Source organism: Sinohyriopsis cumingii, chromosome 6 (genome assembly GCF_028554795.1).
Source record: "Sinohyriopsis cumingii isolate HCF-2022 chromosome 6, ASM2855479v2, whole genome shotgun sequence".
In the NCBI taxonomy this organism is placed as follows: domain Eukaryota; kingdom Metazoa; phylum Mollusca; class Bivalvia; order Unionida; family Unionidae; genus Sinohyriopsis; species Sinohyriopsis cumingii.
In genome coordinates, this window is record NC_142966.1 from 29,856,621 (window position 1) to 30,000,799 (window position 144,179).

The window sequence follows — 144,179 nt, forward strand, 5'->3', positions numbered from 1 at the left end:
TTGAAATCTTTAAAATTCAACGTGTTTTTGTAAGCCGTGGTTCTAAATTTTCTAGAGGAGCGCTTTTCCGTCTCTCGAATGGAATAGTATTTTTCAGGGTTGACTAAGGGTGGTGAACTTGGTTTAGAGGTTTCAAATTCTGGTTCACTCATGTCCTCTTCAAAATCACTGGCATGAATTTGTGCCAAGACTTCAGCCCTGGTACGAGGCGATAGATCACGTTTCTGCCTCTTACTTTCTTCTTCTTCTTTCTTCTCGAATGAATAGGATCGTTTCATCTTGAGTGCAAAACGTCAAATGACTCAAGTTTAAACACCATAGACTAATTTATAGTCATGGCAGACCAGCGTATATAAAAGGGTGTGTGTCTTGTCCTTTCACTATTCATTTCACTCTCAAGCCGAGCACAACGATGGAAGAGACTAACCAAATCGAACGTTTCGTCAGAGCTTTGCGAGGGGTCATTAGAAAATTCTCTTCATACCAGCCGACGGACTACTCTCCTTCCTTTCGAGATAAAAGTCAAGATACTTGCTATATCTGTCAGAAAAAAGGGCATTGGTCTTCAGAGTGTCCAGACCGTCAAAAAAGAAAAAAAACAGGGGCTAAAAAAGACAAAAGTCAAGATACCTGTTATTATTGTAAAGAAAAAGGACATTGGTCTCCAGATTGCCCAAAAAAGAAACAAGAGGAATCAGAAGAAAAGAGGAATTCTTCAGAAGAAGAGAGAGATTCTTCAGAGGAAGAGAGGGATTCTTCAGAGGAAGAGAGGGATTCTTCAGAGGAAGAGAGGGATTCTTCTGAGGAAGAAAGAAGACAGGTGAAGAAAAAGAAACAGGAGAAGAAAAGAAGAAGGGAAGAAAGCGAGGAGGAAGAAGAAGAAGAGGAAAAGAGTGTGACGGTGAAAAAATTCAAAAAACAGAGAGACTAAACAAGGAGAATGAAGAAGTCAATGAACTTTTAATTAAAGTGTTCTGTTGTGAATTGTGAATTGGATTGTAAAAAATGGAGAAAAGAATAAATTAATGATACAAGGTAAGTGTCTTTGAGTTTTGATTTTAAAATAAGATTCTACACTCACGCACTCATACACAGACACGTACTATAAGGGTAAAATGGGTGGGTTATTTTTTTGAGTTATTGGCAAAATTGAAGGGCTATCTCTTTTCGAGAAATGTGGGTGGCCCTGAAAAGGGCCTTTTCATTTTGGTGTAGGGGTGAGTTTAAGCAATCAACTTTAACTGCCTTAAGCCTTTGCCACGGCCAAGGCCTACTTCTGGACTGCGGATGATGATGATGATTGGGTTGAAATCACTAAGGGTGGTACGGTAGGCTTAGTCACAGGGTTAACGTGTTTAGCTCGGGAAGGTCGTATTCTCTTCGGTCGTAATAAAGAAGTCTGATACATTTGTTTCAGACTTCTTAACTCCGCTAAAATGTCCAACAGTACCGTGACCGTTTGATTTTCACCCTCTTGTTTCTTTGCTGCTACTTCTTCTTGCTGTTGCTGCTGTTGTTTTTTTCTTACCTCTTCTTCTTGCTGCTGTTGCTGTAGGAGAAAAGCTTGTTCCGCTTCCTTTTGTCGTTGTATAAATTTCTCCAATTCTTCTTTCTGTCTCTGTCTAAAATTCTCCACTTGCGGTAATGAAGAAGGTAACGAAGGTTCCGGAACAAATTCTTGCGAGGAGAGAAAATCCACAAAATCCCAATTCACCTCTTCTGAAAGTAAGTCCGGGTTCCCTTGGGCAGTCTCCCCTGTTGGTGCACCCCAATGGATCGTTTTCTGAGTTTCCGTCATGTTGAATCACTGTCGCATAGATTGACTGCACACAAGCGCCAGCGAATCTATATAGACTAAGTGACGTCACAGACTGCTCTCTTCGGATTGGATGCGGGCTGACTTAATTTTGTAACGCGTGTTCGGATTGGTGAATGAACTCAATCCGTTTCAATCCTACCTCTACCTATAAATAAGCGCAGTTCACTGCTTTGATTCACCTGTTCTCGTCGCTTCAAGATGTGGACCGATGTGCAATCTTCTACGCTTGTGTCTTCCATGATGTTCAGGACGGACATGCTCATGTATGTCCGATCCAAGTGGACCGTTGTCCACAGGACAAACACCAGTCTGTGGATACGTAGGATCTACGTCGAAAGACAAGGATGCCTCAAAAGAGTGCTGATTTACGGGCCAACAGTGAGACGCAGCCTAAGGACAAGAAGAAGACCAATGCGGTGCCCTTTATGTTAATGGAAACATTAACATAAACCCAAAGGCCCTTTTCAGGGCCCCCATATTTCTCGAAAAGAGAATGACTTTTCAATTGCCTACCCCTTTTTTTAAAAAAATTTAAAAAAAAAAAAGAATCCCCTTGTCCCTAAACAAGCCCAAACTCTATTCCCCATGTTAAATTCCCCTTGTACGTATATTGACCCACGATTTATTCCCATGTTAATTTCCCTTGTACGTATATTGACCCACGATTTTTCGCCATGTTAAATTTCCATTGTACGTATATTGTCCCAGGGGTGTTTTTAATGCTAATTCCCATTGTACGTATGGTATCCCACCTTACTACTTGCAATGCTACTTTACTATGCAATGTTTAGAAACTAGATTAGTCAAGCTGCTGCCTTGTAAGAAAACGGTTGCTGGTACCAGACCATGTTTTGGTATAATATAAGGGCAAAAGTGATATTTTTCTGTTTCACAGATGACCGCATATAGGTTACCTGATGATGTTTGAGAAAAAAGCTCTTCACGATATATCACATATTGTGTGTTTGGTTGCTACATCAGTGCAAGACCTCTTTCCACTGCGGCATCGATACTTAAATTTCCCTTGAAAAGGCTCAAAGAACCAATCTCAATGTGCTGATGTGGATAGCGAATGTGGTATGAGAGGATGTGTATAATGATGCTATGTTCCTTTCCCCATTTAGTGATTCACATGAAGATGCGTGTTTTGTGTTCATCTAAAAGAAGAATAATTGATTCATCTGTTCTACCTTGTGCAGAAATGAAGAAAGTGGTTCACCTCCAGGTAAAGGCGAAAAATGACAGAATTTGTCCACCCAGCATCTGATGCGTTGGCATTGACCCGCCCCCCCCCCCCCCCCGGGATGGACTCGGCAGAAATACTGCTCTCTTTCCTTCAAAAGGTAAAACAATGTATGGGTGAACTGCAGTGCCAGCGCTGTTTCCATTTGAAATGATACTGACTGTCAAGGAGTTGCCAGAACTACTGAAGGAAGATGGAACCCTTTGACAGCAGCAATTTAGGAAGGATTATGGTTGATGGTAACTCCCTTGTCATGAATGAAATAAATTAAGTGTGGCCGTTCCCTTGGGTTGGATTTGGTAAGCACGTGGTCAGGTTGGACAAAACATTTGCTGGCAGTTTGTATTTTTATCAAATTAGCTCTCTGAGCTCCTGGGCTCTCGGTCGGACAATGTTCAAACTTGGCTATCGATTGATAAATCATGTAAACCATTTTTCAGTTATTATTAGCTGACTTTTCATCTTCAAGTTCTGCATGGCGTGATCAATGGCAATATTTACAAATTCCTAGTACGTCTATCCAGTTCCATATTTGACTATCTTTTCAAATGATTTACATTTTGTTCCCCCTTTTCAAGATCCAAGAACTAAGTTAAATAAATAAGGAAAACGACAAGTGTGGTAAAACGCAACAATGTAATTGTCAAATTAAAAAATGAAAATGTGAGAGCAACTTATAATATTAAAGAGCATAACAAGTCTGCAGACTTAATGTTATACAGGAATACAAGAGAAAAGGATGCCTTCAAAACTGGAGCAAATCTGTTTGCTCAGCTATCTCCTTATATAAGCCTTAAAGAGCCTATTACGAATACATGTCGCAATACACCCCACAAGAGAGATCTTACTACTCAAATATTTCAAAATAACTACTCATGTGACCTAACTCATCGTATAGGATTTAAGTTAATTCTTTTACATTACCACCTGACCTATCTGTCCAAATAGAAAAAGCTGATTATCGGAAATTTATTTACTTATAGTTTTATTATTAGTAACTCTCAATATATACTTATGTATCCATTTATAAATTTTATGCAATTTCGCGTTCTTTAATATCTTAAAATAGTAGCTACACGTACGAAATCCAGCTATAGATAATCACTACAATTTTCAGTCATGAATAAAATTACCCAAATGAGACAAAATCATGAACCATTAGTTACCAAAAAATTTTTTTGCACAAAACACTTCAACGGTAGGAAGCAAAATAAATATATTTTTTAAAAATTGTTATTATGGTTAACAGCTAGAACTAGGGGCGACACTTCATAAAGCACTGTTTTAAAACTTTTCTTAAATTTTAGCTTCAATTTGATTTCTTTTTTCTCTGTCTAAATCATTCGATAGCTGATAATAACAGGAAATCTAGGGAATGAACATGGACATGCGGCTTCTATGCAAGTATTTCTAACTGGCAACACGGTCAATGCAATCAAAGCATAGAGTCTTAAAGAAGCATTTTAGGTGACATGGTTCTTAGTTCTGCATTTCACCGATTTCCAAAGTAAACGAGAATAAACGTTTCATGGGATATATTGTGGACAAAACATTGCCGAGTTCTGCTTCGTAAAACATATAACGGTATTAAGCAGTTCAAGGTCACACTCATCTACTATGGTTCAATAGATGGCTAGCTAGCTTGCCAGATTTACTGAGTGAAGCAGAAATACCTACGCACAAAGACACAAAATTAGATCCATTCATACATATACATAATACCAACATAAATGCGCATAAACGTACATACTAGTATTCGAATTTGCGCATATAAAGTATTCTCCATATTCGTCTAATTTCAATGGACTTTAATAAATGATGACAGTTTTCAGCCCCCTCTCCTCGTTATATGATGTATATTACAAATATCAGGTAGCCTGATTTAATTTCTGACACATGTTTTGTTTTCAGGTACTCTGTTATGGAAACCGTAGGTACCGAAAATATCAAACACTATTCAAAACGTTTCATTTTTTATTCTTTCTCATCCATTACATATTTACAACATTCAAAACGTATTTTTATATTTGTATTTTTCTGGTATATAGTTGCATAAGAATGTTTTAACGTTTATAAAAAATACCCTAAATAAACCCAAATAACCCATGATTAGCAAGTCTTATAGCCATAAAACTGTTTAAAATTAAGTTACAAAAATCAAATTAAAATCTGTGTCTATTTGATAACTGTTTAATATTGTTAGCTAATATGATTGATGAGGATTTATTTCTAGGGGTGTTTGACATCGCATGTTCATCAAGGATATACATATTATTTTGTGTTTGTGAAAACATATATCCATTACGAACTGTTTTCTTTAGATACAAGGAAATGTACATACATGTACAGAATCTTTCTATATGCTCTGTTTCCTAGAGTTTGAAAAGAAATGCCAATATTCATTAGCTTCTTTCTACAAAACAATTATCTCCGGGTTTTATTTTATGTTCATGACGACGATGTTTAAAAGACAAGTATGCTCATAAGAAAAACAAAGTCTGCTGAAATTTGGTCCTGCAACAAGACTTCAATCACATTTAATCTGGAATGTATAATTGCTAATTGTAGTATTAATTCTGCAATTTACAGGTCTGATTGTCCATACATAAAAGAACCACAATAACGAGAGATAACTAGAACAGAATTTTACGAGGGGTTCCAAATGAAAAGAACAAAACAGGCGACACGATGTTTGTTCCCTAACACGTGACATTGTGTGCACCAATCATCGAGACTGTTGTTTGTATGAGTCATAATTACAGTTGTTCTTATTATGTACATTTCTAACATTCTGTTAACCGGCTAATTATTGACAAATCACGTTTCTTTTAATATACATCTGGAAAATCTGACACTCAGTTGGAAATAATATATGCAGTAGCATCTGTTTTGTGATGTATCATTGTTCTATATCAATTCAGTTAATATGTTTTCAGTTTCTCTTTGAGTCTTCATTTCGAACGACACGATGTATAATCACTAATGCTGATTGAAAATATGGACGAACGAAATGTTCATGGGCTATGAAGTAACTGCATGAATACTCCCTTGAAACACGCACTGGCGTCAGAACAGGTTGCAAGCTATTTATAGTGATACTCGAAGGAAGATAGATAGATAGATAGATAGATAGATAGACAGATCGATAGATAGATATCGATTTCCATCTCTAATAAGACCAACATTGTAAGGATGCAATTTTGTCCCGCATAACACAACACAAATTTGTTTTTGGTTTGTATTTGTCACTCGTCATTGCAATAAATTCAAAACAAAATTTGTTTCATTTTCAAACATCTCAAATGGGAACGTTTTTCGAAGCTATGAATGGACTGATACCATTAGTCTACGCCGTTGAATTTTAATTTGCCCTACATTTTAAAATATATTTCAACCTCGAACACTCTCAATGTTGTCCTTTCCTGCAATTAGATCTTCAGTTATTGTTGTTGACATTCTTGTTTTTGTTGTTCTGTTGTGAGTTTAACGCCATTTTTCAGCACATCATGGGATACATGCCGCCAGTATAGCTTGTGATTCGACCCGATGTGAATAGATGGGATGATAGTGATTGACAAAGGGGGTGGGGTGTTGTATTTGAAACCACTCGGCCACTGGAGGCCACTACATTTACAGTATCACTCTATCTGAAATGTTGTTCTAGTACATATTTCGAATTTACTTTTGTAGAAATTAGACCAATAATAAAATCAATATCATTTACTTGCTTTATCTCTGCAAATAATCACAGAAATAACCTTTGTGCATGCGAACCATTACAAATGATGTTTCATAATCGTTCCGTTCCTGTCTTCTTCTCTAGCTAAAAGAAAATCAGATGTTTAAATAGTCGAATATATAAGCAAATTAGAAGCAATTTTAAGAATGGTGTTAAATTTGATTAAACCTCTATATTCATACACTTGGATGAATTATAAGTAAGATTAATATATCGTTCACATTCAAAGCGGTATATTAAGTAAATTATGAATGACCATGGCTCTAACATATTTATCTATATTTTATAAATCTAAGCATGCGTACCAGATAAAACAAACAAAACTAGGATTCAATCAATGTTGTATTGTTTATATCTCAAATACCTTGTCATTTCTCAACAGAATATACGAAAATACGAAACGGAAAAGATTTGGGTCACATTAGCTACAAGTTTTCTGCTTTCACTGTTGAAGAAGATGTCATGTAAATAACATTAACAAGCAATTTAAACTTGACTCAGAGACTCGTAAAGTAAACGTTTAATTAAACATTACTATTTAATTTCTCAGCATTATATTCATATTTCAAAACCAATCGTTGAGTACAGTCTATCTTACAAGAATACTAATCCCTTTTCTGAATACAGAAATCGAAACATAAAATGAAATAAGTAAAATAAAAATTGTGCTGGTCAAAATATCCTTTTTCAATGCCATCTGGGCGAGATGTTGTTAGAGAGGTACTATATCTACCTTCGATAAGGGCTGCTGGGGCATGTATTCCACATCTGCCCGTTCTTACTGGAAACATCTTCACATTACTTAGGATGTAAAAATAGAAACAAAAGAAATATATCACCGCTACAACTTTTCAACATAAAAATATATCGATCTGCATATATTGCTATTTTTGGATATCAATTATGTTTGAGATACTGAATGAAAACAGTATGATAAAGTCAGATTAGTAAACCAGTCTTTTATTTAATAAAGAAGTATAACTAGATATATATCTAGATCTATATTCAAATAATCTACATGATTTCATGAAATCACTTCATCTATGATGATTAAAGGATTTCCCTCATGATCCCAGCTGTATTTTCATATGTGGATTCTGGCAAAGCATCGGTACGAAGGCATTTGTAAACGAAAACATACTGCTCCTGAAATAAGTATACACAATAATTAGGCATAATAAATATAAACTAATTATATAAATAGTAGTAGTAATTGTAACATTTGCCATCGTGATATCAGTATTAGTAGTTGGTATGTAGTAATAGCAGCAATAATAATAATAATGATAATGAAATCTACACAAAAAGATTATATTCCAGTATTGATGATTCATCTTGGAAATAACAATACTGATTATTCAGGTGACACAAATGGATACAGATAAACTGAAATTCAAATTTACTTTTACAGCCATTTTGTATTCAAGACAATGAATTAAGCACTTTAGAAAACTCGAGGAAGACAAGCAATTAAAGATACTTACAAATGTCGGTAGTAGTTTACAACTCCTTTCTAACATATTCGCACTTGTCCGCAAGATATGAATTTCTCCGTCTCTACGAATTCTTTCTTTTTCATTCAGCAAGATGTAAGTAATGCTGCATCTGTCCAGCTCCCATCTGAGGTAATAATCAACAGAAACTCGCATACAATTAATGAGACGCAACATAAGTATTTGTTTTATCTTTAATACTAAATAATAGCCTCAAATGTTTTATTTATTTCGAATCGAAATATGGGTAATATCAATTATATAAAGGACGAATGATTTGATCCAACAATTTTAATATTACTGAGGCGAAAGAGGTTAAGTCTGCGTGGAAGTAAAACAAACGATTTGTTAGGACACAATGTAATTCACGCTTGAACATAATGTTTCAGAAACATCAAGGTACCATCAAAACATTACTTATCTGTGCAAGTAAATCAAACAATAAAAATTATGTGCAAAAAGACAATTTAAGTCCCAATATATACTTATAAAATAAATGATATATAAAAGTAATTGTTAGGAATCGGACTTTAATTTGTCATGTAGTGCTGTTATATAGTAATTTTCTTGAACTATATGTTTAGTTCTATCCACATGCATGCTCTAACCTAACGGCCACGAAAAACAATCAAATCTTTTCATTTAAAACAATAGCACAGTATATCATACTAATTAATTGGCGTTTAACATGTATGCCAAACTATTCAGTACGATATGATAGGAAGGTGCCAACACACACAGAAGACACTATTCGATGAAACATGGGTATCCATACGATATGAAAGCACGGTGTCAACACACAAAGAAGAAGACACTCTTTTGATGAATAAAAGGTATCTATACGATATGATGGCACGGTGTCAACACACAAAGAAGAGTCTGTTTGATCAAACATGGGTAACTATGTGATATGATGGCACGGTGCCAACAGACAAATAAGACTGTTTGATCAAACATGGGTAACTACATGACATGACGGCAGGATGCCAATGTACAAAGAAGACTAGTTTATGAAGCCTAGGTAGATATGATGAGACGGTGTCAACACATACACAATACACTGATGAAATTGGGTATCTATACGATATGATGGCACGGTGTGAACACACAAAGTAGAGTATTTTATGAAACCAGGATATGATGACACGGTGTCAACACATACACAAGACATTGTTTGATGAAAAGAGGGTATCTATACGATATCATGGCACGGTGTCAACACACATAGAAGACCTTTTTATGAAACCTGGGTAGCTACACGATATGATGGCACGGTGTCAACACGCGCAAAATATTTGATGACACATGGGTAGCTACACGACATGATAACACGGTGTCTACACACAAAGCATAAACATAGGTTGCTTATCTGTCCAAAAACATAGTATTGTAATTATATGCACGTTAGAAAAGATTTCCACGCCATTGCATGTTACGTTGGGGCAGCCCGTACGCTGAATAGTAATAAGGTAAACCAAACAAATGAACCAAATGTAGTATCGAGTACAATTATGGAGTCCAGCTAAACTAAACATCTACCCTTATGCTTAATGTGTTCAACCCATGCCCTGGCATAATATAGTGCGATAATTATACAGAATAAAAAGGGCAAATAGAAGGCACAATTTATGCAATAACAAAAAGACTACGACACGATTTATATGTTATATAGTTGCAGCTATGTATACAAACCTGGAGTAGAGGAGGACAGGACTTAATTCGCTAGGATTCGAATGGTACTGGCTAAAGTCCTCAAGTAGCGACAAAAGGGAGTTCGAATCTGAAGGTACCTCATGTGATTCTTCCCAGGTTGTCAGCAAGAACATCGTCAGTTTTTGTGGCTCTTTCTGTAGTTAGAAAAGAGAGATCAATTCATCTTTTGGCATTGGCAATACTTAAATAATCATGAAAAGGACATGGTTACATACGATGTGTCATATGGGCACTGAAGCGCACGCATAACCTATTGAGAATATATTGAGAATATATTCCGATCATTATCTTAATTATTTATAGTCAGACCGCTTTCTGTGTCTTTACAAAATCAATGGTATCATCCTGTAACGTTACGATAATATTATACAAGTGATTTCCTATTATTCTCTTAAACATAATGCAATATATAAATCATTGTCTCTTTTACAAAGGAAGATAATTACGGACTTCAATTACATTAATCATTGTTTGATTTCTTAAGCAGGCAAATGTCATACCGTTTTGTCACTTGTAATAGAAAACTGATTTCTTTCAAACGCTCCCAGGTCTTCTTTTTTCTTACATGTTATATCCAAGCCAGCAACAGTTTTTGATTGATTGACTCCAATGGAAAACAAGACATCTTTAGACTGAGAATAGAAATGCCATTACTTAAACACGTCGTATTGTAAATATATATGCGTGACATTGAAATTCAAAGGTTTCATAGCGTTTAATTGTAATTTAATAAGCCATCTGATACGTATTTCCTCATCTGTTAATGCTATAACTTAACACATGCCTAATCTGCCCATAACATTCAACACAAGGAAGTATCAGAAATTAATGTGCACACATTTTTACACACCATGTACCGGACAACGTGTACTTATTATTTCCTGCCAGAGATATTTTTGTCCTTTATTAACTAGTTATTCCTGATCTAAAACTAATATTTACGTAATATTGGTTCTAGTTTGTTATATTTTTTATTTCACTATCATGTGAAACGATTTATATAATAGAACATGATTCGTTTAAATCTAGTTCGTTTCTACAGTATAACTGTAACCTTAAAACCAAGGATATGTCTGTACACCATATACTGGTCAAAGCATCTAGTCTGCGGGTCACTGGCATTTGCCTCAAAACAGTTTTCACAAACGTCACCAGTTATAAAAAAGCCTCAAAAAACGCAGGTTGGCTTTACCGTTGCATGTATATCTGTATTGAGTGTTTGACGTTTTAAATAGAGTATGATAATGAACCTTTTTTTTCACCAGATTTGGATAATTTTCAAATTGGATAGTTGAGTATTGCTACATAGATCAGGTGGGCTGTATTTCCACCTAAGTAATGTAATGCGAAATAAATCACATGGATGAATAGCAACATTGGGTCGTAATAGAGATGTAGTACTGAATATTGCCGGAGAATTGACAATTATCCGTATTCGTATTTCCTAATATTGCTCTTGTTTTAACATCATTCTGCATATGTATTTAATATTGTGTTTAGATTTAATTTCAGAAGAACCGTTTGTTTGGATAACTCATTAGAATTACAGTGCTCATTGACTTTGGACTTGAGCAACATTTAGGGGTTATTGTGAATTTATTCAAAGACGCTGTAGACAATTTCATTGTGAGTCATCAACACTATTTGCACTTCAGCACATTCAAAGATATTCATTCTTACTTTTGAGGAACTTTTAAGAATATTTTGGATTTATTTCATAATAATGTAAGTTCCTCTTACATTTTCATTGCATAAATTAGAGAATTAAATTAGTTTCTCTATTTTACAAGCCTTATTGGTTTCCCTTCTTTATATTACTTAATTTTTGACATCAGAGTCGTAACAACAGTGTCTTATCGGCTATCATTGAACTACAGTAATAGTGATAGTGATAATGATATCAAAGCGTGGAATACCACATAATCTCGCAAATGGAATATTTTCGTTTGTTATATGCATGCGTATCAGTTAGATTTTTATGGAAATGTTTTTGCAATCATGGCAGAAGTGTTAAGTTAGCAGAGCTTAAAACATGTGCTAGGTGCATAAAATGTAGAATTTATACGAAGAATGTATATGTCAGACATTTTTACTTAATTGTTCCTAATAAATAAAGTACATTTCCTGTCATAGAGTACTCACCTTTTTTAAACAGTAAAAGTACTTCGCTTCAAGAAACGCAGCAAACTATGCGATCAATGTTTAACGATTAAATACTAAATTACATTTTCAGACAAGGTAAGAATATGTCGAAGCAGTATTCAACATTCGTATCTCTTTATTTCAATATGCCTGTGATTCACATATAAGATTTATTTGTCAGCTTAAAAATAGAAACAATGTGAATAAGAAACAATGTCATACACATTTTGTTCATTAGATGTCGACAGTGTACATTTATAGCCCTACTTACACTGTTGCTATCCACGACGATCAAACATTTGATATTCCTCTCTCGAATGGTGGATAGCAGTGTTTCATCGTCGACTCGTTTCATTGCGATGTAGGCATCTCTTCCTGACAGATTCTGTAATTAATATGTTTTCCAGTGACACAATAAAGCAATAGCAATAAAGTACAACGGCTGACTTAGGGCCATCGATAGAAGTAGAAAAGGGCTGAATCAAGAGATGGATTTAAATATAGAGATAAAGTTTGCAATTTTACCAAATCCCTGGGAATTACCTCATTTTGGTGATAATGTTATGGTGCTTTGATTTCCTAGACTATCGAGTGGAAAATGTTGCATACATTAAGCATGTTCTGGGCAAGACATCTGGGTTTTAATATGCTGTGACAGTTATAAATATAAAAAGGAAGATGATGCTTTCTGAAAACCTTCAATACATTTGCTGAAAGTACTCATAATCCTACTGAAAACAATCTTCCTTAGATTAATAGATAACATTCTCGAACTTCCATCACAGGTAGAATCTTTACAACGTATATTGAATAAGAGATGTTTACAGCTAAAATATAAATGTTACCGGAAGCCATATGATCTCAGACTGAATGCCTTGGGCATTCGAGTAGACTGCAACATTGCTTTCCTCTTGTCCAAGCTCTAATTTCTTGAGCATCTGAAATACGTTAAACAAATCATTAACTTGATGACGATACCGACAATACTCAAAGCTGCATCTTTACAGCCCTTACGAAATAATAATGGAAGAGATCTCATTGTCATGCCGACATTAGATAGTTTATGAAACCATTTCTTTTTTATCTTTTAATCTAAATCCATGGAACCATACGCATCGCTACATGCGAATCTATGAAATATATGATATATATATATATATATATATATATATATATATATATATATATATATATATATATATATATATATATATATATATATATATATATATATATATCCAGACTTGATTATAACATAACATACTTAGATATGTATTAGTAATTGACAATTATTCACTGAAGTTAGACTACAACCCCAGTGACTCTAAAACTGAACTAAAACCAAGATAATCGCAGAGTTTAAATTGAATCTGTACCTACAACTACTATTTTGTTTCACCGATTTCAAGATCATCGTGTTTTTAAAGGTTTATATTATATTCAATGTGATAACGTTAAAACAGAAAAATGAATCATAATGATTTTTGTAAAAATACACGAGACATGGACAACTTTCACCGTTAGTAGCAGCTTCCAGTTTCTCGGAGACTAAATTGGTTTGTCTTTACTTTTATGAATTCAATATACACATTCATTATGTAGCGTTCTATTAACTGAAGTTCATGTGCTAAAGTATTTATTTCATTCACCGCTGGATAAGTGACTAGATTCGCTTTAAGAGTTATATATCTCACCACTATGATTTCTTATTATGGTATCAAATCAAGCAAGCGCGTTAATAATAAGACATAAGCAACAGTTTGGTGTATATTGAACACGCGCTTAACAAGTCCTCGCACACTTTTGAACCCACAGATAAGGAAAATGTCAGTATCAAGATTGTAAGATTTCCGTTTGACCATTTATGAAGTAAAGAGCTCAGTCATTCACTTGGAGATTTCCCATAAATTGTATATGTGATTCAGTCTGAGACTTTGTTCATGAACCTTACTTTTGCAAAAAAATTAAAATTGCGTTTTTTTATGCTACGTACATCGTATTGTCTTTGCAGGGGAGTCAGTCCGGACATTTCGTCTTGCTCCATTAAATATCTGAGTACATCTGAAAACTGTTTCTTTAATACAGGTATTGTTCCAAATCCGAGAGTTTCTGCGACAACATCATGCAGGAATATAAACTGATTCTAAAGAAAGAAAGAAAGCCATATACATATATATGTATATAGGTAGGTAAGAACGTAGATAAATATGTTAGTTATATTTTACACCCTCAGTTAAGTTTTGCTTCTATTGTTGCTTGATATGAAACATGACTAACTGAAGATAATAAGAACATGAGTTTAGGATCTGCAATGTGAAGAATTGACCTACAATTTGAGATAATATCAGCTAGCATAACTGCGTAGTTATTTTATATAAAACAAACATTTATTTCAAACGGAAACGTTTCCATTGAATTAGCAAGTGTTGCCAACACTAATTTCCAATGTTTAAAGTGTTCATTTTACATTTCGCTTGTTCTTGCTTATTCGTGTTCATTTGTTGAAACCGACATGTTAGATCTATCATGTTTTAATCTCTTGAGTCATACGTGGCATAAAGTGTCATCATGGCTCTGAGAAAACAATTGAGAATTAAAAATAAATTACAATAAAAAAAATCCATTATATTATATAGCTACTAAATAATGTGCTACTACAGCAAAATTAAAAGTGGCCAGATGAGCAATAATACCGCAGTCTGGACCATGTTGACTCTCTGTTCTCGTAAATTCTCGACACACTTGATAACGGCGACACGTCCCGTTTCACATGTCTCGTCGTAAATGATGTCCAAAGCGATGAATGTCCCTGTCCTTCCCACTCCAGCACTGAATATGGATTTCATTAGATTTAGATAATTCTGTCAAACGATATACTTATGTTTATATGGAATACGGATGGTATTTCAAACACACTGTTTCGTTCAAACAAGTATTATTTGCAACATTTGTGTCAGCAACTCTCTGCATTCTACAAGCGGTGAAGAATGGCAATTATACCAAATTCATTATCATATATATATCGTCAATTGATACTTTCTTAAAACAGCTCCAGTCGTGGATGTTGACGTTTCATTTTAAAAATGTTAGACAGTCAGGCTAAATAGTTATCCTTTTTGATTTTTCTTTTTATTGCATTATAATGTGGACCATCATTTCTAAGTTTATATATAAATATCACACAAGGGTTATGTATGCCTTACGTCCCTCTGAAACATAAACAAAGATAATAAACACTCAAACTTCATTCCCATTGTTTTAATTCTAATCCATTAATGTTTAAAAGTGCGATTCCAAAGTATACCTGCAGTGCACAACCATTGGACTCTTGCCATATGCCTTGTGGTTCCTGACAGATTTCCAGAATTCCACAAGTGACCAGGCCGTGTCCGGTACGTCTTTGTCTGGCCAGGCTGTGTAATGAAACTGAGTGACCTTCCTCGACTTGCCACTCTAAATAAAAGAATCCACGTAGTTATACTGGTTTAGCATCTGACTGTTTTCTTTTCTAGAAATTTTTGATGCATAACTGATGTTTAACTTATAAAATTAGCTTCAATCCGTTCTGTTAAAGGGTGTTAAACAGCTATTATTTTTAAAATAAAGCTGGGTAGCTTATTTTCTGTTCAAGATAGCATCACATAAACAGTTAAATTTCTGCCCATATGTGATTCGATTTCTCGCTATCTAAACGTTTCTTTGCCAATGGCCATTTCTTGCACATATTAATGAGTATAGAAAACATAAATATCATCATTCTTAGTAACATTTTGTTATGATTTCCTTTTCACGACTCTTCTACTCTTACTGGCTACTTTAGTTGCATTCATATGCATATATATATATATATATATATATATATATATATATATATATATATATATATATATATATATATATATATATATATATATATATATATATATATATATATGCATATATATATATGTGTGTGTGTAGGAAATTATTAGCTGTAAGCACATTATTATAAGTGCTTTATAAATACGGGAACATATTTGTAATTTTAAGAGCAAAACACCAAATACGATGTAAATATCGGAGAAAACTGAATACATCTCAAGCTATTTTTTGTCATCATAACATTCTCACGTCCATGTTTCACCAACAAAACTATGCAATAATTTAAGACAGAATCATGTAGCAATTCCATGTATAATATTTAGTGCCAGTCTTGCAGAGCTTATCTGTAAATCAGATTTGAGAAAATTATAAATATTTACATAGAAAGCAAGAGATTAGTATACTCACAAATAAACTTCAGTTGTGAATGTTGTTTCTCCTTTATGGTAAAAACGAGAAAGAAATCAATGCACCGATAAATGCTGACTAAGGATGGACTCGTTTGCTGTTAGATTTATCTTCTGTCAAATACGAAGCAGAAGATTTCGAAGTTGAATGATTCATTAAAAAACAGTTGTTTATTTTTTGAACTCATATATTAAATTCTATTGTAATGCACATCCCGCTTAACACATGCAACAATGAACACAATTTATTTTATTAGTTCATCAGGACACATAAAATTTACCACAGTTAGTTGCAAGTCTCTTCTGACACAGTCAGCGAAAGATTCATTTCGTAAACTTTTAACCGTCACATCTCCGTACGTCTGTTCATCTTTATCTGGCCAGTACTGGATACACTTCATCTAGACAAAAACATAATGTTCACTATTCTTTTGTTCTTAAAATTATCGGTACACATAGATGGATATAGGTTTTGATGGTCAATAATTCATTATTTTCTCCGCAAAATATGAAAACTATATGTAGGATAATATTAAACACATTATCAAAAGGGACCCGCATCTCAACCCCTGATGGTAATATCGAACTTTTGGTTCCATTTGATCAAATTTTTAATATGCGAGACCTTACGATACTTAGAGCTTGGTTAATATTTGTTAATTTGGTTAATGTGTGTTAATACACTGCGATAAAATAAACAACTATTTATCATATAATTCAGAGAACGACCTTCAAAAGAATATTGTCTAAAAGGAAACGCATATGATGCAGGGGTGAGATTTTATTGCTTCGAAGTCCAGGTACATAAGAATTAATATGTTATAATTAAAGTTTTACAAAAATCAGTTAAGACAGAAATCACGGATCTTCCATGTTTAAATTAAGCACTTCTAATTTCTGAGCAAGATTTATATAGTTCAACTATTCCAGTTTTCTGCTGTTATTCATCTAAATCAAATAACATTAGATATCCAAATATTTTAGCGCTTTTAACGATTTTAAAGCATACATCGTTCTAGGTATGAACACGAAGAAAAATATTGCTTATTCTAAAGCCAAATTGGGAAGATCAATTAGCTTTTACCTGGACGTTGTGTTACAAGTGGTATTGCTGCGTATATTATGTGGTTTGATAATGGTTTACGCATTATCAATGCAAGCAACTCCACATTTTGTGTCTAATAGACCGAATCTAACATTGTCATCATAAACATTGTCGTCATCATCTGATAACATATTTGCAGATATGAATGCGTCATGTTCTCCTCTAAGTTAAAGAACCAATGTGGAACAAAACCAGAGGAGGAGAAAACTTAAAACTTTACGTATTCTACTTTTAGATATTCAAACATTTTAGCACCTTTGTCGATTTAAAAGCATAGATCTATCTAGGTATCAACATGAAGAAAAATATCGCTTATTCTAAATCTAACTTGGAAAGATCAATTAGCTTTTACCTGGATGTTATGTTACAAGTAGTATTATCGCTTAGTTTTCCTGGTTTAATAATGTCTGCCTATTATTACGCATTATCAATGCAAGCCTCTCCATATTTTGTGTCTAGAAGATCAAATCTAATATTGTCATCATAAACGTAATCGTCATTATCTGTCCACGCAATTGTTGATATCAATGTGCTATGTTCTCCTCAAAGTTGAAGAACTAATGTGGACCAAAACCAGAGGTGGAAGAAACTTAAAACCAATGTTGGATAAAACAGCGATAGACATATCTTCTCCGTCAGAATTCCCTTATTTATAATAGCATAAGCGTATAAACCCAACCATCACCACAGACTAACCCATAGTCCCATAATCTGGTTTCTACCATTGAAATGTCCATAATCTAACAAACCCATGCGACATGTGAAGATTTATATTTATAATTTAGAGCAACCTTGCCCATTTCACTGAGATTTGTCAGCATGACGATGCATTCTGTCCATTCTTGCCATACCATCCACCAGAAATCGTCCACTGTTTTGCTTATGGGACCTGTGATTGTAAACAACTGAGATTAACTCATGCATGATCTTTGGATTTTGTATCTGTCATAATACGTTTAGAAGATACTGCGTGAGTGTTCATATCAAAACAAATAAGGTAGAGAATTCAGCATTTTCCTTTGTAAAATTTGGCAAATGATATTTAATTTAGAATCCAAAATGTCTTTTAAAATAAGAAAAAGTGTATAAACATGTTCATCGCCTTACTTAATTCCAAATTTCATTCAAAACACCTCACAACATTGTGGTTATATGAGCTTTAAGTACATGGATGTGATCAGTAGAGCTTATTTTGTGTCCTGTAAGAAATCCTACAAAGGATGTAACATACAATGACAGCAGAAAAAAAATTCACAACGACTGAGCTATAATCTCACTGCCTCTATTTCATCGAAAATTAAAAGCCTATGTTATCTCCTTATCACCATGGAAGAGTTATCATTTTGCAAAATAACGGCAACCATGTAATAAATTCCCTGAAATCGTACTATTATGACGTATCCAATAAAAGACAAAAACACTGAATGGTGTTCATTACAGTGCAAGCAAATTCCAAACTACTATCCTTGTTTCAGTTCTTGATATCTATTACGATATACTACTAATATTGAACAATATTTTTCATTGAATGAACAACTATTTTACGAGAATGTGTACATACCTTGGGCAGCAATGTAGCACTTGCGGCCTTCAAACCCCTGTGAGAAAATAAGATCTTAAACAACTGTATATGGTTTTACGGTGACTTCAATGTTTCATTAAATATATTTGTATTTTTAAACGTTAACAAATACTTATAGTTTCCTAACGTCATTCTCATATCATCCTTTGCACCCGATTGTCAGTATGCAAATTACATGACCGCTATGGTGTCAAATGATTAGAGCGTCCGCCTCGGATTCGGGAGGATGGCGGTTCGAACTCCGGCCGTGTCAAACCAAAGACCAATAACAAATAGTACTAACTCCTGCCTCCCTAGGCTCTTAGCATTAAGAAGTTAGTGTTAGGACTAGTCGGCCTGGTGGCAGGATAATGTGACTTGGTGGGACATCATGCTACATGTCTCCGGCATGATGTTCCAGTGCTAGACGTCACTGTAAACTGTCACACTGCAAAAATTGTAACGATAGTACTGACCAATTGTTAAACCTACCTTTAATCACACACAGAGACACGCAAATTACGTTACTATTAGGTCATAATGATACATATATGGTACACAAGAGTACATAGTGCGTACTTGGTGTAATAAAAACAATTATATGTGAACTGACCCACTTAGTTCCTAATTTTATTTAGACTTTCGATACCATCCATAAAGATAATAAAATTAAATTTCCTTTCACGTGCTACACGTCGATATTCTAATCTGTTCCTGCTTGTGCTGATTATTTTATTATTATTATTATTATTATTATTATTATTATTATTATTATTATTATTATTATTATTTCCATCTGTATCATATACCTTTATATGGCTGGCGTTGATATAGTCCGAATCATTTTCATACTCCGAGTCCTGTGTCGAATCTCGTTTCAGAACTACCCTATTAAAGTCATCTGCAAAATAATATCTCTTAGTTCAACTTTATTTAAGAAACTCAGTATCTCCAAAGGAAATTAGAAAAATGAGAACAAACTGACAGATGAATTTTCAAAATAGGACAAGATAGATAGATAGATAGATAGATAGATAGATGGATGGATGGATGGATGGATGGATGGATAGATAGATAGATCTCAAACGGGTAACGATTTAATTTTCAATTTATGAAAGGAGTTGAATAATTAAATAATGTCCTTCTTTTGCAAGCCTTGGCGACCAAAAGCTTTACATTATTTAATGAGTGTCATACATTTATTATAAAATCATTACCCATTGGAAATTTTTTTTATCACATAGTTTTAAATCAGTAGATATTGTTTGGATAGAAATAAGAATGAATAATTTCTTTCATTGAGACAGACGCTGTACCTTTCATTTGTTGCGCGTAAAAATTAGTCGCAAACAAGGTTGAAATAGTAAAAGTATATTATACATTTTTGCCAACTATAAATCAAAGAACAAGCGTTCATGAAAATAAACAGAACATTTTACAAAAGACAAAACATTTGCCAACACAGAGTAATAATGTGTGTGACGTTACATTATTTGATACGGTGCACAGTACTGGTCTGAGTTGGCCTATATAAACAACACAGTGCCAGTGTTTACACTGAAATTCCACTTCACAACTAAAAATTACATAGTTGCGATATTTTGTGAACATAAGATTACTGGCTGCAGAAGTATACCTATTTACTGTAATGTATTTGTGACAGCATATGTGCAGTATTTGATTTGGAACATTAGATTGTACAGAAGACGTTAACAAAATCTCTGTCTGTGTCGGACTTCCGTCACATATTTACCGCATAAATATGCTGTGGTTGGATAAAGTGATGTCACTTGTGGAGACCGGTTTATGTCTACATTATTCTGTGAACAAAGTTGAGTTTATTTACTGCATTGAGTTCACATTTAAACAAAGCTTGTATATAGGTTCGACATACCGTCCTCCATCCCCAGACCCACCCTCGCTATCAACTGAGTTTATATTTTTCTTGTCTTTGGGGGCTTTTGCAATGTTTCATGTTCTGGTATGTTATGCATGACATAACGTACCCTTGTGACAGTAAATTGGCAATACTGAAACAAATGCGACCATTTTCCCAAATTCCCTTTCAAGAGTTGAATTAAAAATGGCGGCCAAAATGTTCAATGAAAACAAAACATTCCAGAAGGTGGGGTTAAAAACTGTTTCCCACGATCGCAGCCAGTCAGTAAAGAGAATACAGCACACTAATTTCGTGGGCTTATTTGAACAAATGAGAATCACACAAAGTGATATTTTAACATGTGTTAATACCAAAAATATGAAACTTTACACACTATAGTCAAAATGTACCGACTATGTGATATATATATATATATATATATATATATATATATATATATATATATATATATATATATATATATATATATATATATATATATATATATATATATATATATATATATATATATCCACATGCATACATACATACATACATACATACATACATTGTATTACTGGCTGGCTTTCCTAATCACAGCATATTTTGTTTGTCTGTATTTTGTACTTTACATAGTCCTAAATCACGTTCTGAGTGTAAGTTACCAATGACATTTATTTATAAACAATATGATACACGGCTGAAATTTTCACAAATTGTTTGGACTAAACATTCAGATCGTTGTAATGGAACACATTTTTTTAGTCTTCATTCTTACCTTATAAATTTCTGGAATGAAAAACTTCGTTAATTGACAGTATTTTGTGAAAATGGTAATTGCATTCTAAGTATATAAAAGGCTATAAAATCTTGTCTACCTAACAAAGTACTCAATCCTGCCTTAATATCTGAAGCAGAATCATTCTTGTTATTGTGTTCAGATTTGATTTTGATTATTTTCATTTGACTTATTCAAATTATTAATCACTGGAATAACAAAATGCTCAATAACATTCTTGAAATGTAACTTTTTTTAAAATAATAGTGAATTCAGATAAGAACGTTTTCTACAATATTATTGTGACACATCAAAAACCATAGCAGATCATCAACTCCATAATATAGACACATTAACACATTTCAGCTTATTTGGAAAGCCATCATATTTTAACTGGAACTTCATACAGTTGGACTTGCGATATAAGGTTTAGTGCAATTTCGGTTTAATTAATTATACTGAAAGTTTCACCTAGTATGTTAGGGCAATAAATTATTTGTAGAATTTTACAAAATCGCTGGTCGTGGTTGTTTTATAAAACTGATTTTAAGACCATAGAGTCCTATCAGCACATATAAATATACCCATGTGTACACACCAGCAAGAAACTTACGTTCCTCCTCTGACAATCGTATACTTATTATTCCCACTATGAAATGAACGTCATACGGACAGCGTTCTTTTGCATACCATGGCCCAGCAACGTGGACTGAATTGCCCACTGAACTTAGACACAAAGACACAGTGATCACATTCAAGAGGTCTCTCAAAAATCACTTATTTCGAATGCAAGAACAAACTTAAAGACCTAATAATGTTTCCTACCTGAAATATTCTCAGCATGTTTTTTATATTTTTTAATGTTTTTCAAATTTCATGGTGTTTGATTTTATAATAATATTATTATATTTTTTTATCTTATAGGTGTTGTCTGATGTTGTAAAGCGATTAGAGCTTCTAAACTTTAGGCTCTATAGGCAACATTCGCGTTGGATTACAGCTAGCATCTGTAGCAATTAGTTAAGAATGTCAAATAATATCCTAAACGCAAGGCACATGTGAGATACTAAAGACAGAAAGTTTACAGAAGAATCTGAGTACTGCAAATGAGGTGTCTTACATGGATACATTGATTTGTATCGGTTCTTTGAAGGATTTGCCAGGGCTCCTTCGTACGTCTTGGTCAACCCTTGACTGAATTCCTGTCATAAATAAATATTTTAAACATGTTAACCTCAAACTTTTATTTCCATATTGTTCATGACAAATGTATCTATTGGATAACCAAGACTTAGCTATATACAATCTTTTCATCAGATTAAATTTAGGTAAAGTACTCTGAGGTGTTTATCAAATATTGTATGCAATGGAAGAAATTATTATCAAGTATTCAATACGTGCGTTTTAATGCAGGACGCAGGCGCGGTAGATTGTCATTTAAGAAGTTTTCTTTCCAACCCATCTTTATTTTTAGTCGAATTGAATTTACCGTTTATAAATGTCAAGATGCTGTGATATATATTTCAACTTTGGCTTTCTGGAGAAACTATTTCGAAAGTTTCCAAAATGGAGTTTAATTGGTGTAATATTTTTGCTCAATTAGTGGAAAAGATCTACTTTGAAATGGAATTGAAATACGCCTTCCTCTCACGTGATCAAACGTGTTTTACAATTTATCAAATTCTTTCAGTCCTCTGAAGATCAACCACAAACGTTATCGTTTTTTATGTATTGATTTGTCTTATAAATCCATGAGAATATCACGGATTTGCACATAGATTAACTGCAACAATAATTTGACATGTACCTATGTAGTGGAAGAGTAATATTATAATCCGGCTGCATATGCTAGTATTAAACGGAGCGTTGGTATGTGCCATTTGAGAAATGGTCGATATATTTGCTCTGTTCTATTTTGTTCCTAGGAGAGAAAACAACTTTCCAAACCAGGATCAATCAATTATTTTATCCCAACGAATATTTTCTTTCTTTTGGCATTAAATGATTGCTTATCAAAGTTCTAAGTATATCCCTTTCTGCATGTTAATGGTATTATTCATGATACCAAATTGTAACAAATTACGTTGTCGATAATTCTGTGAAGATAAAAGTCAAACTGTGTTTCTCTCCGAAACGTAGACAAGTAAGCCTGTTATTTACATTCAGTTAATGGAATATATCGCACAAGCGACCATTATCCAGCCCGTGTTATTTGTATTCGATATATGTAAGATATTACACTAGCGCCTATTGTCTAGCCCTTGTTTGTTAGAGTAGAGGCAAAGCTGTCACTTATTACGTGAAAAAATGTTCCATTTGACAGATTTTTGTCATATTTGCCATGACTCATGATCAATATAAGCCATTTCATTGTGTTACATGTTTTTTTTCTTGTTTTCTTTTTATATTGAGGTCAAGGTCATAGACATAGAAAATGTACGTTAAATTTTTGTTTAGAGTGCTTTTTATTTGCCTTTATTTGTAATCCGCTTGCGACACTTTGCTCAATCTTAAGACAATTCATTCAAGCAAATGGTCGGTAATTCTTTGACCTCGGGGTTAAGTCTGCGCTTTTTACTTCAATGCTTGGATTGTGGGCTCCACATCCTGGCCCTGAGTGTTTTGTATCGAGTACAAATCATGTATTACAGGATTGCAAATTAGTCACGTGCGATGACTTTGAAGTACATTCGAGTACATTTAAGACTTAGATGCATAAATTTTAATTAGTGAAATACAACAAAAATCAAATGAGCTTCAGAAAAATTATTTTGTCGGTGACGTCAGGCAGTAAAGTCTTCTTTTTATTCATTCAAAACGTGTTACTTACTTGAAACTCTGACTCAAATTCTTCTTTGTTTGCTTTCTTCTTCATAACGTGACCCCAAAAGGAGAGAACTGGTATACTCTGAGCCATCAGCTGTGTCTTTTTCTCTGTATTTTGGTATAAACTATCTGAAAATCGAACATTGTTTTGTTTCTAGGAGCTTTCTTTGAGACGCTTTTTTGACACAAAACAGACAGAAAGCTGAGTTAAAAATTGACGAAAGAATTTCTCCTGGTAATGAAGTATATCCTATCGAAATGTTCTTATTGTGTGTTCCTTAAAATTTTTATGAATGTGGTCTTTCAGTATTTATCTTTATGTACATTTAAATGCTGTGAATGTATGAGTAAACAATGTTAGTAGATTTTGCTTTTCTACAAAACAAAATGCAACCAATAATCTTTCTATGAAAATGATAGGACTCATTGAAGAAATCTACGAATTTATCCACCGATAAAAGTATGAACTAACGATTAGAAACTTACCTTTGGGGAAAGACTTATCTTCGATCTCTTGTGGTTTCCGTCCACTGCTTTCTCCTTCCTGGATCACTTGGTGGACCACTTTTTGCTCCTGATTCGGCACATAGGGAACTTCCTTGTTAAAGTTACTATCAGTGTGAACCAAAATACGAGTTGTCAATAAATATTTGACAATGTTAGCAGACGTATCGATAATATTTTTCCGTTCATTCTAACATCTCCACAAATATAAGACTTACAAATCAAATCAATACAGGTATACAATTTTTAAAAACCCCAAACAATTCTCATGCCAATTATCGTAAGATATCTACTCCAGTATGTCATGAATATATATAGTGTGTGTTTATATTTTATCTACATTTGTAGAGTTTTACCACCATTTATAAAGAACATATTGCATAGATAATTTGTTTCCATAATTGTACGATACATTCTAAGATCAATTGTGATCTATAAATAGGTTATTTGTTTGGATTTGAGTTCTAGATATGCTTTGATTATGAACTTGAAAGGTTCTAGGGAATGAAACTGTTTACAGTTTATAGCAATTTTTTATTGAGATGATGAGTTACTGATGTAGGTCACGTGGGTTTTTACTGCGACATGCAACGCGGGCATGTAATGCCTTATATATCAGGTAGAGAACTATTGTGTCATAGATTAAATAGAGATGTATTGCGACATAGAAACGTTGGATGTATATAGGAAGTGAAAGTGAACAATTATTAATTCATGTTGCTGTTTATGTTCCTATTTCACTTTCCCTTTCCAGACGTATATAATGTTGTGTTTAGATGAGAGGAATCGTTGTTTAAATTATTTATTGGAATTACAAAGTGTGAAAGAGACTGTTGGGACAAAACACCTTTCGGGATTATTGTAAGACATTTTGGATTACATCACTGTGATACAGCAAGACTGTTGACACATCGGCACATTCACGGTTATTGATAAGCAACATATTCAAGACCCGCAATTCATTCAAAACACTATGAACTTGTGATAACAGTTTTATAATTGTTTGGGATTTCATTCACAATACTGTAAGTTCCTCTTAAATTTTCATGTTATAATTTAGAGAATTGAGATTATTTAATTTTCTCAACTTACAAGTTTTACATTTTCTATTGCTTAGTTTTAAAGCGTAAGGTCGTAACAAAACATTTGGGGGACCATTAGAGATATGAATATCTTTAAAAATATTTCAGAGGAATCCAAATTATTTTGTAAATGTAAATTTACTGTGTTTCGGAGTTTCATTGTCTCTTGTACATATTTAATTTTATACGTTTATGAATACTTTAGTGAAACTGACACACATTTACAATGTCAACAAATGTAATGAATGTTGTCTCAAATCCGGTCAGGGAAGGAGTAGAACCTTCGACAAAGAACGAGTTGCTTCAGATTGCCAAACATTTGTTTCTATTTCGGAGGTAGAAACATCTTCGGTAAAAAAGAAAAAAATAGTTTTGCGCACTACTTTGTTTAAAAGAATTTAATATATAAAATTGATTTGGATTCGATTAGTAATCCTCTACCTGGCTCTGGTGGGAAACCAAGAAAATGCAGTTAAGAAACCAGACGGAGTTCAAGTCAAGAAAGCTTCAGGAAAAAATGATCAAAAGGAAGATAGGCAAATGCAAATTCAAAAGAAGACATAAGAAAGAGAAATGAAGTCAAGAAAGAAGAAAGATAAAGACCAGAGAGACAAATGCAAATTAAAACACATAGTGACAAAAGGCAAATGCAAAGAAAACCAGAAGAACAACAAAATTTAGAGAGGGGAAAAAGGTTAGGAATATAGAAGACAGAAAAATATAGATGCAGAGAGAAAGAGAAAAAGAAGAAAGGGAAATGCAATTTAGATCATAAGAATTAGAACATGCAGCGAAAAACACTCCCTTCCCCACCCACCCCATTATATACAAATTTAGTTTTGATATTACAATACATATTAGGTCAGTACAAACATTTTGGGTCAAAGAAGTAGATCAATATTTCATCATTTTTAGAAATATCCTGAACATCTGCAATGGCCAAGACAGCTATTTACTAAGTGTATTGTTACGTCTTGGGGTTTCAACTTAGTAATAATAAGATTAGTAAACTCCAAACAAGTAATCAAGTTTCTCCCAAAAACATTTGTTTTAAATAAAATATAAAATCAAACAAAATGAACGTTTTAAATATGACTTACGGTGAATTAATTCCTAGTAGGCAATCCTAAAACCTCTCAATTGTACTATTAATTTCTTACTAATCTAAAAACTCTTCCAAGGTATTCCGAACGAAGCTCTCAATGAGTTTGTTAGCTACCGTGATAACACCACTACATTTAACAGAATTATTAATACAAATGTTTTTCATTTCAATGTAATCTCGTTAACGACGACGAGATGATAATTGTAAAACATATTCAAGTCTTGAAATATAATCGCTTAATCCCAAAGTACTGGCTGCTACAATTAATGATTATCCACTCCACTAAATCCAGTTAAAGTATAATTGTCAATCACTATCTTCTTTTCAATGTGTCTTAGGAAAGCAATGATAACTACACAAGAACAAAACAAACAGAGCGAATAGTCAATATAGAGTGTGTTTTGTATATTTAATTTGAGTTGATTGTTATTTTTTTATATTTCATTACATGTTATTGCAATGCAACATTGTATGTTGGACTTAACATTGTCAAAAAAAGGTTTATTTTCTACATCACTTTAATTATTGATTTTTATATTCTGTAAACAACTTGTGTTTGTAATTCTATGATTATTTTGGAATTAATTTCGCAATAATGTAAGTTCTTTTTAATATTTTCACTTTGCATTCTAGCAACATAAATTATTTGCTAAATTTTGCGAAGCTTGTTGCATTTCACTCTTTTCTGTTACTTATTTTAAGAGCATTGCCTCGTAACAAGTGTCAATATACGTCTCAAATAAACAATCTCTAATTCACAATATTCAAAGAATAATTTGAATCGTATCCATTTCCCTTTCGTCAACATAGACGAAGAGTCCTGTTCCGACCTACAAATCTTATTAAACGAATCAAATGCTAACGCATGCGTGTTTGTTCTCTATATGGTACTTGCACTTTGAAACCACGCTTTGTTTAACGTGATCCCAATCATGCTCGCGCCATTCCTGAAATGCTTAGTTATTGATTTCATCTTATCGAACGACCTTCTCATAAATGAGACTCTTGTTACAAAGTTTGCGTGTACTTTTACTATAATATTAACCAATGAAGTAAAAGATTTAAAATAGAACTGCCAGCCTCAAAATACTAAACTAAAACATTTTAGGAATTCAAAAGATGATATATAATGCCTTAACAGCATTTATTGGCTCAACTCGTGAATCTACACGTCATGGTCGGCACAACAAGCTGCTGATTATGGTATATCTCAGGGATTATCTTGAACGCATACAAGTTGGTACCAAGGGCATATTGACGGAGGCTCATGAGTTGTAGAAGAGAAATTAGACAAACCAATATCGAATTTCCAAATGAACAATTGTGCCATAGGTGATGCTCTGCCAAGAAGGTTGGGCAAGATTGCAATAGCCTCAGGAAGCTTACATTAGTTTAAGACTTGAAATATTTGCGTTCTTTGTTATGTCAAAACCTTCCTTCATGAGCAAAATGTAACAAATTTAAAGAGTGCTGCTCAAACAACTGACTAATATCCGTTAACTCTCCAAACCATTTGTTTGTCAATACATCTTTATTTCAGCAATTGTTTGGTAGAAACTCATCTTAGTCTCATACGATCACTTCCAAACTCTAAATTTTGCACAACATAGATGAAACAAATTTCTGAGTAGACTGTCGTAGACTGAGCAGAATCATACTTTCTTCATATGTCTGCTTATTGTAAGAAGAAAGAACAAGCTATTTATGATTGATGCAAGTTGGCAAATAAACAACAGAATAAAGTCAGGGTTATTCCTTATGATCTTAATTAAAATTGGTCAAGCTCATGGACATATAACTGAAAATAATACATTTGTGGCGATCAAACAATCCTCAGTCTGATTTTATCATGAAGAATTATCAACCGATCATGTCGAAATGTTCCGTATCACGTATTGATGATTCTATCTTCTCTATCACTTTTAAAATATTAAGGAACACAGGAGCTTCTACGAGTCTTATATTATCATATATGTTTCCACTCTCTGACAAGTCTTTTTTCTAATGAAACTGTTCTTATTCAGAGAGTAGTGTTCTAATTTGTTAATATTCTTCTCCATTGTTTAATTTGGCATCCAATTCGGCCTCAGGAACGATGACAGCGGAAACAGTGACTTCTTTACCCATCGATGGAATTAATTTAATACAGGGCAATGACCTACCTGTAGATAAGATTGTAGTTAACCTACTTGTAACTGCCAAATCTTGTTTGGATCAGAAAGATGATGATTTATTAAAATAACACAATCATTTATACGCTTCTTGTGCAGTTACTAGAGCTATGACCAAAAAGAGACCCTGAGAATTGTGTCAGTCACACATTTATTTACCAGTCTTTTGATCAGGTCACTTTTGCTCTTCGTTTGGATCAAGCCAATGAATTGATCACCGTAATCCTCTTTTTTCTACTCATTTGTTTAGTTCTAATCAGAATGACAAAACACAATCACTCATTGTCGAACAGGAACAATATCCTGAGAACTCAAATGTGTTTCTGAGGGTTTTTAGCGAAACTGGAGAGACAAAGTACTGGTTGTAATTATTTTTTTATGAAACATGGGGTCATATTGAGAAATGGAGACCACCTCAGGTACTCGCTTGTAACGCCTAGCCAGTGAGGCATAATATTCTTGTTCCAAAGTTATAATGATAGGACTTTCCTAGCCTAGCCCATGAAACGCTCTTCGCTGGTCATTTAGGAGATCCACTAGACCTAGAAACCATTTTTACTGGCCGAAAATTAAAAGTAAGGTTTCTAAGTACTGTAAATCTTGTCACAGTTGTCAAATGGTAGAAAAACAAAATCAGAAGATACATAAGGCTCATCTGTAACCAGTTCTAGCATTTGACGAACCATGTGGCAGAATAATAGAAGACTGTGTCGGTCCTTTTTCTAAGACCATGTCAGGCAATCAATACTTGTTCAGAAATAATGTGTGCATCACTCCTAAATCCCAGAGGCAAATCCTTTCAGGAATATTAAAATTAAAATCGTAGCAAAACTTTGATATAGTGTTTTACACGTTTTGACTACTCCAAATCAAACCGGTCTGACCAAGGGTCGAATTTAAATTGTATAAATCATTAGGTGTCCAGCAGTTTAAATATTCTTCCTATCACCCGAAAGGTCAAGGGACTTTATAAAGATTTCCTCAAAAGTTTTATGAATATGATTCGGGCATATTCATTTGATACAGGAAAAGATTTCGATGAGAGTATTCATTTGCAGTTCTTAGCTGTTTCGAAATCATTTTAAGAATAATTACGTTTCATCCCTTTTGAACTAGTTTTGGGACATAATGTGCATGGACCATTGAAGGTGTTAAAAGAGAAACCTCTTTTAATCGAAGATTCAGAAATATTTTTACTATGTCTCTGATATCAAATACGCGTTGTCAAAGGTTTTTAAGTGGTATGAATTAATCTTCACTCTACTTAGTCAATAATGAAATTAAGGTAAGACGAAACTACAAAAGAAAGACGTATTCAGCATGGTGATAGTCATCAGTCTCTCTTGCCCATATATCACGATCCTTGAAAATTGAAAAGAAAATACGGGCCATAAATCATATCTTTAATACTCCTTGGAGGAGGAAACAGAAACAACTTTGCAACATAAATAATTTAAAGGAGTGTGTTGATGGAGACAGCAGTGTTAGTCTTTCAACCATTGTAGTTGTATCTGTCTCAAAAAGTGAGCATTTAAAAGATGGAATGGAATCTGTCTTCAGTGACGTTTACTTAGCAGTCTTCGGAATTCAGACATATTGAACAATCAAGACCATAATGATCTGCATTTTCAGCCACAGAAAGTGAATTAAAACAGCTGCAATGTGAATATGGGCACGTGTTCCCAGATGTTCTCATACGAGCAAAGAAAATCTAACACTGAAGTTGAAATTGAAGAATCTTCACCAGTGAAGCAGCATCATTACTGAATAAATCCTCCCAAGTAGAAATATTTGGAAAAAAGAAACTCAGTATTTTGCTGGAGAATTTTGCATTGAACCAACAAAAGAAACTGAACTTTCCCCTGTATTCTTGTGATGAAACCAGATAATAATTTCTGTATGTATACTCATTTTAAAAGTTATCAGTGTCACCGAAATGGATTCATTTCCAATACCACGAATCAGGGACTGCACTTACAAATGCAAACTATGTCAAAAGCATGACCTTTTCAAAGGATTTTTTAAACGTTCCACTCACGGAAAGATCGAAAAATAACAAATTGGCATTTGAAAATCAAGATGGACTTTATCAATACAAAGTGTTGCCGCATGATAAGGAAAGTTCTTCGTCAACATTCCAGCTTATAATGAACATGAAAGCATCCATATCATTGTGACACGTATATCAATCACCAGCTACAACAAAACTTAGACAGATTATTGGAAAATCAATCGGAATTTCTTTGATCAATTCAGTTTCATGCAAATTTGACAGTCATTTTAAATGAAAGTCAGTTTTCACATGCTTGTGTTATATTTAGACCATATTATAGGACATGGTGAAATTAAACCTGTAAAAGTTAATTTCTGAATTCTGAATTCCTAGTGCCCTTCAGTTAAATGCATCTAGTGCGTTTTTTAAGTATGGCTGAATATTATCTCATATGTTTCCCATATATTTCCATCATTGCTGACTTTATTTCATTCTTCTGAAAATTAACCAGAGGAGTTCGCTAAATTAAAGGCCATACTTAAGAGTGCGCCAGTTCATTCAGATCAAAATTGCAACCAATTATTTAAAATGTATGTTGATGTAAATGAGTTAGGGATTGCATTCGGAACACTCTATTCCTTTGGATGAATGATATAACTTTATTGATTTTTAGGGATTTAATTCACAATACTGTACGTTGCTAATAAATTTTCAATTTATAACTTAGAGAATAAAATTATCTTAAAATTTCTACTAAGTGTATTTTTTTGTTGCTTAGTTAAGAACATAGAGTCGCAAAACGTATGCAATATGTTTTATTTCTTATTGAAACATTACTTAAATTATTACCTTCGTTTTCTCCTCCCTCTCAAAACGAAAAGGACGATGATTAAAACTATGATCACGATGACAACAGGAACAACAACACCAATTATGATACCACTGTCTGACGGAGGGGAAGACAGACTTATTTCTGAATAAAAGGAAAATTTTAGAATAAAAGCAATTAAAATTTGCGTCAGCGTATAAAAACTTCAAGAAATATTATTTATGTGACAAATATATTATAAATATTGTCATTTGGGAAAACTGAACACTGTTTTGTATAACCACTCCAATAATACCATGTGGAATTATCGTAACATAAATCACCTACATCGCCATTGAAAATGTAACCAAAGGTTTCTAGATATATATAACCTAGATCGCAATGACACATAAACCTCATCACCATGATATATATTGAACAACATATATAAACTACATCGATATGACATATATCAGACCTACGAAACACGAGCTAATACTAGTAATCCTCATGGAAAGATGTCAATGACGATCTGGAGATCAACTGCATATTACATAATTGTTAACGTTATGTCAGTGAATGGAAAGTGGTCAAAGCAGTTTCAATGTGACTTGGCATACCTAGTGTACACTTCTCATCTTTCCATCCATCTTGACAGCCATCTATGCACGTTCCGTTTATGGTTGAACAACTGTCAGAGCCGTGCATACACTTACCACAGGTTTCATTGCATCCATAACCATATGTCCCTCTTTCGCATTCTAAGAAAGTGAACAGCAAATAGTGTATAAAATATATCGCATCTTATGGGTTCTTCTTTTTTCATTCTACTATTATGACTATCTGGTCTTCAAATAAGTAATAGAAAAGAGCGAGAATAACAAGCTTTGTAAGCTTCAACATATAATTGATTTCACTTGAATACAAAGTGAAAATGTAAAACAAAAAGAAAATTACGGTATTGCGAATTAAATCCTAACTAGAATTACAAACAAAAATCCTAATTAATAATGATCTTTAGTGGAAATACAAATTAAATCCAACGTTGGAAGTGTTACTGTGCCTGTTGTGGCCCATGTAGTGTTGATGTGCCAATGGGGGTTGTATTATCATAATACAGTCCAAGAATATATCCTTAATTGCAATTTCCTATAACGTCCAGTCTATTTTGCCAGGAATGATACTGTTGAGCACTTTCGTTTTCCAGGGGCCAATAAATTTGAATTAAATAATTTGAATGAAAGAAATTCCATCCCAAATGTATCGCTGAGTACAACCGTAATACAGCCGATTCTACTGCGATCTTACAGCAAGTATAATTAATTTCGAGAAAACAATATTATATAGTCCTCGTCTTGACCTCTGGTTACAATTATCATTTTTTATATTTTCTGATACAAAGTTTCGTCCTGGAATTTTCCCAATGTTACAAGATGAAATCTAAGTTATAATTAGAATTCCAATTCTAAAATTAGAATATAAAATTTAGTAAACAGCAGGTAGAACCGGCAGTTCATGGGGAATTTCCAAAGTTCTAGACTGAGATTGAGATAAACATGTTTACTATATTATGTCTACCTACATTTTTTAAAACTCCTGATACATGATTTTATTAAATTTTAAACTATTTTTTCATGGCTATAAATCGTACATAATAGCTTTAGTTCACTTTTGCATACGTAATATGATCTTAAGAGTGTAGTGGTTATATAGGATCTATAAATATATGCTTACATATGTTTTGACACTTATTAATAATAAACTTAATACTTGATGGCGCACATGGCTTAATGTCTCAGTGGAAGATGGGGTTTCGACATTTCAAGAATAATTATGTAACTTCCGATTGGTTGGGCTAGGTCATACGAATAGGCCAAATCGAGGAAAAAGAAGCGGTGTTGTCTCTCACGTGGGGTCTGTTGCGAAATACAGTTGCAATAGATGGTGTATATAAAGAGAGAAATGAGCAATCAAATTCATTCCAAATTTGAAGTCATTCACATTTCTTGTGTTCCTTTTGTAATGTATGCAGACGTATTTTTGCTGTACGTAAATAAGAGGTAAAAGATTGTTTGCATATTTCAGTGGAAATAGATAGTGTTCATTCGTTGCACGATAATATTATTCTATAACTGTAATACGTTATTCGACGAAATTCTGGACAACACCATCTTGATGATGTCAGCGTTGTTGGAGGACCAGAACATTTCCGGTTTTGAAATGTATAAGGAACTTCACATTCATTTACGACCTTTATAGACCTTTATAAGGATTAGTTTCGAGTCATCTCATAAATACTGTAAGTTCCACGCGCATTTTCTTGTTATATCTTTGATATATAAATTGCTTTTCTTAAACGTTTGCAAGACTTGTTGGTTTTGTTTTTTACTCTGTTATTTAATTTGTGACCGTATGTACGAAACAGCTTCAAAACCAAAATTAATGAGTCAGAATAATACAAATGGAACTTGATTTTTGACAAGGTCAAGTCCTATATACAACTACCAATAGAACATAATGAAAAAAAATAAAAATACTAAAAACAAATACAAATTAAATATATATAACACTCCAAAAATGAACGAGACGAAAGCATTATGAAGAGAATCTCGTCTGATGATTTCTTCTTAATATATTACCCGATACTATGCTTTTCATGGATTTCAGTATGGTATCAAATACTATATTCAATGGGCAATACCTGAATGCGTTTATATTAGAGAATAAATATATCCAAATTTGTTTCACAAGAAAAAAATATGGTTCGTAAATAATATGATGATATTATAGTCACACTGATATTTCCTCTGGCTCGTTTCAAAATGTTATTGCAATGAAACACATTCTCATATGTTCGATTTAAATAAATATATCTGACGTTATTTACTTCATGAATATTCAAAGAATTTAGCTGCATTACCTATAGAGAATCGCTCAAGTTGTCATTCTGTTCATACGAACTGAGGGTATAATTGATAGATCATAGTCTCCTGCAACGATCTGATTGATATAGGTTGTTATATTATTGTATCTTTTCTAAGGGTTCTTCGATCCCCTAACTTTATCACGAAAAATTGGGACTAGCACGACACATGCAATATACGTTACATTGTCAGCTAAATATTTAGAACACGTACAAAAAAGTAAGCTCACACTGTTGCAATCGTCTTTAATCACATATATTCACTTCAAAATCTTCTTGCACGAAATAAAAAACAACACATTCTGCTAGAATATAGTTTAGTGTAGAGAAGTAGTGCGTGAGTGATGATTTTGCTGCAATTAATTGATGAGCAAACCTTTAGCTTTCACTTAATTGGAACACTCAACGTACCACGTGTAAAATTAATCAGAATTACCTTTAGTAGATAAGCTCATTATTACTGAAATCAACATCATAAAATAACTGACTTAAATTACTTAGACACCTAGACTATAATAGTGCATATAGTGTTATTTAAAATTACGATTAATTCTAGCTTGAATGTACGACGACAAATAAATGTCGAATAATAAAATATAAAACGAATGACAAAGTCCAGCTTGTTGCGCATTATAAGATTTTGCTTAGAATACTGACTACATAAGTTGACACGTTCCTCCCCACCAGCCAGCTTTACTACCGTCCATGCACTGCCCGTCTGTCGCTCAACCAACGAATAATGACCCATTTTAAACAGATAACAACATTTCTTTTTACGTAATAACGCAAATTCCCCTTTCTCATTCTTAGAAAACAGGAAACAAAAAATTTCCAGAAGAGGTGTGCATATCTTTTGTCTTCGTGACTACGTGCTTTTCAGTCACGTCGAAATTCAAATCGAAACTGTTCTTGCAGAATAAATATATATTTATATCCAACAACTCATCTTGCTTGGATTTAGTATTGTTAGGACAATACGTTCTAAAAGGAAATTATAATGAAACTACAGTATATTCAAAGCAACTTTGTATCAAAGCGAGTTTCAAACATCGAAATTGGTGCGCTTATAAACAGGTGGTAAATATTCGCACAGATTATTATTCGATTTATACGATAAACGTTAGAAGAATCTTTCACTTTAGATTGTGCTTTCGTTGCTTGAAGTTCGTCCTTCGCACACTTTTCTTTTACCTTTCACGAACAAATGCAAGCTAAATATTTCATGTTCTCATTATGCGTAATTCATATTAAAAACCTCTCTCGTTCCTTTTATTTTCTTTTAATAATTAATTTCTGCGACAAGAAAAAATGATTAAGATTTTTCTTATATTATTATCATTAGCATTCTAACAAAGATAATACTTTAATGGCATCGAATCAAAGACGAATTCATTGATAATTAATCACGGCAAAGGCACATAGTAGCACATAATCAGGAAACGTTTGCCGAATATTTTGAGCACAAGCATATAAATTAGCATGTACTGAAATATTCTGAAAATCGAGTATTCCATTACTTCAAACTTAATTTACAAATGCAAAATCAAAAATGTGCATCCTCTTATTACAAAAGTACAGAAACATTTCTTATGATGATTTTACTTCGGCGTTACATTTGTTAGATACAAGCTCAGGAACAAGAGGGCTAAAATAATGACAACGTACGTTTTGTTCCAGATGATATATGCATTTTCAAAATGGAATATGACGTACTCTGTATGAATGTTTCTTCCCGCCATTCAGCTTTACAACCGAGTTTGCACTCTTCGTCAGTCGTTGAACAGCTGTTATTGCCGTTTAAATACATGTCACAGGTACTGTTGCATTTGTACCCATATGATCCTTTCTGGCATGCTTAAGAGACCAAATGCAAAACAGCATTTTAGGATTCACTAAATCTTTCAATTATCTTTAAATAATATTGTATTAGTATTCAGCTTACTTATCCAAGCAGAGTATCTTCTTTGCACAAGAAAACTACATGCATTATGAACATTCCGAAAGTGTACTAAATGTAGATGTCCAAATATAATGTTTTATAGGCGATGTACTAGTCGTATGTGCATATTTATTATGATTTTAACAACTTACAATTTGGTTGCGATTATATCTGCATTTTCAATTGAATGTTACATACCATGTTTACAAGTTCCTCCCTGCCATCCAGCTTCACAACCGACCTTGCAATGTCCGTCAATACCTGAACAGCTGTTGTTGCCACTAAAACACATTCCACAGGTTTCATTACACCCGTAGCCATATGCTCCTTTATCGCACTCTATAAGAAAATGAAATACAAAGTCACATTTTGAAACTAACACAAATTGCATATTCGTTAGAAAGAGGATATATGTGTTTAGTAATTTGTCATCAGAGTATGTTTTTGTGCAAAGAATATTTAATTTCCGAAAATCCAGATTCGTTGTTGAAACATTCGTTCAAATATAATACATTTCGATCATTATTCTGGGGTTTTGAGCAGATTTAATTTGATAATCACAACATACAATTTGTTATTATAATGGAATATACCACGCACGGTGTACAATTACTCCCCGTCATCCTGTTTTTCCAAATGAACTGCCACCATCCACCTGTCACTGCACATTTGTTGTTGCCGCTAAACCACATGCCACAAGTGTTATTAGACTTGTCACTACATGTTCGTCTTACACATGCCAAAAAGAAACGACATACGACACTACATCTGCGAAAAATCCTAAGTTATATTTTCTTTGAAAGAAACAGTAAATGAACATTTCACCCATACTCCTTGTAAGGTTTGTCTTGCACTAAAATTAAATTACGAAACATCAGGTTTTTATTGTTGAAAAATATAGTGCATTTTTAGTGGATTCAACTAATATTAAGTGCAAATTTATTTTGAAAATGAAACGTACACTCTATTCGAGACTTTATCCGCATTTTCCGAATGTGACATACCCTGTTTGCAAGTTTCTCCATGCCATCCAGCTTCACAACCGAGCTTGCACTTTCCGTCGATCGCAGAGCAACTGTTGTTGCCACTAAAACACATGCCACAAGTTTCATTACATCCCTGGCTGTATGCTCCTTTATTGCATTCTAAAGGAAACAAATTATTTCACTGTATTTCAGGATAAACACCATTCTTACTTTTTTTTAAAGGAACACTATATAAGTATTTTTCTTTCCCATCCCTGTAAAGTATGTTCTTGCGCAAAATATTTTAATTCTGCAACTCGTTGACTTTGTCACTAATAACTACACAAATAGAATGCATACCGGAAAATATACTTGTATGATGTACAGATTTATTGTGAATATGACAACTTGCAGAATGTTTGAGATTACAGCTGTATTTTCCGATGAAATGTGACATACCATTTTTATACGTTTTGCACAATCATCCACCTTCACAACTGACCTCGCATTATTCATCAATCGTTGAACAGCTGTTGTTGCCATTAAACACATGCCACATGGTTTATTGAAAATTGTATTACCTAAAGATGATGTCACATATTTGGTTCCATTTTGAATACTGTATATGAATATACGGCTATGGAATCCGACTGTTCCTATCTGCTATGCAGTACTCCGTATGCTCTTACATCGCATCCTTAGAGGAAACAATATACTTCACAACATTTTAGGATAAATGCACTTTTAATACTTCCTTTGAAAGAAAGGCTCGAGGAACACTATATATTCCCATCCACACGGAACATTTTCTTGCGGACAAAAGCGAATGTTTAAATTCCAGAAACGTATTGCCTTTCTTAACAATATCTAAATATCCCATTGCAAATAATATAATATTAGAATGTACATATGTTCCTTTCATAATGACAACTTACATATTGTTAGAAATTACAAATCCATTTTCAGATGGAATGTGACATACCCTGTTTACAAGTTCTTCCCTGCCATCCAGCTTCACAACCGAGCTTGCACACTCCGTCAATCGCAGAGCAACTGTTGTTTCCGCTAAAACACATGCCACAAGTTTTATTACATCCCTGGCCGTATACTCCTTTTTCACAATCTAAAGGAAACAAATAATTTCACTTTATTTCAAGATAAACACCATTCTTACTTTTTTAAAGGAACACTATCTAAGTATGTTTCTTTCCCATCCTTGTAGGGTATGTTCTTGCGTAAAAATATTTTAATTCTGCGACTCGTTGACTTTGTTACTAATAACTTCACAAAGATAATGCACACCGGGAAATATACTTGTATGATGTACAGATTTACTTTGAATATGACAACTTACAGAATGTTTGCGATTACAGCTGTATTTTCCGATGAAATGTGACATACCATTTTTACAACTTCTGCGCTGTCATCCACCTTCACAACTGACCTCGCATTCTTGATCAATCGTTGAACAGCTGTTGCCATTAAAACATATGCCACATGGTGTATTGAAAATTGTATTACCTAAAAATTATGTCACATATTTGTTTCCATTTAGGATACTGTATATGAGTATACGGATTTGGAATCCGACTGCTCCTATCTGCTATGTAGTACGCCGTATGTTCTTATATCGCATCCTTAGAAAAAATAATATATTTCACAGCATTTTTGATAAACACACTTTTAATATTCCCCTTGAAAGAAAGGCTCGAGGAACACTGTATCTTCCCTTCCACGTGGAATATTATCTTGCGGATAAAACAAATGTTTAAATTCCAAAAACGTATTGCCCTTGTTAACAATATCTAAATATCCCATTGCAAACAATATAATATTAGTATGTACATATGTTCCTTTCATAATGACAACGTACAGATTGTTCGAAATTACAATTCCATTTTTATATGGGATGTGACATACCCTGTTTACAAGTTCTTCCCTGCCATCCAGCTTCACAACCGAGCGTGCACTGTCCGTCAATCACGGAGCAGCTGTTGTTGCCAAGAAAACACATGCCACATGTTTCATTACATCCGTACCCGTATGTTCCTCTCTTGCAACCTAACAAAAATACGTTCGAAAATTATAGGATAATGACAAGTTGTAATTTACCATGAATGAAAGGTTATATGGTTATTGTACCTTTTGATAACACATTCGTATTTATTTATGAGGGAAAAAATGAAATTCAGAAAATCCAGACATTTTGCTGAACGCAAATTTAGAGAGATAATATATTCATTACATTATATTACCTGTAATATTTCGAAAAGCAAACCTCCTGAACACTTTGGAAGGAAAGCAATTTTTCCTAAGCGTCTTAGCTCATTTTAACGATTGGGATTGTTCCTTCTGTAGAAGTAAAATGAAGTTCTTACTCCTGTACAGGTAAATTTTGGTCTCACATTTCATCTATTTGGATTTTCCGAAGATTTATATCACCTACTTTCTCATCCGAAAAACTGTAGAGAGTAATATGCAACGTTCCCGCATATCAACAAAATATGGTGAATATTGAAAACAATCATCGTTATTATGTGATATATATAGCATGCCTTTTAATTTTCATTTAAATGAATGTTTTTTGAGACAAAACTATTAAAATTAGAAATTCTTTTAAAAACTATAAACATAATTTATGAAAATAATATATTTCAATCATTATAAATGATTTCAGTATTTAATAAAAGTTCTGAAAAGTAACACGGGAACCAGCTACCGTTACACACAACTAAGATAAGATCCATCAAGGCTAAATTCCATTAAATATTTTCCTCTAAGAACCACCAAGGCTGCATTCTTGTAAATATTGTCATCTAGGAACCACCAAGGCTAAATTCCTTTCAATATTTTCATCTAGAAACCATCAAGGCTAAATTCCTATAAATGTTTTCATCTAAGTACCATCAAGGCGGAACTCCTTTAAATATTTTCATCTAAAAATAATCAAGGCGGAGGTCCTTTAAGCACGTTTTAGCTTGTAACTAAAACATACGAAGAACTGTGCTCTAATCAATTTGTGGAGAAATCTATATAACAATAAAGACAATAAATGATTGATAATTTTGCTTTTCACCAATATTATCTTGAAAGTAGGTTCCCCATGTTATTTTGTTTGAGTTTACTCGAATGATGGAATCGACGGTAATTAGAAATAACTTAGGAAAGCTTTTCTTAAATAAGACATACCATCTTTACACGTTATACCACTCCATCCTCTCTCACATCCCTGTGTACAGTGTCCGGTTGTATTACAACTAACGTTGCCATTAAGACAGTTCCCACAAGTTTCATTGCATGCATCGCCAAATGTTCCTTTCTGACACTCTAAGAAAAAGAATTTATATTACAAGTATTTCAAGGTTTACATATATCGAATAATGTCTATCACTACGTGATGAAATTGTAATAATAAACTGCCTGTTCAATGAAATGACAACATTCAAGCGATGTACCTCTCCGGAAACAGGCTCTTAAATTTCATAGCATCATAATCGAGAAAAGGGTGCTGTATCGACTTAAGGTTAAAGAATCTTATACATGCAGAAGCAGACCTGTATTTGATTATATATATATATATATATATATATATATATATATATATATATATATATATATATATATATAGAGAGAGAGAGAGAGAGAGAGAGAGAGAGAGAGAGAGAGAGAGAGAGAGAGAGAGAGAGATAGATAGATAGATATATGGGGGGGGGGTGACTATCATGAGACTTCATCATATAAGTAAATACAAAATATAATCCAGGTCGTAACTTTTTACGTTGACGATGATGTAGATTCCTTGTTGGAAGCTTTCCATGCCTGTATTTAGTTTTATTTTAAGATGCTGATGCCTTGGACGTTTGGTAACTTTTTGCAACATCATGAAAGGCGTAATTAAAACAATTCGCTGAGACATAAAAGAACATGTCCGATGTAGACTAAACGAAAGATCAGTATGTAAAGTATATACAGGTATTTTGAAAACTGTATTTTGATCCAAATATATGATAAATCAAAAAAATCTTCTCCTATTTCCCGGTACCAATCACTACTACCCTACATGACACTAACATCAAAACAGCGAATATTATAGTTTGAAAAAAGACGCTTTTATATTACTTTCTCAATATGTAATGTTGGTTGCTTATGTTTATTTATCCTTTCCTCAGTTATAGGATTATTCGCTTTGAAAAAGATGACTATACTATATTTTCATACTGTCTCTCTTCCCTGTCATTTATAATTGCGTACATAATTCAACGTAAAATGAATACATCTCTCCCGTGATATGTGCCTCTCATTCAGAGGCGAATATACGCTATTTCACTTGAAGTGTATAATTAGGAATTGATATCATTGCCCAATTCTTTTCTAACCATTTCAGCAGAGATAGAAAACATGCATTATTTCCATTCAACGCTAAATTCTAATTCTTACTTTGTGAATTTACTGATATGTGTTGTCACTTTCAAATTTAAATCCTTCATCGACCCCGAATGACAATGTCTTGTCATCATAACGAGAAGAAATATTAGAAGCCAAGTGCAGAAATACAAATTGTACATTTCAGAAATTACACGACACTTTGAAATTTCATTTTACAAGTTCAGAAGATATACTGTATTGGTCTAAAATTTCCTTTATAAAGTCAGATCAACATAGACGAGAGATTATTAGATTTAATCATCGTCGTCATGAATAAAATATCCGAATAATGAAAAGGAATTTTGTAACAAAATTTTTTTAACTATCGAAGAATATACTTTTAATCGGAGAAAATGAAATGCTTAAATGTTGCAATAAAAATATACAAACCTCTTTTGTGGAGGAATGCAAAATAGTAAATTAAATCACATACATTGAATAAATTACATTCTCATTGAAATTGATTATCCGAACAACGGCGAGCAGAATACAACGTATTAGGTGTATTGTAATTCCATTATCAAAAAAGATATAATTTTGTATATATCAATGACAATACACTTACCACCTTCGACCACGACCTCACAAATAACAAGGATGTCCTCGTTTTGTCGTATCACTGACACGAAACGGGCTAAAGAATCATTAACTCTAAATGTGTGTGGAGCTTTGACTGGCTGTACTTCTACTAACGGTTGATTCGCAGTCCATGGCTTCGAAACATTGCCGATGAATACCTTGAAACCGGAAAGTTGACTCACTAAAGTAGAAATGGTCTTTTTAGAATAATTATTCAGATTGTTTTCAATGTATATGGTTACTTTAACACATATAAGCATAGGCAAAGTTGCGTTATATACAAATGTTTTGTTTCATGACAGTTTTTCACTGCTTATAGATATATCTAATATAGGTATTTGAAACGGTGGAATTCTGTATGAGACACGTAGCATGCATACCCATGTCTGCAAAAAGGGTGTATATATATATATTGCTTCACTGTTTGTTATCTTCATTTATTATGATTTACATATATTTATTGATACATACACATTGGCAAAGATACATACACACTGGCAAAGATACATACACATTGGCAAAGATTACTGGAATTATGCTATTGCCGATTAAATAGACAAATGAGGGCATGTAAAACTACGAAATGAATGTCGGTACCTTTCTTACGTTCGATTTAATTTTAGGGCTTAATATTATATTTGCTAAAAGTTTTGTTAAAATAGTCATTAAAACAAGAGAAGATGCATCTGCATTCTAATAACGAAGGAAACTTACAACCATCACTTCTTTCATAAACCACGATGGTCTTTACAATAATCAGGAAGCCTATATCCACCTCCCATGTATGGTTGTCCCTACGAGTGTCTGTTGCACTACAGGTCTTGTCTACATTAGGATTTCTTCCATCTGTATTACCATCTACAGCCTTATCAGCCGTCCAGTTGAAATTGTTGTAAGTCAATGTTGACGACTGATACGCAGATTTATTCACAGCGAAATTCTCGAAACCTAAAATAAACAACTGAACTAGTTATTCATACAAATGAAAGGAAAATGCATGCATACATACATACATACATACATACATACATACATACATACATACATACAGACAGACTGAGAACATACAAGTTTTGTAAAATTCGAAAACAATTAATTTCCCTTGAATACATAGCATTTCTAACACAAGTCCTAACATTTAAAGTTCTAAAAAAACGTTAATGATATTCCACAAAAAGTCTAAAACTGGAAGTGTTTATGTGCATGTAGTGGAAAGTGTCGTAGTGATGTGCCAACAGTCTTTATTGAATCACAATAATACAATCCATGAATATATCCTTATTTAAATTTCATTATGAATCCATGTCTCTTTTTTTCGAAGAAGTCTCTTTTTGCACTTTGTATTTCCAGAGAAGAGTCAACTGAATTGAATAATTTGAATAAATGCAATCCAACCCAAATGAAAAACTGGGCACAACAATAATCCCACTGATTCTGCTCAGATCTTAAAGCACGAATAATTCTTTTTTCCAAGTAACAATATTTTATAGTCTTCTTTATGACCTCAAGTCACAATTAGCATTTTCTACAAATAAATATTACCCAATGAAATTTTAATTTTGGAAGGTCCCGAATGTTTACAAGATAAAGTCCTTGTTATAATTAGAAGATTTGATAGTTACTCATAAGGGTCTTTTTCATTTGTAGTATGTTTACAAAGACATTGCTTTGACATGATTTTTCTGAGGTCAGCTGCTTTGGTTTGTGTCCTTGTCTTGTTGCAGATTATATTTTGGTTTGTTGTTTCCTTGAAATTATTCCAACAGTTGACACCATCGCTAACCTTATCTTTATAAGTTAGTATCCTCTCTCTAGTATAAATGTTTCTTAGATTTTATTAGGGTTTTTCTCGCAGATATTGCCTGCTCTTGTATCGTTTTCAAAATGACAAAATTGATTTTGAACTTGTGCACATAAATGAAACAGCACAATGAACCATTTGGCTTGGATACAGTCATTAATGAACATACGATATAAGTTAAGCTTAAAATCAAGATTTCCTTGACTGTTAAAAGACATGAGTGACAGCTAAGTGATGTTATATTCAGTTACCCAGTTGTTCAAATATAAAATCCAAGCTTTCATTCGGTCAAGGGGAAAAGCGTCAGTCGGAACAAAGCATTTTTGAAGGTAATTCCCCATAACAAGAAATGAACATCTTTATCTGATATGTGGACAGCAAACATAAATGGTCACCATAAAATGAACATTTATTAATGGCTGTCCCTTCTAGTTATTGACAACTACATTTTCATTTCATTTTGGCTGGATCCGTGGTACAAATATATGCATACTGATCAACATGTGTTAATAGATTCATCATTATGTGAGTGTCATGACGTCGCAAATTACATTTTGATAGTGTAGAGCAAGTAACAAGTATCGACATGTGAAGTTATCATCATATAATAACGACACTGCTCTACGGTCAAATACCATTATACAAACAATCGAAACTAATGACAAATTAAGACTAGTTAACAGCAACTATAAAATTAAGCGGCAGGGGTGTAATATACATAGCTTCAATATTTCTTATAATGTATGTGCGCACTTGGGACAACATATCAACAAAGAACATAGACTTAAAAGAGTCTGAAATGATTCAGTTGTCATGGACACAGAATCTAACACCTAACAGGTGTCTTATTTTTTCATCAATATTTACAAAATACTAATTAATACTTAGGCGATGAAGACTTTTGAACAGATGCATATCTATGAAGTGTTACTAATTTCTGATAGGTGGACCAAAATGAAAAGTATACACAATATTGAGGAACATTACACGGTTTCTAAAGAACCAAGTATAATCAATCCCAAACATAATACTACCAATTGCTTTCAAACAATAAATGTAACAAAGGTGTATTTGCCCGTGCATGCGTCCATGTAACGACGGTTACACGTGCGTTCTTACAAGCTGCTTATTCATATACAGTCATACAAAAGAATGGAATATTTACATGGATGAATAGACGGGGAGCCATTAACTGGTAGGGTGGCTGCCTGTGACTATTTCATGACTTCGATAACTATCTATGGGATGAGTCAACAAGGACTAAATATGCTTTACATTTAATTAAACTGATTATGCTTCAGTTCCATCAAGCAAGCAATATTTCTGCAAACAAACAATCATGAATTATTACCGAAATTTCTAGATTATCATAATTGTGCATAATTTTGTAGAGATAATAATGCTGTTCATTCTGTCTTGCTCAGCGTGACATTTACGTTTAATGTATGGGATAGGATCACATTAACTTTCCGTCTGCAAGGGATGGGATCTGCTTTGTTGGGGCATGAACTGAATTTTAATTACAGTCCGTTCGATAACCATCCTACATAGATGTCATTGAAGCGTTAAGTGTACGGAATGAGAGGATTGAGGCGAGCCGGAGAACATCTTGGTCCATTTGATATGGGTTTCATTAAATAATATTTTCTGGGGCCCCGAGTGGCCGAGTGATCTAAAGAGCTCTCCGTTACAGATTATTGCCATCTCACCTCTGTCTGCGTGGGTTAGAGTCTCAGATTCGGCCAATGTGGGTATGTGAGAAAGCTTGCCAGTAGCTTCTTGTGGGTCGGTGTTTCTTTCCGGGGTTTTCCTGGTTTCTTCCTCCACCATTAATACTGGCCGCCATTATAGCCTATCGTGTGCTGCAAAATGGCGTTCAACCAGACAACACCAACACTAAATAATAGTTTCTAGAATAGCTATTAATAAAGGCGGACTAGAGTGGAACATTCTGACTTTGATGGGAGTGTTACATTTTTTGGTAGTTAGAGAAGGAAATTCTGACTGGCAAAACTAAGCGAAGGGATATGTTTTCCAGACACAATTCAGGGTGGCTTTAAAGTAGTGTCCCTCGTGATAGTAGACAACCTGATGCAAGCTTAATGTATCTACTGTAAATAAATATTTCTCGTTATTTAGACCAAGGGTCCTGTGTCTGGAAGGAGGACACCAAAAGAAAGAAATTCAGCTACGTAGTAAGATATAGTCTCACTAAAACACAAGGTTATTCTGAATTGCATGCAGTATGGTCATTGATTATGTTTGTAATTCTTTGTTGAAGTTATTCGTTTAAATGAACATTTGAATTATCCTTGAATTCAGAAGTTAATTGTTTACATGCATTTTCTCCTGAATATTATACGATCATTGATTACATGAAAGTTTTAAAACTGCCTCATTCAGATGTAATATAAATCGTATATTATAAGCATTTCATGCATTTCATCTGCAACGAATTACGAGAAAAAAATTATCTGTCTTAACGTACTTTTATCATGTATGATGAGAACAGATTTTTCTCTGTCTGGAAATGTATGTCAATGAATCGCTAATTAAAAAGACAAAGTAGTAGTATAAGAAGTGAGGTCCCCTAATTCATTTGTGTAATAATGTTGTGAATTATTAGGAATATGTGCCGACAGGCATAGCCCAGCCAAAATGGGGTGTGGTGGTTTATGTAAACAATTTTAGTATGTAATGATTCTCTGCTATGAATGCGGGTGGTGGCAAGCATAGACATTAATGTATGATGGTAGGATTGTCTATCAATATGAGTTTGCGAAATGACCATATCTTAGTTCTGTTAAATTACGATGGACAATATCACACGTAAAATAGAGTAGGAATATTAATTGATCCTGAACAAGAAAAACTTGACACGTATTTAGTTTCGATATTATATTTTTATTTAAAAAATATTAGCTTGTAACATGTACTGCACAGTGGGAAAGAAAGCACTCTACAAAACAGACGGTTAACGGCCCGAAGAGGCTGGAGAGAGACATACAGACACAGAGACGGACACACAGACATAGACATTGAGAAACACACACACAGAGAAGAAAATAAGTACTGCAACGCAGACCTATCACCAACAGTGATTTTAAAAGACTGGAAGCAACCCAATTAGAATTTAATCAGTCATTCGATTGTATGATGAAGATTATATGATAGGTGTATCAGAAGGACCAATTGAACTTTGCATAACTTTTGTGACTGTTTTTAAGCGAAGTGAATCGTTTAAATATCATGTTCAATTTCATATTATTTATTAATTGATTAAATTGTTATATATTACATAAGGGGGCTCTTTGTTGTACTATTCTGTATCTCTGCTCAGATCTCTTTCGTTCGTTCATCGATTTCCTATTTAATGTATTGTTTACTCGATACGGCCAATAACACCGTGATCGATCACCTGCTAAATATCGATTTTGCGATAATCGATCACAATAACATTTGTGGAAAGTGTAAAGGAAAGAATATCATCAACCTGAAATAGTAAGAGCCGCGTATTTATTCAAACATCAGTAACATTACTACAGGTACTGAAATACTCATATCTGAACAGGTGCTCTCAAATGCATAAGAATAGATGGGTTATATTTTATAATGAAAATCGATTAGTTAATAATAATAATAATAATAATAATAATAATAATAATAATAGTAATAATAATAACAATGATAATAATAATAATAATAACAACAATAATAATAATAATAATAATAATAGTAATAATAATAATAATAATAATAATAATACGTTGCACTGCTGTTTTGCTACATACTATTTATATATGACATGGGATTGAAACTAGAGATATGAAGATAACAAAATGGCCGCCAGATTCATCAATTGCATGGTTGATGTGGATTCATTGTCAATATAATGTTATTTAATGTGATACTCCGGTTACACTTGTGCTAATGATCACAGCGGTTAATATTCACTAATATATTTTACCACCGTCTATGATGTCATCTTTGTTTTCAATGAAAACCTACGTGTTAAAGAAGAACAAGAGGAGTTTCGTTAAGTCCACTTTTAAATAAACATCCATCCACTGAATACTGAATGCAAAATGCGAAACATATCCTATTAAATTTACAAATTAGTTGCAACTTTCTTCGTAAAGAAAAGATCCAATATGTTTTTTTGAAAAGCATGTTGGCGAAGGTGACCATTGCATGTTGATCACTTGTAATTGTCTCCACATATCACGTGATCCAGACATGCGAAGCTAGAGTCTCGTACGGATATAAGTGCGCTAAGAGCTAAAATGGAGACAAAACACCAGCCATACATACTACTCCTGTTATTTTAGAAACTAATCCTGCGGAGTGCATATAGTCAGGCACCGATCAATGCACACAATGTGAGCTAATGTGTTTTCGATGAGTAACCATATCTTAGCGTGTTTTCTATCACACTTTTTATGTCTGTAAACCTGAGCTGTTTGTACTTTACGCCCGTAACTGTCTGTGATTTTCCATTTCTCCCAACATAGTCTCAAACTCATCCGCACTGATTCTTTCATCCTACATTGCAACTGAACGCAGTCTACCGATTGTATTCAGACTGCTTTATGTGGCTGCAAGCAATGTGGAATAGACGCCTATACGTGAATATAGTCGGATCAAAATTAATTTGTTAGCACCTCCAGAGATACCAGTTACTATCAATATAGCACAGACAATAATACAGTCTGGTGCACCTACAATGGCTAATGTTGTCGAGATTCCATTCACACCAAGACCAAAAGTTTCAGCTGCAGCAAGACTACCTCGCACGTTTCTAATCGCGTTCTGTGCGGTTGCTATGGTACTTTCATTTTGCGGCTGTTGTTCCACTTCGATTATTATTTTTCACGCCTGTAAGAATGAGGCTCCACCATAGTTCTTGAAATAATAATACAATCATGCATTTTAAATAGACGACAGAAAGAACTTGTCATGTCATATCATGCTGCGTAGGCACCATACGCACATGCATTTCCATCCAATAATTTGCCTTTACTGGTACAAATGGCATATACGGTTATTAGAATAAAATATATATATGTGCCTCGGGAATACTCCGTCCTTGTGCTTTGGCATTACGATCGTTTGAAAACACATTGATTACGCCTACATCTTTTAGTATAACGATCTTTTTGCCCAATAACTGTTACCCGAACAAGTGTTTCTTGTAAAATAACAGTCGAGATAGGTTTTTTTTCTCAACTGAGTCATTGTTGGTTAATAATATTCGTTGGTAAATTTAATTCAGCTGGATACATCCGTGAATGCCACTTTACCATTATGGAAAGTCCTGGAGTGTTCTTACACCTGTATATGCAGTCATTGCTTGAGCATTTGCACATGTTGGTGTGAGGATTCCAAGCTAACCTCAAGTGGGCAGTGATACATCAGGGTAGTTCAAAATTGCATTTTCTACTTGGTCCTTAACAACATGAAATGACAATTCATACCAGGGTTTGGCGGCATCGTGTTCACGCAGATATTACTTGAGATGAGGAGAAAAAATATTATCCATGTCAGCATCTCCTGCCAGCTGTACCAGCACCCCGCCAGTGGTAAATTTCGCAACAACATCACTGTGTCAGATTCCGTTACATATATAATATGATACAGTATGACCCTAAACACAAACAACAAAGACGATTAAGTATCCCTCAGGATAAACGTTGTGTGCTTCGAACTGAATTTTATCTCCGGTTATTCATGATGCTGGTATTGCAACTATGTAAAAATGTATAAAGTCACTCTCCGGCCTCATAATATATGTTAGTGATATAAAATCGGGATCATGATGCCGCTTATCATTTATTCACATTATCATTAGAAGCCACGTGATTTTGCTTCCTGTGATGATTAATAAGTATGTTCCGTACTTACGCACCTTTAAAAATGTGAGGTTTAGGTCTACCAAAACCATTTATGCAGTACATTAAATAAGTCGGCGATTTCCTAAGATATTATCTTCAAATGAGTTTTCTTCTTCTTAGATTTTTATTCCTGTAATTTTCGCTTTAAGAGTTACTACGCGAGGGGAGGGCACTTTAACGACCTACTGCTCCATATATTGCTTCCTCCCACCATCGGCTGTATCAATAGTCTTTGATAAACGTGACCGACAAACCACTATGTCTAGTTCCACCGTTGCTAATGAACCCAACCAGATCTTTTATCACAAAATTGCCTTTGATCTGGACAATAATACCTTGTATATTCACATTAGATATTTAAAGTTTGCCAGTTTGATCTTCAAAAATCACAACTCACCTAGATAGACATCAACAAGAACATGATTAGTAGCCTAAGACAAATCCGCTTTGGCGGCACATGAGCTCAAATCCACATATGCACGGTGTAGTCTAGCTGAGTAATGTGCGTAAATGTTTATATAAAACGTACTTTAATGTAAAATCAATAAGTGCTTGCGGAGTTGGTGAACTCTCCAGTGAGCGCAACACTGTCAAACATGGTTTGTACTAGGATAAATAATTAACAAGAGGTCTTACTACGCATGCGACCCAGCGAGTGCCAGGGGCATGTTGATAAATCTAGATTGACGATACCGGTTTCACGTGTGCGTGGCACCATCTATACAAGATCATCTCACATACAAACGCCATGAAAATGTTTTATTTTGCCTTTAGCGAGTAAATCAAGATTAGTCAACGGATGAGCCAACAACATGGCCTTCTGCCACCACTTAATCGAAGACCTTTGCCTGATAATATTCGACGACTCGGGCTCTAAATTCGAAGGTTTCTTCCTTTTAATACGGCTGCGAGACACTATGAGTCCACCGACCGTCTTTTCAAAGCCAGTCTTGGTACAGTTCCGACTGCCTCTAAAGCTGCAGCTTTTGCAACCTCTAGAGTGGCTGTTGCCAACAATGCCGAAATCCGCCGTTGTTTCGCATTTGTGTCACCTCAGACTTGGCAAACTTTAATATCTCTGAGGCATTGTTGTACTTGGCCGAAATTAAACTGCATTACGCTTGTCAACCTCACGGGACACATCCAGTTAATTATGCCTGAGAAAGGTTTAGTGTCACCTCACAATTGTTTCTGATTGCGTTTAGTTTCGCAAATTGATTTTCACTAGGACAATATAATATAAATACGTAACAGGTTTAATTATGAATTCTACGAATTTTCAGCAGGTGCATCGATGATCCGCATTCGACTAGCAGCACCCTACAAACACAGTGTTTCTTTCAGTTAGTATAACAGCATATCATCTGTAATTAGCACCACAGGTATCTACAAGTGTACGAAAATATATGTCAAAGGCACACTTCTGGACAACTGCAAGTGTCCAGTGAAAATTAATAACTCGGGTACAACCTACGCAAGTTATTTTGGAAAATTAGCAAACAAGGGTTTTGATGCCCGTCCATATACGACTACAGATTGCAATAGGAAGAGATGGCCGTTTAACAGCAACGAAACTTCAGCCCTTCCTAAGGTATCAAATATCATATTACTATGTTATCTGCTATATTTTTCATTTACATTTTGAAACTCCCCAAACACATGTTTTGGTGCTTTTAGACCACGTTGGATACTTATTTGCGATACAAACTTTCCCGCATCTGTGGTGAGTCTGTGACATGTGCTAAAAATGACGACGTTAAAGTGTTTTCCGACTGTGTAATCGATAATATATGCGATTCTGTAGAATGTGAAGGGGATAACACAGGCATCTGCAATCTTAACCTTTGAAATACAATTATACCAGCGCCACATCCGACACCCCAAATTTCGTTGTTGTAGTTGTTTTTACGAAACATTTCATGGGTGTTTGGCTCCAAATATCATTTGTGAATAGCTCCACACACCCCAAAGATGCACGAAAATCTCAGTGAATTACAAATGAAATGTGATCGACGCTGTGAAAATCCAAAGTTCAAATTTGTTCTGGAATCAAGGACTGCGGTGGTGTGAGCAGCAAGGTTTGGCTCAAAAAATTACAACTAACAGGAGCTGCATTGCTTGTTACATTCTTCACAAACAGTATTGTTGGACCGGCGGTTCTCTTGTAATCATTGCAGTATCAGGCTAATCCAAGATTCGTCCTGGCTACATTAACGTTTTGAAAGGTAATTCGGTTTCCTTTTAATCAATTGAATAAATTGCACTCTGGAACAACGCCATAATTCCGTTGTTAACAAATATCACTTGGGCAATGGCTGTGTTTCCAGCACAATCTGCTTCTATTAGTTTTCCAAAAATGTTTTACACGGAAGAAAAAACGTTGAAGTGTCCTGCACTTGTAATTATATCTTTAATTGATTTGGATCCTTGGCTGGATATTAGTAATATTGAAAATCTCTCTTGCTTCTATCCTTTAGCACAAGCGATGCCATGTCAAATGCTGAAACAAATACATCTTTGAACTGAGTCATTGTTAAGCTATACATTTTTATTTTCTTTAATACCACTTACCGTCCAAATGCACTTCCGATAGCGGGATTTGCAATCGCTGAATCTGACGATGCAGCTAAGCGTCCTCGTTAATGACTTTACTAACTGCAGTCGGAATTGATCCCCTCGATGGTAATGTAACTGCTGTTGTTCATGACGTTCTTATAAGTAATCGCCGTAATCGATCTAGAAGCGACTGAGCTGACTGAGAGTCCAGTTATTGTAATGGATCCACAGTTGCACTTTTAATAATTTCCACATCTCGCACTGAAACTTGTTTTAGCGATATGTGCAGTTCGCGATAATAATTATATCAGTGTTGTTAGTGCACTCGTAAATAATCCACGAATAACATCGCCTAGCTCAGTTCCGAATTATTTCATGTACAAAGGTTTAACCGCGTCAACTGCGAGTAAGATGTTACACACGTCAACGTACTACCGGCATTGGTATTATTAATATTAGTATTAAATATCATGTCGATCTCTAATGTCCAGTTGTATCACCAATGTTTCACCACAGAGATAAACGACGTGCTCGTCTTGATCCATAAGGAAAAAAATGAACATGTGTCAACCGATTATTATGGCATGGAAGATATATAGGTGCTGCTGGCGTGATCGATATCAATTTGTTCGACGGTTGACGCAAACCCAAACGAAATATAACCCTGTACAATTACCCTTGTCGTTTAGGCCTCCTTTAATAACTACCACCAACGGCGCCATATGTTAAACTGAGCTGGGTCTTTCAAGTAATTATCACAATGTCTGGCGCAATATAATATCCCACACACATTAAAATAGTTTGTCGTCTAGAACGTAACCAGGAAAACTTAAAACTGATCTTATTTACGACCGCACTAAATCAACCGAATATTTTTGAGGGTCTATTGCAATGACTGAGCTGGGTTTGGGCTCATGAGCACGTATGGAAATTGTAGTATTTGCCAGTCTCCAGTGTGATTCTCCGTCGAATTTCTTCATTGATCGATTATATGTCGTAAGCGCCAGAAGGGAGTTCAGTTGTATGCCTGATGACACCAGTGTCAACTTAAAACACAAATGGATTGTTGGTAGGCAAACCAACGATCGGTCTAGTTGTATATTAGGCACACTGTAATAGACTCAAAAAGATGATATTGTGATCTCATAAGTGCATAATTCACCAGCGGTTTCAGGTGCAAGAAAAGTCACACTGACTTCTGGTTTCGATGATGAGATATTTATCATTGAGGCAACTCTCTCGGCTGTATATACAATCATCTGTTTCATTGAATCATATATTGCATGAAACAAAAGAAGTGTTTCAACCACCTAAGAACGATCCTCCTTTGTCGTATATATCAAGTGTGTCTACATCAAGTTAATGTTTTTCTCCATTTGATCACTGGTACACAATCGCTTAAACATTGGTGTAACTTCAATAATGACTTCGAGTGCGTTGTTGCTCACACAAACAGATCCCACAAGTATTTCCAATCAGCCAGGAAGATCATTATAGACATATGGTCAACCAGAGACCTCTACCTGTTTTAACCGATATATTTTATACTTTTAATCAGCTCTTGCACTCCTTGTTTATACATGCAATACTTCGGCACTTTTACTTCCGGTGTAAGTTCATGTGTTTCCCAAATCTCTTTTTCTTCGTTGGTGTAGGTGTAGTTGGATGTGCAGGTGCTTTACGTCGTTTTTCATCCAGTGATGATGTATAAAGCCTTCTTTCTTCAATCGGTGATATAGACGCTCGTTCACACGAGGATGCCAGCTGTCTTGGCGATGATAGTTGGTTCTTATGATAACGGTCTCGATCTCGTTCAGCGTTAAAATGTGTTAGCATATAGTCAATATATACATTTTGTTTGGGCTGGTGTTATCAGCTGTGCACATTTGGTTAGGCAATTTCCGTTTATGGGTTTATAGCATTTATAAAATCACCCCACGAGTTTCTCCGTTAAAGAACTGAGGCTGGGTTTTCAAATGCGATTTGTTTAACTGAGTGACAGGTATGATATCTTCGCAATTGCCTCTCTAACGTCTTCATCCAGTTTACGGGTGAGTTTGTCGATCATTCCAGGAGATTCTAATATTTCATCAACATATTATTTGACCTCCTCAATCTTTCTAGCAAACGTATGTTGGTCTCTGCAATTGCTCTTGTGGTAAGTTTGATATCGTTTATACGTTTGGCTATATTACGAACTGGAACATAAGCCGATAGCGTAATAAGTACAACCGATCTCGGCTTATCATCGTACAACTAACTTCAACAACAATTGTGCTTTTCCTAGTTCAGCAGGGCCAATGATAAATGCGTGAACTGAATTTGGAAACGCGTTTCGGCATCAATGTTTGGACGTTTTTAGAGTTTCTTTCAATGTCAGAAAAGTCTGCGAATCGTTTTTGCGTGATAACATTGAATATAAATACAGTATATATTAATATGGTCATTTCTTCATACTGTGTACGATGTCGTGCCAAAACACGTACCAAAAATCGAACTCGAGTTCAAAGACGTAATGTATGATCAACGATTAGTGGAAATTGTGTTAGATGTGGAGCAAAGAAGTTCACGTTTACCATACGAATCGCAAACGGTTTTGGAAAACGTTGATATCGCGGTTGAATTAAGAAAGTAACCAGGCACACCCTGTTGTAAAAATCCGGGTTACAAATATCATTCTGGAAAACATTACTGTGGGCATGGGACAGGGCTTGCTCTACGACTCGAGTCTAACAAACAACCAAAGTCTATAAAAGCACCTTTCAACTTAATTCTGATGTCTTTGATGAGATGGTTATCATCGAGGTAACTCTCTCGGCTGTATATACAACCACCTGATTCATTGAATCATATATTCCTCAAAACACACAGAGTGTTCCAAGCGACTCAGAACTCATCATCGTTGAACGATTCTCGTTCCTCGTATATATTAAGTGTATCTACAACAATTTAATGCATCAGCGCACGTTCTGTATCTCTGTCCATAAGATCACTGGTGCACAATCGCAAAAAAGATAAATGTAGCTTTATTAATGACTTCGGGTGAGTTGTTGATCGCACGAACTGATCCTATAAGTATTTCCAATCGATCAGCAAGATCATTAGTGTCATACAGTCAACCAGAGCCCTCAAATTGTTTGAACCGATATTATTTACACTTTTTGTCAGGTCTTGCACTCCTTTGTTTTTACATGCGATACCTCGGCATTTCTGTTCCGGTGTAAGTTCATGTGTTTGCCATATCTCTTTTTCTTCCGTCGATGCAGGTGTAGATAGTGGTGCAGGTGCTTCACGTTGTTGTCGACTTCGTTGTTGCCTTAGTTTTTCATCCAGTGAGGATAATGAAGCCTTCTTTCTTTAGTTGGTGATATAGGCATCTGCCTTGGCGGTGGTAGTTGGTTATTGTGATAATGGTCTCGATCTCGATCAGCTTTATAACGTGGCAGCATATAGTCAAGATATACTTTCTGTTTGGGCTTGTGTTTTCCGCCTTGCACGTGTGGTTAGACATTTTCCCTTTATCTGTTTTGCTGATGGAAGCACACATGTACATCATGTTGTTATTTCTAGTAGAACCTTTTTATTTGTTCGTCTAGGCACTTTGACACTTCTTTCTCTGTAAAGCCGGTTTACGTTGATGTGCTACCCAGAACCTAGCCGAATGGCTGAGGTAATTGTTGCTGCGATTATTGTGCATCAATGGATCAGGTGCGAGTGTTTCCATATAATTTGCTCATAGCTCATCACCCTTTTCAGTACTTTTCTTCGCATATGCATTATACGCTTCTACAAAATAAGCCCACCGATCATCTTTAGCTTACTTCCTTCCACAAAGCTCGTTTTAGGCCATGCATCATTTATCATCTATCATTTTGTTATCATGTACTTTTCCCAGTGGGGAGCTCTGATAACAGCGTGTATCAAATCACCTCACGAGTTTCTTCGTTAACGATCTTAGTTTGGGATTTTAACTGCGATTTGTTTAATCGAGTGGCAGATACGGTATTTTTGCGATAGCCTCTCTAACGTCTTAACCCAGTTTACGGGTGCATTTGGCGATCATTCCAGAGGTTACTCTAATTTCATCAACATCTTCTTGGACTTCCTCAATAGCTTCTTGCAAGCGTATGATGTCCTCTGCAATTGCTTTTGTGGTTAATTTGATATCCTTTATACGTTTGACTATATAACGAACTGGAACATAAGCCGATGGTGTAATCACGTACAACCGATCCCGGCTAACCATCATACAACCATATTCAACAACAGTTCTGTTTTTCCTGGTTTAACAGGGCCAATGATTAGTGCACGAACTCAGTATGGAAATTAGATTCCGTCACAATATTTGTACGATTTTAGTGTCGCTTATACAGAACGGCCAATGTCAGAAAAGTCTGCGAATTGTTTTTGCGTAATACCATTAATAATCACACAGTATTTATTAACATGACCATTTCTTCATGCTGTGTACGGTGTCGAGCAAACACACGTACCTCAAATCCAACTCGAGTTCAAAGACGCAATGTACGAAAATCGATTGGTGGAACTTGTGTTAGATGTGGAGGAAAAAAGTTTACGTTCACCAGAAAAGCTGCAAACGGTTTTTGAAAACGATTATAGTGTGACAGCATTAAGAAAGTAACCAGGGACACTATGCAGTAAAATTCCGGATGACAAACAACTTTCTGGATACAATTACAGTGGGCATGGTATAGGGCTACAGGGCTTGCACCACGATTCGAATCTAACAAATAACCAAAGTCTACTGAAACACCTATCAACCGCGTTGATGGCGCGTGTTACTGATATGACCTTGCTTAAAGAGAATTAAATGATGTCCATGGTCGTAAACGCGCCAACGTGGATATCATCCATGACTTAAATGCTATTAATCCAACATGGAGGGGTCAACGAATCGCAAAATGTGTTGTCAAAGAAGGTATATTAAAACCAAGACTGGATTAAGTCGTGGAAGAAATGGTGCACTTATTAACAGTAAACATACCAATATGAACAAACAAACAAAAAAGCCGGATATTATCCAAAATACTTTACAGTCCGTATGGGTGCTGAGAGATGAAGCCACCTTGGAACAGATCGCCAGTGCAACCAAGGTCACCCATGGGATTGTCGGAGCATATTTGGCCAAGCAAACGCTTTGGCAAAATAATTTACCAGTACCAAGAAAAGATTTACGTGTTTCAATCGATGTCCAAGCACCTGAGATTCATCAGGCTGATTTGTTATTTCCTACACATGACTGTGTCCGTGATCGATAAGTCCAACTGAGCATATACAAGTAAGGCGCTAACCGTTGTCGATGTTGTTAGCAGGTATAAAGAAGCGGAACCGTTGACACCAAGATTCTCCAAGTGTCTCAGATACACTTGAGCGGATGTAATCGCACTCTTGAAGAACGGCTATTCAGTTATCAGTACGCACATAAATTGTTAATTGAAGCCAGAGCGGTCTCAGGATTGGAAAACACCACTGTCATTGGTCATAGCAGCATTAACAAAATGAAGTCATATGACTAGATTAAAGCAAACCAAAGCGATTTGGCAGAAAAGACGTGACTGCTACTCTGAAAATCATTGACCCAGCACCGTAATAAACACTCGGAGACAAGTTTGTTCGATATTTGTTTGCACCTGGAGATTTAGAAGGCGGACACCAACGTCACACAACTGACACACTATGATCCGTGGACTATTCACAGTTTAGGAACGGACGGATACTCCGAGGCAGTCAACACGTTTTCTAGTGTTGCCATCATCTCGTAGTTGACCATACCCTCCCAGTTGAGCATTTGTGCTACAGGAATGGCAAGTCATGCCAGTGAATACGAACTGCAAACAGGATTGGTTTTGACGCGTTAACCAGTATCAATTGTAAGTTGGTTCACAACAGCACGATGGTCAAACGCGTAAGAGGTGATTCCATCAATGAATTTATTTGTGTTATTACATTGTTTGACTCTGACGAAAACACAAAGGGTTTGCGAGCGTTAAACAGAAAATAGTTTTACTGATATTATTGAGGTTATTTAAAATTAACAACTAAGGTGTATATTGTCTCTACAACTTGCATCCGATAGATAATCATAACATCTTAAAAACGTGTTTCAAGTTTTGTTCTAGTTAGCATAAGACATTGTTCATATACATATTAACCTTTGGATAATGTATCATATATTTATACCAAGTGATACACGTACAAATATCAGTAATTAATGATTAAAAGTAATAATATATAATCACTACAGCAAGACTGGAAAAAAATTAATTATCTAATTTTGGTTTCTTTTCATGGTTTCTTCATGGTTTTTATTGCTTCTTTCAACACATTATTGGCTATAATATGCAATAGAAAATAGGAGCTAAGTGAACATCCCAATGACACACCTAGGCAGTCGACCCCAGGTGGCAAGGATTAAAATCGAAAAGTAACTAGTGAATTATGAGTCTCACTTTAATAACATTAACCACAGGATACCTAGGCTGACGCTATACCGAATGATCTACAAATTTATTGCACATTTAATAGTATAGAATATTACATCGAGGTTTCGTGTCATCTACTGTAGCATTGCTCTAACAACAATATCTCTGACTACTGCTCTGTTTTGTTCTTTAAAGGTTTCAATGTAAAATCTTCCTAAGGATCAATTTCCGACAGTCACATCGAGACAAGTTGTCCTAGGTAACAAGAACTAGAACGTTGTTGTCGATAAGTATTGACGGATAGTAGATATTCAACCCTGTGAAGTACACTTACAGCTGATAATGTCATAAAGCTTAAAGTCAGTACTAGGAAAGGAAAAAAGAAACAACCTAAAATCAAATACAAAAGTGTTAGCGGCTCATAGATACTTATTAACTTCAAGATGACGTTTTTACAATTCGAGAAGGTAGTAGTAAGTGTTATGTGTAGGATATAAGGAACAATCATACAAGCAAATTGACTGAGTGACATACAAAAATGGGAGAAACATTACGAAATGCTGTTTTAAACGCGTCTAATTGTAGTTTACAGTGTGAGACAGAAAAGCAATAATAGCTAAAACTTTGCATCTTAAACAATCCTGAAAGGCATCATGGACGAAAATTAATAATAACCTGCACAAGTACCCTTATCCTTAAGAATGTGTATGCATAATCGAAACAAATGACAGCTTTTCTTAATATATTTATACCTTTCACTAATAATTTTCCCTGGTAGCGTTAATACAGTATGAAGAATCTCAGTACACTGGTCGCAACTTTACTGTACAAGTGGACGAGTACTTTTCAAATATTTTCCTGTACTAAATTGATTACCAAAGCAGTTATAGTCTGTTTGGTTCACTTTGACGGCCGATAATTAATTACAAATTAGAGGTCAAATATAGGAGCGTTTCAAACGACCTAAGCAGCTCTGGGCTTGATGTAGGTCAAGGGTAAATATCTTAGTCGAAGAGTAATTATTAGCCATATTCGGTAAGCCTAGATTGGGAAAATTTCAAGTGAAATGAAAACTCCACAAAGAATAAGATTAGACAAGAATCCATCATTAGTATCATATATTTTTTTTTAATTAAAAAAAAAAAAAAAAAAAAAAAAAAAACCATGCACTTATAACTCTTGGTTAACATGGAGACTTGAAGATGGCTGCACTGAGGGTGAACTTTAGGATGAAACAAGTGGAGTAGTTGTATAATTTTCAAGGCTCAAAGACCAGGCATCAGGATTGTTAACTGAAATGCATAGCTTCTGATTGATTACATCTTTATGCTTCGTAACAAGTCCCATTAGTTGCTACGAGTCAATACACAGCGGTATTGACAGGAGTTAAGTAAAACAATAGTCACCGCTTCCTTATATAGTTAATATGTGCCCGCGTTCGAGGAACTACTTTTATATACGTCGAAATAAAAATAGCAACGAACGCTGACCGCGTCCAATATATTTGCGCTTCCAACGTACCACTTCTCCAACCGTTTGAGGTAGAAATAAAGGTGGAGGCAGGAAATCTACACATAAATCCAAGTGACGTAGAAAATTTCATTGAAAATCAGAAGAAAAAAGCACAACACAAAAGCGGCGACCTAACGATTTGTAAAACATGTTCAGCGATGGCAATGGGAGGTGAAGAAAGAGCCTAGAACAATAGAAAATACCCATCCACAGCTATCGAATGACTGTGTTAGTAAATTGTTCTTTCTAATAGTAACTGTGCCGGCTAGATATAGCTCTCATTCAAAATAAAATATTTCAAAATACCTACTGTCGCTACCATTATAATCCAAGACTCAAAATTGCATGAAAAAAATGTAAAAACAAATGAAGCGAAAGAGAGAGTGATGTCACACTCCCCTTTGATACAATGTATCAATCAGCAGGTTCATGAGCATGTTCTGTTTCACATAACATATGCACTTTTAGTCACACAGAATAATGAATAGCAGTTCTTATTTTCAGGTAATATCAAAGACCGATGAGACACAATACCAATATAACGTTGATGGAGATTTCTGCTGAAAATGCCGGACTTCAAAACAGATTCAACATTCATTCCGTCAAAAGACCACAAATAGACCTACCACACTCTCAAAAGCCTGAGTGTCACCAAATAAAATCATGCAGCCCATTGGACATCAAAATATGTCATCAAACACGACATACGACTCTAAACTAAGTGTATATGAGCAGAAGGCATATTATTCTATCCCGATGCACACTAGTATTCCAGATCTACACCCCCACCCACACACATCCTTCATCGGCTGTTACAGCATCATCTAACGACACCCAAATTGCCCACAATGACCACATTCGAGTAATTTGTTTCTGGCGCATCTTTTCATAATTGTACCTTCAGTTTCCATTGATGCGTCGAGTCGTGTTTTCCTAATATAAATATTTGTCTCTCCTATCAATATTTCGTTATTTGTCTTTGGCTACATACCATTCCATTCTCTTGGCCAAGCTAAGTTTTGTTTACGCGCGCGTTGATAATAATAAAACAGTGCATATTAATGAGAGGTGCTCAGGTTTCATTCATAAATTAAACATGATGTAAAATATGAAACAAAACATAATATTTGTATTGTTTCGATTGTATTATTCCTTCAATATTGGAGAAAAATTAATATGTTTGTCATTAAGTATGTAATGAAACGGTTATTGACTGAGTATTGAAAAGTATTGGTACCTCATTCATGTGGCGTAGGATGTTCGAGCTCGCTTCAAGTTGCTGTATTTAGAAACGGCTCACTGGAAGGCAAACTTATCTGCTCCCTCGCCACCATCAACAATAATGGATAGCATCTCATTACATTAAATAACCATGCGACAATGCACCCAAACGAAAAGAATTCCTTTCCTAGATTTCATGTGCAAATTATGTTTCTGTAAGACTTAGTATATATTTTTTATAAATAATTTAAAATTCAGCTTGCAAGACGATTAGTGTCGAAATAATCTAAAACGATAATGAAGCAAGTTCTTAAAAGGTTTCATTATAATTCAATTCTTTCGGTATGGCTATTATTTGTTCTGTAAAAATCGAATGTAAATCCTTAACTTCCTGGAGACAGTACCACAACTGCTATATTGTCTTCATCTTTTGAACCGCCTCTATTTCATGACGTATAACCAGCATTCGAGGTTCGTATTTCGGTCCAATCTTTCTGCAGAATCAGATGACTGGAAAAGGGTGTTGTGATTTGGCATAGAAAAATATTATTAGGTTGGACTCAATAACAATGGTTGTATTTTGGGAATGGAGAATGTTGAAGTATTGGTACGATTGATTTTTCGACATTCTAGTCAATGGCGACTTCATATTCTGAAAGGTTAAATGTGGTGTCCGATTGTGCAAGATTTGGTATTTTGGGACTAAAGACGACATCGTATACGGAACATGATAAACTAGAGAAGAGTGTGATATTGTACCGAAGAGCCAGTGTCGTTCGTCTGTAGTGAACGCGATTTGAACAATACATCAGCATAGAGGCTTCCTGAAAAGGAAGTTCTGAATGATCGCAGACAAAATCTAAGCCACTAATTGTGCATTGAATCAAGCATCCAGTTTAAAATGGATAACTGATCCGTACAAAATTGATCTAAAATCAAGTGTAGATTTTACTAATGTGCTATATAATCTACGTAAGAGAGTCGGGCATGCACCTATGTATTTTTATCACTGACATTTTTAAGTTTGTACTGATGTATCTAATATACGGAAGGAACGTTGACGGACACAAGTGCTAAAAATATGGTCTAATCATCAAACGGGATATAAAACATTAGTGCTGAGTTTTGGGGTCATCTTGAATCTTTCGATGTTTGGTAGAAATGAATAGAAACGTTTACATTTTGAAAACCGGAACCCATGATCTTCTAGAGAGTTCTTAATATTCTTAAGCATAGCTTTAGTTGACATTCAATAAAATAACACATATTTTAAGCTCAATAGTTCTAATGCAAACAGTTTTTTTTTACTAAGGCAGAAGACAGTGAGTGTTGATTATTCTCCAGATGGTAAATGACAACATGCTACCATGAATATAAACTTTCACAAAGGGTAGAATCAGCCTATACTGATGAGGTGGTCTCTTACAGCAGTACCGAATGCAGAACAGATCCGTAATGGGCACCGATAATGTCGGTGCAAATTTCATGAGTAGGAGTTCCAAAACTGTTAAGTTAGATCAGTAGAATAATCTAATATCGAGCCGTATATTCATCTCCGTAGTTAGCATGTGGGCTCGTTAGGAATTAATTCTGTTTATATCGCATATAAATATATTCGCATGACGGAGCAAATTTTCTGCCAATAAAATCCCGATTTTATTCTCAAGCGTAGGGGTGTCACGTTGTGTGAGAAAATTTGCTTGCAATTCCTGCCTAGTGTTATACATCTCTTCTGATAGAATTCGTAATTCAAAGTACTTTGGGTAATGTCAATAAGTGTTACATAACATTACGAATTTCGACCGATTCTGAAACAAAAAAACTACCTGTCCACTACTTAATCGTTGCGTCACAGTCAAGTTCGCGTTAATTCAAATAGACCCTTGTCGCGGTGGTGAGAAACTCTGTTTTGCAATCAGTCCGTTGTGTCATCGGTGGGTTTAGGATTAGAGGCAGGAAAACGCGAACATATAACATGTCAGTACTACTACCTGAGACAGTTTTCAAAGAGACCACCGGTATCCAATCAGAACTAACATTAGTCAAATTTAAGGCGGGTTTCTCGAGCAGCCAGACATGATCCTGTTACATTCATTTTGGAAGACTCATTACAGGTTTTGACGTGACTAAAGATAAATCACGGTACTCCAAAAGTGAATTGTGCACTCGTAAAAAATTGAGTGGGAAAAGGAGTTCTGGGAAATTCCGACGATATTTGGAACATAGGCTTCTGAGTAAGCTTTCCGGATAGGACGCCACCAGAAGATTAGAAAGATGAAGACGTGGAAGGCCGGGAGAATATGCAGTTGTGCGAAGTTGCAGGGCCATAAGAATAGACACTTGTTACGAAGTCGCAGGACCGGGAAAACGGAACAAGGGTACCGGAAGTACCAAAAAGCGGAAGTTACGGATTAGTAGCAAAGAAGGAATACCAGAAGGAAACACTCTCACCTTTGATTTCATGTGATAAAATAACTGGCTAGTTGCATAGGTCTTTGTACTGATTTGTTTTTCAAATGCATAGAAAACGTGTCCTGTAATTGTTGAATACCGTGATATAGTTAATTAAATTGTTATACCGTTCACTTTATTATTTTTATATTTTATACACTTACACCGTCGGCCTTGCTAGGGCTCGAAGTTATTCAACCTTTTAATTGTCCATCTGTTGTTAGTGACACTACCGTAGGGGGCACATGACAATGTGAAATGTCTGTCTCTCCGAATCGTAGGATATAAAGCTAGGCCGGCTACCGCGTATGCCTAAGCTGTGTATTTCAGTCATTATGCTGTAGTTACAAGTATTAGTATAAACTGTCCGCAAGTGAATACGATTTTTACTATATTTGTTAATTTCTATGTTTGTTTACGAATGTTTATCCGAAACAAAGTTCCAAAGTCTCATAATAGTTTCTTGTAATCAACATACTAGCGAAATCCGTCATCTATCATTCGATCCATGGTTTTTTAAATTGTATATACGCTTGTGGACAATAAAATGAAGTGTCTAAATATAAAGGCTGTCAGGGAAGGGTGTACTGTAGCATTCGGCGTTAAAAAGAGTTCAAATTTAAACGAGTTCTTTATTTCTTTTACGGTAGTTCTCTGGTGAAAAATGTTTCGGGAATGTGTTTGAAGTTTAGCAAATGAAGTGACCATTGTATCATGCATATTTAGATGTTTGATACAGCTCTCTGATACATTTGCCAGTTATCTTCCGCACCTTATTTCATAATAATTGTCAATAGACTAACGCGCACATAAAAATGCAAAGTGGACTCACAGAGGAAGATATTTCTCAGCATGTGTGATGAGCAACAGCTAATAAATCAACACTGTATTAGCAAGTCAATCACTGCATCTAAGAAATAAATATGGAAAATAATCATAAAACAACCTTTTTCCTGAATACTGCACGCTATATCCAAGAAAGACACTTTTGTAAAGATACTGTTTTTTCCATAGGCAGGAAAAAAGCAGGAATCTACAGGTACATTGATTCCTTTTACATGTAACATAAAGATAGAAAAAATATAAGAACAAATAATGTACGCAATAGTACAGCATCAATGGAAACAAAGACAAAAAAGTAATAAAGATAATCAAGAATAGAAACAACAGCAATAAAATTGACGAGATGTGGTCTAGCACAAACTTTGATACATCTAATAAATGTGACTGGAAATCAAACAAGTGTTTGTTTTCTTAAATCATTTTTCAACGTGACAATTTTTAACAGAATAAAGATAAGCTTGACCTCACGTGGACCAAACAACTGCTGGTATCAACAATTTTCTTAAAACTGCAATGGGCATCGGTAAAGGCGTACTTTTGTTGGTGTAAAATATTATGAGACATGCTCCAGTCACTTCCAACGTTTAAAAATGGTATCGCTCTAGACAGTCCAAAATATATGGTGTGTCAAAGAAATGTTCTATATATCACTGTATAAACGGTACGGGTTGATTCCATTTTGAGTGAGATTTTATTATAGTTGAGTGTTCTGTACAGATAAATTAAAAATGGACTGAAAGGTACTTACGTAATTCTTTTTATGACTAACACATGGAATATTATTTTCATAAAAATATCATTGATTTTACACTCAGAATTGAATTATAAAGAAGTGAGATAGGTACATAACTGCATACCGAATCGAAGGGGTTCACGTGGTCGAGGAGGTATTATACACTTTGGCGGATCGAACAGCATTATTGGTGCTTTGTCCTAGCAACATCTATTGGATTTCATGTATTGCCTTCCTTAGTATGTAATGCCAAGCAACCAATAGAGTGGTGCATTGTACATCGGACGAAAACGGTGGTGGCAATTGAACTAAAAAGGATACTTTGTAAGTTTAGTATCAAATGTATGACTATTTACAAGAGCGAAGCAATTACAGATGCATTTGAGGAAAATGTATTTGGGCAAACAGGCAGTGTGAAATTGCTTATTTATCCGTCAATTCAAGGTGTATGCTCCATTTGTCTCTATCACGTAGGAACAATGTTCAAATCTGACCAATTTAATTTTGATTGGATGCAGTGGCTTGCATCCAATTTAATTCACATACCCGAGGCACATAACTATCTGCTGGATATGCCAAGGTGTAGATCGGGTTATCGTAACCTTGACCAGCGAAGATGGATAATATTACATGTCCCCTGCTTTAGAAATACAGCTTACACGAATTAAACGCTATTAATAGCAATGGGTTAAGATGCAAGGGAGCTATGGATATGGAATCGTTGATCGAGTATTACTACCAGTAAAAGTGACACCTGTTACTAAATGGCGGTAAATGGCGGTAAGAGTTACATGCAATAACGAATTTTAATAGCATTTTGTTTTGTAATCTATTTTTTTCACTATATATCCCTAGTATAATTGTAATTCAAATGAGCCAAATAAGTTCCCAGTCTTCGCGACTTTTCATAGACTGGAGGATGCTTGGTTTGATCAAAATCCCAGAGTGCGTAAAGAATCTACCCTGATGAACAAACTTAAATGGAGCTTGAACTCTATTTGATGAGCACGCGCTGAAATGTGATTGTAGAAGGCTGGATAATGAGACAAACTCTGTGAAATGTTTTAATCTGTCTGAATGTTTACGATCGGTGATTGCGGCAGGTCGAGATAAGAAATAGCCACTGCCTCTTTAAGGTATAACGGTACCAATTGCGCAAGTCCAGGTGGGCGGAGCTTAAGGTTTATGGAACATTGTATTCAGAATTAAAGAACAAAACTAGCTGTGATTGGTGCATTATGTAAGACTTGTACTTTCTGTTTGGCTTAAAAAAAAGTTGAGCCTCTTGGCAACATGTGAGTTTGTGTTAATTTCTATCTAGATCATATTTTGTATTTTTTATGATTTTTTTAAAATATGGTACACATGACTGAAAATGTGCTTGTTGTGACTAGATAACTCTTACCCCTGTCTAGTTCCAGTAGAGTTATCTCTCTTAAATGCAATGGAGTACCTGGTTATGTCATTGTCAAATTGACAATCTAGCATTGTTCTATATGACAGTGTGTGACATGCATGCCCAAGTAGGACAGAAAGTATATTTATTTCACAAAACATTAGCATTGAGGTATATGGAAAAACAATTGGTACCGTGATACCTTAACGCGTACCTGTTTCTGCCACCCTACTTACTGAAAAGTAACTCTCAGGCAACATTCATAAACTAAGTAATTAAATTATCCGTGGGACAATTTCAGTAATTTGTCACAAAACAGGAGGTGAGATATTAATATCCCTGTTCTTAGAAAAACAAGGCATTTCAGACCATTCCTTGAATTTCACGATTTCTTCTTGAAACATTTATACTGTGTTTGGATTTTTCCTTCTTTCAAAGACCGCTCCGGTGGCCTAGTGGTTAGAGCGTCCGCCTCGGATGCGAGAGGTCGTGGGTTCGATCCCCGGCCGAGTCATACCAGAGACTTACAAAAATGGTACTAACAGCTGCCTCGTTTGGCGTTCAGCATGAAGAGGTTAGTGTTAGGACTGGTAGGCCTGGTGTCAGGATAATGTGACTGGGTGGGACATCATGCTACATGTCTGCGGCATGATGCCCCTGTGCTAGACATCACTATACACTGCCACATTGCAAACATCGTAGCGATATGACTGAAATATTGTTAAAGCTACGTCAAAAATCAAAATCACACACACACACACTCCTTCTTTCAATATACAACATAAGGTAACTGACTATGGTGGCTTCCTCCTTGTCATATTTTTTTTTAATTTTCCACTTCATATTCTTTTAAAAATTCATCATCCAACATTCTGTCCAAAATATTGATGTCCACCTAAATTGACTTTAATGTATCTACTATAAGATGTATATATATTTGTTCACCTCCATAAGCGATTTCGACTATTTTCTACGGGTGAAGTAAACGTATTTTAATTTCGACTCTTCAGAATTCTGCAGTACTTATTTAATGAGTGTGTGAATGTAAATTTACAGGGGTTTCGGCAGTGAAGAGATAGGACAACATCACAAGGGGTTCGACTTTTCTTTGGAAAATTGTCACATAATCAACAGAATGAATAATACGAAGTTAGTTGATATTCAACAAGAAGGATATTGTATTAAATAAAGACATTAAAGTGTAAAGGTTGAGTGGAAATAAAGTATACATCAAACTTGAAAGTATTAGTTTCTCATTATTGACAAAAGAAAAACATAGTTTCACGAAAATACTCATTATTTTCACTAGAAATATGACTGATGAAAGTTCATACATGTTTCTTCTTTGCAAATCTTATGCGTTGTGTTATCAGTCAAGTCTTACTATGCACCTGGGTGTCAGGTCGACAACCTGGCTGAACTCCCAATCTAAACTGGTTGTGAAAAAACCTGATTGGGTCGATATACAATGCTACAACTATAATATAGAAATCAGTTAATAAAGATAATGTGAAGTACTCATGTTATAGGTTGCTTGGAACTTTTCTACAAATTCTTTCTTATATTACATGATATTGCTGCTAAATCAGACTCCAGTTGCTCAACCCAAAACAAAGACCGACTTTGTCACCTTATATATGAACTGTTATCTACATTAATTTCTTAGAGGATTTGTAATATTACACTTGTGGGGAATTCCACTAGGCAGTTTCTTTCATTTAGTATTTCCCTTAACCAATCATAATCTAGTGTTTTGGCATTCAGTTTAGATCATACGTTTCTTTTAATGTAAGTTCAACCTAGGAGCAAAACTTTAAAACGATCGAACAAATTGTTCTTCTTCAGTATCCACGAGTGTATCCAAGTCTAGTTTTATAGCATTTTGTGCCGTCTCCAGTTTGTGGTGATACAATAATTACATTGAGGCATTCTTGTTGTTGATGTAAAGTTAAGTGTTTGTTCTTTAGAATTTGAGAATTATGGTGGGGTAGTGTATGTGTATTTAGACGACAGTGTACAGTGAGTAATGAGACATTGATGACAATCCGGTAGCTAAATCTGTGACCCAATGAAAGGTGCTTTGTTAATATGCAGCTTCTCAAAAATTGCAGGATCACCTATAACAAAATCTTGGTGAAACGAATAACTTTACCATATAATGATATATATGCTCTGGTTTATATAAATACGCTAATCATTATTATTATTTCCAATAATATGTTTTTGATGTATTTTAAGAGTTTCAATGATAAATGAAATTGCATTGTTAAGATCATAGAGGCTGTATATCTTGACCGGGCCGTAGTTTCGTAGAATCCTGAATGAGTCTATGCAATACACAATTATCATAAACGAATATAAGTGGCTGCGTTACAGTGTGACTCCATGTATTTTATTTAACACTCTATACACAGTTCTAGGCTGGGTGTACGAAATGGACATGTTAGGGATAACAAATGGAAACATGGATTAAATATCTGTACTGAGAATTAGAATTAAATAGGTATGTAATGAAATAATGTCAATCATTAAAGAAATCGGCCTCTGTTAAAGGAACACTTATGTAAATAAGCTGATTGCAAACGTAGGATGTATAACGACAGTTTAAAGACTTCGTCTAATTTCAGTACTTTCCATCACAAGTGGATTTATAAATATACACTGCGACAGAGAAGTACATACAAAATGGGCCTCATTAATTTACCGTTTCGAGGAAGCCTACTCGTGTACGTGTATGCCTACTCGTGTACGTAGCCTTAACTTCCATCAGAAATCAGTACAGAACAAGCCAAGCATAATACACGGTTACACACTATGACCCAATGTTGTTGTTTTTTTTTCTTCAAATTCCCATCGGCATACGTGAATAATCTTATAAAGTATTAGCTGTACTATTTTAACTGACTAACCATCATAATAATGTTAGAGAAATGATAGAACTGCTTGCCAGGGAAACGTTTTACAGAATCTTCAAAATGAGTTTATTTAGCGTCGACCATAAAATATTCCAACCATGTGATAAATATAAGGTAAATATACTTACATCTTATGATGTGACAGTGAACAAGCAGCCTAAAACAACTAATGTTTTAGGTTTGTACTGGACATTTATTTTAATGACAAAATGCAATATCTGATCCGGTTTTACAAGATCAATGTGACATTTAAATCATACACGGATTATCAAATCCTTTGAAAAGTGACGTGATGAGAACTTCTTTTTTGATCGAAATGTAACACAAAAACATTCAGGGTGCCTAGCTCGACAGCAATTACACATTAAACGACCTTGTTAGGTCTGAAAAGTCTTTATATATGGTTTGGAAAGTCTTTATATATGGTTTGGAAAGTTTTTATATAACATGTGAATTACCTTGACTTTATCATTATATAGTCATTTGTAAGGTGTAAAGGGAGCCATTATACTCTTGCAATACTCAAAACAACGATACAACGATCTCTCTCTCTCTCTCTCTCTCTCTCTCTCTGCATATTAAAATATTAGGCACTAACATTTAGAATCAGTTGTCCTGTTTACCTTTAAATTATAATAAACTAGTATATTTTGTTTATATACAAAATATGCACAGACGCAATGTTTGACATTATTAGCAAATATGATTTCAAATTTTAAGGAATGGAAAAAGTTAAACTTCCACTAGATTTTAGTTGCAAATTTTCAATGTACCAGCTGTGTAAATACATTACATTAACAAAAATAACGCATGAGACATACGCCCATCATGTGTGTATATCTTATCCTGGTGGAAGTGAAACTTGTTACTTTACAAGTAATGATCGATTTCTACCCAGGAGCTATGTTGATGGGACTATTGATCTTGATTGTTTCCAAGTAGGACCGTAGGACTAAATCGTCAGATTAGGGATCTTAATTTCAAATTAAGACCCAGAGGCTTAGTCCCTGTGTTACGGAAAAAACTCAGAGAATGTCGCAGTATTGCATGAAATGACATTAGGGTCAGTGATCACTAGAGGTGAAAGTGTTTTCGGTTTAACGCGGTAATTATTTCCGGTTTTGGGCATTACCCAACGTTTCACTGTACTGGTACTTCATTAATTTCCATCACTGAATCATGTAAGGAAATTCTCGAGTAATTCAGCTGCCAATTGAATTACATTAAGAACATGTTTTCATTTTACATGACAAAATAATTCAAAAAGTTAATTTTACACAACTGTTGTATTCGTCACCCATCAAATGTGCCAATATGGTGGAGAAATGCGACGTTTATTTATTTACTGGCGTTATGTTAATGTGATAAGCTACATGTATTCCTTTTTAATAGTGTGAATCATCCTAAAACTTTTAGGAGATGAGTTGTTTTCTGATTCAATCTTACGCAATGTCTCAAGTTTCTTCGTTTATTAAGCAAGGGTCTGTTGTGTTTGCCTTCCCTCCCAAAATGTCTTCATTTGGTCTTGGCATCCCACTCAAATTTTCCGTGTCTCTTATAACAATAGTATGCACGAGATTGAGCGTTCATGGGGTGAGCCAGAGAAGGCGAGCTGGAGAGATCTTGTGGTGAGCTAGAGAGAATGTTCAGCGAGCTATATAGGTCTTTGTTCACCATGATAATCTTAAGGTGAGCTAGATATATTGTGTTGCGAACTATAGAGACTTGGATGCGCTGGAGAGTGTAGAGCAAGCTAGAGAGATAGTATGGCGAGCTGGATATTCTAGGGCGAGTTGAAGTGATCATGGGGAGATCTGTCGAAGACGCGCTAGAGAGATCGCATGGTGAGCTGAAGAGATAGTAGAGTTAGCGAGAGAGAATATAGTGCGAGCTAGAGTGACCGTACGGTGAGCTGTGGAAGGTTAGCTGGAGAGAATGTACAGGGAGATCGTAGGGTAGGCTGGAGAGATTGTGGTGGCTAGTTGGAAACGTCGTATGTTGAACTGGAGAAATCGTAGAGTGAACGGGAGCAATCGTATGGTGAGCAGAAGAGATCGTAGAGTGAGCTAGAGAGATTGCGGGGAGATCGGAATAAATAATAGAGCGAGCTTGAGAGATATTAAGGTTAACTGGAGAATGGAGAAAGACTTAAAGAAATACTAGAGCGAGCTGGAGAGATAGTAGGGTGAATTGGAGAATGATTTTAAGAAATAATAGAGGGAGCTGGAGATGTTCGGGCGACCTGAAGAAATAGTACATATAACGTGAGAAGACGAGCTGGAGAGATTATAGGGCGAGTAGAGAGGTTGTAGAGTGAGCTTGAGAAATAGTAGGGTGAGCTAAAGAAGGCGAGATGAGCACATCTTAGGGTGAGCTGGAGAAATCGTAGGGTAAGCTGGAAAGATGGTAGGATGCCCAGAAGGGGCTGAGCTGAAGTAATTGATAATTATTTTTACAGGGGAGTGAAGTGTTGGATTATGATATCATGAAACTGTAAAGTAGGGTCTCCAAAATATATCAGATAATTGAAATCTCTGGCCCTTGGTAAAATTCACTGACTTTATTTTTTTATATCTGTGCATTCATTTTTTTCCGTACGATAGAAGTTCTAATTCTGTATATAGTAATGGGGGAGGAGGCGATTTACTACGGGGTGCTGAGTTGGGCCATATTAGAGATATGGAGTGGGCTGGAGGTTAGTTATTATGTTCCTTTGAGAAATGTAATGTTGCAACGTTACGGATGTCACAATGGGTATCTATGGAAATTGAACATTATGTTTGTATCACTGTAGACTCAAGTAGGACGGAGATCATGAGTTCTAAGAATCCGTATTTCCTAAAGTTACAGAAACAGCCTAGTAGAAATTGTAAGTTCAAAACTTTAAATATACTGGAACGGCTTAGCTGCTTCGGAAGCAAACACAAGGATTGGTTTAATGATGTCCTACTCCTTTATGAATTGTCTACATTCCAAACTTGTGTAACATCTATATAACAAGAATCCTGCTTCGCTACAAGCCTTGTATCCAAGTTGCAATGATAATACGGCATAATTTGTCTGACAACAAACACTAACTAATTAAGCAATCAATGACTAACTCAGCAAAACAGACCGGTACAATTAGTTTCATGAAATGTTCAAACTTTGTGTATTACATGGACTTTTAACTCTAACGAGATTTCGGAAATTTTAACATATTTTCAAGCTGAGATTACATGACACGTTCCATTAATTTACTTTCGAGGATGAGGTAATTATCAACGTCCTTTCTAAATCAAGTCAACAATAATCAGATGGCATCATTGCTTTTTAACACGTCCTTTGTAAAAGATGGTACGTTACAATTCTTTGATACCTCGATGTATTAATGCTCTCCATCTTAAGCCACGTTGGATATAACAAAAGCGGTTCGGTCAAAATAGTAATATTTCTCCCTCATATACAAAACATAAGAGCATTCAAAATGAAGTGAAGAGTGATGATGGCACACCTTTAGATTCTTTAAATACCGAAATTTCTTTAGCGGCATACTGTATGACAGCATCAAATCTAATCTGTATAAATAGCTGCGTCATGTAAATTGTTTAGGATCATCATCATTTGACTCACATATTTTATACAATTATTTCACGTTCAACATCTCGGGATTGTAGTATGTTAAGACCGATGAATTTCCTAAGGCGCACAGTAATTAGAGTACCCTACCAGAACCCCCCAAACCCCATCTGAATTGCCAACATATTGGACTGAAACAGTTGCCTATAATAAATTGGCCTCTGCCCAGTTACCCCCACTAACCCCAATCCACAACACACACCTACGCACCACCCTCTCCTCCGATAAAAGTTTTATATTCTGGATTTAATTCAATCATCCGATCTTCTTAGATCGCTATGCAGATAATGTCAGACAGAATAATGGCCCAACTTCCTGAATATTCGCAAGTTACTGAGAAATGGAAGGACGCAGAAAGGAAAGGCTCAGTTTAATACGTTCCGTTTTCCTTTAAAACTCTGGAAGGAAACAGCCAATACGTGCAATGATAAGTCATCAAAGTAACTTTTTATTTTAGAACAAAATACCAATTGATAGACAAAGAAAAGTTAATTTAATGTATGATAGACGTACTTCATCAAATAGTTACCTTTCAGGCTCCATCATTAGGCGTCATTCTTTATTAAGAAACTTAGAACGATATTCTACCAGTGTAAAGGCAGTATTAAAATAATGTTAAGTTTGCAAGATAAATTCACGCAAGAAACAACAAGTATAGAAACACGCACAGAATTTAATGTGTGTGTGTGTGTGTGTGTGTGTGGTAACTCTCTTTAATTGCTAAGGTCAGTATAATATATCTCCTAATAGTAATTTAAAGTAAGCGCAATAGTTCGTAGAAAACACATTGCAAATATGTATTGTGCAAAGCAGAAACGTTACCCATGCTCAAAAGGAGTACTTTCGGAGAAGCCTAGTTTTCGTGATTGTTAACCTCTTCAGTTCCGGAAATTAGTAATTCTTTCATGTGGTCGGTAATCCCATAGTGCCTGAAAAGAAGTGATCGGTTTTTATAAACTCCTGAAATTGTTAAATTAACTCTCCAGCTTTCCTTCTCCGTATGCCTAACAATCTCTCCAGCTCATCCCACGCTTTCTCTAACCCACATTACTACTTCTCCAGCTAGCCTTACGATCTGTCCAGCTCGCCTTCTGTAGCTCATCCTGCGGTCTCTCAAGATCATAAATTTTGAACAATTTGGCATGCCATATGAGGCGCCGTCACGGAAAAAAGAACGTTGCCGTTGAAATTTTAACGTCATATGTCCAGAATTTCAATTGAAAGTGTTGCATCAAAAATGCTTGTCCTTAGAGTTCAATTTTCTATGACTATATTTTATATTGTATCTGTTGAATTAAACAGTAGTGGTTAAAAGTTATATTTTCTTTGTCGAAGTTTAAGATTGTGTCATTTGAATTACACGGCGGTGGTTGAAATTTCACTGTCATACGTCAAGAATTAACGCATTGGTTCAAAGAGTTTATGCTGAAAGTTCCATTACATATGATGAGTATTTAGAGTTTATCTGTTGCATTACACAGCGCTGGTTAAAATTTCGATGTCCAATATCGTGTTTTTAGATTGTACCTTTGAATTACACGGCGGTGTTTTGAAATTTTAATGTCATATGTCGAGAATTTTCATTTAACATGTTCAATCACATTGATTGTGCTAAAAGTTCCGTTTCTTATTTTGACGGCTTAGATTGTTTATGTTGCATTACACAGCAGTGATTGGACATTTTATTGTGCTTTTCAGATTTGCTACTTTTGAATGGTGAAATGTTGTGTTGGTGTTAAAAGTAACATTTCACAATGTCCACTGTAACAATTCAAAAAATTCTCGGGTATTAAAATACATCATTCGTCTATTCAATGATTAGGCGCCATTACATTTCATGCATTTAAAGTTTGAAAGTTAGCATTCGCAGGTCAAGAATTACTATGAATTTCTTAGATAGAGGTCGCTCTCGCGATCGGACCGCGTTATATTTAAACAAGGAGGCTGCTTCTCGTTGCTGCGAAAATTCAACATATGAGAGATCCTTGACATATGATATTGAAATTTCATCCACCGCTGTGCAATTCAAAATATACACTATAAAACGAGACACTTCATCTTTAGCACACACGACAGGATTCCAAAAAGTGATATACGAACTGTTGTTCAAAAGATAGTAAAGTTCCCATGTATACATTTTTTGTTTTTTTGGATTTTTCTTGTTTTTTTCTACAGGTAATCATAAGTCATCAATTCAATTATGACGTTTTGCTTGAAAATCTCTGACAAGTAACCGTTTCATCGCTTCGTCTCAGCACTCTGAGCCAAGAGAGCTTCAGGGTGATAGATCTCTACAGCAATCAATGGAGGAGATGAGTGATCACGCAAGTCTTTACACAACTGGTGTAACACTGCTTCTTCTGAGATAAGACTTCAAGCGTCGTTCAGATACTCGTCCAAGTTTTCTTCTTGACTCATTGTCAGACATTTATCATGTTGAATTTGACTGGGATGAACTTTTTGACATTATGAACAATCTTTCCTGGCCAATTCCGTAATTGTATGCACCAGGTGTTTGGCAAAACAGGAGACTAAATGTTGTTCTTGATCTGGCCATCTAGACTTGACAACCACTTCCCCATCGTCATTGTCTTGGGGTTCTGCTTTCATTTGCATAGATTCTCCACCATTCAAAGAAGTATAAAAGTCTTCAATAGCTTCTAATAATCTAGAATGACTTCTCTCAAACTGTTGATTTCTATCATATTCTTTAATTCATCATACAAGATAATGTTCATTTTGTGGGGTAGAGCTTCTGCAAACTGAAGTTCCACACGAATCGGGCCGGATTTTAATGGGGTGGAAATGTCCTTCGTCGCTACCTTGGTCTGGAATGAAATCAACAGCACACAATTCTCAGCCTCATGCATAATCCTCGTGCGTAATTCCGTTACTAGGGATGATCTCTAACTGTCCATTAGCTTCGTAGAGGGTCAAGTACGATCTCAAGTAATTTTTCTGGTTACCAAAATTAGGTTCGAAGTGCCTGGTATACAAGGTCTTTTCATCGCAACTGACTTCTATTTTGCTCACTTTGTATCGCTTAAAATGAAACAGACTTTGATTGTAGGCTTCGTTGAACGATACAAATGATTCAACGTTTGGGTATCTGTCCTTGGAACAGATGATATTTGATCATGTATCGCTGACTCGTGGGAATAGTGAACGTTTTTACTTCCACGCGTCGCACCGAATAATTGGCGGTCGTTCTGCTCAAAGTGTGACTGATGTCGTTATCCACTTTACGTAACATTTCCACGCGTCGATTTTGGTTTTGTACTCGTTGTTTTAGGCCATAAAATAGAAAGAGGCACTGCTACGATTCAGGTGAGGAGGACATGCACCCCGTTCAGCAAATACTTTTATTGCAACCACGTGTACAAATGTAAGCGATGCATCAGGTCTAATCTACGTCATTGCTTGTTTTTCACTCGGCGAGAGACATATCCCGCATTGTAAAGATTTTCAGCACCTGGTGCGTTTATTGTGGCATTAAACGTGAGCTCATCCGCAATGTCAGGTTTCCATACCACGCAAGCAGTCAGATGGGTATTCTTAGTCTCTTTTCAGTACGTCAAGAGATTTTCCAGGCATACATGCTGCTGCTGAACAGTTTGTTATTCAAATTCAAATCCACTTCAATGAACAAGGAATGCATACAATTGTTGACGGGAGCTACTATATAATTGACTCCCGGATTGGTACTGTCGTTTTGTGTTTGTTTTTTTTGTTTTTTTTTTTTGTTGTTTTTTTTTTTTGTTTTTACTTGAACGTTCAAGTACAAGTAACTGCTATTCAGATTGGTGCAATATTTGGGTTGTTCTTTGACTTCAAACTTAGTGGGAGTTGAATCCGTCAAAGAGAAGGCGGGTTGAAATTGTACATATTGGGAGAATCGTGCACCGTCATCAGAGTGGGTGGCATGGCAAACAGATCTAGTTCCGACATGGAACAGGCGCAAGACTATCGGTGCATCATTTACTCTTTCTCTGTGTTTCTCAGACGATTCTTCTTTTCCGCAGTGTGGCTGGATTTCGTAACGCGCTTTGGGATTGGTGAGAAACAAAAACTTAATCCGTTTCGATCCGCTCTTCCACTATAAATAACGCCGATTCACTTCATTCCATTCAAATGTTCTCATGACTAACGTTGAATCATCTACCCTCATATCGTCGAGGCTGTTCCGCACGGACTTACCCATGTATAACAAATTATCATGGACTCTCACCCAGGTGACTTATACGGCCCTTTGGAAAATAATGATCTATGTTGAGAGACATGGCTGTGTGAAGAGAGTCCTCACCTACTGTCCAGAGATCAGACGATGTTTGAGGAAGTTAACACCTATGCGATGCCACCTATGTTAACGGAATATTGTTAACCAAAAAAACAAAGGCCCTTTTCAGGACCACTCCATCGCTTCTAAAAGATATTTATTCTCTCGTAACTAAAACGTTTTTAGTTGATTTGATATTATTTGTGTGATAGCTTTATGTTCATAATCTATGTATATGTCCTATGTCAACGCACAGGCTGTCCCGCCCCGCCAAGTGTTATTATTCTTATAGTTTATGAACTAGCTGAACTTACCCGCCACCCGCTAACCGCTGCACTAACTCAACTAACCCGTTACCCACTACCCGCTCTTTTCCGCTGTCATCCTGTTTGGCCTGATTGGTACAACATTGTTGTCAATGTCCAGTTCCGTGACGTCACCCACCTGTTCCATTCCTATTGTCCCTATACAAAACTCATCATTTTGTCTTGTCGCTATAGTGGCCCAGCGGGTATTGTAATGCTAATCCCCATTGTCACCATAAATTGTGTCGCTATAGTAGCCATAGGGGGTTTTGTATGGACATTCCCAATGTCGTTATAGTGGCCCCTATCACTGCTACATGGTTGTTTTCAAGTGTCTGATCTCTGCCCAAGAACATTAAATTCTTGACCCCTAACTGACATTCACGTATTCGATTTTAATAGTGGAGGAAGAGTTCAGGGATAATACACATGTACAGGCGAACAGATGGATAATTAGACTGCATAACATTTTTGCCTTTTGAAAGCACGGAAATTATAATGTAATTTCTTTGAATGCATACGGAAATATATTGACCTATTGAATAGTATCCTGAGTTACCGCTCCGGTGGCCTAGTGGTTAGAGCGTCCGTCTCGGATGCGGGAGGTCGTGGGTTCGATCCCCGGCCGAGTCATACCAGAGACTTACAAAAATGGTACTAACAGCTGCCTCGCTTGGCGTTCAGCATTAAGAGGTTAGTGTTAGGACTGGTCGGCCTGGTGTCAGGATAATGTGACTGGGTGGGACATCATGCTACATGTCTGCGGCATGATGCCCCAGTGCTAGACATCACTATGAACTGCCACATTGCAGACATCGTAGCGATATGACTGAAAAATTGTTAAAGCTACGTTAAAAATCAAAATCACATCACATCGCATCACGTATCCTGAGTTGGGTTGGTAATTACAATTAAACATCGAGCTTACGAGTGTTTCCTCGTCGTACTGGGTCAAGGGCTTAACCCCAATCTAAATACATATAATATATCGGGTCACATAGGTGGCATCCATAGGTATACATCATCTTTGGTCTAGTCTTTACATCCCATTTATTATTTCCACTGTGAGAAACATAAACACGAATCAATTTACATTACAAAAGAATGTGATGGAGAAACCAACTACTATTACTATTACTACTAATACTCCTATTACAACTACTACTACCACTAAAACTACTATCTGATTGTAGCCTATTGTGTGCTGAAAAATGGCGTTAAACCCCACAACAACAACAACAACAACTATCTGATCATATCTGTAGCATATAATATTTCTACCTCTGTCCACCATCGATATTGTTATTTGACTCAGTGAGCAGAATTCCAAGGGAATATGCAGATTGTTACTGGACTGAGTTTAAATCGTAAAGTTTTGTGCTTGCGTGGCAGAGTCCAGTATTGTAAATTGGCCCCTCGCAAATTTCTTAACTTAAGGCTATGGTGTGACTTCTTCAGCTATTATTGCTTACTATTTAAATTTATGGTTACATTTGTGAACTGGGTGTTTCGAGATTTTTTTGCTCTTTAAAGTGATGTCAGTCATGTACACCTTCCATAGTTACTCTGCAGTATGTTGATAGTGAAATAATAATACTTGGCTAGGAAGAAGAGCTATCCTCCCATAGCAGTAAACACATGGGTTTGGGGCAAGTAGAACATCTCAGAAACGGCTTGGATGTTAACTATTTTGAATTACATCAGCCTGTTTAGTACACACTGTTTTGCAGACTTTTCGTCAAGGAAAACGGCTTGTGTTTGTACTGTGCGTATAACATGGTGTCAAGGATAGACTCCAGACATGAAAAAATGGAGGTATAAATTTGGGGTTGGGGTGCTTAAACTTCTGCTATGAACTGCTATTGACTTTTCTGATCCTATGCTTTGTTTTAATATAGGTATCCAATAATATGGAAATTTTTTACCTCACTTGTGTATTTGATTTTTTATGATTTTTTATACTAGGTCGCTGATTGCGGCATTAAATTTGTACATAAAATCGGGTCCCTGCCTCCTTGACCTACTTCGGGGCCATTTTCTAGCCCGTTGCTGTTGCACTGACTTGAATATAATGTTGATTATTAAAACTGTACAAAGTAAGATATGCTGGCTGAACAGTTGGTACGGCTGTCTACGAATGCTTGTAAGATTGGGTGATTTTTAATGTGTTATGTTCGTACAGGGTTACATTGATGGACTGAGAAATGTTAGCGGTTTTGTAGAGATAATATGTGGTATCTTCATCAATAAAATCGGAATTGTTATACAGCGGCGGAGAAAGTGATCAATGAATGCAGATTTTTGTTATGTGGCGTTATTCTTACAAGAAATAATAGTCTTTAGGAAACTGTATAACCTTTAGGGAGAGGGTAGAAACGGCCAGGTTTCTGCTCAGCAGGAAACCGGCAAGCGAGTGTCATCACCTCCTTATAGGATGCCCTCGTTAATGTATAAATTTGAAATGTTGACAGGTCTTGGTACCCATTTTTTTTTTTTTTTTTTTTTTTTTGCATACATACAGCTCCAGGATTTGGTAAATTGTGCAAACCTGATGTTGAGCATAATTTGGTATGTACGCCACCACAGGTAAGTTACTTTTGCATGTAGACCAGTCGCAAATAAATTTTGTATGTAGACCAGTCACAAGTAAGTTAATTTTATAAGTCATTGTTACTGACAGATAATCATGAACTGAAATTCAAAGTCTCGTCAGATCAAGCTTATGATTCAAGGTAGCCGGTATACTGTTTCTTGTTTATCCTTGCAGCTTTTTGAATGCTCTTTAATTGTATTCTTGACTGGGAACATGTGCAAGTTATCTTGTGATAAATATTTATAATTTTCAAATTATACTCTGGTACACCTATCCATAGGTTTGCCGTTATATACAAAGTATCAGTGACAGTTACCCCTTTAATGTTGACCTAGATCACCAAGAAATGGCATCACTGATCATGTTTAGGTGTAAGTTTCCACCTGTTTGTCATCGTCTAGTCTTTTACGCCCATGTATTATGAATGCGGAGTGAGTTTCCGTTTCATGAAGTTTACAAGAAATATATATGCGTTAGAAAATTCAAAATTATTCTTCTGATCAGACAGTGTTATACGCATTTTAGGTCACTTTTATTTTTACATCTGTATAGCTTTACTGATGCTTAGTCACGCCAAAACATAAGTCATCAACATATATTTATATAGGTATGGACAGGTAATTACTTTTTTCAAGACAAATGTTGCGAACTTTAATCGGAAGAAGCGTTTAAGGCACCTACGCCGATTTGCACGAACTTTCACTATATGCATGCAATTGTAATCTATGCATAAACAACATAATATTGAGACATGTGACTGGTCGTATTTTAATTGGACGCGTAATGTTATTAACTATTTTTTGTCAATCACCAAGCTTCCCTTTAGTAGGCGTTCTTGAGTAATGTTGTACAAATGGAGGAGTGATGACAAGCTTGGAAAGCTTCTTTACAAAGAAGTACGTTAGTAACGACCTTCATTTTAAACGTAACTCAATATTTATTAAAAAATATGCTGGTGTCTTCACTTGGGTATAACAAAGTATTCATAAAGCTGAACAATTCTACAAATATTGGTGACTGGGACCAGCAGACGAAATATTACTAAAACTTTGACATTTATTCAATTAACATTGCACCTAGATTGCTATAAATTGTCACAGTAAACTAGATTGCTGCAAAGTGTTACAGTAAACTAGATTGCTGTAAAGTGTCACAGTAAACACAAACACTTTAAAGAAATCAGGTACAAAGTGTGCTATATATTAGAAAGGTTTTTAATTCAATGGCTTCGCTAGAAATATAACACGTCATGGCTTGGACCCATGTTAGTATCAAGCATACGTCGGATTTCAATGGATTTATTTCGTAAGACCGTGGGGATTGCAGTTTATAAATGGGCCGGTTTGAGTAGAGTGGTGTTAGGGACGAGCACTTATTCCAGCAAACTCGTTCCTGAGCCATGAGCAATATTTTGTATTTCATGTGATAAAACGAGATCTATGTTAGGTGCACGAATCGGAAATTTTAGGGGTATGGTTTGGAATTATGGGTCAAACTTCTATACAGATCCCGAGATCAACCATGTAAAATTAAATTCAAATGCAGCAAATTACCGTGTGGGTTCATTAACTACACTTAGACCGTGAAGTAGATGCAAAATAGGTCTCATCAATAGACCTCTGTTATGAAAATACTCGTGTTATGATGCAACGTTGACGTCTATGAAAAATCGGTACCGCACGATACCGATTTTAATGTACGGTTACGCACTATAATCATATATTTTTGCTTTCAAATTTCCATAGACATACATAAATGATCCTTTAACATATACGGGTTGTAGATAAACCTGATTTAGCATTACTAACCATCAGATACCTCGAGAAACATGGAGAGACCTCTACTGGCCCGTAAAACATTTTCTGAAAATGAATGTACTTCATGATTACGATCAATGGCAGTAATACATTTAATAATACTTAAAGCCTGTGTTGTGGCGATGAATAATAAGTATTATATGTAGGTCACGAGGCTAGTGCTGGACATTCATATCTGACCGAATAAAATAACTTCTCTACTTTGACAGGATATATGTGACACATAGATCGAACCTGTATTATCGGAGAGTTTATCAAGGTCATGTATAGACAATTTTCTGTTGATCGAAATGAAATGAAAAATAGTTCAGGTGTCTAACGCAAAGGCATCACGCTCCTACTGCCTTATAAGAACATTAAAGTTCTTATTTATCCTGTGCATTCACATTTACTTTATGAATATGTGCTTATTTGTAAGAAGTAAAAGGATCTGTTTGCCTCTATCATACCTCAGAACAAGTCTCTCTCTCTCTCTCTCTCTCTCTCTCTCTACTCGCATATTAAGGTTTAGATTTACCTTAGAGATTTAAAATTAAAGATTGAGTTGTCTTATATACATTTAAAGTACAAGAGGCAGGTCTATTTGTTCACACACCGGCGTAATGTCTAGCAATCATTGTTTGAATCTGCAATTATAACTTTACATTTTCAGAAAGTGGAGAAAATGGTTCTTGTACTAGGTTTTAGTTTCAGTTTCGGATGTTAAATATCTGAACTGTGTATATGCATTTTATTACCAAACGTGTGCAAGAAATATTTGCAACACAAGTGACTAAAACACACATCCGCGCTTTGATCTCAACCGCGAAATCAGAACTTATTTAATAGGCACAAGAGGGTACAGAGAGTCCAACTATGACTATAGAAACAGGATGGCCGCTATCGCTTAACCGGCTTGAAGCTGTTCCGTTTTTTAGCGCCATTTTCACGATATTTGTGCTTGTTGCCTGTTTTCATCTTCGTTATTGTGTTCATTATGTATTGGCTGTTAAATTCATACGTGTTTCTTCACCTCTTTGTTTTGGAAACAAGAATAATTAGACTTTTTCTCAGCTGTCTTGCTCCAATGTTTTTGAACAAACCGCCATTACGTGATACTCGCCTGTCAACCCGTTTATGCTATGATGGACCCTCATTAATTGCTTTAAATGTTCACTCCTTGGCTCTGCACATTACATTGTGCTCTAGACTAAACGAAGTGGGACTACATTCATCATTACCTAAATGTAGACAGAAGCGAAAAAAGAAACGTTTCAAAGCTGGTCGGCGTAGAACAGGAAGAAGAATTCCAGTTATCTGCCTTATTTTGGCACAGCGATTTAAAAAATGTTCGACCGTTAATTTAGATAACCTAATTCAAATCCCAATTAATTCGTCAACATTTATGTCAGCTATCCAAGAAATACCTTTGCGCATTGCATTATTCAATGTCCAGTCAGTAGGACCACCGGAAAAGCGCACATAAATAGTTAATTGTATCAACGACGAAAATGTTGGCATATTATTCTTGACAGAAACATGGCTAAAAACATCAGGCGATGAGCCCAAGTGTGCGGATCTAACAACCACTGGTTGCTCCATCAAGTCGTTCCCCCGTAATTGTCGCCGAGGTGGAATTATTGTCATCACCAATAACTCCATGATAAAACGTCTGAACTACACCACAACATTCGATTTCGACCACACGTCGTTTGAACTAGTCCAAACCACACTCATACTGGAGCAAAGGTCAGTCCGTTTTTTCTGCCTATACCGCCCTCCTCCTAGTAGAAAAAACAAGCTGGCTGACTCTCTCTTTTTGGAGCAGTTTCCGAATCTCCTGGACTATGGAAATTCGATAGGTAGCAAACTGACTATTCTTGGAGATTTCAACTTTCACTTTGACTGTCCCGGAAACTCAAATACATCAAAACTCATAGATTCCATTAATGTTTTCAACCTCAAACAGTCAGTTAACCAACCACCCATACACATGGTCATATTTTAGACCGGATTCTTCATAGACCTGATCATAACATTATACGGTCCTAACTGGTATCCTATGACCTTGCATCAGATCACCTCTGCATTATATGCCATCTTGACATATCAGTCCCTAACCAATACACTACTAAGATCATGGAAAGTTCCAGCTGCAAAGAGCTCTTCGAGATTACTAACAATCTATAGTTAAGGAACAAATCAACACCACTTCCAACTACCTTCTCTCCAGTCGACCTTCCGGACATGTTTGCAAGCTTTTTCCGTGACAAAGTACAAACCATTAGAGATAAGCTTGACACCACAATTTCAATTGACTCGTCGTCACCATACAGTTCGGATACAGAATTTGAACGGCAAACATTAGTAGCATTTGAACCCGTCTCTATGGATTTCGTACGTACAATCGTTATGAAGAGTGCACCAAAGTCATGTGAACTTGATCCAATTCCAATATCACTGCTGCTTGAGTGTATAGATCCAGTATTGCCTTCATTAACTGGTATCATTAATACCTCTCTCTCATCTGGGGAATTCCCATCGTTTTTCAAAACTGCCATTGTAAAGCCTCTGCTGAAGAAACCAACACTAGACCATAACGATTTAAAGAACTACCGCCCAGTTTCTAATCTCCCATTCATTTCAAAAATCTTAGAAAAGGTTGTTCTATCCCAGCTTGTATCTCATCTAAATTCAAACAGTCTTTTTAGCAATGTATAATCTGCATATCGCCCTTGCCACAGTATTGAAACTACTCTTTTAAAAGTAGTTAATGACATTCTCTCTGCACTGGATAGCGGAAAGATTACAGTCCTCACTCTCCTTGATCTGTCTGCAGCATTTGACACAATAGACCGTGATATATTACTTCACTATCTCCAGCATGTATGTGCCATTCATGATACAGCCTTACTGTGGTTCAAGTCTGACTTGGTCAACAGGACACAAATTGTATCTGCAAATGGTATACACTCCAGCCCAGTTGATCTATGTTGTGGTGTTCCACAGGGATCTGTTCTTGGACATGTTCTCTTGATTCTGTACACTCAGTCGCTCTCAAGTGTCATAGATCATCATCCAGTGTCTCATCAATCATACGCTGATGACACGCAAATATAAAAATCTAGCCACCCAACTGAAGTTGATGCTACCATCCAAGGTGTAGAGAGGTGCATTTCTGATGTGAAATCATAGATGACTTGTAACAAGCTGCAGATGAATGATGATAACACTGAGGCCATTCTGATCACAACACAAAGACTTTCTCATTCACATCCTTTACCTCAAACAATAAATAGCAGCAACGCCAACATTAAATTCACACAATCAGTACGAAACCTAGGTGTTACTCTGGACAGTACTCTCACATTGCACCAACATGTAATGAACATTTGCAAGGCTGCATATCTTGAGCTGAGACGCATCAGCTCAATTCGCAAACATCTTTCAGTTGATGCCACTAAAACACTTGTGTGTTCATTAGTACTTTCAAGACTGGACTATTGTAACTCAATTCTGTCTGGTTCATCTCAATATCTACTCCAGAACCTTCAAAAAACAGCTGATTGGATCATACTTAGAGCACCACGATCAGAGCACACCTCCCCGTTGCTCAGTACTCTACACTGGCTATCCATTCCATACAGAATCAAACACAACATTTGTTCTCTGTGCTACGTTTCACTGTGGGACTTCACTTATGTGTACACACCAGCAAGATACTTACGCTCCTCTTTTGACAATCGTATACTCGTTATTCCAAGTATGAAAACAAAGTCATATGGACAGCGTTCTTTTGCATACCATGGCCCAGCAACGTGGAATGAATTGCCCACTGAACTTAGACACAAGACACAGTGATCACATTCAAGAGGGCTCTCAAAACGCACTTATTTCGACAGCAAGAACAAACTTAAAGACCTAATAATGTTTCCTACCTGAAATATTCTCAGCATGTTTCCTTTTTAAATTTAAAAAAAATGTTTTTTTAATTTCATGTTATTAGCTTTTGTAATAATATTATTATGTTTCTTATCTTATAGGTGTTGTTTTAAAGTTGTAAAGCGCTTAGAGCTACTAAACATTAGGCGCTATACAAAGTCCTCATTATTATAATTATTATTATTCAGTTGGGTGCGTATATTCGTCATGTCAGGTCTCATTCATTTGTAACTTTGATCTTAACACACACACACACACACACACACACACACACACATATATATATATATATATATATATATATATATATATATATATATATATATATATATATATATATATATATATATTACCGTGATCTCAAAAGATTCTAATTTTTGATTTATGACCCATGGGATAAATGCCTAAGAGTAAGGACAGTTCCAGAGATCAACGTGAGCATTTCTATATTCTTGCCCTCTAGACGCATATATAGTACAGGGTGAAGATCTCATTACCTTCCAAGATATGACCCAGATTATACATCACTGGGCGTATATTTAATGTATAGTGCGCTTGACTTCTGTCTGACTGATTGTTATGTTTCATGCTTGATGTATATCATGATTGTGGTTGAGGATTATGTAATCCTAGTTTCCACTGTATGAGGAGCCGTAGCGGACAATAGATGGTCCAACCAGAAAGTTTCCGTTGAAATGTTAATGTCATGTGTCCAGAATTCCAATTTCACGCGTTGTTTCAAAAAATCTTGTCCTTTATGTTCCATTTTCTAGGTCGAGTTTTAGATTGTGTCTGTTAAATTAATCAGTGGTGGCTGAAAGTCATATTCTCTAACTCGAGGGTTAAGATTGTGTAGTTTGAATTACACAGTTGTAGTTAACATATCAATGTCATGCGTCGAGAATTCCTAATTTAAGTATTGTTTCAAAGAATTTATGCTGAAAGTTCCATTTCATATGCTGAGTATTTAGATTTCATCTGTCGAATTACACAGCGCTGGTTGAAAATTCGATGTCCAATGTCGCTTTTTTAGATTGTGTCTTCTGCATTACATGGCGGTTGTTGAAATTGTAATGTCATATGTCGAGAGTTTCAATTCAACACGTTAAATCACCTTGCTTGTGGTCAAAGTTCTATTTCGTATGTTGAGTTTCGAAATTGTATCTGTTGAATAACACAGCGGTGGTTGGACTTTTAGTTGTGCTTGTCAGAAATGCAAATTTTATATGATGAAATGATGTGTTGGTGTTAAAAGTAACATTTCGCAATTTCAACTTAATACTGAGTATTATGATACATCATTCTTGTATTCAATTATCAGGCGCCATTTGAAAGTTACGATTCACAGGTCGAGAATTAATATGATTTTCTTAGCTAGAGGTCGCTCTCATGATCGGACCGGGGTTTATTTTAAACCAAGAAGGCTACTTCTCGTTGCTGTGAAAATTCAACAGATGAAATCTAAATACTCGCCATATGAAATGGAACTTTCATCACAAACAGTTACATTCAACGTGTGAATTAGTGATTCTCGACATATATTGAAAATTGAATTTATTTCTCAGAAAATGTTACTATAACATTAGTTATGCCTTTAATCCACTGACAGACGATGTGAAACGACAGTGTGGATTAAATTTGACCTGGAACTCACCATTTGCATTCCTAGTCACATGAATGCACAAAATTTGCAACCTACACTTCAATGACATCAGAGGTCAAAGAGTCCCATGATATCAAGAATAACCATTTCCAATTTTGCTGCAGGAAGATAAATAGAGCATATAAATAAAAGTCACGTAACCTTTATAGAATAATGAAAGAACATAAACTTCTCAAAATACTATTCTGAATCCATGTTGAGACAAGGAAATTCCATCAACGGGGTTATAGCCGAGGGGGAGACGAAAAATGTAACCCCGCACCTGGGATTTCCTTGTCTTGGCACAAACACCATACCAATATATATTATTTCTCACCCAATTTTTGTCCATATAAATTAAAACAGCCAACACTTTTGGAATATAATTAACACATGCAAAACAGAGTATTTATTAGGTACTGTTATTGCCTCTCACTTTACATAAAGGCCATAAGGTTTTGAGCTCTTTTCTGAAAATCTAAATAATTATCTAAGTAGAATATAACTATATATGCTGCTCTTGGAAAACAAACAAACAATCTAGAAGAAGAAAACAAAATTTAATTGGTTCGTATTGCAAGTGTTGCATCATGAGCGTCTTGAACCTCGTACTTTAATCTGTTTAAACGCGCATTAATACGAATATGTTAATGAGGGCACTGGGATGCCCGGTCGACTCTAAGTACACAAGTTCTAAGCAGGAGAAAAAAGAAACATAACATCATTTCACATTATTAGTGTACTATCACATTTAATCATTATATTTCCCATGAAAATAACAATAAGCAATTATTATATGTTACTGGGTAAAGTTTAACTTTTGTGGGTTCTAATTTGGAAAACGTTTTATCGTAGACAACGGTACGATAAGGTACAGAGCTCCAACGAAGTATGTAACGACTGTGAGGGGATTTATAATGCATGATATTCTTGGAAATGCATACTTTCTATCCTAGAAATATGGAAAATGTTGATATTACTTTTACAATGATACATTTCACGGAAACCGTCTTGTTGAATAGCATGTGGACAGATAAATGAACCATTCCGATTGGTAAGTGCAAGAATTTTCATTTCTTTACAATGTTTGATTCAACTGGGGGTGTTTGACAAAGTTTGACAAAGTTTAAAGACCGCACGTCTGACATCTTATTCGGATGATCTTGTGATAGTGTGGAGTTTTGTAGTTAGTGATGTGTATTGCCTGAGTGTCTGGAACAGTGTTTTAAGTTATAGTTCATTCCACACATCATACTGAATTTTATCCTATATGTAGCTTGGTAAATTTTCTGGTCAGTATCATTAAATTGAGCTAAAACTACCTAATTAGTTTCACACAAAGTATTTAAAATTAATTTGATATTTTAGCTACCTTTGATGACAATGATCTAAAAATTTACAGAAGTTACAGGTAGCATAAATATCGCCATGCCATGTGTAGTTTCTAGCATCATATCAAATAGCTCGATGTGGTATGCGTATGTGTCTGTCTCGCATACAGATCTTTTGAATGGTGTGTTATTAAAGTTGGACAGACCTTAAGTTGCTTTATGAGTGAATTTCTTTATGGAATTTATTGATTTTTTTAATTATACCTTTTCCTTACTCACAAAATGTAGGACCTTTGACTTTATTAATAACAATAAAAGTAACCTTTACAGTAATGCATGACAAAAGGGCCAAGCATAAATTTGAATGTATACCTATTTTACAGTGTTCAGATTTGTCGTTATCGAAGTACCATGTACATGATGTGTTATGATGTAAATCGTTCAATTTCCATTGCAGAAAAAGGTCTTTGTAATCCATTGTATACCGACGTTCCGAATCAGAGGTTAATACGTTTTAAAACGCAATCTTATAGATATCGCCCTCTCCACTCTGCGGAAAGACTAACAGACAAACTGACCAGACACGTGCATTTTCTTTCAATTATTCATATGCAGGCTACTACATCTGAGTTATTACATATATTCCATATCGAATTGCTAATCGAAGACGTCAATAGTCATCCTCGCTTTGGACAGCTCTGGTGGCCTAGTGGTTAGAGCGTCCGCCTCGGATGCAAGAGGTCGCGGGTCCGATCCAAGGCCGAGTAATACTAATGTTTTATAACATTGCTACTAGCAGCGGCTTCACTTGATGCTCAGCATTAAGGGGCTAGTGCTAGGACAGGTCGGCCTGGTGTCAGAATAATCTAACTCGGTGCGACATAATGTTACATGCCATAGTGCTATACATCACTAGTAGTGAATGGGGGCACCCTACCGACAATGGGAATTACCATTAAAAACACCCCTGGGGCACTCTACCGACAATGGAAATTTAACATGGCGAAAAATCGTGGGGCACTCTACCGACAAGGGGATTTAACATGGGAATAAATCGTGGGTCACTCTACCGACAAGGGGAATTTAACATGGGGAATAGAGTTTGGGCTTGTTTAGGGACAAGGGGAATTTAACATGGGATTTTTTTAAATTTTAAAAAAAAAGTTTTTTTAAATTTAAATTTAATTTTTTTTAAATTTAAATTTAAATTTAAATTTAAAAAAGGGGTAGGCAATTCAAAGACTATCTCTTTTCGAGAAATATGGCTGGCCCTGAAAAGGGCCTTTGGGTTTTATGTTAATGTATTCATTAACATAAATGGCACCGCATTGGTCTTCTTCTTGTCCTTAGGCTGCGTCTTACTGTTGGTCTGTACATCAGCACTCTTTTCAGGCATCCTTGTCTTTCGACGTAGATCCTACGTATCCACAGGCTGGTGTTTGTCCTGTGGACAACGGTCCACTTCGATCGGACATACATGAGCAAGTCTGTCCGAAACATCATGGAAGACACAAGGGTGGATGACTCAACTGTAGTCCACATCTTGAAGCGACGAGAACAGGTGAATCAATGCAGTGAACGTCGCTTATTTATAGGCGGAGGAAGGATTGAAACGGATTGAGTTCATTTACCAATCCGAACACGCGTTACAGAATTCAGTCAGCTCGCATCCAATCCGAAGAGAGCAGTCTGTGACGTCACGTAGTCAATATAGATTCGCTAGCGCTTGTGTGCAGTCAATCTATGCGACAGTGATTCAACATGACGGAAACTCAGAAAACGATCCAGTGGGGTGCACCAGCAGGGGAGACTGCCCAAGGGAACCCGGACTTACTTTCAGAAGAGGTGAATTGGGATTTTGTGGATTTTCTCTCCTCGCAAGAATTTGTTCCGGAACCTTCGTTACTTTCTTCATTACCGCAAGTGGAGAATTTTAGACAGAGACAGAAAGAAGAATTGGAGAAATTTATACAACGACAAAAGGAAGCGGAACAGACTTTTCTCCTACAGCAACAGCAACAAGAAGAAGAGGTAAGAAAAAAACAACAGCAACAACAGCAAGAAGAAGTAGCAGCAAAGAAACAAGAGGGTGAAAATCAAACGGTCACGGTACTGTTGGACATTTTAGCGGAGTTAAGGAGTCTGAAACAAATGTATCAGACTTCTTTATCACGACCGAAGAGAATACGACCTTCCCGAGCCAAACATGTCAACCCTGTGACTAAGCCTACCGTACCACCCTTAGTGATTTCAACCCAATCATCATCATCAACATTACGCAGTCCAGAAGTAGGCCTTGGCCGTGGCAAAGGCTTAAGGCAGTTAAAATTGATTGCTTAAACTCACCCCTACACCATGAAGAAAAAAGGCCCTTTTCAGGGCCACCCACATTTCTCGAAAAGAAATACAATTTCAATTTGCCAATAACTCAAAAAAAAAAAAAAAAAACTCACCCATGTTACCCTTTTAATACGTGTCTGTGTATGAGTGCGTGAGTGTAGCTTCTTATTTTAAAATCACAACTCAAAGACACTTACCTTATATCATTCATTTATTCTTTTCTCCATTTTTTACAATCCAATTCACAATTTATAACACAACACTTTAATAAAAAGTTCATTAATTTCTTCTTTTCTCCTTGTTTAGTCTCTCTGTTTTTTGAATTTCTTCACCGTCACACTCTTTTCCTCTTCTTCTTCCTCCTCACTTTCTTCCCTTCTTCTTTTTTTCTCCTGTTTCTTTTTCTTCACCTGTCTTCTTTCTTCTTCAGAAGAATCCCTCTCTTCCTCTGAAGAATCCCTCTCTTCTTCTGAAGAATTCCTCTCTTCTTCTGACTCCTCTTGTTTCTTTTTTGGGCAATCTGGAGACCAATGTCCTTTTTCTTTACAATAATAACAGGTATCTTGACTTTTGTCTCTTTTATCCCCTGTTTTTTTTCTTTTTTGACGGTCTGGACACTCTGAAGACCAATGCCCTTTCTTCTGACAGATATAGCAAGTATCTTGACTTTTATCTCTAAAGGAAGGAGAGTAGTCCGTAGGCTGGTCTGAAGAGAATTTTCTAATGACCCCTCGCAAAGCTCTGACGAAACGTTCCATCTGGTCAGTCTCTTCCATCGTTGTGCTCGGCTCGAGAGTGAAATGAATAGTGAAAGGACAAGACACACACCCTTTTATATACGCTGGTCTGCTATGACTATAAAGTAGTTTATGGTGTTTGAACTTGAGTCATTTGACTTTTTGCTTTCAAGATGAAACGATCCCATTCATTCGAGAAGAAAGAAGAAGAAAGTAAGAGGCAGAAACGTGATCTATCGCCTCGTACCAGGGCTGAAATCTTGGCACAAATTCATGCCAGTGATTTTGAAGAGGACATGAGTGAACCAGAATCCGAACCCTCTAAACCAAGTTCACCACCCTTAGTCAACCCTGAAAAGTACTATTCCATTCGAGACACCGAAAAGCGCTCCTCTAGAAAATTTAGAACCACTGCTTACAAATACACGGTGAAGTTTAAAGATTTCAAGGCTGAAGTGCCGTTAGAGAAAGCAGAAGTGTTCATCACTGAGGTGTGGGATTCTTTGCTCACTGCACTCAAGCGACAATGTCAACCCAAAGAAGACGATCGCTTGAGACTTTCCATACAACACGACGGTTTGAAATCCCCTGTTTGGATCGAGTTTAGCACCCCTGCAGAATTAACTGCTTCCAAAGTCATGGACAAGATTCAACACGTACAACAATCTAATGATCAGTTTGACATCACCGATGGTAAAGCCACACTGGACATGACCCACGTCTCTCCTCCTCAAGGGACTGGACGCAAAAAGATGTTATTGGTGGACGACCTTCGCAACACCAAAACAAGTCTCGTCCGAATTAAGAACCCTCATGACCAGATGTGTTTAGCCCGTGCCATCGTGGTGGGACGAACCTATGCCAACAAGAACGATACGGTAGAATGGAAAAGAACCTGGAAAACTATTCAACGATCCGATCGAGCCAAACAACGAAATGAAGCAGAACTCCTGTTACAACAAGCCGGACTGTCCAAAGACACACCCTGTGGCATTCCTGAGATGCAAAAATTGCAAGATGCCCTAGCTCCACGCTACACCTTGAAAGTGCACCCTCAAGAAGTGCGCGGACCTCTGTTGTTTCGAGGCCAAGACTTTAAGGACGGAAAATACATTCACCTTTATCATCACGATGAACATTTCGATACCATTACCAGTATCACCGGATTCCTGAAATACAGTTATTACTGTGAGAAATGTGACCATGGTTATAACAATCGAGAGCAACACAAGCATTGTGGATCGAAATGCTCAGGATGTTTGGCCTCTTCACCCTGTCTGAGCGAAGAACCAGTGCCTTGTTCCACTTGTCTGCGCACGTTTGTCAGCCCTACCTGTTACCAACAACATCTGAAAACGCAAGGTTCACAGAAGAAATGCGCTTGTCAACTGCTGAGATTGTGCTCTACGTGTGAACAAGTCATACGTACCAATAGTGTCAAGGCACACGTATGTCGAGGAAAGAAAAAATGTCACATTTGTTACCACATCGTGGACTTGGAACACCAATGTTACGTGCAAAAATACCAGCCCCCACCAGAGAAAGAGGACGGTCACAAGAAGAAAGGCAATTTCATCTTTTTCGATTTCGAATGCATGCAAGAGACCGGCATTCACATTCCTAATTTCTGCGTGGCTCATCGAGCGTGCGAGAAGTGCATTCAAGAACCTATCTTCACTCATTGCCATCACTGTAGCAAGATTCCCGGAGGGCGTGAAAAAATCTTTCGGGGACCGAACACGTTAGCCGATTTTGCCCAATGGGTCTTAGACCCCATCGACAAGACGTGGAGCCAAGAGGACATCGAACGTTACGGAGATTGTCATCGTCATGCCACGGTGATGGCTCACAATTTCTCCGGATACGATGGACAGTTTCTTTTGAGGTACTATACGGAACATGGCACCGAACGTCCTAAAGTGACTTTGAACGGAGCCAAAATCATTTTCATGCAAGTGGGACAAGTGCAGTTTAAAGATTCGATGAGTTACTTGGCCATGCCTTTGAGTCGAATGCCTAAAACGTTTGGAATGACAGAAATGGCTAAAGGGTACTTTCCACACTTTTTCAATACGGAAGCCAATCAACATGCCGTTCTACCCCATTTGCCCGAGGCTCACTATTACGACCCCGACAACATGCGTACCGAACAACGAGAAGCTTTCTACGTTTGGTACCAGGCTCACGCCTCTGACCCCTTCGACTTTCAGGAAGAAATGTTAAAGTATTGTCGTTCCGACGTGGACATTTTACGACGTTGCTGTGGAAAATTTCGAGAACTGTTCATGGAACACGGAGGGGTCGATCCTTTGAAAGAAGCTTGCACCATTGCCAAAGCGTGTTCCTTAGTGTATCGACAACGATTCATGCCTGAAAACACCGTGGCTGTCATCAGTCCTCAAACGACCCACTTTGTCAAGCGTCAATACTCAGTCAAAGCCCTACGTTGGTTACATTACTTGTGCGACAAGGAAGACAAGTGGATTCAGCATGCTCGCAACGGAGGGGGCGAAAAGACCATCGGAACGCATTCGGTCGATGGCTGGGACTTAGAAAACCCCAAGATCGTGTACGAGTTTAACGGTTGCTTATTTCACGGATGTCCCGTCTGTTACCCTGACCGTGGTACTAAAAATCAGTTTTTGCAACGAACCATGGAAGACTTGTACCAGGACACTTGTCAGCGACGCCTAAAGTTAGAACAGCAAGGATACCAAGTGGTGGAAATGTGGGAACACGAGTACGATCACCGTATGAAAACCGATCCCGAGTTTAAACGCCTCGTGGAAAGTTACCAGTTCATGGACCCGCTGAACCCGAGGGATAGTTTGTACGGAGGAAGGACCAATGCCACCTGTTTGCTGTACCAAGCCGACGAAGAGAAAGGAGAAGAAATCAAATACTTGGACGTGTGTTCGCTGTATCCTTACGTGTGCAAATATTGTCGCTTTCCTGTAGGGCACCCGCAATTGCTGACGGAACACATCGACCTGGTCAACATTCGACAATACGAAGGCTTGATCAAGTGTAAAGTTTTGCCTCCCACGAACCTATACCATCCCGTCTTACCTCACCATTGTCAAGGCAAACTGATGTTTCCCTTGTGCCGTACTTGTGCCGAAACGTGCAACCAAGACCAACCTTGTCAGCACAGCCAGGAAGAACGGGCCTTGACGGGAACCTGGGTCAGCGTAGAATTGTTTAAAGCTATGGACATGGGATACCAACTGTTAGAAGTGTACGAAATTTGCCACTTTCCCAAGACACAACAATACCGCAAGGGTGACCCTACTCAGAAAGGCATTTTCGCCGACTACGTGGATGCCTTTTTGAAACTGAAGCAAGAAGCCAGCGGCTATCCTTCCTGGTGTCACACTCCCGAAGACCAAATACAATTCAAAGAGAAATACTACGAACAAGAAGGCATCTCTTTAGACCACATCGAGAAAAACGAAGGCAGGAGATCGTTTGCCAAAGTGATGTTAAATTGCTTGTGGGGTAAAATGGCACAACGACCGTGTTTACCCAAGACGGAATATTTGACAGAACCTTCCCGCTACTTCCAGATGATTCACGACAAAACCAAATACATGAAACACGTGGACGTCGTTCGAGAGAATTTAATCTTGGTCAATTACGAAGAAGATCTGGACTTTGTACAAGACGACCCTTTTGGAAATGTCATCATTGCGGCTTACGTGACAGCCCATGCTCGCTTAAAATTGTACGAAGCTTTAGAACTGTTAGGGGAACGCGTCCTGTACTTTGACACGGACAGTTGCATTTACATCCATCACCCGATTCAACATCACCCTAACATCGAAGGAGACCGTTTAGGAGCCTGGACAGACGAACATCCCGACGACAAGATTCTAAGTTTCGTCAGTGGCGGTCCCAAAAATTACGGCTACGAATACCGTGACAAACAAGGAGAAGTGCACACGACGTGCAAAGTGAAAGGACTGACTCTGAATTATCGTACCAGTCGAGTGGTCAACTTTGGGGTATTGAAAGAAGCCTTGCAATCGGGAGAGGATGGAAACTTTAAAGTGACCACCTACCAACCGAACAAAATTGTACGTTTACCCACTCACCACATCGTCAGTCGGCCCTTGGAAAAAGTCTATCAAATCGTATACCAGAAGCGAGTTCGACTTCCCAATCATTTCACCTTACCGTACGGTCACGTCGGTATTGGTCTGTATATAAAAAAGGAACCCTAGGCAAGATCGATAGTTCATTGTGACTACCAAGACCGAGCAAACAAGATGAATACTTTGAAAGAGACATCGTTCCAGTTTGGGGATTGTAAAAAAGTTGTATCTTCCTCTAGTGTGACTAATATTGGATGGATAAGACCCATGCATTGCGACGGAAAATGTCCGGAAGGAAACTGCGATTGTCCATGTGGTTACCATTGTAATTGCGTAACGGAGTTTGCAGACGAGTGCGATTGTGAGCCTTGCGATGGGACCGATGCTGTACCTTGTGACCTGAGCGATGCCGTAAAGCATCATGGGAACTTTAGTACCCCTACCCCTGTCATGGAAAGTGATGCTGTGCGTGTCAAACCTGTGGGATGCGAAAGCGATGCTGCTCGTCCTCTTGGACATTTTACTGGGTTTCGTTTTAAAGGGGAATGTCGACCTTCACGTTTACCTCCCTACGGATGTCATCCAGCCCTGAGCAAACTCCTACCCATGTCACTCAACCCTCATCGAAACGAACCTGTGAAAAACGAATATTCGTTTCCTGTGCGTTTGTCGGAATACTGCGACTTTGAAAATCGTCTTCAATCGTTCAAAGGAAAATGGCCAAAGTATCTGGGAGGACCGACCCCCGAAGAATTAGCCAGAGCCGGATTTTTCTACTTGGGCGAAGGAGATAAAGTCAAGTGCTTCAGTTGCGGTGTGTCACTTCACCACTGGGAACCGCAAGATTCGGCCTTCGTTGAACATGCTCGATGGTCACCGAATTGTCATTACTTACCCTTAGTGGGACCGAGACATTGAAGTAACTTTTTACCATAATCATCTGTTCATGGATACTTTACAAGAGAACATTCGTGCTTTGCCTGTGGAGTTGAGAGAACGCATTTACCGAGAGCTGGTCAAAATACAAGTGAAACGTAAAGAACAATTGCATCCGATACGTCACCGGTGTTTGAACCACTGGTACCTGAAGGCTATACAAGGACTGATTCAATTGAAAGTGTTCCATTGGACAGACATTGATCAACGACCTTCTGGTTATAAAAAGGAATGGTTTGGTATGGACGATTGTAGTTACTACATTGTAAACGTACTGCATCGAATTCCAGAGGAAGAGTTAACGAATTACAAACTTTTTGAACACAATGTCAACTTGGTGAAAGAGGAAACTTCTGAACGAATTGTAATGTGTAGATTAGTGACTCAACGATTTAAATTCGACACTGAAGTGAAACCATGTTTGTGCAAAGAGTACATTTCTTGTGTCAGACCAAAGAGGATTTAGTATGACCTATTCATGGATACTTTACAAGAGAACATTCGTGCTTTGCCTGTGGAGTTGAGAGAACGCATTTACCGAGAGCTGGTGAAAATACAAGTGAAACGTAAAGAACAATTGCATCCGATACGTCACCAGATCTTTAACCACTGGTACCTGAATGGTATAAGAGAACTGATTCGTCAGAAATTCTTTCAATGGTCAGACATTGTTCAACACTTTGAGGTCGCTAATGATCGACATGTTCATGATTATGGTTACTTCGAGATTCACCTAGTGCAATGCATTGAGGAAGACAAGTTAAAGGATTACCAACATATTTTACGTGGAATCTACTTAGAGGAAGAGGAAACACCTAAACGAACTCTGACGTTTCGGTTACAGTATGCAAGATTTAGATTCCCTACTGGAGAACGAAGATCTCTGGCTAGAAAGTACGTCTATTGCATCCGAAAAAAAGAGAATATAAAAAGAGGCTGCCATGCCACGGTTTATGTCACATGTCATCCAACAGATTCCGTGGAAGGAACTCAATGACCATATTCAAACCGTGGATCATTACCATCAATTATTACAAGAACTGTATCCATTCAATTTTGGACGACAAGTGGTGTGTGTCTTAGTGACTTGTTTTCTGGGATTTCGTTTACCAGCCGATTCTTTGTGGACTCTTTACGATCAGTACTTACCACCTCCATGGCCTTAAATGGTCACGAAAAACTCCTTTTGTTCAAAGCCTTGCGTTTTCATCTGGATACTTCTCGACCTCAACAGGAAAAAAAGATTCGTCAACTTTTAGCGACCCAAGACGTGTATGACGATGTGTGTGTAGCTTGTGACTTACACCCTCATTGGACAGATGTTCGTGATTGGAAAAAGGGGGGTTTTGAGGTTTGGACCCAAGAAGTGGCCCAGTATGCACAAGAGTTGTTCAAGGAAAAAAGTTACTTTTCAACCTGTGTTAGTGACGGTGCCAGAAGAACCCGTCACCGAGAACAACCACTCGCTTCAGGACAGGACTGTCATGGACATGCCTGAAAGGTCATTCCGGGAGGACACTTGTGTGACAATACCTCATGTAGAGACTGTAAGAACATTACACACTGTCCCTAGGACATCTTGGTTAACCAAAACATGTTGTACAGACACTTGTTTATATTCCACTTTGATCGCTTTGCTGTGTTTTATATTCCTGTACATCACTATTTGGGTTGTATGTATTTTTGTCTTTCGTGTTCATATTTGAAACATTCAATAAACGTGTTCTGAAAAAAGTATATAAACTCTTGTCTTGTTTGTTTTTTCGTGTCACAAGTGACATTTCTCATACCATGGCTACCTCTGCTGTCTCTGCTCCCTCTTCCTCTACTGTCAAAGTCATCGACGAACACTTAGATCGTGCCAGTTGGGAGGCTTTGTATCTTCGCCATCCCTTTAACATGCTCATTGCTGGACCTAGCGGTTCAGGCAAAACCGAATTCGTCAAACGTTTGATCGAACATAAACATCATTTGATCGATCGGCCCCCTCAACGGATCGTGTGGTGTTACAAAGAGTGGCAATCGGCGTACAGCCTCTTGCGAGAAAGTCAAGGCGATTCCATCGTGTTTGTGGAAGGCATTCCTAAAGAAGACGACGGCATCGTCTCTGACTCCCGTCTAACCCATTTGGTCATTTTCGACGACATGTTAGGAGAAGACGAAGAAGAAATTAAATTGTGGTTTACGCGCAAAGGGCATCACCGTAATGCCAGTGTCGTTTACATCACCCAAAATTTGTTTCAACAAAGTAAAGCCCATCGCACCATCAGTCTCAATGCGCATTACGTGGTCTTGTTTAAAAGCCCTCGAGATAAATCGCAAGTGCAAGTCTTAGCCAAACAGTTAGGAACGCCTTGGCTGACTCAGGCGTACGACGATGCCACTCAAACTCCACACGCCTATTTACTCGTCGATTTGAAACCTACGACCCCCGAGGATTTGCGATTTCGTACCCACTTGTTTCACCACTGGTGCCAAGACGGAGGACCTGTCCTGTACACGTCTCCGTCCTCGACTTCATTTCACTCCTCCCATGAAAAAAATCTATAAAAACCTCAGACCCTTTTTCGTCTGTCTCACACAGTGTGAACATGACGTCCCTTCAGTCACATCTTCCCGTCAAATTGATTCGTGCCTTGTATGGCATCAGCCGAGAAAAAGATCCACAAACACGAGCCCGTGTCTTAGAAGCTAGTCTCAAAGAAGTCTTACGATGGTTCACGGTGACGGCACGTCAATTACTCCAAGGAATCATTCAGATTCCTCATCAAACCCAACGCTTTTTCGATCGAAACAAAGTCGCTTTGGTCCAACTGGCCGATCCCCGCATCGACACTCAAACCAAAAAACAAATCATTTTGAAACCTGGAGGGAGCGGTACTCTAGGAGGGGTCATCATTCGCTCACTCTTAAGATGGGATCCTAATGCCCCCAAAGTTATCCCCAAGACAAAAGTTCAACGAAGCCCCAAGAAGAAAAAGAAAAAGACCAAGTCCCCAAGAAGAATAACTTCTCCAGTGGCGGGACCCTCCTCTTACCAGACACCACCACCATCACCCCGGAAAAAGAAAAGAAGCCCCCAGAAAAAGAAACAGAGAAAAAGTCCTCAAAAAAAGAAAAGTCCACAGAAGAAGAAAACTAGTCGCAAGAGAGGCACTTCGGCCAGGACGCAACCTTACACTCGCAAGCCACGACCTGCCACAACGTCTCCGGCAGCCTCACGTTTGTCCACTTCTCCGTTGATGTCACCAGGAACTGAAGAGTACTTGGAGACGTTGATTACACCAAGAACTTCTCCGTTGATGACCCCCAAAAGAACTTCCCCAGTGGCAGGACCTTCCCATTTAGCGGCAGTGGCTGCTGCTCACAAAGTACCTTCTCCCAAAATCAAAGTTCAAGAAAGATCGGGCATGTTACAAAGTTTACTGGATTTGTCCAAGCAAGAACTGGCTCGATTTAGTCCGTTACGTACCCCTGCACGACGTGTCATGCCTGTCCTCAAACTGATAAAACGTAAAGACAATCAGTGGCGACGCGTTCCAGTATAAAAAAGGCCTGTGACCGAGTAGGGTATCAGTGTTTTTAGGTGCTCCTAAAGACTCAAAGATGTCACCCTCCAGAAAACCCCAAGGAAAGAAAAGGAAAGGACTACCACCACGTTTAGCCAAACATGGGGACCTGTTATCTGTCCTGTCCAAAGCTTCTCCACCCCTACGAAAAAAACTCATTCAAACGGCCTCCAAAGAGGTCATCGATACCGTGTGCGAATGTTGTTTGAACGTTTTGAAAGGCACGATCCCTTTGTCCAAACACCAGAAACAATGCTTAGGCAAACATCGTCACGTTCTTCGGAAAATGGTTCAAAAGAAAATTCCCATTCGTCAAAAAAAGAAGATGTTGGTCCAACGTGGAGGCATTTTACCTCTCTTGTTAGGCCCCATACTGAAAGGAGTCTTGGGAACCATGTTGGGAGGACTGGTGGGAGCAAGATAAAAAGGCCTTCGGAAGTCCCAAGATCTCAGAATTCACCCCTGACAACCCCATGGAAGGACGAAAACTAGCTTTAGTGCCTTACAAACGATGGATGGAATACCATCGGTGGCAAGAACAACGCACCCCGCATTTACCTCCCAATCCCAATTTGAGCGAGATGTCCCAGTTACAACACGAATTGCAATCCTTGCTGGATCGCCAAGATTTGTCCGAAACAGAAAAATCGCAAAAGTACGGTCAACTCTTGCAACGACTGCAACTCTTTCACCAGAAAGCTTTAGACGAAACAGCTCTACCCACTTTGAAAGATTTTAAGACCTTGATGAAAAGTCCAGCACCATCACCAGTACCAGTACCAGTACCACCAGTACCCGTGACCAAGACAGAAAAAGGAAAAGAAGAAGAAGAAGAAGGATTTCAAACTCCACCAGAAAAAGTACGCAAGTTAACAACACCACCTACCTCCAGAATTGGATGGATTAAAAAGATGATGGCCACCCCTTCTTCCTCACAAGAGAAAAAGAAAGTGAAGACAGAAGTGAAAACAGAAGTGAAACAAGAACCGATATCCCCCGCTCAGACATCCTCCTCCTCTTCGACACCTATTGCTGGCCGCACACGCAAAGCCTTGCAATCCAAGAAAATACCCCAAGAGAAAAAGAGTAGCCTCTTCCAAGAGTGGGTGCCTTATTAAGACACCAATCAACACAAAAAAATGGAAAAAGTCTTAGCTAGCATTTACTACGATCCCTCCCATCCTGCAGGTTACGCAGGAGTTCAAAAATTGTATCGTGCTGCCAAAACGCGACTGAAAAGTCTCCGTTTACCTCAAGTGCAACGATGGTTACAAGAACAAGCTACCTACACTTTACACAAACCCATTCGACGCAAGTTTGCCAGAAGTCGCACCCGAGTGGAAGGCATCGATCATCAATGGCAAGCCGATTTAGCCGATGTCTCTCATTTGGCCAGCTACAATCGTGGTTACAAATATTTGTTTTGTGTCATCGACGTCTTTTCCAAATTTGCCTGGGTCGTGCCTTTGACTTCCAAATCGAGCAGCGAGTTAGTGCGAGCCCTGCAACGGGTGTTGAAACAAAGTGGCCGTCGCCCTCTTCGATGGCAAACGGACAAAGGCACCGAATTTCTGAACCAAGCTTTCCAAAAAGAATTAAAGAAACGTGACATTCATTTTTTTACCACCGAGAATCCCGAAACCAAAGCCAGCATCGTGGAATGTTTTCAACGCACTTTGAAAGAACGCATGTGGAAATATTTTACGCATCACCACACTCTGAAGTACATCGACATCTTACCGCACCTGGTGCAAGCGTACAACCAATCTTACCATCGAAGCATCGGACGTGCCCCGCAAGACGTGACTCCCGACAACGAAGTGCTGGTGTTCGAGCGCCTGTTCGGTACGTCCCCGACGAGGGCTGTCCCCAAGAAAAGTGGAGAGTTGACCGTAGGAGATTGGGTGCGCATTGGCAAAACCAAACGCACTTTCGACAAAGGTTACTTACCTAACTGGACGACCGAACTGTTTCGCGTCACTGGACGAGTACATGGCCGTCATCCTGCCGTCTATAAATTGGAAGACATGAACGGAGAAGTACTCAAAGGAACGTTTTATTTGCCCGAGTTACAACGTGTCACCAAAAAAGAAGACGACGTGTACGACATCGAAAGCATTCTCGAACGCAGAACCCGTAAAGTGGGCAAACGACGTGTCAAAGAAGTCAAAGTACGTTGGAAAGGATATCCACCCAGTTTCGATTCTTGGATCGACGCTTCGCAAGTCATCGACTATAAAAAGAAGAAGTGACCATCATGCCCTTTCACACAGCAGACGCAGCTACGTCGACCAGTCCTTCTTCCCCTAGTTCTTCTGTGCAAGATTTACAAAAACAACCCTTGTGGGTGTGGTGTGGAGAACGTGTGCCTAAAACGCAAATCGTCTTTTTCTGCCAAATCTTCGTGGTGTATTGTGTCATCGGGGCAGCCATCGCCAATTTGAGTTTGCAACAAGGAGACAAACAATTGTGGACCATTTTATTGAGCAGTTGCATCGGTTACCTGCTTCCCAATCCCTCCCTGAAATTCTCCTCTAACGGGAACGTTGTGTCCAGTGCCAGTGCCAGTCACCACTCCAACAACCACAACCAGAACCCCATTTTGGGCGGAGACACACCTCTGACATCCACTAATATTCCCTCGGACAGCCACAGAACTCTGGAATTATGAGTCACCAAAACCAATTTTACTTAACCTTACCCAGTGACAGTTCCATGGAGGTGTTTCCCAACAACACGTTGTGCTGTTACACGGCCAAATTACCTCAAGCCATCCCCTTAGATCACGAAGCCCATTGGGAAGTGGCTTTAGTAGAAATGATTCACCCGACCCAAGTCATCAATGTCGTTGTCAATCAAAATACATTTGATGTGGAAGTTTATGACGAACAAATACAACAGTGGATGGATACCCATAGCAAATATAAGCATAAAAGCCCTAGCACAAAAAATCTAAAGTACACCACCTATCACTTGTTCATTCCCCAAGGGTATTATTTTACTGGTCAACATTTGGTCAACACCATAGCCACCAGGTTTAATGGCGTGTTTGGGGAAGCTTTTAAGAATGTCAAGCACAAAACTGTCACCCTGGAATACCACAAAACAGCTCGTCGCTTCCTGATAAAATTTCCTGAGGATAAAATCATGGGTTTCTATTTTTGTGATGAATTGTTTGACATGTTGGGCGGTGACATGGAGATGAGGAAGAGAGTAGAACAACAAAAAAAAAACCCCGAATTATCAATCATTTACGACAACGAGTCTTTTGGCCAGTATTTTCGTACCCCGGTAGAACTGAACCAAGGACAGAATTTGATGTTCGTGTATTCCGATGTGGTGGAATACAACGTGGTGGGACACACCTCCGTACCGTTACTGCGTGTCATTCCTTTCAAAGTGGATTCTGCCGCAAACGCTGACGAGGAAGGTGGAAACACTTACCACGTCCACCGCGAATTTGTCCATCCTCACTATTTGCCGGTCAGCAAGTCGTATTTGGACACGGTCAACATTACTATAAAAGGAGATCTGGGACAAAATATTCCATTCACCAAAGGAAAAGTCACGGTGAAACTCCATTTTCGAAAACGGTTCTCTCACGACTCGTAAGCAAGTCATGTATCCAGTGTACCGAGGGGTGGCTCGACAGCGAGGACACGGTTTAGGAGATATGTTAAAATCGGCCTTTCGTTCGGTGGCCCCGGTGTTGAAACCGATGGTGACACGCGGATTGCACGCCTTGAAAGATGCGGCACTGACGCAAGGCAAAGAATTTCTCCAAAATGTCATCATCGACAAACAAAACCCTAAAGAAGCCTTCATGAGGGCAGGCAAAAATGTCTTGCTGCAAACGGGCAAAGACATTTTAGGCCGACGAGACACACCTATAAATGCCCTGCACGCTACCGAGTCAGGCATTCAGCAAGGACAAGGCAGAAAGAGACGAAGAAGAAAACACCCTTTCACCAGACTTCAAGCGAGAAAGGCCAAGAAAAGAAGAACCGTTCGAGACTTAGACGTTTTCGATTATTGAGACACAGAACAAAAAAAATGATGCACCGAGAGTCTTGCGCTTGTTCCAAGACGGAACTGGATCTGTTTGCCATGCCCCCCACCATGATGACCATGCAAGAATCTCAGTGGGTGGAATTTCACCCCGTCTCCTCATTGACCGATTCCGCTCCCATCGAGTTTGAAATCAAAGGACAGCCCGAAGATTACATCGATCTGAATAGCAGTTACTTGTACCTGAAAGTCAAAATTCTAGATAAGACTGGAGGTCCTATAGACACTGAAGCAGTAGCTCCCGTCAACAATTTCATGCATTCCTTGTTCAGTGGAGTGGACTTGTACTTGAATAACAAACTGGTCAGTAGCAGCATGGATACTTACCCTTATCGTGCCTACCTGGAAAATCTCTTGACGTACGGAATAGATGCCAAGAACACTCATCTCAATTCCTGTGTAGTATGGGAAGCTGACGAAACAGGCGAGTTTGAAACATTCGATACTGATCCAGCAGCCAAAAAAAACAATGCGGGATTTATAGAACGAAGAGACAGAATCAAAGATGGACAGAGTTTAGAACTGATGGACCGTTTGCATTTGGACATGTGGTTGCAAGAGAAATATTTGCTAAACGGAGTGAATGTTCGCCTGAGACTGAATCGGAGCAGTTCCGCTTTCCATTTATTGGGTAATGCTGACGAGTACAAAACCAAAATCCTAGAAGCCAGACTCTACGTACGCCGTGTGGAAGTGTTACCTAAAGTGGGAAACGACATCAGTCAGACGTTGAGCAGAACGACCGCCAAGTATCCCATACGACGCGTGGAAGTGAAAACCTTCACCATTCCCAAGGGACAGCGATCCATGATCGAAGATCATCTGTTTCAAGGACAGTTACCCAAACGTTTGATCGTTGGTATGGTCGAGAATACAGCCTTCAACGGAGCTGTCGAAAAAAATCCTTTCAACTTTGAACACTTTGACGTGTCTAAGATCGAAGTCAGTCGCGATGGCAAGACCTTGTGTACCCGACCTTTCGAACCTGACTTTAAAAACAAGAATTACTTGAGATCGTACTTGTCCCTGTACGAAGCCACGGGACAGTTAGGAACCAACACCAGTCACGGCATTACGTACGAAGATTATGCAGGAGGCTACGCTTTGTGGGCTTTTGATTTCACTCCAGACCAAGGCAGCGACGAGGGACATTTCCACCCTATAAAATCCGGCCAGATTCGTGTGGAACTTCAGTTTGCAAATCCTCTGCCAGAGACAGTGAACGTCCTCCTGTATGCAGAATTCGATAATACCATAGAAATCAACAGTTTGAGAGAAGTCATTCTGGATTATTAGAAGCCATGGAAGACTGTTATCCCTCTTTACAAAGTGAAGAAACTTTGGACATGGAATGTAAGGAGACCGTGGAAGGAGAATCCCAAGACGAAGAAATTGTCATGATGAAGTCGAGATGGCCAGAACAAGAAGCCCATTTAGTCTCCTGTTTTGCCAAACACTTGGTCGACAAAATGACGGAATTGATCAAGAAAAATTGCTATGGATGTCAAAACGATCATCCCAGTCAAATTCAACACGATAAATGCCTGATGTTGAGTCAAGAAGAAAAATTGGACGAGTATCTGGACGAAGCTTGGAGTCTCATCTCGAACGAAGACGTGTTGCACCAGTGGTATAAAGACTTGCGTGATCATTCTTGTCCACCATTAACCACTCAAGAGATCCATCGTATCGAAGCTCTCCTGAATCAGAGTGAGGAAACAGAACGAATAACCGTTTATTCGTCAGACATTTTCAAGCAAAAAGTCAGGATCGAATTGACGACTTATTATTACCTGTGAAGAAGAAGAAAAAAAACAACACAGAAAACAATGGATACCTGGGAACTTTATTACCTTTTGAACCACAGTTCGTATACAGCTTCTTGGAATCCTGTCGTCTGTGCTAAAGATGAACTCCCTCATCGCAAACCTAAAGACCATCAAGCTTACGTGATCAACACGGACGAGAGTCATCTCCCAGGAACCCACTGGGTAGCCGTCTACTTTCCTCAAGAAGGATGTGTGGAATATTTCGATTCGTACGGATTGCCCCCTTTGGAAGACGATATCATCGACTTTATGAGAAGAAATGCTCAGACCACCCGATTCAATAACGTGAAATTACAAGGCACAGATTCCTTGGTGTGTGGACAGTACTGTGTGTATTTTCTGCATCATCGCAGCCTGGGCTATTCCTTAGAACATTTAGTGACTCATTTTGATCCTCGTTCTTCTGCTAGAAACGATGTGAAAGTAGATCGATGGTTTTGTGACCATTATGCTTATCTTTTGTCTCAAGCTAGGAAACGTAGTGTCCATCAATGGCCTAATGATTTCCAACAGTGGAAATCACAATTTCATTCACAACGTTGTCAGCCCTGTTCTAAGTAGATTGTTAATTGAGAAAAAAATGTTTGTGATTAGAAAAAAATGTTTGATGTTATAGTGTTATATTATTGTTAAAAAATGTTAGAGTTGTTGTTTAGTGTTAAGTGATTTTTGAATAAAAAATGTTGTGTTTTGAAAAAAATGCCTTTGTGGTTTGTTTAGCTATAAGAATGTTGAATTGATGCTCTTTCATTTCTTACTATCCCTCTCATGACACTCACTGAAACGTTGAGACTAGAAAACCGTGTGGGGATGTTTTCCTTCACGTCCGCGCTTTGACTTTAAGAACCGGGTTGTTCCCAGTCTAGCCATCCATTGTCGACTCATCCTCCTAAGAAGATGTGCTCCAAACTAGCTAAGCTCAACGAAGCCTACGTGAATCTGCATAGGGTCAGACACAGTCTGATACCGAAACCAGAAGAAATAGAGAATGTGAGAATGTTAAAAATCACTGAAGACCTGATAGAAGAGCTCTTCAGAGAAGAAATGAACAGGGAGAAAGAAGAATGGACGGAGAAGTACAGACTTCAGAGACAGCAGCAACAGCAGCAACAACAGCAACAGCAGCAGCAGCAACCTGAAGCTGACAGAGGCTTTGTCGATTGTCGTATCGACACCAAAGAATTCTTCTTCTCTTTCCGAAGAAGCAGACCTATCGCCAGAAAGTCTATCCTCAGAGGACATCGCATTCTTAGAAACTAAAAAAGAATGCCATAGCAAAACAAAAAAAAAACAGCCCTTTTCAGGGCTACCCAATACTCTAGAAAAGAAATAACCATCGATTTGCCAATGTGTGTAGGTAGAGTAGTGTGAAAATAAACACTAACTCTTTCTTAAAAAATGTGAGGGTATGTGTTTGTGTGATTGTGTGATTGTGTTTGTAAGTGATAAAGTAGGTTGGTGAGGATAGTAGATTAAAATGATAGTTTTTTTGGCTTTTAGAGGTATATATTTTGGGTTAGATTGGATTGTTTTTGAGTATGTGGATAGTCTATTGAAGTGATTGATAACAATTTTAAAATAGTGATGGGTGGCATAAAAAAGTGAGTGAGTGTTTCTTTTAGGTCCGCGCGTTGTTGTTGTTTTTTGGTCATGATCTAGGTAAGATGAATTTTATGTTTTTAGGGGATGTTTTCCTTCACGTCCGCGCTTTCAGTATAAATTGAAACTCGCTGGGCAGTCCAGCTACCCTTGTTGATTGATCAACACCAAAAAATGAACACGAGACTTGAGAAACTGTTGGAGCTTCATGTGCATCTGGAATATGCCAGGCGCATATTAAATGAACTGGCCGCGGAAGCCATTGTCGAGGAGGGAAGGATAAGAGAGGAGGAAAGAAGAAACAAAGAAGAGGAGGAGAGAAGATATAAAGAAGAAGAAGAAGAAAGAAGATATAAAGAGGAAAGAAGAAACAAAGAAGAGGAGGAGGAAAAGGAGAGAAGAAATTTCAAAATCCCAGAGAGCGAAAATTGGGATTCTGAAGCAACATATCCTGCCTCTGCTCTCTCCCCCCAAAAGGTAAAAAGTAACTGGGGGATAAGATGTGTATGTGGCGCCAGGCCTGGAAGGTGCCACCATTAACCAGGTGTCCATGAAGTTCCAAACAAAACAGCCCTTTTCAGGGCTACCCAATACTCTAGAAAAGAAATAACTATTAATTTGCCAATGTGTAGAGGGAGAGTAGTGTGAATATAAACACTAACTCTTTATTAATAGTGGAAGTGTGTGTTTGTGTGTTTGTGTTTGTAAATGGTGAAGTAAGTTAGTGTGAATAGTAGATTATGGGTTTCTTAGCGTATGTGAAGAGTATAGTTAGGGTTATATTATATGAAAAAAGTAGGGGGATGTTTTCCTTCACGTCCGCGCGATGTTGGGTCATCATCTAGGTAAGATCCATTTTATGTTTTAGGGGGATGTTTTCCTTCACGTTCGCGCTTTTCGTATAAGAACCCACAGTATTATTTGTTCAAACCATTCTGCAAAGAATACAAAGAAGATGGCGTCAAACCACCTTAACAAAATGGAAAAATTGCAAAACGTCATGGACAATTTAGGAATGTTTGAGCAAATGTTGGTTAACCTAAACGAGGATCACTACTCATATAGTCCCCATAGAGTGAAGATGGAGATAAACAATTTACGAAAAATGAAGGTAATCATTAGTGATCTGTTGAAAGAAATCAAGGAGGAAAAGGAGGATGAAGAGGAAAGGATAAGGATGAGAGAATGGAATGAAAAAATTGAAAAAGAAGAAGAAAATGAAAAGAGGAAGAAAGAAGAGGAGGAAGAGAAGAAGAAAGAAGAGGAGAAGAAAAAAAAGAAAGAGAAGAAGAGTGTAGGAGATAAAATAAGAACTTGGTGGAGGAAAAGAAGAAATTAGAAGAAGAAGAAGAAAACCCAAAGGCCCTTTTCAGGGCCAGCCATATTTCTCGAAAAGAGATAGTCTTTGAATTGCCTACCCCTTTTTTAAATTTAAATTTAAATTTAAATTTAAAAAAAATTAAATTTAAATTTAAAAAAACTTTTTTTTTAAAATTTAAAAAAATCCCATGTTAAATTCCCCTTGTCCCTAAACAAGCCCAAACTCTATTCCCCATGTTAAATTCCCCTTGTCGGTAGAGTGACCCACGATTTATTCCCATGTTAAATCCCCTTGTCGGTAGAGTGCCCCACGATTTTTCGCCATGTTAAATTTCCATTGTCGGTAGAGTGCCCCAGGGGTGTTTTTAATGGTAATTCCCATTGTCGGTAGGGTGCCCCCATTCACTACTATCACTATAAACTACAACACTCCTGACATCATAGCGATATGACTGAACACTAGTCATAGTTAAATCTACGTTTAAAAAAAAAATTCAAATCACACACGCGCACACGCACAAACACACACAATTCCTCGCCTTGATGCTCTTTTTAATGGTATAATATGTCTTTAAAATAAGCAGTGTACTAAATATTCCATACACTGGGAAAAAATATTTACTTGTGTTTTTAATTTCTGATATTCTTATTGTACTTAACACTGTCATATCTTAGCATTACTCATTTTGTTCTTGTACCAGCGTGTTGTTCGCCTTTTAATCATTGAAAGAAAGCATACAGTATTGAAAGATCGATACGTTAATGGCTGACACTCCTTTCAATTAATAACTATTGCGTTAGAGAGGAGGAACAAGCCAGCAGCCTACGTATTATCGTCCGAAATATATTTAATTCTGAAACTACAAGATGCATATATTTAAGACCTACTATCAATGTTTGTGATACATTTCACCCGTGTAATTATGCTTACAACTAGTCACGTGACAATGAGCAATAAGCATAATAACAATGAATGCTCTCCATGAAAAACATTCATCATTGACAATAATAAAATCACAACAGACGACATCGTATCTTGTTGGACTGTATCAAACTCGTAAATAACATCTGGCTAAGTCATAAAGAAACTGAATAAGGGGAAATTCCGGTTGTACAACTCAGCACAAGTATCTCCTGTCACTTCCAGTGAACAAGGAATTTAGTATACAGTTTATATAAACTTAATTAAGCACCACCGTCTGGCTGTGTGGTTTAAAAACAAAGCGATCGAATTTTATTATTGTATTACCCTCCAGATTTAGATGTCCCTTGTAACCCTAAATAAGTCGCAGTGAGGCGGCATATGATCATTGTATCGCCAAAATGCCCACTGTGTAAAAAATATAATTCTACTAAAATACATACTATAATACAGTGTGAAAAAAGACAGACTCTAAGACAGAAGATAATTAACGACATTAAAGAGAAAACTACATACAAGACACAGAACTTGTTATATCTTGACGGAAATTTTGACAAAAAATACCTTATACGCAGTTACAAACTATATCGTAGACACCTGTTAAAATGTGGACAAATTATAAAAATTGGAAGAGACTAACGGACAACCCTCTGCACAACGCAAACCTCCCGTTTAGGGGGAGTAGGGGAGGAACAGGGCCCTTTATGGAGCAAGTACTATCAATGAACCACAGGGCTATATCACAAGGCGCCACGCAAAGTGAGCAAGCCTGTGGAAGAGAATTGAAAAATCCATAAAGGGAAAATAAATGCAACATAACGCAAAAAACGGAAATACAGGAAACTCTTAACATCTAGGTCCTACTTCTCCTTCCTGCTTTCTTCTAACCCTTCTAATTCTTTAAAAAATTTAAAACTTTTCGGAAATTTGGAAATAAATAACTAAAAGACAACCGGCTCAAGAGGGGAAAAGTACAATCTAATAAATAAAGTACAGACCCCACCTCGAGCACAGTTGTGTTAATTGGAAAATACGAGAGCGACGCCATATAACAAACATATAAACCACTAGGGTTTTAATTTCACAACATCGCAACGCTATCTCGTCTAAATTCAAAATTATATAGCCTCCCAGTAGAGAGGTGATAGGACAACTGGGTTGAAATTTGAACACAGCTGAAGTCCCAACATAGAAACAGTATATAGCAACAAAAAAATACAAGTAGCACCAACAAATAGCACACACGGGACATAGGAGACCACTAGCAAGGTCACTAAAAAAGAACAAAGGGAAGGAAACCCGAAATTAGGTGATAGAAATCTGTTTCGGAAGAACAACCCTTTTAGATACACTAGGGTCTTTGGAATACCCCGACAAAATTCTAAATTAAACTTGTTTTGTAAAATTCTTTTTAATAAAACCAACAGACACAACAGATCATTGGGGGAAACACAAACACATAAACAAACTTTCTCTTTGGTTAAGTGGGGGGGGGAGCATCTGTCTGGTGCCCCCCCCCCCCCAAGAAAAAAAAAAATAATAAATAACTGGAGACGTTGAATGTAGTTCTAACCAAATGATCGTATGTGACATTTGACCATCTTCAGTCATATGGAAATTTACAAGTATCTGAGTTTCTGGTGTGCCAAAATGTTTTGCCTGCAGATATATACTTTCTACGCGTGTACATTACTAGAAGCGGAGAATGCAAATATTTTTATGGAAAAAGTCTTAAGTGTCAAATAATGGAATGCATTTTAATTCACTTTACAGTTTTAAACTGTCGCACCAAATTTTAACTTATATTTGACCACAGATCATATACACAAAACTTTTGATACTTTGTATTTTGACACGTAATAGACTGCGTATATTTTATCACAAAGTAACTGTCAAACACAATAATAAACAATAATAATATTGTTACAAAGGAAAGACAGGTAAGGACGCGAGTAAAATTGTATATTTCAGCTGTATCATTGTTTCTAAGAAATAAATGCTCGTCGAGCTGAATAAATAGCATCGGGTATGTCAAATTTCGGAATAATATGCAAGTTCTATATCTGAACGCATGAGGCAACCTAGGCGTCAAAAGTCTTGGATGGGGGGAAGGGTTCGTGTGTTTGGGTCATCATGAGAGCCGAGTGACAAGAGTGTAAAGAAAAGTATACACTGATTTTACTGAACATAAGATGTCATGCGAACGTAATCGAAGCAATCTGGAAATACGAATGACTCATATCTCACGAGTGTCATCCTGACGGATAAAAATGTGTGTGTGTGTGCATTTATGGATGTATGTATGCATGTATGTGTGCGTGCGTGTGTGTGTCTGTGTGTGTACGTGCGTGTGTGTGTGTGTGTGTCACGTTTGCTCAACCCCAATTAGTTAGTCATGTATAAACAAAGGTATTATTAGAAGCTATGGTTTGATGTCTAAACATTGCCATATGGTAGAGTTAATCTCTTACGCAAGGTTGCTGTGACCAGAGAGAAGATCTGACCTCTTGAATCGGCACAGGCGTTAGATCGAGCGAATTCCCACGTATGTGTTACAGCTTAGTCCAAAGAGCGGAGGAACCCGCGAGGGATCTGGATTGTTCTAAATTCGTCCCCACGTGGACAGACAGCGAGAATGAAAATGTCCGCTAAATTTGGTTTGATTGGGTCAAAGCGATACCCAATCGGAATCGAGATAGAGGGTGTGATAACAAGTTCGATCCGAATTATAACTTCTAACTAGCAATCGAAAATTTAGTCTCCCTAGGAAGATTGTTGAATAATATAGGGTTACTCCGATGAAGCCACTCGTAATTTGGCGGTAAAACTTAGAGAGGAAATTCTAAGGAAAGACAATTATTCGTAAAGGTCAGTAAGTTATTTGCTCAGTTTTTGAAGAATATTATGGCATTGTAATTGTAATTATGTGTCGCATGTATACTTAATTAATAGGATCGTTCAATACGTAGAATTAGCTTTCTAGTTTTTAATTGACATTCGTATTTTAGAAATGAGCTTGAGTAGTATGTAGAGAATTATGTAGATTGTTAGCTTGTGGTCGTAATTAATTTTGTAATTCGCTATTAGGTTACTTCGTAGTAAACTAGTGAATTTATTAATGTAATATGTTAAAATTTACACATCCTTGAATTGTCGAGACGAAAAATGGTTGAAGTGTGTAAGATTAGTTAATATGGATATATCAGAACATGGTTATCTGAATATTTGTGTATTTTTCTATGGGTTGTAATGTAAATAAATGCAAGTGATTGCTGTGATATTGTGTATTATAATGGGATTAGTAATATTTAATGATAAGACACAATTTTATTGATGTATGTATGAGAAGTTATTGATACCGTGCTTTTATTGCGACGTGTTTTATCATATTTTGATGTGTTGTTGTTGTTGTTGTGGAGTTTCACGGCATTTTTCAGCACACGATAGGCTATGCATGGCGGCCAGTATTAATGGTGAAGGAAGAATCTGGGACAACCCCGGGAAGAACCACCGAACCACGAGAAGCTACTGGCAAGATTTCTCACATACCCACATTTGCCGAATCCAAGAGTCGAACACACGCAGAAAGAGGTGAGATGGCAGTGATTTGTATTGGAGAGTGATTTAGACAAATCGCCCCCCCCCCCCCAATTTCGATGTGAATCAATGCGTGACCGAAGATATGTAATAGCCGTTATCTGATAATAGGCTGGGTGTAGTGTGAGGTAAGAGGGCTAACGAGAATATTGTACCGTCCTTGTGTTTCAATGGAAGCTTTTGGGGGGACAAAACTTCCGGTTCAGTTAAGTCCCGAGTCTCTTAGAGGGGAGTCGGAAATGAGACTATCAGAGCAGACGGAGTCGACACGTCCAGTCGGTGGAGAGATTCGAGAAGAAGTTGAGAAAGGAGTTGGGGATGAGAATTTAGAGAAGGGGAGGAGCAGAAAGAAGTCGATGAGGAGAAGGAATATATAAAAGGTCTGGAGGAAGAGGGGAAGGAATTGGAAGAATAGGAGGGAATAATAAACTGATGAGTAGAATACAACAATAAGTGGAAAGCTATCTTATATTAACAATTAAATAATACAATAGGGTCGAGCAGAAGGAGAGTACTTGGGAAACTTTAAGCACGTGACTATTGAATTGTCATTAAATTGTTATTCGTTCAATTTCACTTTTTTGTATATTCAATAATTTAATCGTCGGCATTGCTGGCTGGGGCCTCGGAGCTTTACATATATCGTTCACTAAGTTATCTTCCAACCAAAACAGAGCCTGGGTGGGTCTTCTATAATAACTTAAATAGAATATTGGGAGCAGCCCTCCCCAACCATAACAACTACCACAGTGGTGGCATAACAACCCGTCACGCAATATATATATATATATATATATATATATATATATATATATATATATATATATATATATATATATATATATTGTTGTTATTCTTATAGGGTTTAACGGCATTTTTCAGTACAAGATAGGCTATACATGGCGGCCAGTATTAATGGTGCAGGAAGAACCCGGGAAAACCCCGGTAACAACCACCGACCCACAAGAAGCTACCGATAAGCTTTGTCACATATCCACATTTGCCGAGCCCGAGACTCAAACCTACACAGACAGAGGTGTGATGGCATTGATCCGTGACAGAGAGCGCTTTAGACCACTCGACAGCTCGGGGCCCCTATATATAGATGTGTGTGTGTCTGTGTGTGTGTGTGTGTGTGTGTGTGTGTGTGTATACTGCCTATATGGTCACAAGCTTTTAATACTGTGGTGCGCATTCTGCGAAACTGTATGACAAACCTTGACGTTAAAGATGGCGACCTCTTATTACTCTTTGGTTTTTAATTTTCAACAAATTGTTTTAAAATTCTTTTATAAATTTGTTTCCATGTCACTGAGAAGTAATAGCGAAATATTAATTTAAATATTCTGACTTAAATAAAATATTCTGACTTAAATAAAATATTCTGACATAAATAAAATATTCTGACTTAAATAAAATATTCAAATTTTCTGAGGATATGATTAATAGTATTCTTATTTCACTGTTTTAATCCAGGCCAAAAGAAGCATTTTCTTAGTTCTTTTTTTAAAATTTGAACGAATTGTGTTATTTTAATCAATTTGCGTTAAAGACATTAAAATTAATATATGAAGGTCCATGTGTTCCTCGGCGTGTTTGAAATTTCGGCATAAAAAACAAGCAAAAAATCAAATGGTGATATATGAAAGCAGCCTATATGTCCAATGATTCTAGGGAAGAGATTGGTCTTGTAATTGATTAGAAGTTCTTCATTACAGTGATATCAAATATATGTGCAAATTCACTAGCAATTGTTGCGAAAAAGAAGACGGGATAAAACGAAAAGGAAAGATATCAAGAAGTTGATGGCAAAATCAACAAGAATTCATACAGGGCTGAGACCATCTCTCCTTTCAAAAATCTTTATATATATCACATGTTCATTGCTCTGAGTGCACTGGGTCTTTAAACTTGACACAAACAGGAATCACCACTTGACTGATTCATGCATCATATATCACTGTATGTACAGTCTTGATTAACGAGAAATTAGTACAACACGGCCCCAAGCATAATACACACTCAATATACAACAGGATCCTATAGTGTCCGTTTCGAATTCCTTTTAACATGCACGAGCGAATCCGTAATACTGTACGGACTGTGAAAGATATCATTTTACCTTACTAACAATCATATAACTGTTAGAAAAGGGCGAGACCTACTGGCCATGAAAATATGTCAGTGAAATTTCGACATGAGTACATTTTGCGTTCACCGTGAAGGGTTTCTATAAGGTAATAAATGTAATTATACTTACAGACTCTGCTTGGACAATGAGCAATCAACATAAAAACAATGAATGATATCCACGACACCAGATTCCTAGCGGGTATTGATGTCATGACGGCATGCGGTATCTTCGCTGGTATGACAGAATTCGTGTGACCTAACTCTTGCCTGGTTTAACGGTGCGTTTCGAAAAGATTACCTGTTGAGAACCGGTTCTGATGAAATGTAATTATATGTATGCTTACTAAGAGTGATGTCCTTTAGTGTAAGGTCGGAGGATTTTCAGTGCAGAATTACATTATGTTTATACATCAAATTTATACAAAACTTTATTTAAGCAGAAAAAACAACAACCTGTTATGTTTTAATTTACAGTTAGCATTATCGTTTATATAACATATCTAAAATCTGCATCATTTAGACACGTAACTTTCAAAATTCCTTCTAAATAGAGACTTTCCGAATGAGCTCTTAATTTTCTAACATTTTAATTCTTAAAGTCAAAATATTGTGATGTGTAAATTCATCTATATTCAAGATGTCCAATTCAGTACTCTACAACTTAAATGAACTACAAAGTTCGGCAATTCTGACAATATTTGCGTTTTTGGACGATGTTGAGAGAACAATATGTCTCTTACATATATTATATATTAATAATTATGTTTCTCTCTCTTTCATTTTGCCCTAGAGGCTTAATATTTTCTTCATTTTGCCCTATAGGCTTAATATTTTCTTCATTTTCCCCTATAGACTTAATATTTTCCTTATTTTGCCCTATAATCTTCATTATGCCCTATAGGCTTAATATTTTTTCATTTTCCCCTATAGGCTTAATATTTTCCTTATTTTGCCCTATAGTCTTCATTATGCCCTATAGGCTTAATATTTTCTTAATTTTGCCCTATAGGCTTAATATTTTCTTCCTTTTGCCCTATATGCTTAATATTTTCTTAATTTTGCCCTATAGGCTTAATATTTTCTTCCCTTTGCCCTATAAGTCCCAATATTTTCCTCATTTTTGCCCTATAGGCTTAGCCTCTTAATGGTTAAGCAGGACTCTGGAGACAAATGTTAGCTGTATGGATAAAATAATTTTTGATTTGATACCAAGCACGTGTTTTAAGCATAGAGTTATATATTTATTTGTTTCACTTAAGAAGTATAAAATATGGCGTCTGCCGAGAAATACATCATTATAATTAAGTTCTTTTTAAGATCTTCCTGTGTGGGAGACGTTTACCTAGAAAAATGTATACGGTCCAGTTATCATTGAAAAACCTTGTCTGTACTTTTCAGCTACGTTCATACATTTAAAAATTTAATGTTTTTTTTTTCACTAAAAGATGTTACAGAACAAACGAATTTTATTGAAAAGGAAAACGTATCTGAAACAAAGACAGAGAAGTACCAAAACGCAAGTTATTTGTTTCACTGGGTTCTCTGTTAATCGACTTATCTAATTAATGGAAACAACTTTAAAATTCGATTTCTAGATTATTCTAGTTCCTGACTTCTCTTCCTTCTCCATTTATCAGTGAATAAAATCCATGAAGGATCACTTGAGAAAATTGTATAGAATCAATATGCGCTTTATATATCTCTAATAACATCCAGCTCTTAACACAAGTCCTAGGTTTGGTGATGCAACGTTAATGTTTATAGTGTAGTAGTACAACTGACTGTGGGAAAAGGTATTTTCAACACTGGTGTCATTGAAATAATACCTATATTTGTTACAACGGCATACATATATCGTGAAAGCGATATTCATCCTCCTCTGCAACGATATTCATCTGTCCCTGCAACGATATTCATCTACCCCATCAATTATATTCACCGACGATTGCATCGATATTCATCTGCCCCTGCAACGATATTCACCTACTACTGCAACGATATTCATCTACCCCTGCAACGATATTCACCTACCCCGGCAACGATATTCACCTACCATTGCGACTATATTCATTTACCCCTGCAACGATGTTCACCTGTCCCATCGATGATATTCACCGACGATTGCAACGATATTCACCTACCCCGGCAATGATATTGATATACCCCTGCAACAATATTCACCGACTCCTGCAACGATATTCACCTACCCCATCAACGATATTCCAATACAGACTCGTAGGTAACTTTGTTGTTGTTGCTGTTGTTGTTGTTACGACAGGTTTATATTGATGAAACGTTACAGTTAGTGCAACGATGATAAAACGTACAATTACAACAGTAACATCCTTGGTCTTAAAAAAAACATAGTTTTAGCCTCACAACGACACAGATTACAGTTACAACGATGAAATTATCTCTGGAACGATAAAATACACCACTATACCAACAAAATCATTATCTTGCATTGCACCGATATTTGAATGACATGTTGTTATTGATGCCTTTAATACCCTTTTGCGCCATATATCTGCTAAATCTTTGCCGAAACAGGATGTTGGCAGCAATGGAGGATTTCGAATATTAAAAACGACTTCAACTCCAAGACCACGTACCTTTATACAGACACACACACAGACAAGACACAAACAAAGACACTCACACACACACATACACACAGATAGACATACATACATACATACATACATACATGCATACATACATACATACATACATACATACATACATACATGGGGCCCCGAGTGGCCGAGTGGTCTAAAGCGATATCCGTTACGGATCACTGCCATCTCACCTCTGTCTGCGTGGGTTCGAGTCGAGGATTCGGCTGATGTGGGTATGTGAGAAAGCTCGCCAGTAGCTTCTCGTGGGTCGGTTGTTCTTTTTGTGGTTTCCCGGGTTATCCCTCCACCATTAATTCTGGCCGACATGTATAGCCTATCGTGTGCTGAAAATGGCCTTAAACCCTACAACAACAACAACGTATACATACATACATACATGCATACATACATACATACATACATACATACATACATACAGGGTCCCCGAGTGGCCGAGAGCAGCAGGGAAGTCGTACAGACCAGGTGGCTCAGATAAATTTAACCCTCCTACCAAACATTTCTCCGTAGAACCCTCAGATTGCAAAAATAAAGCCTCCTACGAAAAATAATCCGCAAAATTCCCCCCCAAATTGCATTTTCAGGCATAAAAAAAATGGCTGCTTTTTTTGGGGGGGGGATATTGTAAAATTTGTTTGCCATAATTGAATTTGGGTTGCAATTTTATGAGTAAATCTGATCAAGACCGACTCGATATCTACTACGAGGATCATGAAGATTAATCGTGACAAAACCGTGTGGTGTTGCCTGAGCGTGACTGAAGAAATTTTTAAACTTATTTATATCCATGTCGCCATTGCACCAAGTTTGATGAATATTCCTCAGCGTGTGAGTATCAACGCCATTGAAAACTGATAAAATATTACAATTATCTCTAATCACCTTTGGAATTTGCGTATATCGCTGCGTCACGTAAATCACATCGGTGTTCTTGTGTCGGCCACGCGAGAATATCCTGGCTGGGTTAGTTTGCTTATCCAGCATCACATCGTCAAAAACAACAAGATTATTAGTATCGCCGTCTAAACTTTCCACTGATGGAGATTCATTAATATCCGTGATAAATTCTATTGTGCCATCCTCAGTATTATCGCTAAATTCTTTTAATACCTGATAACATCGCTGATCATCAACGGACGGTGCAACCAAATACAATTTATCCCATTTTAACCATCGCATAATCAAATTTAGCAACAATTGCGTTTTTCCAGAACCAGATGGTCCAATGATTATCATTCTAATCGAATTTGGTAATGCCTCGGTGTGCTTTACTTGCTCGCGTTTTTTTGTGGCTGAAAAATCAATTACATTCATGTTATTAGAATATTATGGATTCATATTGTGTTAAGTGTCGCACTCGAACTGCCACGCTAAATCCAATCGAAGTTGTCACGCGCAATAACAGGAATGCAATCAAGGGAGAATGTGCGGTTTGTAAGACAATCAAGTTTAGATTTGTAAAAAAAAAAGTAGAACCGGAGGAGACATCGCAACCTCCTTAACAAATCTACCTGGAACTCCCTGGGCGAAATATCCCGGAGAGAAACATTTACCAGGATATAATTACTGCGGACCTGGTACAAGGCTAGATATAAGACTTAACGATAATAATCAACCAAATCCTGGCGAGGATCCAGTAAACGCCATCGATAACGCATGCTACTATCACGATCTTGCATATCGCAGCGGAGATTTACAACAAAGACATCTCGCTGATATTAAATTAATTCACGCAATAGACGCCATTCCTGATAAAAATTTCAAAGAGAAATTGGCAACTTGGTTAATAAAAGGCGCGATGAAAGGTAAATTAGTACTAGGTGCTGGTAATTTATAATGGAGCAAATATATTATTCTCCGCGAGGATTTTGGCGAGGAAAATCAGCAATAGACAAACTTGCTAAGGCAGCAAAAGTAAAGCAATCTGTCGCTGAATCGTGGCTATCGAGGCAAGCAGTTTGGCAAATTTATCTTCCTCCGCCTAAGAAAATATCATATGCGAGTTTCTCTGTCAGTGTCCCTAATGAAGTCCATCAGGCTGATCTTATGTTTCTTCCTTACGATACCGTTGACGGAGTTACATACAAATATGTTCTGACGGTTGTTGATATTGCAAGTAGGTACAAGGAAGCGGAACCGTTATCGAATAAAACAGCAACAGATATTGCTAAGGCGTTTAGCGAAATTTATTCACGATCTCCATTAACATGGCCGAAGCTTCTCCAGGTTGATCCAGGACGAGAATTCCTCGGTGCGGTTACTTCACTGATGAAAAAGAATAATGTTAAAATCCGTCGCGGTATTGTAGGTGTTCATCACAATCAAGCTATCGTTGAGAGATTCAATAAAACTCTTGCAGAACGATTATTCGGATATCAGTACGCGAGAGAATTTATCCAAGATAAACGATCTCACGATTGGGTAACAAGATTACCTCACGTGATTAATGCGCTAAATAACGAAGTAACACGAACAATATCAATGAAACCCGCAACTGCAATTACAAAACCAAATATACCACTAAAGCGAAGTTCCACAATTCCGCCTGTGCTAGGTAGCGTTATTGTAAGGTATTTATATAAGGAGGGAGAAGCCGAGGGTGGCAGAAAAAGAGCAACTGATCCAAACTGGAGTGTTACGACACATAAAATATCAGCTGTAACAAGATCATCAGGAAGGCCAGCGATTTATTTTCTAGATTCACTAGCACCGCAACGAGGATTTACCAAAGAAGAACTACAAGTAATTCCAAATGATACTCAATTACCACCATCGTCGTTAATGTGAAATTTAATTTTACCTAACTGAGATAATTTTCTTACTCGAGACACGGCCAGATAAACTAAATTTGACCAGGAAATTCTATCATCGACAATCCAGACTTGACCATCTACTGTTAATCCTTGTGATGAATGTATCGTTGCTGCGTATCCGAGTTTCCATGGCGATCTTTCTGCGTTTATTGCATCATTGACAAGATTAATATCAACGAAAATAATATCATTCAAAACTAATATTTTTTCTTCTCCACATGGCAAAATAACATTGATATTTTGTTTCCTAGTATCAGTTGGCCTATAACACAACGGCACCTGCAGCGTTGGAAATTTCTCACAGTGAAGCTTGAATAGCATTTCCTGAATAGCATCGCGAATAATTTTTCTGCTAGCAACGATCAAATGATCCGGACGCCACAAGGTTAGAAAATTATCCATCGAAGTCTCGTTGATTATTTTTCTCATCACATCACATTGAAACTTATTAGGTTGCAACCGAATCATTTTTTTAAACTCGGTCAGTAAAATATCATTAGATCTATAATCAGCATCAATCTCTTCATAATAATCTACAAAATTTCTAAGCCACCTGTGAGGAGATTCGCCATCAATAGGATCAGGTTGGCCGTGATCGCCGCACATTATTACTGCAGTATTTTTTTCTTCCAACCAACTTAGGAATGATTTTAGTATAACTAAATTTACTGTGCAAATTTCATCAAATATTATAATCTTATTAACGTACTTGTTTCCCATTCGAGCCGGATCCCACAATCCACCACTATATTTGAAATAACTGTGATAAGTACAAGAATTAACGCCACGTTGTTTTATTTCTCTCGCTAGTCTGTGAGTTGGAGTTAACACTATCATATCAGAATTTGAAAATAAGTTTATTGCTCTTGTTGTTTTACCACTACCGCCAGGACCATTAAGATAAACAAATTTGTTTCGTGAAATCGGATCAAACGCAGATGCAGCCGTTGATACTTCATCGCATTTATCTTTATGAAACTTATCGCAATCTTCTACATCCGCGTCCTCACAATAATCTAGAATATCCTCGTTTTTTATTCTCCAAGTTCCCCAGGAACCATCGGTGATTAAATTTTCCAATCTACATTGAAATTTCTTATCAATATAAAATGAATCCGTTGCAACCCTTACCGCGATATCAGAAAATTTATTTATCATCGACAGCAAATTAATACTCACATAAGCGAGCATTGATGATCTTAAATGAGTATACTGTGCTGATTCTCCATCAAGATAAGTTATCACTGTACCTAACTTCGTTCCATCAATAATAATATTTTCTCTATTGCAAAATATTCCACGCGATACCGTATCGGCAATAATAAAATCCATCTCAGCATCATTGATAAATAACCTAGCGTGTCGGTGTTTGTGATCAACTGATCCTCCTTGAGTAAATTTACCAATTATTTTTCTTCCGATATCTTTCGCATTTTCGCAGTCCGTGGGCAACCACACCTCGGTCTGCTTTCTATACGATATAATCGCTTCACTTACCGTCAGCGATATCAACATCGATGAATCTAGCATATATCTCAACAGCACTATGGGGACCCATCTTCGCTGAGATAAATGCCTACCAAACCAAATATAGCAAATCCTATGCAAATTCTCAGCAAGTTCGAACGAAGTAACATTAGCGAATCCGGTTATGACAAAATCGGGTAATTGTCCGTTAATTGCCACTCTTGTCATTTCGCTAGTAGGGTGGCCGAATTTAGCAAAGTAATCCGCACAATCGCCATATCCAAGGAAACTTCCAGGATAGCATGCGCTCATATCAACGGAAATCATATCTTCGAAATTGTATTTGGTATTCCACAATCCTCCGTGACCATATTCGATACAACTAAGTTGAATATCATTAAGAAACTCATTTCTTGTAGGTTTCCACGAATTTCTTTCTCTCGCGGCGTGAGCGGCAACAGACGGAACAGTAAAGCAGTTTGTCATTAATCGATCTGGATTAGACGAATACTTCTCCGCGATATTTTTCATCGAATCGTGTAATATTTCATCTCGGTAAATATCTCCGCGTGGTAAGATAAATTGATCGTATCTTTCTTCGCTAGAAAATAACCAAATCGATATTGGATCGGACTTGGCTAATAGTTTGATATATCTAAACATTGCATCGGAACTATCTTTGGATTCCACCGTGGATTTTTCCACGGGATAAAACTTAACAACACGATCTCGCGGGAATATCATTACCGACTGACTCCACGCATGTGAATTATGATCAACAATTTCGATTGGTGTTCCTCGAGAATTATACGGCGATGAATATAATATTTCACCCGATAGTGTTTTAACCGTAATAGGAAATTTAAGTTTCTTACTTAACGCAGCAACATCATCGATTGATGCGCCATCAGTAACTGTCTTTGCCCATGAATTAATTTTATCCAATCTCAATTGAGTTAGACCAGATCCACGACGGGCATTCCTCATATGTTCGATAACTCGCTCAGCTACGCAGTTTATTTTCGGCGATTCCCTCATCGCAGGTAGATTTTTCACATCAGGATTATTATTCAGCCGATAAATTCCATAGACAACAGCACTAGAAGGATACGCCCTAGCATAATAAGGACCATCAATCCCCAGCAGCAATCCTGGTTTCGAATTTTTATCAAGAACAACATTTTTCTTACCGCCACGTACTGGATCTCGTTTATCACGAATAATCCAAATGTCATCGGGCATTTGTGCAATAAATTTTATTCCGAAAATAAATCTCTCTTCTTTGTGTGAGTTTTTTATATGTTCGATTATCTTTTTCGCTCGCTCCAGATTCATCGTAGCATCAACAAAGTTAGTTTTCCATGTCGACCAAACATGAATCGCTCCATCATCAAAAAATTCCTTCTTCGCACTATCAACTTCAGGAATGATATATTCTGCCTCATCGAGATCAAATAAATCCATTATTATATTTTAGACAAATATCTAAATATAATGAAGCAATGCGCGTGGATAACAGTTGGATCAACAAAATCATGTAACAAATCCTGCAGAGGTGAATATTGTGGTGCTCATATATACGAAATTCGACGAGGCAACAAAGGACCACAACGATGTTTAGTTTGCCAAGTTGGCATTCGAGGAAAAACAAGATTATGTTTCTCTTGTGGAGGAAAAAAATATCGTGAGTTACGAAGATATTATGAAAAAAGATCCTCCTCGGTAATAAAATGCGAAGAAGATTATATTAATCGTTTCAAAGCAAATTTCGATTTAAACAAAGAGAATATCATATATGGAAATGAAATCAGCGATTCCCATGAGTGAATATAAATCGCATCCCATCATCGAAGGTTACGAAGCATCTGAGGATGGTAATGTCAGAAACATCAAAACAAAGAAACGTGTTGGTAGTATTTGTAATTCGGGATATCTCAAATTTACAGTCCATAAAAGAAATGAAAGAACAGAATGTTATTCGAATCATAGATTTGTGTTCGAATGCTACAAAGGACCAATAGAGATCGGACTTGTTATCGACCACATTGACGGTAATAAACTTAACAATAAACTTTCCAATCTGCGCGCGGTAACCCAGAGTGAAAATTCAAGATTTGGTAATAACCGTGGATTTCCTAATTATTCGAGGACTGTTAAATCAGTGAATCAAGCAACAGGTGAGGAAATCGCGTTTACATCGATGTCTGCAGCAGCAAAATATTTCGTTATTGACTCGCATTCAGTAAAACGAGTGGCAGAAGGAAAATACAACGCAACATTTTCTTATGATGCTGATTCGTGGATCAAATTCTCCTATGTACCAATAATATTTGATTCGGAGAGTGACGAAGAATAATTGAATATCTCCGCAAAACAAAAAAAAAGATTAATTTTGAAAATTTCCCTGGATTTTATTTATTTTTTTCGCCCAGAAATATTTCTGGGATACAGATTTGGAAAATCTCACTTGCGATTTAAAAATCGGGAATCAGAGATTCTCACGATTTCACCAAAAGATTGATACTCACAGTTTCTCCTCGTATATCAAGTAAATTTCCTTTCTGATCCGTTAGTTTGAAATTTATTCTTGACAAAAATCGATTATGACATCGCAGGTAAAACGGATTCATTGGTTCCTTGATTATCAAATAACCGGGAGATGCGCTAGGTGAAAATGAATACAATATAAAACCCTGATTCGCTTGATTCGACACTGACGAATCAACATTATAGCTACCCTCGACAACATCCGCGTGAAGATAAATCGCGATAACTTCCGTTATATTAACGATACCCGGCGATATATGTCGTCCACCTTTGTCAGGATCGTTATTGTGTTTAAGAATCAATTCTGAATGTATTTTTTTGGTCCATGCGGCATGTAATTTCGGAAATAAATCATCGATGGTATCAGTAACAGATTTTCTCATCGCATCAAAATCAGAATTGGGAAATTTGAAATTTGGCAGTGTTTCCTCGGTTAATTCAAATACTCTCATGAATTTTTGTTTCTCACCCGAGTTCTTGATCAACTCGAATTTGCTGATAGGAAGAACATATTCGGCAATTGATATATCGTCGACTATCGCCCGAATAAACATATCATGATAATATTCAATATCATTCGCAAGTTGATTTAAAATTTTCACGTGTTTTATAATTTCGCTACATGAACTAGATTTATTTAGGATGCATTCATGAAATGATCCTCGCAATAAATTTAATTGTAATTCGTGTTCTTGAATAAACTCGTCTAATGTTCTTCTTACCAAGATACCGTCTATGGGGGCTATTATCCTGTTAATGTGGGTAGCGTCGAAGATTTTCACATCTGGGGGGATTTTAGGAAGAGGCAACCACGAGAGAATTCTTTCGTTAATAAAAGTGAAAGCGAACATTACCAGGTTAAATTTGTGGTTATTCATGAGATTGATGGCGCTGTGGATCAAAGGTTTGTGTTTGATATCTCCATACCATCCTTCGTCGGTTGTAAAATCTTCTTTTTTTGGTTCCGGTAGTTCTGGAATTGCCTCCTCATACCAACCTGGAATAATAACATCCGATTTCTTTGGTTTTATCAGAGGTGCGACCTCGGGCCAACCTAATATATTCCTGATCGATGATTGGTAAATATCTACCACGTACGGTGATTTCACTTCTATCATTGACGATAGTGTTGGATCATGTGAAGATATCTTTATTCCCGGAGTAGCATCGCCGGTTAAATTTGATATTCTAGTGGTAAACTCATTATTCAGCTGATCAATTTCGTAACTACCGGTTGGTATACCAACGACGATCCAATCGGGTGTTCCATCGGGTTTATTCTTATTTGCAAAAACAAGTGAATTATTTGGCATCAAATTACCAAATGATTTCGATCTAACATTAGGCCAGCTATTGTAGACGCGCAATTGTGTTAATGCAATTTCGTTAACGCTAATTGGTGTTGAAAAATTAATACTAAACTCGGGTTTCGTTGAACTTAGCGATATTAACGTTGTTGTCGGTGGTGTCGTGTTTGTCACGATCTGGGCTAACTCGGACATTATTAATATTCATTTGTTCAATCTCCGAGTAAATACTGATCATTGCAGAAAATTCTAGATCGGATATAATACCATCGTTGAGACTCTCAGAAAGTAACAATGATAACTTCGAGTACGCGTCACTAACTTTAGTTAGTTTACTTTTGTACAAAGATAGTTTCTCACTTGTGCACGAGGATATCTTTTTCGCGATGATATTAAGAACACCCGCGATTGCTGTTGTTGACGAGATTATTATTGTTGCTACGATTGGCGCGATTGTTGTTACCGCGGATAGAATTATTCCTGCACCAGCGACCACAGCAGATACTGCGTACACTGCAACATCAATGATAACTAATTTGCGCTGGTATTTATTTATTTTTGTTTGATAATCGTCAAGTTGTTTTCGCAACGAATCCTGCCATGATCTCGCCTGATTGTAACGGTAATCAGATGCGGTCATTTATTAATCTACGATATCAATTGAATGATTTAATCCCGAATATATTTACATAAATATTCGAAAACTATACTATAACCAAATGGTCCCATATTGGTTCTATTTGGTGGTTCTAACACAAATATATTATCATAACCTGCGTACATAACATAATTAAAATTTTCACCAAAAATATTATCACCCGCGGTTTTTATTTTAAAACCTACCGAAGATTGAATGAATATTCGATAATATCCACTAATTGGCGGGTTAAATGTAAATGTGTTATTCACGGGTGTCCACCATGCCTCTTTTCGTACCTCTACCACAAGTGGCACACTGCAGGTAAGATTTTTTGTTTCTACCTCATCCGGTATCGAAATTCGCGATAATCTTCCAAGGTTCATTGACGATATTTTTGTGTTGATTTCGTTGGCGTTTGTTGTTACAGCAAGAAATTTATCATTGATAGTTTTTATTTCTGTGTCGTGTACTGATGTATCGAGTTTTTTACGTATGAATTCAAATATTTTATTGATATTTTGGCTAACTTCATCAATGACATTGTCGAGTTTTTTCGTTATTGCATCATGTGATATTTTATCGACTTTTTGACGCGCTAATTCACGTACCACGTTAATTTCATCGTTGATGGATTTTATTTGTACTTGCATCGCGTTAATCCCCCTGGTAAATTCAGGAACAACAACATTACCGAGTTTAATAATTTCCTCGTTGATTTTTTTGTTGAGATCGTCGATCGATGGTTTCTGGCTCATCAAGATATTTACTTCGTTAATTTCGGCAAGAATATTAGTAATTTCCTCGTTGATTTTTTTTATTTTCTCGCTAAGATCGTCATCGGCTTTCTTATTTGCTAGTTCGTTTGCGGCGGAGGAAGTATCACTGGATGTTTTTATATTCTCGTCAAATTTTTTGCTAAATTTATCTAAAGCATCGTCAAGTTTTTTAAGGTCGTTATTTAGCCTATTAAGTCTTTTTGTCATTCTATCCTGAAGATCGTCGTGTAATGCTTTATCGGCCTTCAGGGGTAACTTTGCTATAATATCGGCGATATCAGCAATAGATTTTAATACCATCTCCGATTGGCGAGTAAATTGACTAATGTGATCGCGGTATTCATCTCGCTTGATTATGTCAGTTATTTTGACGTTGCTAGTTTGTAATCGCCCTTCTGTATTTTGAAATACAGCAACTTCACCAGGATCAACTTCTGACAGCGATAAAAGATTGTTAATATCGCTCTTGGTTGCAAACTTTGATGTATCGATGTCGACTGCATCTTTTTTTTCTTTCCTAAAGAGAGATCTACCGTAAATGTCAACCATGATATTTATCTACGGTATATTCAAATAAAATTTTGCGAAAAGGACGAGATGATTTTGAAATTGCATCAAGGACGTTAATTGTCTCCCGGCCGCATATTGGTGGATCTACTAGTGTTTGTGTTGGAAGTGTTGAATACCAAACTGGAAGTTTTAATTTTGACACATATTTGATAAATTCATTCGGCGGTGCTAATCCGTATGAGTCGAAATAAATAACTTCGCGAGGATTAATCGCATACGCAACCCAGTGAGTGCCAGGGCCGGAATTTTTATCGAGATTTATTATTCCTGTCTCGGTTGAATTTGGTTTGTCCGGTAGTTGATCTCGCATAAATACGCCTCTAAAAAATTTTATTTTCTTTTTTTTTGCTTCACTGATTAAATCTAAATTTGAGGTTGGTAAGCTCGACTTAACCCGGATCCGTACGGGGGTCGTCTTAGGTAAAGGCCGGATCCTTGTCGTTGTTGCTGCGTCATCATTTTTGCGAGAAGAAGGGGTAAGAGAAGTCCGCCCTTTTTTTTACGATATCCCTTTCCTATAATTTTTCCAACAACTTTTCCTGCTATTGCAGAACCCGCCCCACCAAGTGCACCTAATCCTACTGCCTTCGCACCTGCTATTAACGCTGGTATAAGCGCGGCCAATGGAAAAAAACCACCTACTTTGATCATATCTCTGATTGCACCTATTGAGATATTCAGACGAATACCAGTATTTGCCGATCTGGCTTTGGTGAAATGTCCGTGTTGATTTTTAGTTAACGATAGTTTGTTAGGTCCACCGTGAAGTTGATTACTTTTCAAAGTTAAACTTAAACCTCGTCGCGCTGCTGTTGCTGATTGAAGTTTTTTCACCTGACCGGGGGTCAGAGTTACACTAACGTGATCGTATGGCATATTAATAATCACTTTTATCTAAATTTAGAATTTGTTACATGTTCTCTACGGGCGCGTCAATAACTCTCATTCTACCACTGATACCTTCCAGGATCATTGTTCTATCACTGAGAATTACTGCGAATACCTTATATAAATTATTTCCTGTTCGAATTCTAGCTTTGAAATGAATATCGACGACGGATTGCTTTATCAAATCGAGATGTTCCAAGGAAAAGTAATAAATAGGATAAAGTTTATTAAAATCTAGTTGTGATATTTGCAATCCAGTATCGATATTTTGATCGCGACCCATGAAACTTAACAATCGATGATATGCGCGAGCTGTCGAATAATTTTCAAAATTGATGGATATTTCCTCGGATGGCTCCTGTTGGCCATTTACTCTCAGTGACACGTTTGTTGCGCTGATATTATCGAATATCATGTGGCTATATAATTGATGATATCTTCGTGTATGCAAAAAAGCGACAAAGATATGACGTGGCGCAGAGGTACCTTGCTGCGATGCAATGCGCCAAGTAAAATCACCATCAATATCAGTAGTTGTGGAATCTGTTGTTGTTGTTAGCCATGACATGATAGATTTACCACCTTGATTCATAAATGATAATAATTTTTCTTCCACGATTAATGATGGAGTCATCGCTGGCATCCACAAGGTAAATTTTAGTAATCTTACCCTACCTCCATGATTCGTGTGATCATTTGCACCTACCACGTTCGTTTGGTAATTGATATCACCTTCTCGCCAAATAGCATCATTACTATCTGCTTTTCTAATAAATGTTACGGTATGCTTTGCTCCGTAAATAACTTTTCTAAAATGCCTGCAAAATCCAAATATATGAGATAACGGAATAGCACAAGAGAATTTTCTACGTAGATCCCACAACATGGATTTTCTCGTGGCAAATCCAAGATTATAATCAGTATTAGTGCCAACAGGAAGATCTTGGACATTTACATTGGGGGCTGGATTGGGAGCGGCGCGATCGTTGGGTTGTCTAATATCAAGCGGTCTACTATCGGGACGATCAGAATTATCTTTGGCAAACATCATACCCGGACCAGCTGATCTGGTAAAATCATCCGAGTATCTCGCTAGACCTATTATCGTTGTTGCTAAGTCAACATCATTGGTAATTGACTCAATTTCTTTTCCATCAATCATGTAAGTGGCGCTCTTGAATAATGCCATAATACCGTTATTAACAAATCCGACTCTAAAATCTGCTCCATAGAGAGTAACGCCGTCATCTCTAGTAATTTCACCGGTAACTTCGATATATGCCTCAGATGGAAGAAAATATCTTGTTGTATCGTGAACTTGAATTTCCAGGCGATTATCAGTATTTGGTGTAACTGTGTCGTACGAGAAATACTGGAAATCTCGCATTGATGTGTCTCTATTTACTGGCTCGTCCATGTCAAATACTTCATTTGACACTTGTGAGAACATTTATTATTAATAATATCGTCTAAAACGAAGACCATCGCCTGAAACAAAACTTGTATTTGCTAGATTTGTCCTAGCAACATCCTGCGCTAGATTTGTCTTAGCAACTTCCTGTGCTAGATTTGTTATAGCAGCTTCCTGTGCTAGATCATTTATTTTTTTATTTGCCGCATCATTTATGGCCTTACTGACTTCAGGTGGCATTTCGCTGGTAATGGGTAATTTGACGGGTTGCTTTTTACGTACTAAACTTAATATTTTATCTTTGATAGCGTTGAAGCCTTTACTGGCCAAATTACCGATACCAGAAATGGCAGTCTCGCCGATCTTTCCTATCGCTTTCAACCCAAATTGCTTAATCACGGGTCCAATTTTAGGTATTACTCGCGTGACAAGACTTCCAACGATATCGCCGAATCCATTACCGTGAATATATTTATATACTGGCAATCTAGAGTTTACTACGCGAACCAGTGTTGGTCTGCGTTGATTTTTGTGAATAATCATATTATTTCAATTATGTTGTTTTAATCGATAAGCTCATCGACAAACTCCTTATAAATATGAGAATCGATGATACCACCACGGAATAATCGCTGACAAATATCTGATGCTTCGTTGACTATCTCACGGGAATTATTTCCGGCTCGCTTTCCTCCGATTAATACTTCGAGGCGAGATACATCATTGACAACACTGTCAGGGCAAACTGAATATCCATATCCTTTTCTTTCCTTTTTTGTTTCTGGAGATTCCAATGGCGTTACGTGAAATACTTCATCTGACGGCGTTGAAGATAACCCTGACGACGATGACCTCGGTGGCAAATCCCCTGCAGGACTATCTTGTTTAGGATATTTTTCCCTTATAGTAAGAAGATTACTAATATAAGCCTTTTCAGGAGTACCACTACTTTCAGGTGGCGAACTTTTAGGTGGCAAAATTTCCTTACCTGTAGGTAATGAAAGGAGAGTGGGACGAGGAGGAAGAGGTTGTAATAAAGTAGAAATTTCTTCAGGTGATGGTTCGAGTTTGGGGTATATTAATTTAGAAATAAGTTCCTCTGTTGGATTATAATATTTTTTAGGACTATCTTTTTTAGGTGTTGCTGAAATTGATGTTCTTGTTTTTCCTTGTGATAACTTTACTCTCTGTTTATGAACATCTTCTGTAAATTTCTCAAAATCTTCATCGGAATATCTTACTGGTTTTCCTAAACTACCAAAATACATCATCGCATACCAATCAATTGTGTTAACTTTATCAGCATCAAATTCTTTTCGCAAAAATAATCTTTTATTTTCCGTAGAATCATCCGCAGCCATTTGAACTACTGAATCATAGTTGCGAGTTAAATGCAACATGTTTGTATTCAAATAATTATCCGCTGTTACACTAGGATCAATTTTAAACACACTACTAGCCGGTGATGATTTATATTTAGGTACAATTATCGGTTCATCACTCTGATCTTTTTTCCTTCTTGATTTTCTTTCCTTTTTCTGAGGTGGAGTTTTTTCTTTTGGTCTAGCTCCTAATTCCTCTGGTTGAAATATTGGCTCCTGTGGTTGAATATCTTCCTGTGGTGCTGCTTTTCTTCCTCGTGTTTTAGTTTTTTCTTTTCTTTCTTGTTGTTTTCTTTCTTTCTCTTGCTGTTTTCTTTCTTCTTTTTCCTGTTGTTTTCTTTCTTTCTCCAGTTGTTTTCTTTCTTTCTCTTGCTGTTTTCTTTCTTTCTCCAGTTGTTTTCTTTCTTCCGCCTCTTGCTTATTATATCTTTGTGTATCTCTTGCTGTTTCTAAAAATCTTCTGTAACGCGGATCCGCTGTCTTCCTTATTGATGTTGTTTGTGTGTAAATTTTATATACCATATCATACCAACTATCGCGAGTTGCATATCTTTTTTTTCCCACTGCAGTCAAAAATTCAGTTCGACCACTAAAATATTCCTCCGCAAATTGGCCAACCTCATCTATATTATACAATGTCGAGAGGGGCTGCGATATTATTTCCCATCCCTCATCGGTGAAATTTTCTCTTAAATTATCGATATTAAACTTCCCTTTTATCATCATAGGTTTTCCTACTACAGGTTTTCCATCTCCAGGTTTTCCTCCAGCAGCAATTGCAAGTTGTTGTGCTGCTGCTGCTATTGCTAATCGCTCGGGTAATGTTTGTGATTGATCCTCAATACCTTTCAACGCACGAAAAATTCCACGTTTTCTAGCATCTGGATCTTTTTCGTCGCCATATACAACCTGCTCAATTGTTCCGGTCACTGGCTTCAACCATTTTGCCGAAGTTTCTGAAATTCCATGTTGCATATCTTCGTAATCACGAACATTTCTCTTAAATAATTGTTTTGTCGGAATGAACTTCTTTAATGTCGCTAATTGCTCTCGTGCTAATCTGGCCGAATGAGGTTCTCCAACTGTGCTAACTTTTCGACTCATCTTATTTTCAACAATATTGTTTTATTGTGAAATAAAATTAGTATCCGCAACCCAAATTTGCACCATAATTCAATTATGGCAAACAAATTTTACAATATCCCCCCCCAAAAAAGCAGCCATTTTTTTTATGCCTGAAAATGCAATTTGGGGGGGAATTTTGCGGATTATTTTTCGTAGGAGGCTTTATTTTTGCAATCTGAGGGTTCTACGGAGAAATGTTTGGTAGGAGGGTTAAATTTATCTGAGCCACCTGGTCTGTACGACTTCCCTGCTGCTGGCCGAGTGGTCTAAAGCGCTTTCCGTTACGGATCACTGCCATCTCACCTCTGTCAGCGTGGGTTCGAGTCTCGGATTCGGCTAATGTGGGTATGTGAGAAAGCTTGCCAGTAGCTTCTCGTGGGTCGGTGGTTCTTTCCGGTTTTTTTCCGGGTTCTTCCTCCATCATTAATACTGGCCGTAATCTTAAGCCTATCGTGTGCTGAAAAATGGCGTTAAACCCTACAACAACAACAATACATACATGCATACATACATACAAACATACATACATACATACATACATACATACATACATATAATAAGAACAAAACGAAGGACTTTGCAACACATTTGTGGACCTGACAAAGGCATTTGACACGGTGAGCTGAACTGGACTGTAGAAAATCCTAGAAAAGCTCGACTGTCCACCAAAGTTTCTTACCATTGTCATCCAGCTACATGAAGACCAGCTGATCAGGTCAGAAACAATAACGATCTGCCACAAAACTTCCCCATCGTAAATGGCGTGAAACAGGGCTGCACCTTAGCCCCCACATTGTTCTCAATCTTTTTCAGAATGATGCTCCAAAAAGCAACAAAATATTTTGATGACAACGATGGGATCTATATCCGATTTAGTACCTATGGCAACCTCTTCGACATAAATTTGCTTCAGGCCCACACCAAGACCTCGTAAAAGCAGATTAGAGAACTTCTCTTAGCAGGGGCCGCCGTTCTTGTTGGCCACAAGGAAGTCGCCTTAGAGAAAGTAACACCCTGCTTTGCAGAAGCTTGCCAGCTCTTTGGTCTTGAGGTCAGCCCAAAGGAAACTGAGGTACTTCATCAGCTTGATCCCACGGAAGAATACCGGCCACCAAGCATCTTCATTGACCAGACAGCTCAATGTAGTCCACAACTTCACCTACGTGGGCTGTGTGATCTGATCTGATGCCAAGAGCTACAAAGAAGTAGACAATAGACTGGCCAAGGCAAACATTAACGAGTATGGTACAACGCCAGTCCTGACCACCCTCCTATATGACACTGAATCCTGGGTCGACCCACAGCCGTCACCTCTGCCTCCGTGAGCGCTTCCATCAGCGCTGCCTCCGCACTATATATATATATATATATATATATATATATATATATATATATATATATATATATATATATATATATATATATATATAGACACACAGTGGTTTTCCTCTTGTACGACCATCCCTTCTGCACCGGTAGCGGGAAATGGTCTTATAAGACAGGTGGCCATTCCAGAGGAGGACTATATTTGTGAGATGATATGTGCATGTGTATGTGTGTGTATATAGTAGCTTTAAATATTAAAATGTTCTTCTTGTCTTAAAAGCGGCGTTATTTCAAGGTATGATAAATTAATAGTTCTTATTCTTGTGCGTGAAATGTGAGTTGGGTAATGTTGGCATGTGCATTAACAAACCATTCAACAACGTTATTTCAATCTTGGTATATACTTTCTTTTGTATGTAAAATAAGTATATTTCCATTTACTCAGTTTTCAAAGTGCTACAGAATATTTTTCTTATCTTTTACGATTTTGTTTATTTGAATCTCCCAACAAAATTTTTGGGGAAGTGAACTTTCCCCATTGGCATAACTTATACCTTCCTTCGTTTACGTAATGACATGCTGAAGTTTTGCAACGATTTATTCCTATGTTGCTAATAGATTCCTTTGGACTTTGTCTGGTACCCTGTTTCGTTCAAAGTTAATGTCCTGTAAACGTCGCCGTTAATGATATAATAATAACCATAGTGATACGTGTACCTTATCCAACTCTTATTTCAATAATGAAAATGTGACATTCGGAAACAGATATCGGGTAAGATAATCGGATTAACTACCTTACCGAAATTAAATACTGGTTCTGGACACATAAAATGTGGCCGTTTGTGAGGGGTAAATTTTACATTTATGCGCGAATAGTTTGTCCGCCGGTCGCGTTAAAGGGTGGCCTTTTTTAAGCGATACTTTTGAATACAAACTCATCGGTGCCAAGGGATTCTGGTCATGAAGAATGGGCGGCCGCTGCTAGGGGGCGGCGGGAAGGGCGTTCATGAGAGGGACCAATATATATATATATATATATATATATATATATATATATATATATATATATATATATATATATATATATACATGAACTTTAATTGCATATATATTAATGTCATATTAAACTTTAGTGTACTCATAATATTTTGCGATTCAAGTTTTTTATAACCTCTCATCATCCTCAGGATAGACAATTGTATCGTATTAAGTCGGTGCTTGTCCCCCGCAGTAAAACCACAAAGACAATATATACAGTGGTCCAAAATGTATACTCCTAACAAGATGCAAGTCGAATCAGAGTTTTACTTTCCCTTACTGTGACCTTGACGTGTTCGCAGTGAATCTTGCTTTGTTACGCTACACAAATTCCACCCATGATATGCACGGGCAAAGTTTCATCAAATCGCTCCAACAGTTTCAACATTAAGGTCAGATGGACTAAAAGTATTACCTTCAATCACCAGCAACGGTCAAGCACACAAAACAAATTAAATATATATATAACAATATTAATGGTAATGAAAAATTAACAATCGAAGTAAACTAAGCAAACTAAAAGGACATAAACTGACGCACAAAGGAAACACCTACCACAGCGGTATCAAATGATTAAGCTTATTAGTTCCTTAATCAAAAGCTTCTTAAAGTATTATTTTAAGAGCCATCAGCTGGTACGGATATCCACAGACTCTTCAAAGACTGTATGACTTCCTTATGTGGTATTTTTTAATAGAGGAAGTAAGCAAGTATTGTCATGAGCGTTAAATTACTGTGATGAGTGATGTCACCGCTTTTGTTGAGACCGTCTTCTATGTACTGTATAGTAAATCGGAGTTGTTGAACACAATGGCTGAGAAAGTGAAGTAGTCGATAAACCATGTTTTGTTTTAAACCATTTTCATTCTGAGAAACTTTGCCTAATGCAATTATTAATATAAGCTTGTGGGGATTCAGTTGAAAGCATAAGGATATTATAGCACTGTCTCAGCTACAGCAATTACAGGTTACTGCATTTGTATGGGAGAATATAAAAGAGATTTTTGGGATGGATGCTGCACGACCTGTGGGATTGCAATATCCATCACACAAAACGCTTTCATATTTTGCCATGCAAGTACAGTAACCTTTTTATTATAAACTTATCTTTTTATGCTTCCTAAGGCGTAACTATATATACAAAATACACAACAAAGAAACAAAGTAATTGAATGTATGATGTATTCCATAATAAATACACAAGTGCAGATTCGTCAATACACAACAATATTAATACGTAAATAACTCTGTCCAGCAAAATTTGCAATTATTTCGCCCCCCACCCCCACCCCCCCCCCCACCCCCGACAACACTTTCAAAAAGAATTGTCGCTTTGGTCATCTTAAAATTTAAATTTAGAGTCATATTGTGAATGAATGCGCATTGCAGCCGCTTTTGATGTGATATGGAATGAATGGATTATGTTTGCTTTTTGTTTGTTTGATTGGCGATTTTTCGTCTGCTCAATTCCTTGATTATGAGCCTGGATTTATTAGTAACTGGACCTCGATTTCTAATGTTGTGTCATTCTTGCATCATAGGATGGGTCTATAGGAGGAAACTTACTTTATAAATGTTAGAGTAGCAGCCAGGCTTCAGGTCCGTAGGAAATCAGTAAAATCAGTAAGATAATTATATGTGTAGGCCACTCACATGTAAAAAGAATTGTTGATTTAGTCTTCTTAAAATTTATATTTAGAGTCATATTGTGAATGAGCCTGGATTTATTAGTAGCTGGACCTATATTTATAATGTTGCGTCATTCTTGCATCATAGGATGGGTCTATCGGGGCCTACGTACTTTTTACTTGTTAGAGAAGCAGCCAGGCTTCAGGTCCGTAGGAAGTCAATAAGAGAATTATCACATGTGTGTCATGCTTCATGTACATACTTCAAAGTTTGGCCGGTCTTAAAACGGTTTTCGGGTACATATACAAATCCTGGATGTGCTAAAATGTTTAGAATATATTTTTAGTTTAATCTTGTTTGTAGATCAGTCACAAATAAGATAATTCTATGTGTAGGCCACTCAGATGTAAATTAAAAGTTGTATGTAGACCTGTTACATCTGAGTTAGTTGTGTAATTTATTTTAGCTCATGTAATCTTGTAATGAAGCTCAGAGTCTTGTGATAGCCAGGTTAGGATTCAATGCAATGACTATAGTGATTTCTTCTTGTCTTGCTTCCTTTCTCGTTTATTGCTTGAAACACCTTTATTCTGGACTGGGAACATGAGAAGCTGTGAACTGTGAGTTCGAGACTGCAATTCAGTACATTTTGTTACTTCACAGATTGACAAGTTTTCCGAGACCCATGAACTTTTTATGAATGGGTGGAAGTGGAAGTAGGCGGGCTTCTGGTGGCCATGGGAGAGTGGGTGGCTATCACCAAGATACAAATTAGAGACGCGAGTAGAAATTGGGGTACCACCATTACCTTGAGCGAGTATAGGTGGAAGGCTAATCAGGTGAAGAAGGATGACCAGTACTAGTAGATGGTACTGTAGTGAGATACAGAGAGAGTACTTTACGCATAGGGTACATATCACTACCATCCACATCAGAAGATCATAATGGCGGCAATATCCAACGGGGTGAAAGACGGTGAGTGTCATTGAACGACAAAGCTAGCCAGGAGTAAAGGTTTCAGAGGACTCGATAGCCCCTAAGATGTGGGTTCAGGGTAGCAAACTCTAATTTTATCATGCATGAATTGATTAATAATACACAATTTAAAGATGCAGATTGCTATGATATACCATCATAAACCTAGTGTGGCCAAGTTATGAGCAACTTTCACCGTTTTGGTATATATTCCGAAGAATAATCAGCACGCTCATAAAGTATGGATTAGCTTTGGAGGAAAGATCGTGGGAGACCATAGGTGGGCACAGTTTAGCTGACCAGGAAAAAGCACAGCCTCAGATTTCCCCACGCCTACTTCTTCAGATGAATTTGGAATATCCAGGAAGAGAGTTGCACGGCGCTTACGCTGACTATTATCTAGCGCCTGAGTCGGAATATTCCCAAAACAATGGTTCTTCTCTAACCAAAGATGCATCATTACCAAGCCTAGCAGTCATTACATCCAATGTACGGCGATCTCCCGTAATCTGCTAAAGAAGGGTCAATTAGTCGTTCAGTACCGAAAACTACAGCTCTTCACCTGCTTTGGCATGAGGGTCATTAATAATTGCGAAGCGCTTAAGTTTGACCAGAGGCCATAGATGGCATAATACGTCCAGAAGAACATAGAACTGCGGGCTGAGATCTTTAGTAGTTTCGGCATGGACTACATTAAGCCACTCAAAGACACCGTCCTAACCTGGGCAACTACGTCGCGCCAGACATCATGCAAATCAAATCTACTATATTGTTTCATCTAACTTGTGATGCCTTGTGCGGTCCCTACGTGGATCCGAACAGTAGCAACTGGACCAGCCCCGGCTATATGCTTTACATATTTGAGTCTGACCGGAGCTCTAGATCTCCGGGTCGCTTTTGCTTTTTACCTACCCTCTCGAACGCCATGAAACACTAGCCTACTCTTTATGACGACTAATCTGGAAGCTCAGATATTGAACTTCCAAGATGAGGCGCTCACCATCGTCCTCTACATCAAGGTCCACCAAACGTTTGGTCAGTTTTCAGCAATGAATGGACCGACGGCTGACATAATAAATAAATTGTTGTGAGCGGCATGGATGAATCGTTTGAGACTCGTCAACGCATCCGCTTCGCTAGCCAAGAAAATCAACTCAAAATCAAAGGCCATTGAGCATTTCTCGCCAGCAAGTTAGTAGCTCTCTAGAAGGCCATCCTTATTTTGCAGCCGTGGAAAATATTTTCGTAGCAATGCGACAACGACGAATTGGCTAACACATCTGGCAATTAAAACCGAGATGTCCGACGTGCGGGATGATGATAAAAGATGCAAGTCAAATTACCACGCAGTTCTAACAGACGAGGGGGCGCGCGACATCGTTGCTGCTAACATAGCCATGGGTGCTAGCACTTTCCTCACTAGAGTTGATCAAAGAGGCAGACGACGCAATGGGATATTTCCATGACGTTCAGAACCCAATCTATTACATGTTGACACACATGGTACTTTCCAGGGTGGTACCCGTGCGCCCTGTGGACCTACATTACTATTATTATGCTGACAGCCTCACAGCCAAGCTAATCAGAGCGGATTGCATGACCCAGCATACGGCGTCAACTTTAGCCATTTCGTCACGGCTCTAAAATCATTGCCAAAAGAAATAAGCATCTTTCTACTGTCAGCCCGTCCCCTTTCCCTGGTAATTGCTTCCAAGGTGATGATTATGCCAGAGGTCGCTGATCAATCGGTTCGTTTAGAAAGAAGCTGTTGTTATATGCATCATGAAGTTAGACATCTCCTGGTGCTCGCAGAAAAACAAGGCAGTACACTGGGTTCCTAACGACCACACCAAGGCATAGCTGCACGTAGTCTACAGCAATCACGTCGACACCTCAGACCCGAACGGCCTGGTTGCACTCGCGGACATTGTCAGAAACGTAACGTTCTTCGGGTAGATCTTTCCTCGCTCTCCACCCACCAGACTAGCGTTGAGACCCCAGATAACCTCGTCTTCCTCCAAGCCTATGATACGCTGAGCGATTACTGGAGACCGTTCGATAGGCCGCAAGCTTAGAAAACTGACTGAAGTGCAATCCGCTACGTGAAAGACACCACTCGACCTCGCAATATTGTCAAAAAGCTAGACCTTTACAGCCAATGCGCTGAACCAAAAACGTACACCTACGATACAAACGCGTTGGTTAAAATGTGCTTGGACAATATTATCTCGGCTGCTACAACTTATGCCGACGAAATGGATGTGGTTCGAAAACAGCACCTAGATGCTACCGTCGGGGAATTTAAAGATAAATGTCAACAAAATTGAAGTTTAAGATATACAGGTACACGACTGGAAAAATGCATCCATGACATTTTGAAAAAGTAAACTTTGTAGAAAACAGGTGTTTCTAAATGTTGGCCTTGGTCAACTCCACATTAGGTTGTTTATTTTTCTGCATGGCCCAGGCTGCTATAAATGGGGCGGTTCACGCAGATTTTGAGTTACTTATCAAAGAGATCGCGTAAGCAATTTAAACAAGTCTTCCGGATCGCATCGCTCTGCATCGGTGTTTTCTCCAAAGTCTGTACGAACACAACTAGCATCTTCAGACGTCGTTCCAAATCTACCCATCGAACTTAAGATGACGGTCAAGTTTATAGGTCGCACCGCATGTGCAAATAATCAGGTGATAACTATTTGATCATCCCGTTCACTTTATGACAAGTATACTTATAAGACAGCCATTAGTTAAAACTATCAGTATAGGTATCACGTCATTTTTTTTTATTTAGATTACTTACAAATATCACCATTGCTAGTTTTAAGGCCGATGCTTCCATCTATTATCTGTAGTTGGTCACCGTCAGATCTTGAGAGACCATAGTTTATGAGTATTTCTCTAAATATCTTTATTTCGAGCGATAAAAGAATAATATATTACCATTTGACACACGTAATACCTATCCAATCAATTCATATGCTTCAATAAGTCGACCAAGAATACTCATTAGTGTTCGAAATAAATCCTTACCGAGAACTAAAAATGTCATGCACACTTTTGTAAATAAAATAAATAGTTCTACGCAAGAGAACTCGCTACGAGCAAATTAACAAACAAATGTACGAGCCTTTACTCATAAGGGCATCAAGAACAGTTTCATTATCAACTGAAGGGTTCTTAAATGCGGTAATTTTTTTCTAACCACCTCATAATTACACTTCACGAAACATTAATTTCACATTTGCATGGCTTGTCGAGTTTCACATTTGTATGAATCATCAGTATGTCTTTCAAAGCTAAATACTGTATTTAAGGTCATGCAGCACTAACACTACCCTTAAACCTGATACAAAGAATTATTACAATCTTGTGATTGGGTTCTGAGCGTCATGGAAATATATAAACACAAATATCACAATATATCCAGTGGGGAAACAATTTCAATCTGAAATATCAAAAAACCATATCGTTTGCAAGAAATATCCCCAAAACTGTATCAGACAGGGTAAAATGTTATTGCGCACTTGCACTAACCATACATATAGGCCACAAAAGTTTAATAAAAACCTCCAAGAGGTGTAAGAGGAAAAGTTATGACAAGTTTTGTCACGGAAGGACGGATGGATGGAATGACCGACTGGTAAACGGAGGCAACGATAAAAGCCACATAGCCAAGCATGCGTTTTACCAACTCTGTATTATTACATGAAAGTCATTGTGTGTAGAGTGTGAGCAACTGACAGTAAACAATAATTCAGTCTGCTAGGGATTTATTGCTGTCGGGTTGAGTGTTTACAATACATGAATTTCGCCATTATCATTTAGCAGATGAACACCGTCTTCAGCATTAAGGGGAAAAATGAAATTAAAGCATTTTTCTTTAAAGGACTATTCTTCTGATTTAAACTTAGTATTCCAAGATAAGGCCAACCAATGAATATGAAGACTTCTTGAAGCAACAAAGTCGATGAGAAAATATCATTGTCATTAGATTAGATCAATGAAAATAATATTGTTGAGACATAACAATAGAGACATCTTCATATAATTCTAATAGTTATATGTATTGCCTGCATTGAATCCTGTCTTCCTCTTATTCACAAATTGTATCGACATTTGTTTTTATCAATAAAAATAAAAGTGGCAGTTAGAATAATGTATGATATAAGGGTAAGCA

General features: G+C 37.0%; 1 protein-coding gene across 1 annotated transcript; it reads right to left on the bottom strand.

The window, feature by feature from the left end:
- Positions 1–7,135: 7,135 nt before the first annotated feature.
- On the bottom strand, positions 7,136–117,725 carry LOC149796568 (uncharacterized). Its single transcript, XM_089961268.1, has 26 exons — positions 117,597–117,725; positions 43,775–44,008; positions 43,047–43,241; positions 41,246–41,383; positions 39,977–40,117; positions 39,039–39,179; positions 38,096–38,236; positions 37,290–37,430; positions 32,850–32,990; positions 32,271–32,394; positions 25,053–25,177; positions 24,571–24,695; positions 22,861–22,942; positions 19,893–19,984; positions 19,084–19,120; positions 18,314–18,411; positions 16,699–16,818; positions 15,454–15,602; positions 14,843–14,978; positions 14,143–14,292; positions 12,995–13,087; positions 12,421–12,534; positions 10,508–10,639; positions 9,987–10,141; positions 8,286–8,421; positions 7,136–7,947 (listed from the first exon to the last, which is right to left on the bottom strand). The coding sequence occupies exons 1-26, from the start codon at positions 117,679–117,681 to the stop codon at positions 7,852–7,854; spliced, it is 3,321 nt and encodes a 1,106-aa protein (XP_089817394.1). The 5' UTR covers positions 117,682–117,725; the 3' UTR covers positions 7,136–7,851.
- Positions 117,726–144,179: the final 26,454 nt, after the last annotated feature.

Excerpts from the sequence above, each read along its gene's own strand:
- LOC149796568 (XM_089961268.1), bottom strand. The coding sequence starts at position 117,681 with ATGACATCAATACCCGCTAGGAATCTGGTGTCGTGGATATCATTCATT. Across the intron at positions 41,384-43,046 it reads TGAGGTCGTGGTCGAAGGTG|AGTGTCAGAAAGGAACATTT; the intron begins GTAAGTGTATTG and ends TCTTTTTCTTAG. Across the intron at positions 10,142-10,507 it reads CTATTACAAGTGACAAAACG|AAAGAGCCACAAAAACTGAC; the intron begins GTATGACATTTG and ends TTCTAACTACAG.